At 34.7% G+C, this 144,179-nt stretch overlaps 1 long non-coding RNA gene across 3 annotated transcripts; it reads right to left on the bottom strand.

The window, feature by feature from the left end:
• Positions 1-53,106: 53,106 nt before the first annotated feature.
• On the bottom strand, positions 53,107-142,170 carry LOC122447561. 3 transcript variants are annotated; one of them, XR_006271280.1, is made up of 5 exons: positions 142,128-142,170; positions 115,207-115,280; positions 68,229-68,300; positions 58,551-58,588; positions 53,107-54,255 (listed from the first exon to the last, which is right to left on the bottom strand). It is a non-coding gene; the product is annotated as an uncharacterized LOC122447561 (long non-coding RNA). The 3 variants fall into 3 exon arrangements; XR_006271281.1 differs by lacking the exons at positions 58,551-58,588; positions 68,229-68,300; XR_006271279.1 differs by lacking the exons at positions 53,107-54,255; positions 58,551-58,588; positions 68,229-68,300 and adding an exon at positions 108,530-109,230.
• Positions 142,171-144,179: the final 2,009 nt, after the last annotated feature.

Genomic DNA, 144,179 nt, shown 5'->3' with positions numbered 1-144,179 from the left:
AAACCACCAGGCATCATTATTCATAAATTTTGAATGACTGTGAATAAGACTGTTTTCCTGTATGTAACGTACAAAGTGCATTAAAAAAAAATGAAAGCAACTCCAGCTAACACCCTGGAGAAGGGAAAGGCTACCCACTCCAGTATTCTGGCCTGGAGAATTCCATGGACTATATAGTCCATGGGGTCGCAAAGAGTTGGACGGGATGAATGAGCGACTTTAACCTTCACTAACCAACTAGTTATGTGTCTTTAACTTTTATCATCATGATGGAACTGGAAAGTGAGCTTGCAGTGGTATTTGGATATCTCTGTAGCTCCCTCCATTTATCTCTCTAAGCTCTCTCTCCATGTAATTTTTATTCTACAGATATTTAAACAAAAACTCAGGTTAATTCAGTGGAAGTCCCTTTAAAAATAAAAATCATTAGCTTCTGTAGTGAACACTGAGTAGCTGTTCCCTACTTACTTTGGAATAATTTCTGTTCTAATGACTGGAGAAATGTCTCGCAGTCTCCTAAATATTTTATCTGGTTCTAAAATCTCCATGTTAGATGGGAATACATTTTGATCTAGCTACCAATTAAATATGAAAATATTCATCATAATATTTATTCCCTATTCCCTTTGTCATCTGGGAAGGAGTATTGGAAGCTTGTATTAATATAAATGAGGTAGTTAAATATTGGGATTTATGAGGAGCGACTTGTGGGTTCAGGTACAGGCTTAAAAGTTTTAAATATATGTTGTCACTGTTAGTGTTTTCTAGTCCACATTAAACTGATATTTATCCATGCTCAAATAATTGGTGGTTGTTTCTGGAATGTTTGTGTACATATACCTGAAAAAAACAGGGTGACTTACTTGAGAGTACCTGAAATGATATCTAATTATATTCCTGTCCAACTCCAATGTTAAAATGTCGTAGTTAATTATTTTTAAGATAAAAGAAAATTGAGAGAGTCATTACTATCTTGAAAGAAGACCAGGACGTAGATTTACAGCGGAAAAGAAAACCATTAAGTAGATGAGATCAATAGATGTCAAGCGCATGAGAGATTCCCGTGACACCTTAAGAAAAGTCGTGACTTTTAGCTATAGACAAAAGAATTTACAAATGTAATCCAAAATACTTCTCATTTAACTGACAAAGAAAATGTAGAAGCCTGGAAAGAAATGAGTATTAGCTCATGAATTACAAAACGTCCCAAGTTATCCTTAAAACAGTCTAATTTGTAAGTATATTCTTGGTTAAAATGAAGTTGGGTGCCTCTCCTAAAATATATTAGGGTTGTTTAAAAAACATTCTTCAGTTATAAGTCTGTATTTTATCTCAATCATATGTTCAGCTCGTGACAATATATAGCCTCCTTATTGAAGTATAAATATGAATTGATTGTTTTTCCCTCATTTTAAGCTTATTTAAATTTATCTACATCAGTTCTTTTAATCTTCAGCTTTGCTTTCAAGTTATTAATTTCTAGCCTGGAAACTTGTAAGGTAACCATAAAATTAATACACACTTTGAATATTGATACCCTTTCTGTCTGAGCTTCAATCTCCTAATTTATAAAACAAAATGGGACAACAAAAGAAGGCAGAATGATAACTGTCCACCTCACCCAAACAACAGCATGTTTCCCAAGTTAGATTAATCCTCTAAAATTTTAAATAATTAGCAAAGTGATGCCGGGGCCAAGAGAAAAACTGTTGAAGATTATATATGTATTATACTCTATCTCCTTAGCCATCTTTCTATCATCTATGAGTGAACATTTGCTGTTGCCTAAAACAGAATTTATCTACCACTACTAGCTTCTGACTATTGCTAAGACTTATGCTCAGTTCTCAGGAAATGTATACACTGCCTGATAATTCACAAAAAGTTAGTTTTTTGCTTAATTATGCATAGTTGATTTTTGGTGCTTGCAACTAAAGAACTCCAATTAATCATTTTTGGAAAAGTTGCCTTACTCATTCATTGACTTACTAATTTATTATATGTTTAATGTGCTCTTATTTTAAGTTGTATTGTTCAAAGATGTATGAACTCTGGCATAGACAAATCATTTTAAAGAAAGATAATTTTTTTTATAACATTCAGATAGCAATCTGAAAGTCTTGCTTACAGATGTTTGTATGTATGATTTTAAAAATAGACCTGTCTAATTTAAAAAAAACAAAAAAACTGATTATATGCTCTGACTGTTGGAAAACCTATTTACATCTTGAAAATGTAGAACATAATAGCATGAACCTTGATTAACTTTGCCCAAGCAAAGAGGTGATAATGTTAAAGACAAGAGCTTAGCTATTATTCTAGTGTTGAGTTTTACAATTACTATGAAGACTGAGTTTTTAATTTATTTAGTTCTAGGTGCCAACAAGAATTCTAAACCAACTATAATTTTAAAAGGGAAAATATATCTTTTTAGAAAACTGCATTCTTGATAGATCTGCAATTCAGTTGAATAATCTCCATTTATAACCCTTTTACTATATAAACTTTATAATATAAAATAAAACAATAAATAAAATTACAAGCCTCTCAAATGTTACCATTACTATGTTTCATTTTTTTTATTTTCATAGGTGAAGGAAGCCTTTATTGATGCTGATTACATTTTAAATGTGGAGAATTAAAAATTTACCTGATTGCATTTGGTCCTATATAAGTCCATAATGTTTTATATTTCCTTTTAACTGCCATAATTAAAACCATAAAAATATCTGTATTATTATATAAATGCATAGTAGTCAATATTGTACTCTCTAATAATTTGTGCAGATTTCTATAATACCAGTGTTTTAGTTGATTGAGACATAATTTATTCTAGCTCTGTGATGTTTTTCATCATTTCATTTTGTCAACTTTTATAATTATACCTGAATTTTAAACATAGCACTTAAAATATGTAAGTATTTTTGTTCTTTTCTAACGTGGCAATTTTCTTCCGAATTGCTTTGTTTATGAGAACACAGCATATGCTTAGTTTTCTCCCAGTATGTTCTATAAATCTGACAAAGTTGAGAAGTAAAACTCCAGGAGTACCACTATGCAAATTGTTGTTGTATTTATACTAACTTGTTTTGAACATATTGGATGATTAAACATATTTTTCTCATAAAAGATACAAACTTTAGTTCTTGAATATTAATTGCAAACAAAAATGTTGAAAAAGTTAGATGAAACTTTGGATTCCTACTTTACTGCTATCCTTAATTAGCAAAATATATTGATTGTGATTACAAGGACCACATTTTCAACATAAAAGATATTCTCTTAAAACATGAATGTTAAATTGACTAGAATGATTAAATTTTTCATAAAATTATTTATGAATGAAATAGTAAATTCTGTTTAGTATTCACATACTAAAAAGTGTATATTTTCTTTACAAAGATGTCTTGCCAATAAAGCCATTTTAAAATTTTCAGGCTGAAATGAGGAAAACATACAAAATTAATAATCATTTCAGTGTAAATATTATTTATTTTGATGATTGTGAGAAGTATCATCTCGCTCTCAAGTAATCTCATGTTAATAATGCATGCTCAGTCACTCAGCTGTGTCTGACTCTGCAACCCAACAGACTGAAGCCCACCATGCTCCTCTGTCCATGGGATTTTCCAGGCAAAATCCTGGAGTAGGTTGCCATTTCCTCCTCCAGCAGATCTTTCCAACCCAGGGATAAAAGCTTGTGTCTTCTGTGTTTCTTGCATTGCAGTCAGATTCTTTACCGCTGGGGAAATTGTGAAATAAATGTATTGTGGTTTCACAAGTTATTTGAAGGTTAGAACAGAAGGTACAGAATTTGAAGGTACAGAATTATAACACGTGATGCATTTCTATAATTTGCTCTTTCATATGTGATTGTGTATAACAAATACATGGCTTATGCAGTCAACTATTCAGTCTTTGTTGGTCCTCACATTCTATTTTTGATAGTATTTGTATAGCAGTGGGGCTTCCCAGGTGGCGCTAGTGGTAAAGAACCCACCTGCCAACGTGGCAGATATAAGAGATGAGGGTTTGATCCCTGGGTTGGGAAGATCTCTTAGAGGAGGGTACGGCAACCCACTCCAGTATTCTTGCCTGGAGAATCCTGTGGACAGAGGAGCTTGGCAGGCTGCCGTCCATAGGGTCACACAGAGTTGGACTCAACTGAAGTAATTTAGTATGCATACACATAGAGCAATATTGTATTAGCAGCTTTTAGCTGCTAGGTCTCTTTTTTAAATAAACATTTGAATGTTCTTCTAAGCATCTCTGTTTTTGCCTTCCTGCTCCTTCTAGTCCTACTAACTCTTGAGGCAAAACTCATATCCTCCGCTTAGTCAAAGTGTTTTAGAAAAAGCAACTCTTTCTAGCTCCAGAAGTTGTCATTTGACTCAGAATTGACCAAAATATATGTTCCATTATACTGACTATAGATAGTTGTTCATGGATGAACATGAACTTGAAGCAAGATCTGTCAGCAAAAGAGACTCACAACTAGTTGATTTTTGAAACAGTGTAAGAAAGAGTTCCATTTTCCAGTGGTGTATCTGACAGGACAGGAAGCCTTCTTGGAGCTGGTGATAGTCATCTCATTGTTAGAAGGGGGAGTCTTTTTTTGGCTCTTGCCAACACATAGGATAGGAAAGCTATAAAAAGATAAACATGAAGGTAATTTTGTCCTGGATACAGTGGTGCCAGAAATAGAAAGATGTTCTTTTCTTGGGTTTTCAGTTATCTCAGTCAATCAGTTTTACCTGTGTCAGTTTTAGTTGTATTCTGTCAGTTGTGATCATTTTATTATTAAATAACATATCTGTATATACCCTTGACAGTCTGTATTGAAATTGAGATCCTGATCTCCCAGCTCAGTGCCAATTTTAGCCTCTCTTATCTGCAGTCCTTACATCTGCTTGCTAGCGAAACATCATATTCTGTTATGGTCTCTTCTACCGTAACATTAACCTATGGTGAATAGATTCCAATACTGTTTTTAATGACACTGGTGCACCCTCAGCCTTTCATAGCCTCAGTGTATGGAGGATCTTCTAGATCTTCCAGTGGAAGAATCTCAGGTCAGTCCTCTAGTCATTAATAGTATATTCACTTGAACAGTGGAAACAGTGAGAGACTTTATTTTTGGGGGCTCCAAAATCACTGAGATGGTTATTGCAGCCATGAAATTAAAAGATGCTTACTCCTTGGAAGGAAAGTTATGACCATCCTAGACAGCATATTAAAAAGCAGAGACATTACATTGTCAACAAAGGTCTGTCTAATCAAGGCTATGGTTTTTCCAGTGGTCATGTATGGATGTGAGAGTTGGACTATAAAGAAAGCTGAGTGCCAAAGAATTGATGCTTTTGAACTGTGGTGTTGGAGAAGACTCTTGAGAGTCCCTTGGACTGCAAGGAGATCCAGCCAGTCCATCCTACAGGAGATCAGTCCTGGGTGTTCATTGGAGTATCTAATGTTGATGCTGAAACTCCAGTACTTTGGCCACCTGATGCGAAGAGCTGACTTATTGGAAAAGACCCTGATGCTGGGAAAGATTGAGGGCAGGAGGAGAAGGGGACGACAGAGGATGAGATGGTTGGATGGCATCACTGACTCAATGGACATGAGTTTGGGTGGGCTCCAGGAGTTGGTGTTGGATAGGGAGGCCTGGCGTGCAGCAGCTCATGGGGTTGCAAAGAGTTGGACATGACTGAGTGACTGAACTGAACTGAAGCACATACTTCCTTGTCATGGAGTTGCCAATATTAGGCATTTCAAGTTAGTTTAGTTCATGACTCTTTCAGTGTTTTCAGTTGCCCTCTCTTGTGGTTCTCATGAGGTGTTGAAAGGTATTATTTGGGAAATTGGACCAATTTCACCAATTTTGCAATTTCATCAATCTGTGAAAAATCAACAGATTTTCCATTACCATTTTATCTTTCAGCACTCTCATTAAAAATCTTCAGAATCTAGTCCTGTGGGTTTTGTTGCAGCTTTTTCCACTGCATGCTGGCTGGATGTTCTAGATGTTTTTGGATAATGTCCATTATCATGTCCCCAGATTGACTGTTTTATTTTTTAATTGTATTTATTTATTTATTGTCTGTGTTGGGTCTTTTTTGCTGCCAGGGCTTTTCTCTGCTTGTGGCAAGCTACTCTTTAGCTGCAGTGCGTGGGCTTACCGCCACAGTGGCCTCTCTTGTTATGGTGCACGGGCTGCGTGACACGTGGCCTTCAGTAGATGCAGCACGTGGGCTCTGTCGTCGTGGCTTCTCGTAGAGCACAGGCTCACTAGCTGTGGCTCACAGGCTTAGTCTCTCCATGGCATGTGGGATCCTTCTACACCAGGGGTTGAACCTGTGTCCCCTGCTTTGGCTGTCAGATTCTTACCACTGAGCCACCAGGGAAACCCTTCAGATTGATTGTTAACTGCAGTTTAACCTGAGTTAAACTTAGTAGCCAAGAGGAGAGACGAGAGCTGTTCCTGAGAGGAGCTCACATTCTTTTGTGAAGAAAAGATTTCACATTATCCACCATTACCCTATTCCAATTTGTCACCAATAAACTTGTCAACAACCAAGTATGCCTCAGGCTTGTTGGTGCTTCATTTACTTCAAGCAACAGGACCTTCAACGCCAGCCTGCCCCTGGATTATTAAACTCAAAAATTTTATCTTACCACCTTGGAAAATAGTGACAAGTCAGGTTCTCTGAAAGTAAATGTTCAAGTAAATTTTCAGATTCAAGCTACCTAGTAGAGATGATCACCTTTGAAGGAAAAGAGAGCATAATTTTGGACAGAGGAAGAAGTTGAACTCAGATGCAGGTCTGACGAAGTAGTGGCTATTTTGGTAGAGAGCCCTTGGACAAATTTTGCCTTTAGAGTTGACAGAGTTGGGTTAAAATCATCCAGTATTTATACTCTTTCCCAGCTCAATCACAGGATGACATCTCAACCCCTAATCCAGGAACAGTATAGTCTTGGAAAGAGTGGCTTTCTACCACTGAGGAAGTCTCTGGCAGTACTGAGAACTGGAAGGTGTCTGCTGAACAATCTTACCAAAGCTGTCCAGAAGTCCTACTTGAAAAGAAATCTATATAGAGTCTCTTTTCACATACTCCACACTTTGGTTGACCTCTTGTAATTGCAAAAATACTTTACTTATTAAGGGCTTCCTTGGTGGCTCAGATGGTAAAGAATCTACCTGCAATGCAGGAGACCTGGGTTTGATCCTTGGGTTGGGAAGATCCCCTGAAGAAAGGAATGTCTTCCCACTCCAGTATTCTTGCCTGGAGAATTCCATGGACAGAGGAGCCTGGCAGGCTACAGTCCATGGGGTCGCAAAGAGTGGGACGTGACTGAGTGACTTTCATTCACTTTTGTACTTATTAAACCCAGGTCATTTAAACAGATAGGATGTCTGACTTTCAGTCAAAGTTTTCTCTGTGTTTATGATTTTGGTCTCCATATTATAAACATAAAGTTAACATAAGTAGTAATATAAATTTATAATAGTAATAATAATAATGAAATAGTAATAATCTCTTATGTTTATAGTGAATGTTCTATTTTACAGAGGAATTTCTTATTTGGTACTCATTAAGAACAATACACTGAGTAGACATCATTATCATTCTGTAACTTTTAATTTCAGATTTACTGATGGAGATTACTAATTTAATAAATTGTAATGTCATAGATCAAACTTAGAACTTCCAAATTCATGAACAGCTTATCTTTTAATACACTATTGAGTGTCTTAATAAACTCTGACTTACTGTAATCAGAATACTTACAAATATTAAAAACATTATTTTAATCATAAAATTATAAATAGATTATTTTGTGGATAACTTAGATGGATTGACACATTTTCTCATAAGAGTAAATATTAACTGTTGTTTTTATTAACATTCTTATGGACTATTTTTCAGGAGTCGTTCCATAAATATTAAACTAAACACTAGTAAAATATACTCAACAAATCTTAATGGTTTTAGTTATATCACATGTAGTTCTGAAATAAATCCTTAAATAACTGGACCTGTCCCCTATTCAAAAACTCATATGTTTTTAATTTTTCAAACCTAGCTTTTCTTTGTTACTACCATATTAGAGGGCAAACTCTTCTTTTTGCTTTTTCTTTATTCCTTCTTCCATTGTGTTTGTGTGTGAGGTGTGATTGTGAATTTCTATTCCAGGATTGATCAGCATAATCTTAAAAAAATTCTGATCTGATGTTACTTAAGCAATATGAAAATAAGGAAAACATTTATAAAAAATATTGTTTTCATATACTTCCAGCATTCGAATTGTACAAGATGGGTCTTATGATTACTTTCTTGCACCAAGGTACAGCTTCGCTCATGTGTGTTACATTACATGTAATTAAGAGACTGAATATACAAACAGACAATAGCTAGACAATATGTAAAAATAAAACTTTGATCCACTGCCTGGGGCAAGTTACCCAAGAAACCAGCCCTTTATAGTAAATAACTCAGGAAGCCAGCTTGCTATCAGTTGAACCTGAAGGAAGCCAGATTGCTATCTCTAGTGACAATTCAGAAAGCAAGGTAAACAATAAATTCTCTAACATTTGGTCCCAAATGGTCAGGGCTTGTTCATAACCAACATCTTCCTAATTTTGTCCCCACTTTTAACTGAGACCAATCAGAGAAAGCCAAGTATGCATCCCATAGCAATCACATAGCTTTCCCCTCTTCTAGTTACACAGTTATACCTTTCATATGTCAACACCCTTCAGAAAGGACATATTTGAAGCCCATCACTTCTATAAAGCTCTCCCATTCCTCTGCCTGCCTTTGAATCACTGCAACAAGCATATGATAGTGCTTGACTATCTTATAAGCTCTAAATAAATACACTTTGCTATTTCAGTTGGTTGGTCTTCTTTTATATCTACAGAATCTTCTTAAAATAGACATTGCCACTTTCTTCAGAATGTTTTAAACTTTCTAAACTTTATTTAGAATATTGAAAAGGCATTTTTTGTTGTTGTTTTTGTTTTTATACTGACAGTTTCTTCCCCCATTTCGTCTAAGTAATGTGTAAGTTAGTTTGCTGCATTTCTTCTTTCATGCCTGTACTCTTAGAACTTACTTTCAGGGGCTTCTCTAAGTTTTAAGGACAGCCTGCCATTTTCATACTACATCATATATAATAAGACTTCTGCCTCCCATGGACCTCAGAGGGTATCTATATCCTTTTCATGACTCTAAAATTTAATATCCAATATGAATCAGAGTCTAGGATCCAAGGTTTGGAATTTCATCTCCTCCCTTTACTGGTTGTCTGGCTCGGTTTCAGTGTTCGAGGAATAGAAAACAGTAACCATGGTCCTACTCTCATAACTTCATTTTCCCTCATGACTTAATTTTCTTTCTTTGAAGAATTAACAGTTATGTAAGATTCACCAGGACAGCACCATTTAAGCATGCCTCAAATTATGCCATGATCTTAATTAAAGCAAATTTCCATTAAAAATACGTTGTCTTTAGGACACCTAAAATGTGTCCCCAAAGGTGTCCCCAAACGTGTCCCCAAAGGGCCCTTTAGAATACTATCTAAGGCTTCAAGAAGAATGGTAATGTTAGGCAATGTAAATATTTTTAAAGTGAGGAAATAAAGGCTCAAATAAATTATGTAAAATGCCTAATATCCTGTTGTAGAATCTTCTGTCTCTGTTATCTTCCCATCATTTGAAAGAGCTACAAAACAAGGGAAGATAATTCTTGTTTGAATATTCTGATATTTTTAAAACATTAAGAGAATGTTTGTTAAGCAAATAAGCATACTTTAGTGATATTATTCATTCAACGTAGTATTTTGCTAAAATAAGTTATAAGGTGAGTCTTGTGGACCATGCGCGGGGTGGAAAAGAATTTCCAGACATGAGACAGAATGAGAGGGAAATAAAGTTTATTAGGGTGGGTGACGCTGTTAGAACAGCAGGCCAGCTCAAGGGAGAACCGACATTGAGCAGGGGTCCTTAGTCCACTTTTATACCCAGGGTACAAGGGGTAGGAAAGGGGTCTTGTGGGTCATTTGCTGATTGAATGAGGCACATATACTGGGTGGGGGGAGAGTAAGGCAAATACCTTCTCCCTATGGGGTATGAGGGGAGACAGGCTATACCATTCAGGAGGACCTGAAATCCATTAATAATTGCAACATGGGGGAGGGAAGGACAATAAGGGTCTGGATTTTTCTGTTCCTGTTTTCCAAGACCCTGATTGGTTTTATCTACTCCTTTGTCCTTGCAGTGAGGTCAAAATTTTTAAAGATTAAAACAAAGCCCAGGATTTTGTAAAATTTAACTTTTATTTTGTAAGGTTCATCAAATATAGTGTTAAAAGTTAAAGTGAGGCATATTGGTATTTTAAGTTTCTTTGAGCAAAAATCTGTTTGAATAGGACATTACATTACCAGAAGTTGTAAGGAGTACTTAACCCATAGGAACTCAGGAGAGAGATGTTTATAAAACAAAAAGGTGCAAAATAAGGAAATTATTGGTTGGCTATAGCTCAAATCCCCTTTGACTTTTAGTGACTGATTGCTTTTAGGTTCTAGTTTATTTACACAGACTGCCAGGGCATTACAACCACCTCAGTCTATCGGCCCCCTTACTAATTAATTTAACAGTAAGACAGAGAATAATCCTAACGTAAAGTGACTGCTCTTTATGAATCAAATGTACTTAAGTATATATTAATATTTACATTTAGAAATTATTATGTGATCTGATTTGAGCTGATTAGTGGGAAAGGAAAGAGTTGCTAAATTTGGTGCTAAAAAATAATATTAATAAAAGTTTTGAAGGCAAGACCAAGTCTTCTTGAGAGAGTAATATTCATAAACTTCAAGTAAAGTTCAAATATAATCAGAATTCTAGACAAGATAAAGGCATCAATCAAAGTAATGTTAAGAATCATGACTACAGATAGTAATAGAAAATATAATTGAATGTCACAAAGGAAGATAAGGAAATATGAACCAGAGGCATAAGTTTTTGAGAAAGACAACAAATAAAAATGAAACTCTGGAACTGTTCTGGAATTTTTCATTTCAAATTTGCTTAGGAGAATTAGCCATTTTTGGCAGTATTACTCATAAAATTTGACCAGAATTAGCATGACTAGCACACCAGTGACATGTAGATTTGTACAAAGACACACTTCACGGGCCAACAGAGAATCTAAGGTTATGAATTTGACTCATAAAACTATTTTGATTTTCTACTCTGATGTCATAGGGTATGAAATGCTTTTCGATAGAAGTTTCTCTCCTATGTTCAAGTACAAGACCACACATATGCAATAGAAACAAATCCGAGTTTGAAATCCAAGGAATTTCAGATAATATATAAACGTGGATTAACAGCCAACTATCTCGGTTATGCTCGGGACTCAATGTTTATTTGTTGTTTGATGATGTATGAATATACTGAATCTTCTTTATAAACATAATAATGACAACTAATTAATATTTGTGTTAGTATACCAGCTGCAGTAATTAACTATTATTTATCCTGATAGCTCTCATTGTTCAGATATAATGATATTTTAATGTTTTTAGATAAGTTATCCATACTTGATAAAAATACAAATAAATACATCTACTATTTGAAATGAGCACATATTGTTTCATTTAAATACATAATTTAATGGAATTCTCCAAGTCATGCAATTCTTGGATTTTATGACACTTCAAATTTCTCTTAGTAAGAATTACAAAAAGAGTCAACTAATCAAAAATTGTTGGCTCAATAGATTAATTGATTTATAGAGTAGATTGAAGGAACTCAGTCAAAATTTAGTTTTGTTTTGAGAAATTCTCCCTGTTCAAATTCTAGGAAGGTATACTGAAACCTAGGTTGTTATTTATAGGATGGCATGTAGGGGACTTCCAAACTGTATCTGCAGATTTGTTTGTTGATTTGTTTTTTTGTTTTTTCTTCCTTAAAAGTTCTTTTTAAGAGCAATATTAAGTTAAAATCTTAACAATAAGGTAGAGCCATTTCCCATACCTCTGACCCCACACCTGCATAGTTTTTCCCCTATTATCAACATTACTTATCAGAATATAACAATTATTATAAAAAATGAGCCTACATTAACACATCATAATGACCTAAAGTACATAGTTTGCCTTTGGTTCAGTCTTGTAGTTGTATATGTATTGGGAAAAATTTATAATAACATATATACATTATTAAAATGCCAGAGTATTTTTGTTGCCCTAAAATTCTTCTGTGTGCTGCCTATATCACATGCCCTTCTTCCTAGGCTTCACCCCTGGCAAACGCAGATCTGTTTGTTGTCACCATAGTCCTCTTCAGAATGTCATATAGTTGGAATCATAGAGTTTGTAGCCTTCTAGAAGTCAGTACTTGTTATCTATCATTTCATGGATTGTGCCTTTGGGTTAAATGTATAAAGATATCACCATTCTCAATGTCATCTGGGTTTTCCCTTATGTTCTAGGAGTTTTATGTTTTTGGACTATATTTAGGTCTTTGATCTGTGTTAATTTTTGTGAAATATGTGAAGTTTATGTCTGAATTGATCTTTTTTTGCATTTGGATTCTAATTGTTAAATTTGTGAAAGAGAAATTGTCTTTGTTCTATTTTATTGTCTCTCATTCTTTGCAAAAAACAGTTGGCTATATTTAGAGAGAGATGTTTATGAAATCTGTAATCTGTTACATTGATGGATTTGCATCTTCTTTGCTAATAACACACTGTCTTGATTGCCAGAGATTTATCTTGTGGGATGGTAGTATTAGTCCTCCAGCTTTGTTCTTAGCCTTTGATATTATGTTGACTGTTCTGAATTTTTTACCTCTTTGTGTAATCTTTAGAACCAGTTTGTCATTATCTGCAAACTAATTTGCTAGGATTTTGACTGAGTTCACATTGCAACTACAGTTATTTTGGGGAGAACTGAGGTTTTAACAATATTGAGTCTTTATGAAAATGAAATATTTTTCTATTCACTTAATTCTTCTTTGATTTTCCCCATCAAAATTAGTAATTTTGCTTATATATACATTATTCATTATTTGTTAAATTTATAACTACTTTATTTTGGGGTTAATGTGAATGGGATTTTCTTTCCTTTTTTTCTTTTTTTTTCATTTCAAATTCCACTTGTTCACTGTTGGAAAGCAGTTGACTTTTGTATATTAATCTTGGGCTACCCAGGTGTTGCAGTAAGTAGTAAAGAATCTGCTCGCCAGTGCAGGAGATGCAAGAGACGTAGGTTTGATCCCTGGGTCAGGAAGATCCCTTGAGGCAGGAAATGGCAACCCACTCCAGTATTCTTGCCTAGAAAATTCATGGACAGAGGAGTTTTGTGGGCTACCATCCATGGAGTCTCAAAGAATCAGACGTGACTGAGCAGCTGATTACCTGGGCATATTAATTTTACATCCTATACCCTCAGTATAATTAGTCATTAGTGCCAGGCTTTCAGATTTTCTATGTAGACATCATGGTATCTGAACGAATAGTTTTATGTCTTTCTTTTTTATCTGTATATATTTTATTTCCTTTTATTGCTATTTGTATTTGTCAAGACTTCTAGTACTATGTTGGAAAGGAGTAGTAAGAGAGTATATCCTTGTCTTGTTTTCGATTTTAGTGGGTAAGTATCCAGTTTCTTGTCAAATTACAGTGTTTTTGTTGTTTAGTGACAAGAGAGTGTATCTTTGCCTTGTTTTTGATTTACTGTCTAGGTATCCAGTTTTTCTTCAAATTGCAATGCTTTTGTCATTCATTTTATCTAGATTATTGAATTTGTGAGCATAGCCTTGTTCATACTACTTCTTGGTTATCCTTTTTAATTTCCATTGTACCTTTAGTGATGTCCCCTTTTCATTTCTGATATCAGTAATTTGTTTCCACTCTCTTTTTCTTAGTTGGTCTGTCTAGAAGCTTATTGATTTCATTAATCCTTTCCAAGAGCTGTGGTTTTACTGATTTCCTTTCAATTTTATTTTCATTGATTTTCAGTTTCAATTTCAGTACTTTTTTATCTGTCAAATGATGAGTGATTAAAATGTTTACATAGGTGGAAGTAAATGGACACTATTTTAGCGTGCTAAAATGAATCTTCCTTGAATTTTAATGGAAATTTTGTCAATAATTACAGAAGTGTTAAAGGGTTGAAAGAAAACCCTGACCTTAAAAGCAGGTTAGTAATTCAAAATTGAAAACATATTATTGCTATATTTTAATAAAATATGAGCTATAACATATCATTTTATTATTAATTAATGGGATAAATGACAATAAAATTAATTAATTATGTAAAAAATGTAATGCTACATTATGGTATCACTCACCTGACATTTAATTGTAATGAAATAGATCCAAGTGGCTAATTTGCAGCATTTATTTTGGAGATACCTTATTTTTCTTGAATATTTTCCAAGTTTTATTTTAAGGCATGCAAGTAGATTTTATAACTAACAAAAGTATGATTGTTTTTATTAAAAATTAATAAAAGTAGTTCAGATTCTGAGCAGAAAGTTGTTAAAATCAAATAATTGGAAAAGTTCTATTTTAAAAGTAATAGTCATTGACTGATAATAACGGATCTAGAAAGAAATACAGCAAATTTTATGAAGAGAGTTTTTTTAGCTTATGTGATTTAATTAATTCACCAATTTTAAAATTTTGTTTACTTTTCCTTTCTCTGGAATTGTGTGCTTTTCGCTATGAACCTTAAAATAATAACTCAGACACATTTTGTTCTAGCACATGTAATGGTCTGAGTACAAGCCTGATATCTGACTACCTTGGCGTAGATCCTAAATCAGCCATTCGTTAATTTTACAACCTTGGCAGATTATCTAACCTTTACAAGCCATTATTTTCTTATCTATAAGCAGGAACATAATTGTATTTACCTACAGAATTGTGCTGAGAACTAAAAATGCTGCTTTCTTTAAGATGAGATATGTGTACTCCTCAAGTACTTAAAAACTTTTTAGTGATTATTTGGCAATTGAAAGCATTAGGGAAATAAGGTTCCAGAATTTCATGTTCCATATATTCATTCCTAATTGTCACCTGCCAGAAACCTTCCTGTGTGCACTCTTTTCCAAACTCAGCTGTCGTAAATTGAAGTCCAGACCCCAAACTTTAAAATTAAGGAATGCCTCTAACCTCATTATGGTGCTCTGTTCTGGGGAGTTAAATTAAAAGTAGCCACAGGAGGAAGTTTTAAAATATTGATACAGTTATCAAGAAAATGAACTACCCTAATGATTCAGTAACAAGATATTTTGTAAGTTGAGCAGTTGTCTTTTTTCCTTTTATTGTGTTTCAGGTTTTTTTCTGTTTTATATTTAATGTATATATATATTTTTTTTTACAATATTATGTTGGTTCTGCCATACAGCAATGCAAATAAACCATAATTATACGTACATCCCCTCCCTCCTTAACCTTCCTCCTCTCTCCCCACCCCACTCCTCCTGATCATTATCACGAGAGTGCCAGACTGGACTCCCTGTGCTACCCGGCAACTTCTCACCAGTTCCACGTCTTATAGCTGATAGTGTATATATGTTGATGTTACTTTTTCCAGTCGTCCCACTCTCTCTGCCCTACTGTATCCACAAGTTCATTCTCTATATCTGCATCTCAGTTCCTTCCTTGCAGATAAGTTCATCAATGGAATTATTCTAGACTATCTCTCTCTCTTTCTATATATATATATATATATTAATATACTATTTTGTTTTTATCTCAGTTATTTCTCAAACAGCTCTATTGTTCTCTATAATAGATAAGACTGTGTGTGGAGAGGTGAAATAAATCTCCGATGCCTATACAGCTAATAAATATGCATATCTGATTCTAATACAGGTCCTTTGATTTAAAGTATACTCAACCCTTTTGATGTATTTCAAGTGTTTGATGTAGTAAGTAAATGTTAACCATTATTTTAATCATCAGTAGTAGAAATAATTGTATAAATAAAAGTGTTATAGCTAAAACCTATTAGTTATAAGACCAATATTTATCTTCTCTAATCATTATTATAGTTATTTGCATATCTCTTTTTTTTGCATTATTACACAAACCTAGGCTATAGCATAGAAAACCAAAAACTATTGATTAATATTATATAAATTGTTAAATAGATTAATGCCTAAATAAATACACAATTTCTGAAACATATGGTTTCAGAATTATAATTTTTCATGGCATTATCATCATACTATTTAGGTTCAACCAACTTATTTTCCTATGAAATAGAATTATGTGAGGACTGAATAATTTTACCGTGGCTGCTTCAAGAGTAAAACTATATTAATCAAATTAATAAAATGTTTTTAAAGAAAATGCCTTGAATTCACTTTTTCTCATGTAGTTATAAATTAATTTTTCCCACTAGTTCATTATATTGAACCATGTATTTTGTCGTATACATATACCCAACAAATGCCTTGCTTGGCTTTGTATAATATCCATATAATATCTTTGTATAATATCTGTAAAATTAAGTGGCGCAGAGAAGGACGATTCTCCTGTTTGTTCTACATACAGTTTTGCTAGTATTTTATAAAATCATAAAACAAATGAAATTTGATTTATTAATAAAATAATATGTTTCATTAAAACAACAAAAGAAGTATTGCCATGGACAAATATGATTGGAGAATTCATGCCACTGTCAGAGTTTTACAAGACATGTTAGCATTTGAGGATCTTAGATAATTCCTGTAATAAAGAAATATGCTTAAATTTCCTTAATGCATTGTTTCTCAGACTTATGATTATGCAATACTTATCATTATCTTTTATAATTAATGTCCTCCTGGAAGTAATTTGAGGACAAAAATTTCATATTACTAGAAGCAATATAAGAATTTGATAATTAGTTTAAAAGATAAATAATCCAGCCAGGCAACTGGCAAGATATAAATTATGAGTGATGCTCTGGTTCACAGGTAAGCAAAATGATGTTTTGTGTTTTATTACAAATCACGTTTTCCATCTTTGTGACCTTTATGTGGTTATTTAATATCTCTGCCCTCTGTTTGCTCCATCTCAGAGAGCTAAGAAGCAGAGTAAGTAACAGTGTATGTGCAAAAAAACCACAGGAACCTGGCGACTGTGATTCTGGTCAAGTTTGATGATGATTGGATTTTACAATTTATTTCCTCTATTTTTCTTGGAACCTTGAATGTGCATGGGAATTATTAAATCCTCCATAAACTAATTTTAAGCATTTTTTTTCCTCCCCTGGAGTATTATTTCAGTAATGGTGTCTGCTTCGTGAGGAGTGCATGGATTGATATTTATTGTACTCGCTCAGCTGTATATTGCTTTGCACCTATGTATCTATCCATCCATCTGTATCTAGCCTATCTGTCCCTTTCTATTTCTGTAATATAGATGAATAAGCAATTGGAATATATTTGCAGAACCAATCGTTTAGATTAGTATGCTTACTGAAACACTCTTTGAAGATTCAAGAGAGCTACACAACTTTCCCTTTTCTATGTCTGTTCATATTTTAAAATCATGAGTTTGTACTTGTTTTCCTGTCACAGAGCTAAATAATAAGCTAGAGATTGCTGTTGTGGGAAACATAATGTCTTGTGTGCCATTCAGCACAGAAAGGAAATCACCTGTGGCTAGTCTAAAGTTTGTTCCTGAAATAGATAGGGATCTGTCATCACCTGCCTGATGTGATAGAAACCCAATGAATCCTTTTATCTCAGCTGTGCTGCTGAGAGTGCCTTTGTTTAATCATGATGAAAAAAGATCCTCTGGTAAAAGGGAAATGGGTTCCCTGCAGAATAGGAGCCTCCAAATGGCTATTAAAAATGTATGCGGATAAACATCATTTATACGGCATTGCTTTACAGCAGATTATAGGGTTCATGTTGTGTGCCATGGACACCATGGGAGAATTAGGAGAAAAACAGAGTTTCTGTTTCCTTGGAAGTCCTTTCAGGATAACAGAGCTAAAGTAGTGGCTAGAAGTAATCCCTCAACAGTTTGAAATCACATTGCTTTAAAAGACAATGACAGATACAAACCAGTATAATACTTGGCACAGTTTTCTAACATATTTATTTTAGATCATAAAAATATCAATTCCATGTGCCAAGAATATTTCTTAATTATAACTGCATTATGTAAAGAGAATGATAAATCCATTTATTTTTAAATATAGCATGCATTAATATAATGTCCTAGGAATAAAGAAAAAATACAGTGGTGCAGGTATTTGAAACATGTATTTTAAAAGATTACATTTTTTCATCTCATGATATTCATTACCTTATTATTCACCAAAAACGTCTATAACATAATAATTGCTTTACATCACTAGGGTAATTGCATTGGCAATGGAAATATATCATCGTGTGTGCGTGCGTGTGTGTGTGTTTTCCTATAGATTTACAAAGGGGAGAGCTAAGAGATGACAGTCAAAACTACAATCAACAGAAAAACTTAAATTTTGTAGAAGCAAATATTTCCTCATGTACCATTGTGAGCATTGAAGAATTATAATGAAAAATGCACACGAGAGTCAGCACAGCTCAGGGCCTCTATTGAATTAGTATAATTATGATGAATTTTTAAAAAGCTGTCTTTCTTTGACTTTACTTCATTCATTGTATTTTATTTTCACCACACATTATTGTACAAGATGTCCTTTATTAATACCATCATAGTCACATATAGACTTGGAAATTTATATGTCTCCAAGAAAAAGGATATCACAGTAATTTTTAAGGATATAATTTTCAATAGCTCATATGGGAATTAACATGAACTTTTTTATGGTATTTTTATTTTGTTCAAATAGACTCATAAATTGCCTATGGTGCAAAATGTAAGTTTTTAAAATATGAGACTTTCCTGGTGGTCCAATTGTTAGGAATGTGCAATTCTACTACAAGGGGCATGGCTTCCACCCCTAGGCAGGGAAATCCACATGCCTTGCAGTGTGGCCAAAAAAAAAAGGATAACTTTATAGCATGAAACCAAGCCTATTCTGAGCCATCAAGATATGATTCAGTAATAAAGATAATAAAGAGAATAATAATTCTCTTTTCCATGATACAAAAAAATCAGTCATTAAAAATGTAATCAAACATTGAATTGAATGAAAACAAACATTTTTTGGAAAGCAAAACTTGGTACTGACCTTAGGCCAAATACAGAGAAATGACAATTGGGCAAAGACTATGCAGTCACGGGTTTTAGTGCTTTTTAACCCTCTATGAGGCTTTCACAAATGTGCTATTTATTGTTTGAAATAGAACCACTACCAAGCAGCTTCATGTTATATTGGAGGTGTAGAAAGTCAGAGAAGGGGAATTTAAAAAGTATTTTTGAAAATAATTAGTTAGCTACATGTATAAGACACACAGTACTTAAAAAAATATCATTTATTTTAAAACATCTAAATTTAAAAGTTATTTAATTTTATACTTTTGGAGTTTTATAGAAGTTGTGTAATGCTCTATGTATTTTTTCTGCCTCAAATATTGTTTTTAACAGGCATTTAAATAGTTTTAAAGCTTCATTTAAATAAAAATGTAAGTAAATTTTAAATTGTTCTTCTCTCTGAGAAATATTAATAGTTTCACTTTTTCCTTGACATTATAGAGTTTACTGAAATAACTTTATTTTTTACAAATATAAATAAATATAAATAAAGTTATTTATATAATAAAATAAATAAATTTGCCTATGTAGTTGAGCTTTTTCTCTGAGGGGTTATGTATTTTTACTTATTCCACATATGGGTATATACTTGATCTTCTCTTTGTATCAATTTTTCTTTTTCTTTCTTTTTATTGCCAAATCCTCATGAAATGGAAGACTATACCTTTATAATCTGTTTACTGTGTCTCATTTTAAAAATTTATTTTTAATATTTTTATTTGTCATTAAAAGGGAAATCCTGGGCTAAGTTTTCCAATATTCTTACTCCATTTAGCCTTTAAAATGATCACGTAATTTATTTTAAAATTCATTTATTTCTGAGAGGCCCTGTTATTTCTTCTTGGTAACAGCATGTTCTTGTTTAAAATCAGCCTTTCTTGTTTCATAGATATAAAATTATCCTTTTTCTATAAAGGTCTCAATGAAGGTATTCACTCATATTCATCCAATAAATGTGGCTTCCAATTGCTTCTTCCTTTAAGAGATATCTTATCACTTATTTCTGTTACTAAAATGTATATTAAAATAATCACAGGGCTCTGCAAGGAGTTATCCCTTTATAATATTGTTTTCATGCATGATTGGTTCCCCTCAAATTAGAAGCCATTGAAATTTGATTCCATATCCAGAGTAGTGTCTTTTTGCAAATATTTTATTTTCTTATCTTTGAAATTATTACCTGACTTTCTTCAACTGTTAAACAGCTCTTTCCCATTGTGTCATCTGTAAACGATTTTCTTAATTGTTGTGTTTTTTTTTTTTCCTATTTTGGTCTTGTTTTCATCATGTGCCTAGTGATTTGTTGTTACTGTTCATGTTGAGGACTAATGGATAAATTTATCATTTAATTGGCTTCTTTTCCCAGGTGTCTGTAGTTTCTTTTCCCAAAGGTCTATTTTGTACAATTAAAGGCTGTGTTGTATCATATGTTGAATGTGTCTTGACAAGTGACTCGACTTTAGGGCCAAGAAGGCATTGAAGCAGCTGCTTGTGTTACAGTCTCCATAGGCCAAATTGAGAGTTTGCTTTGCTTTGTTGAACCCATACCAGAAGATGTCATTTCCCCCCCATAGGAATGAGGGTAGGAATGAGAAGTGGGTGCCTCTAGTTGCTCTGGTGTATTAATCTAGACTTAACTAAATAAATTGAACCAATAAAATGTGTATATTCACTATATCTTGTTATTGTTTAGTCGCTAAATTGTGTCTGATCTTTTGTGACACCATGGATGCTAGTCGGCCAGGCCCCTCTGAACATGGGATTTCCCAGGCAAGCCTACTGGATTAGGTTACTATTTCCTTCTCCAGAGGATCTTTCCCACCCAGGGACTGAACCTGGGTCTGCTGCATTGCAGGTGGATTTTTTACCAGTGAGCCATCTGGGAAGCCCTATATTCAACATGTACATTTCATTTTATCTGTTCTATTGATATACATATATTAATTAAAAACAAGTCATACATTCTGTTCACACGCAGGGGAGGGGAATACTTAGAGTGTGTCCCCCACATCTAATTACTGTTTCCAAAAGTGGAAGTAAACATTGAAAAATTGACAGGCACAGTTCTCCTTAGCTGAACTTTTAATAAATGATTTTTATTTTCCAAGATTCACTCTTAACTGTATAATTGAGAAATCCAAATTTAGAAACTCCTCTGAGTTTTAAATGAAAGATTATTTCTCGTATTAACAATATTAAAACAGCCCCTATATGTGGAAATAAAATTTTAAAAAGTTGTGGTATTCTCATTTGAAGATGTCTTCAAGATTCAGTTTGAAGAATGAAATGGCAGCTTGCTCCAGCATTCTTGCCTGGAGGATCCCATGGACAGAGGAGCCTAACAGGCTGCACTCCATGGGGTTGCAAAGAGTCGGACTTGACTGAGCACACACTCAACGTAACTCAGGATCAGTTAATGTTAAGAGAAACTGGAAGCCATATAAAACCACAAATCAATAAAACCTCAGAGCAATTTTTCTTTTTAAGTGTTTGTTTTTAAAGAAACCTTAGTCTGTCATTAAGGGTTTCTGCTATCTCTGTTACTTGTAGCATGATAGAAGTTGCACCTGCATGTAACACTTTTTCAGTAGCATGCATAGAACATGTACAAATGAGTAGTAATTCCTACACAATTCTTGTAAGTTGAATGTTAAAAAAAAAAATCAACAACTATAGTTCTTATCTAATTTTACTGGCCTGCTCAATAAAATTTTTCCTTACCATCGAGTATTACTAAGCACCAGTTCCACATTGTGACATTCAAACATTTTATGTTTGTTTTTGAACAAAATAAGACATCACGTTGGCCATGTTTCTGTGGTGTTTATTTTTGTTTTATTATAGTACTGAGAGTTTCAATATTAAATGTTGAAAAGTGGTAGATGATTTTGAAAAGAGACTATAAGCAGGTGCAGACTCAGCATGCCCAACTCATTTTCACTGCCTTTTCCTCCTCTTGTTTACTTTGTAACAGTCACCCTTGCCTGACAAAGCCAGTTACTTGAATGGGCTGTCAGTGACAGGAAGAGCCAGATGAATTGTGCCACCACTCTGGGTTTCTCTCTCACAATTATGTGGTCATCATGCTGAGAAAAGCACTTGCTGGAGAATGACCACTGAATTCCCTTTCACCAAGGTGACTATTATCCCATGGCCAGTGTTGCTCTGTGGGACACTCTAGAAGCATCTAAGTGTCTCCTGTGGATGTCATTATTGGTTGGGAAAAACATCTTATTTTTTAAAATGTTACTGATGGTTTATTCTAATGGAAACTAAGATAGGACTTTTTTTTCCTCTGAAAGCAAGCCAGCATACTAAATGTATGACTGTTATGGCTTCTAAATCCACTTGTTGATTAACAGTATATATTAGAGGTAATTGCATTAATATTGGATATTGAGCAATACAATAAAAATCTGCTGAGTGTTTGCTTTGAACAAACCATAGTTCTGGATCAGTAAAACTCTGCAAACCCACTCTCTAAAGTATTAAACTTGTCAAAGCTATTAAGTGTTAACTGGATGAGACAAACATTATTAGCAAACATTTTGAATAGAATAGAAAATATTAGGCTAATTTCCCATATTATGGTATCAGTAGTATTAATAAGAATCTTAACATCTTTAGTATTTTATCCTGCATATTATTGCTAATTGTGTAACCATAATAGAAAACCTATGAAAATAATAAATCATTATTTTTCTTAAAAGTTCAATGGAGAAACCTTGAAAACATTGTTAAAAAATATGTTATATAATTCCATGTGTGTGGAATGTTCAGAATTAGCAAATAGTAATAGAAACAGTATCAATGGTTGTCTAGGCTTAGAAGTTGAGGGAATAACAACTAGTTGGTAAATTTGGAATGATTAGAAGTATCTTAGAATGTATTGTGATGATGATGCATAGATCTGTGATTACATATACTTGCTATCATTGAATTATATATTATGAATTGGCTAATCTTATGGTATAAAAGGGCTTCCCAGATGGCGGTAGTAATAAAGAATCAGCCTGCCAAGAGGCCTGCAGGAGACATAAGAGACATGGGTTCAATCCCTGGGTCAGGAAGATCCCCTGGAGGAGGGTATCGTACCCCATTCCAGTATTCTTGCCTAGAGAATCACATGGACAGAATAGCCCGGCGGGCTATGGCCCATAGGGTCGCAAAGAGTTGGACATAACTGAAGTGGCTTAGTACAGAACACAGTACATGGTATAAAAATGATATCCCATCAAGCTGTTAAAAATTAAAAACTGTAGTTAATTCATGTACTTTGCTGGCATATCTGATGGCATGAAACTAGGTTTAGAATCACTGTAGTCAATATCACTGCCTAAATTACATGTCTAGTAACTGATGTCAGTAACATGCCATCAGAATTTTGGTAAAGCCCAACACTCACCCCTGCTGGTTCTTGGTACAGGGGTTTCTGCTAGAATTTCTCCCACTATTGCATCTGAAACTTACATGTCTCTCAAGATGACTACTGGATGACTTCTGAACAAACAAAGTCTCTTCACAATCTTCCTAGTGAAGGAGCACATTGGGTGTTTCTTATTTGTGGAGCCCACAGATGCCTGATGTTTAGAAGGTCACAATAGGGAAGGGGCCACAGACTTGGTTAATATCATTGAGATTCTACACTTCTTAGTGCCGGGGTTTGCCCTTGCCTTTCATTGAGTCAGGAAACACATGTGCCCTAGTTTAATCATGATCCTACTTTTAGACATTCAGTTGAGTTAGATAATATATTTCATTTTTTTTTACAGCCAATTTGAATTAGAATTTATATTGTGTTCCCCAAAAGTTACCCTGGCTAATATCAATCTGGATGTACATGTAATACGGCCAAAATAGCCCCTACCAAGAGCAGCATAAACAAAGCCCAGCATAATCAACTTGTTTTACGAAAAGAAAGAAATGAAATTTAAAGTTGGTGATTTGTTTTAATCACACACACAGGAATTCCAGTTTGGGTCCACCTGATTCTGCTTGCCTCTTTTCCTTTATTGTTCAAATGCTAAGTTGGGTCCAATTCTGCAACCCCATGAACTGCAGCATGCCAGTTTTCCTGTCCTTCACTATCTCCTTTAGTTTTTTCCCTAATGCTCTTTATAATGAGAGTTAAGACAGAAATGAGACATCTTAGTATTTTTGTTATCTGATGAGGAGGCAATCCTGGTGGTGACTGTAATTTTTATGCATACAGTCTCATCTCAGTGTACACATTAAATTCTCTATTTTTCTTAGAGCTCCAGTTTCTGACATACTTATTTAAAATTTTTTAGATTCCCATGTGTTTAGTCCTGCTGCATGACTCTGCTCCTCTCCAACATAGTCTTTATTGAAGTAATGAAACATGTACGAGCTAAATGAATTTTAAAATCCTCACCTTAAGAAAATTGTTTATAAGGTCAATTGTAATATTTCTCCCATAAAATAGTTTAGATAACACTTAGGAGCTGAAAATTTTTTTCATTTCGTAGTATAGCTGGGGATTAAATTATTTTCCAGTACTTTCTCTAGTGTATATCTATAAATACATATAGATATATATATAGAAATAAAATATTTAATTTGTATCTTATTTCTCAATTAGTGTATATGAATTTTCTCAGCATGTGTCCTAGACAGAAAAATTGTGCCATTTTCAACTGTGTTTATGATGTTCAGAATAATCAGATCTCTAATGTAAATTTTCTTTTATGCACATGCATTATTAATTTGCAGAATACTCGATATAAAAAATATCAAATCACTCTGTGAACATCATGAATAAAACCTTACATTCTAAGTGACTTTACTCATTTCCTCTACTGTGCCTTCCACAGGAAATTTAAGCTATATATATACACATATATATATATACATTTTTCTTTGCTATGGATTATTGAATTGAATATTTAATAGAACAATATATTTCACTGTCAGTCTATACTGATACTTCATATTATTTTATTTCTCATATCTCAGTTTCCTTATATAAAATGACAGATAGTTGTTCAAATTAGATAGTGATCGTATTCTTACAAGTTAGATGAATAAAAGTATAATATAAAGGAAATATGATGTTAGATATGAGAAATTTATTAAATAATACAAACCCAGAAGAAAATATAGTATTATTTTGTTCATACCACAGTAACATATTGTGTCACTCAATTATATATTTTATTTAATTATTTTAATTCATATATGTTGCTGAATATTTCTTTTAATTAATGAAATATAAATCTCAAGAAGTAAATATTTTTATTTATGTGAAAATTGACCATGTGATTTTTGTCATTACTGTTTTGAGATGTGATGCAGAACCAACCTAGGTATAACGGTTATTAAATTTATCAGCTTATGCACTTTTAGCTCATGTCTCAGTATCTAGCTCAAATCTGATTTTCTGTCAATTAACTTCACAATGTAAGTGCTTCAATTACATACAAACCATGTAACTGATAACTCTACACTATCCCATCCCAAAACATATCTGCAGTGTTGAATAAATATTTAGAAGGATCATCCCCTTTCTTTTAAAATTAATTATCTGATGTTAATATCAAATGATATAAAGTCCTCCACACCCTTCTTTAAAATGTATAAATGGTATGTTTTGGTATAGGCTTCTAAAAATTCATATATTGCCACATTATATACACTTGATATCTAAACTCTGAGCCAAAAAATGAGGGATTAGCCTCAGATAGAATCAATTCTGTGATGGTGCTCATGCCAACAAGGTTTCTTCTCCACTTCTCATTCTGGTTTTGAGTCATTCATAAAGCAGGGAAATTGCCCTGGGCTTTGCCTGAGAGCCAAACAAAAGTGACAGATGGTTCTGGTTAATTGCAGTGGCCGGTTGGCCTCTCAACGCCTTTTACAGAATGCACCAGGATGTCCCCAGAGGGATCCTATAGAGAGAAAACAACAACAACAACAACAAAAATACGGCGCATAGTAAGTACTTGTTGCTTGTAAGAAACTGCATTAAGTAAGCTTTAATATGAGATTTAAAACATATTTTGCCAGAGTTACCTTAGTTACATATTTTAAAATATAGTCTTAGTAGCTAAATAATTTAACAGATGGTGGCATTAGATTTTAAAAAGGGGTGAGTTTGACACTACTGAATTTTTATATTTAATTAATACACATGTAATTCAGTTTAACTGATTAGAAACATTCAGTTTACCTAAAATTAAGCATGACAGATGTAAAGTGTTGTCTGCTCCAATGTTTCTAATGTGTGACTGCACTTTTCATTTCATAGTCATGGTTACATAAAGTTGTGTAGAAGTTTCTTTGACATTGTACTTAAAGAAATATATAGTTAGAGATAACTGAAAAATTATCTAATCAATATTCACCATTTTTTAAGCAAATGTTTATTTTATACCGTCTTTGCTTAGGAAAGAATGTTTCCAATAATGCCTTTAGTTACCCTAACCTAGGAGTTGAGTTTTAGGAAAGTCGGTTAAAGTTTTCTGTTATATACGCTTCTTGGTGACAAAGAATGATTTCCATTAAAAAAAAAAGTCCATTGAAATAAAATTGTGATGAAATTCTCATTCATTTTAGCAAATGTGTTGGCACTTGGCTTATATTAGTAGATAATTTAAAGCTCTTGTGTTTACGAACATGACTTGTATATATTACTAAAAACTGTAAAATTAAAAAACAGCCTAATTTCTGTGAAATATTTTTAAAGAAAAACATATCAAATGTGAGGGAGATATAAAGCAATAAATTGAGAGGAAGATCGAGAACATCACAGAAATTGTAGTTGGTAAGTGACTCAAAATTTTTATAATTTTGTAAGTAGAATAGATGCAAAGAAGATCTAGATAGGCTAAAATGCAATTGTTAAGAGACCCCCAAACTGATGGTCTTAAAATATAAAAGCTTAATTTTCTCTTTTATCTAACTGCCTGGAGTTTAATTTCAGTCTGGAAGGGTAGTTCTGCTTTGTGGTTTTGAGGTTCACATTTCCTCCATGATATTGCTCTTATTGCAGCTCTTAAAGCATTGGTCAACAAATGAAAGTTCAGGAGATAAATATGATCTGCTGTTTATTTTTCAAATGAAATCTTGTTTTAACATAGCTATACCAATTCCTGTATGAGTTTTCTGTTCCATGCTTTTGTGATGCAATGCATACATAAAGTGTGATTCATGAAAATCGAGCCCCTATGATATGATCAGTCCCTTTTATGAAGAGGGAGAGGAGGTTTCAGTCTCTAAGTACACACATGAAGAGGTTGCATGAGCATACAGTGAATCTCCAAGCACTTCACGCCTGGAAGAGTGCTGTCACCAAGAATCTGTAGGCACCTTGATCTTGAACTTCCCCCTCTCCAGAATTATGAAAACTAAGTGTGTGTTACTTAAGGCAACCAGTCTATTGTATTTTGTCACAGCCCAAGCTGACTAACTCAGGAAGTCATATTTATTGTAGTGTTAACATATGTCCATACAAAACTCTTCTGGTGAATTCTAATGGATTACTTCTTCATTTCTTCTGATACATAAAAAGTCATTTTGAACACTCAATACAGTCTAAAACTGAATATATCTGTTGAGTGATTAAAAAATAGCATGATACAATCACTTACTTTTTTTTTTTTGCCACACTGGACGGCATGTGGGATCTTGGTTCTCTGATCAGGGATCAAATTTGTGTCCCCTGCATTGGAAACAGAGTCTTAACCACTGGACTGCCAAGGAAGTCCAGCCACTTAACTTTCTTTGTACTTTTTACTTCTGTGTGTGTGTGTGTGTGTGCGCACAGCCACTTTAGTCATGTCTAACTGTTTGTGATCCGCCAGGCTTCTCTGTCCATGGGATTCTTCAGGCAAGAATGCTGGAGTGGGTTGCCACGCCCTCCTCCAGGGCATCCTCCTGACTCAGGGATCGAACGTGCATCTCCTACATGGCTGGCAAATTCTTTACTACTGAGCCACCGGAGAAGTCCCACTTTCACTTCAATTACATCCCAAAGCTGAATAAAATGAGTTCTAGATATTCACAGGCTCAACACTGATTTGGCAAACAGATGTAGTATGTATTTTCATTGAACCAGGACTTCCCTGGGGGCTCTCTTTATGCTTTTCAACATATTCTGATCATATGATGGGGATAGATTGTACAGTTTCAGGTATATGAAGAACTTGTGTAGATATAATTTTATCCTATCTCTTTTTATAACATCATCGCAGCAAAAAAGTTGAAGATTTATTAGTATAAGCTGTAAAAGAGTTATTCTTTGTCTCATTTTGTTTATAACACAACTTGGACTAATTCTGTAAATTTAGGTGAGTCTCAAACATCATCCTTAAGTTTTTAAAGCAAATGACCTTTTATACTTCTTTAAGGAGACAGATCTGTAGTTTTTGATAGACACTCCCATACAAATGAAGATATTTTCTGTGATCCAAAGTGGAAAAGTAAAGAAAAAAATCATGCTTACTATAGTGAGACATATTTATCTGCAACAAATGAATCGTAGATCTAACTTGTTTAACCAAAAGTTCATTTCTCATTTATGTCACAGTCCAATACATGCTTTAATCCACAGAAACACTTAGGGATTCCCATTTCCTACATCTAATACATCTCCCTTATTGAACCTTAGAACTGTCAAGTAGATGCCTAAGGATTTAGGAAGGAGATTTAGAAGTTGCTTACCTCACTTTTGACTAGACTTTATTGGCAGAACTCAGTCACATGATTATTATGAATGGGACTGAGATATGGAAACTCTCTGCATATTCTAGCAAAAGACTACAGGCACAGGTTGACACTGTTTTCTAGTTTATCCACTCTACCTTTTTGAGCACCATACATCAATTCATTCCTTGCTTTCCAAACATAAAATAGTCTTCTGGTAAAAATGCACAGAATTTAGTCAGTGAAAAGAGCCATTTGATTATGCTGACAATATGTGGTTCAGGATTTGGGAAATGCCTTAATCAAGAAATTATTTCTTGGAGTTGCTCATGTGTTTGGAATATGTCAGCAGGAATCAGTTATTAGCGGGAAACAGATGCTGTTTCTAGGATTGACCGGGCAGGATGACCGTGACAGCTCATCCACATGGCTCGCATTTGATGCTTCTGTCAGCTGGGAGCTCATCAGGCTGTCAGCAGGAACTCCCATGTAATCATCAGAGGGAAAATGATAAGAGCTATATGACTCTTTATAAGAATCACAAAATATTAAGTGTTTTAATTTGCTAAACTTAAGAATAAGATTAAGAAAAATATAAGCACTGGAATTATATTCAATAAATAATTTATTTGAGAAAACAATTGCATTAGTAAGAATGAGAAAAAGTGAATAATTATGTTGGAAAACAATTTTAATAAAGTTTGTGTTATATTAGGAATAAGTAGGAATAATTTTCATTAAAAATTCAGTTAAATGGTTGAAATACACATCTTTTGCTCTTTTGTGAGCATGTGATGGAAATATTTATTTCTTTATATGTGTATATATATATGTTTGTTCATTTATTTATTTAAAAAACCTCAGTGTATGGAATTGTAGATCTGTACACTGAACACGTGTGATAACAATCCTGATGAGATATTAAGAAATAGATGTTTGTCAGAACAATAGAAGCTTTCTGTTACTTTCTTCTCTGTCATTAACACTATCACTAGGAGTAACTAATATTCTGATTAATATTTCTAAACATTGTGTACCTGGTTGCTTTTATTCAGTGTTATTATGTCTATAAAATATATCTATACATTCTTGGTATCATGATATAATATTCTGTTATATAGATAACTTGTGAATATCCATTATATCTCAATGAACAATTTGCATGCGTGCACACACACACACACAAACACACATCCGTTTTAGCTTTGTGTATGTCAAGAAGTTCAGTTGCTAGTTCTTGGCTATGCATGTCTGGGTTTTATAATTGCTCACAAAGATTTTTCCAAAATGCTATATAGTAGTAAATAACATGGCTAGGTATGTCTCTCCCTCTCCAACACTTGGTGTCTTAATTTTTTTTTTTTTTTTACGTTTAGGTATTTTGGACTACCTCCTATCTCATTATGATTTGAATTTCTGTTTTTATAATAAACGATGATGTCAAACCTTCAGGTAATCTTATAAACCACTTGGCTCTCTTGTTCACAAATCTTCCAGATTGCCCAGGATTTAATTTATGGGGGCAATCGTTTTATACTTGATGTGGAAGAGTACTTTATCTTCAATATAATTTAATTTTCAATGTATGCATTACACAACTTTTCTCACTCTGTGTCTTGCCTCTTTACTTTCTGCATAGATCCTTTTAAGTAATAAGAGGACATAAATATATTCTACTAATGAAGTAAACATTGATCTTTATGTGTGGTATCCTTTATATTTGGGGCAAAAGGTCCTGAGAAAACTTTCTATGTTTTTCTCCAGAAGCCTTACTTTAAAATAACACTTTGCATATAGGAGTGCAGACTGGAACTTGTTTGCCTGTGCTGTGATATAAGGGTCTTTTGTAGTGTCTAATTTACTTTTTGTCTAACCTAGTTAGTTATTAATTTCAGTCATTTAAATTTTTATTTCAAGGATTTCCATTTGTTTCAGGTTTTGTTTATTTGTCTGTAACTTCAATTCTTGGATGAAATGCTCCAGCATATCTTATCTTTTCTTCGTCATATTCACCATGGGTATTTTAAAAATTTTTCCTGAGATTTGTAGCACCTGGAATACTTGTCGATTTTCTCTTGATTGTTCGACAGTAAATCCCATATTCTGGCTTATCTTTTAATTACTCTGAAATGGTTGACTTTGTCTACCCAAAACATTACTGTCTCTGAAAGTCATCTTCATCCCTGGAGCATTCAGTCTGTTCCTTGCAGCAGAGATTGATTACAGGCAGAGCACCTTAAGCCACACAAGGCTAGTCTATTTCCAGTTTTTATGTAATCATAACCTATAAACTGTTCAGAGCACTGACTGAGTGTCTTGCATGCTTACTAGTTGTTCTCTTTCTTTTGCCCCTGAATCCAAGCTTTTTGCTTCTCCATTTCTCCTATGAGAGCACCAAATTCTCTGCTTAGCAGTTCGGTCTTTCAAAAAGTTGTTTTCTGTCTTTCTCCCTAAGTAACAATTTCTAAGCTTATAATAAAAGCCCCAGGGTCGGCTTTTATTACAAAGACCCTGGGGTTTATATATATATATGTATGTATGTATGTATGTATGTATGTGTAAGGTTTCCCAGGTGGCTCAGACAGTAAAGAATCTGCCTGCAATGCAGGAGACCCAGGTTCAATCCCTGGGTCAGGAAGATCCCCTGGAGAAGGAAATGGTAACCCACTCCAATATTCTTGCCTGAAGAATCCCATGGACAGAGGAGCCCATCTGACTCTTTTGTGACCCTGTGGACTGCAAGACGTCAGACTTTGCTGTCCTTCACTATCTCCTGGAGTTTGCTTAAACTCATGTCCATTTAGTTAATGATGCCATCCAACCATCTCATCCTCTGCCATCCCCTTCTTGTCCTGCCTTCAATCTTTTACAGCATCAGAAACTTTTCCAGTGTGTTGGCTCTTCACATCAGGGCCACAGTATAGGAGCTTCAATACTAACCTCATTCCTTCCAATTATATTCCAGGTTGATTTCTTTTAGGATTGACAGGTTTGATCTCCTTGCAATTCAAGGGACTCCCAAGATTCTCTCCAGCACCACAGTTCAAAAGCATCAGTTCTTCAGCACTCAATCTTCCTTATGGTCAAACTGTAACATCCAAACATGACTACTGGAAAAGCCATATTTTTGACTATACAGACCTTTTTTAGCAAAGAGATGTCTTTGCTTTTTAATACACCATCTAGTTTTGTCATAGCTTTCCTTCTAAGAAGCAACTGTCTTTTAATTTCATGTCTTCAGTCAGTATCCATAGTGAGTTTGGAGCCCAGGAAAATAAAATCTGTCACTGCTTCTACTTTTTCCTCACCTGCTTACCATGAAGTGATGGGATTGGATGCTGTGGTCTTATTGTTTTGACTGCTGAGTTTTAAGCCAGGTTTTTCACTCTCCTCTTTCACTTTCATCAAGAGGCTCTTTAGTTCCTCTTCACTTTCTGCCATAAGAGTGGTGTCATCTGCATATATGCAGTTATTGATATTTCTCCCAGCAATCTTGATTCCAGTTTGTGATTCATCTAGCCTGGCATTTTGCATGATGTACTCTGCACATAATTAAATAAACAGGATGACAATATATAGCCTTGTCATACTCTTTCCAATTTTGAACCAATCTGTTGTTCCATGTAAGGTTCTAACTGTTGTTTCTTGATCCCCATACAGGTATATTATTTGTGTGTGTGTGTGTGTGTGTGTGTGTACATCACATTTATTTGTGTCACTTGAATGTTTTATACAGTTTTTAGTATTGACATACAAGAAAATGCACACAGGTTTCTAGTGATTAAGTAATATAACTGTTTTATTAAGAGATAGATGGTGGTTCTATAATCATGCATCTTAGAGTTATAACCAAAATGCAGAAAAGATATAGTATTACTAAATTGACTAAATTTGGCTCTCTGAACCTCTTTTGTATTTCTGCAAGATAATCTTATAACCAAAGTGCTTTAATTTCCATGGTTACTCAGTCAGCTAATGCTTGCTATGGTTAAAATTTGCATGTCAGATATCTGGGAATTTTTAATAGAAGTTGACAATAGTATAAAATTATTTCTGAAGTTCCAAATTTTGACAAAAACTGTGTAGGTGAATGCAAAGCACAGACTTTTTTTTTTTTTTAGTTCTTATTATCTTTCTGAGATATCTTTAATTGCTTTTAGATAGGTGCTCTGCATTTCTGTCTTTGATCAATGAATCTCAGCACCTGATTGTATGTTTAGGTTTGTTCTCTAGACTCATTAAAAAAAAATCAGCTAAGGTGGTACAGTTTAGAAGATTGACTTTATTTTTTTATTTATTTATTTTTTAAAATTAATTTATTATTTTACTTTACAATATTGTATTGGTTTTGCCATACATTGACTTGAATCCTCCATGGTAATTATTACAAATCATGTGGGAAATTCAAGTTGCCTCAATTATGACAATTCCAGTAATGATATTTGTATTAGAACTTTACTATTTAGTTTTCAAAGAACCTATTTTATACAGGCTAGTATTTGCTGACTTTTCTGTTTTTTACATTTTGATATAATCTCAGGATATTTAAAAATATTTAATATAAAATGCTTTATTTTCATTTGTTGAGCTATAGCACATATTGTTTTCACATTATTCTACTTAGCTAGTAATCTGTTGTCTAAGTTTTTTAAATTAAGTGATCTTTGGTTTTTGTAAACCACTTATTCATGAAGATGGAAGATATTATATCAACTTGATGCTTATTTAATGCTTACTTTATTTAATAAAAATTTAATTTTTACCTTGCAGCAGAAAGCTTAATGAGCCCGACTGCTGTCTTTCAGAAAATATGAATGAAAGAGTGACATAATCTATTGCAAGGATTGGGTTCATAATCATAAAATGTGAGGGAGGGAAGAGATTGTTTTTTAACATAATAGTAGTGTAAGTCCACAATGTATACAATTTATCAAGTGGGTGGAGGGTAACGTATGACATATAAAGCTTATGTTTTCAAGAACATAGGAAATTTACACTCAAAGTTATTATTATTCTGTAAGCTGGAGCTACACGTAAGTCCATAAATCATCAGTAAATGAAAAGTTAAACTCTATTTACATGCAAATGTAATATGGTAAAGGCAACTCATACCGTGATGCTGCTTGCTAAGTATCCAAATTTCTAAGTTCACTTCACATTTTATGAGCGTTATTTTTGTTAACTATGAATTTTAATTTTATTTAATATGTGATATAAATTTATTATATATTTTGACAAATTTTTAATTTATTTGACAATGTATACTTAGTAAATCTTTTTGAAAAGAGGCAGAATACATAGTGGTTAAATGTCCTAGAGGACGGGATTCAATCCAGACCTGTGTTCACATTCCTGTTTTACCATTGACTAGATCTGTAACTTTGGACAATAGCTCTTGTGCTTCTGGTCTTTGTCCTGTAATCAGAATAGTGCCACTGTTTATGTCACACATTCTCTATGAAGATTAAATGAGTCAGTGTTTTTCAACCTTTTTTTTTTCCTCAAGTTTTTCTAAGGAAATTTTTAGATTATTTTCTTCCTAATTCCTCACTATTAAATTTTTATAGCATCGATATATTATATATCAGTTGAAGAACTATGGGTCTTTAGAGGGTCATAAATTACTATAACATGTAAGATATCTTTCTCTCCTCCCACCCCGAACAGATTTCTGCCCCTTAGGTTGATATTACCCCTGTTGAAGATACATGAAATAATCTGAACTCTTAATGAATGTTTGTTTGTATCACTCAGTATATCAATATATGGAGATTCTATTATAATTTATATGGCCTATAGATGCAAATTGCAATAAATCCTTGCGTGTGTATTAATAAAGTAGGATTTTGATTAAAACAGTTTTATTGAAGTTACGTATTCCATATAATAAGAAATAACAATTTTACTGAAATTTTAGTGTCTCTAAACATAGCCTTATGATTTTTATTAACTTTAAAGGCAACAACAATATTTTAACCCACATATAGCAACAGATTTATTACTTATGGAGACAGGTGACTGTGCTGTAAATAGATACATAATTCAATGTTAGAGTAACTCAGAAGTTTGCTAAAGAATGAGTAATCCTATGCATTCAGATTAATTCTACTTTGGCAGTATTTAGAAGTAATTTCCATATCATGAGGACATAAAATCACAACTCAGAATAATGTGAAATGGGAATAATAGAATGAAGTCTGTCATCCAGCAGGACCCAGATGATGCACACCACTTATCCATGTGCTCTTGTACATGGCTGGCCAGAGACATGGGGTCCCATCAGGATTTCTGCTTTACTCATCAGTACTAAGCTAAATTTTCCTTGGTATTGTTTGGTACTGCTGGGATCTCACCCCCTTTTTAAAAATTTTACAGTGACATCTAGAATATTAGTAAAAAAAAAAAGAGCTATATTTAGATTATATATTTTATTTTTGCCAAAATGAAATATATTTTGCAATGTTATGAGTGATACTATTATTGGAAGATAATCTACATATTACATGAAACAGGAGGTTGTGAAACAATTCATACTAATTCTCCTACAGCCACATCAAGATCTGTGGATGAGGTTGTTAAGGAAACTCTTTCAATTTATATTCGATAGTGGGTCACATAAAATTAGCAGTCTCTAAACTTTTCAGTATATTTAAATATTTAGTATTTCTTTTTGTAAAACAGGCCAATGTGCAAAATCATTGGACATTACTTTCCACATTTCTGTGTTAAATCAGAATAAGATGAGGTATTATACTAAGAAGAAATAATAATCTGGGAACATTTCCCAGGACTGCAAACAGCTTCATCTTACCCTCTGTGCTCCTAAATAGAGGACCTTTACATAACCATGCCAACAAAATGAATAAAACCTTTGATAATTAAAAAATTTGGATGATGAAGAAATGGGGACAAAATATATGAGAACATAATATTTGCATGAGGAATAATTTTTAGAAATTAAAACAAAAATATGTGGACCTCTGGTTCATGTTAAATTTTGAGATTGTATCAATCTCACCTGGTTTTATTAATAAAGAAAAATGAGATTTAACATTTTAAAAGAATTAAGAAAATAAAGCTCATACAAAATAAACATAAATCAACCAGTGGATATAAATGTGAATGCAATCAAAGAAGAGTAAGAAGGTTGAATATAATATGGTATAAAGCTGCATAACTGTAGAATTATGAAAAAAATGAAATAAAAATTAGACTACATTATGCATGTGGTCAGTGATTGAGAGCTAGCTCTAACCAGTTAGCCCACTGAAGGCTCACATGTCACCTGTATAACCCTGGATTAGAGGTCCCATAGGAAAGTGGAGAAATTTGTAGAACATCTGGAGTAGGAAGTGTAAGAAAAGAGATAAAACAAGTAAATAGAAACACCCAACACTAGATACGAATTCAAAGACATGAAATTTTAATACAATGAAAGTCAAAAACTGATACAACAGGGGGATCAGTCCCTTAACAAATGAATTAAAACATGTGCAGAAGCTGAGTTTAACTTAAGTTCCTGAAAGAATATTGGGGAAAAAATCACTAATAGTCAAAATGAAAAGGAAAAAAGATAAGCAGACAAATATGCATCAAGAAGTACATATGAAATCCATAGCCATTGATGTTTAAAAAACCTCTTCCCTTGTGCATTTACCTTAGGGAGTTTTCTGTGTCTGTAATATATCATATGAACAAAATTATAAAAACAACTCTCAAAGACAGAGTAAACTTTGTATTAGTCGTAATCCAAAGTAGAATTTGTGAATTAGGATTTAGTATTGAGTATTAAATCCAGCCCTCTCACTGAAATGAGCACAGTGAAATACAGGAGAATGTGAAAGAGAAATAAATGAAGATAAGTAGAAGATATTGAAAGATTCCAAACACTTCTAATAGGATGTCCTAGAGAAGATGATAGATGGAGTGGTAGAGAGGCTATATTCAAAATGATGGTGACTGAGAATTCTCTAGAATTAAATTTATAATTCTTCCAAGAAAAAGCTATCATGGACGCTTAACCAATACAAACAGATTTATATAAAAAAAAGTCCACTTTCATTTAACTGACAAATGTTAAGAATAGTGAGAAAATCCCATAGGTACTGGAGAAAAAAAGTGTGCTTTCTAATGAATTACAGACTACAATAAAGCAACAAAATGTAATGGGAAAATGGACTGGCATGTTCAGAAGAGGTGTGGGCAGACTGATCTACTAAACTAAAATTATATGGGCGGTCAAATTAATGTCTGAAAATAAAATCACATCAAAGATATTTTCCAAAGAAAACAAATTTTTGGAATCATGCTATCAGGAATGACTAGTAAGAGATTAACTACATATATAGTAATAATATGAAAAGTGCTAAAGACACAAACACACACATACACAATCCTCCCCTTCTTTTTTTTTTTTTACTTTTTATGTATCAAAACTCTCATTGTTTTAATTAAGAATTTAATTTTTAGGGCAGGATTAAATTCACAGCAAAACTAAGGGGGAGGATAGTGATTGCCCATAAACCAGCTAGACAGATGCCTGTCTAGCTCCTCCATTATAGCTCCTTCATTATCAATATCCCTCGTCAGAGCTATGCATGTGTTACAATTGATGAACCCACATTGACACTCCAAGCTCACTTAAATTTTATAGTTTACAGCACCATTCACTCTTCATTTTGTATATTCTATAGATTTGGACAAATGAATAATGATATATATCCATCTTTATAGTCTCATGTAGAATATTTTTAAGTGTAAAACTCCACTATACTTTGCCTAATCTTCCCTCCTGCCATTTCCCACCCAAACCCAGGCCATTACAGATCTTTATACTGTTTTCATAGTTTTATCTTTTCTAGAATATTGTATAATTGTGTGCTGTGTGCTTAGTCATGTCCGACTCTTGTGATCCCATAGACTGTAGCCTGCCAGGCTCCTCTGTCCATGGGATTCTCCAGGCAAGAATACTGGAGTGGGTTGCCATTTCCTTCTCCAGGGGATCTTCCTGACCCAGGAATCGAACCTAGGTCTCCTGCATTGCAAGCAGACTCTTTACCTACTGAGCTACAAGGGAAGCCGGTTGTATAATTGGAACCACATAATATGTATCCTTTTCAGATTAATTTATTTCTTTTAGTAATACTCATTTAAGGTAACCCCATGTCTTTATGTGGCTTGAGGAGCTCTTTTGTTATTTTTTAAAAGCATTGAATTATATTTCATTGTTTCATATACTAAAGGATATGTTAATCACTGCCAAATTTGGCAAATGTGAAAAAACTACCATAAACATTTATGCACCAAATATTGTGTGGACATATGTTTCAACTTTGTTTTCTGGATTGTATGATACAGATGTTTTTAATTTTGAAGGAAATTGTCAATATTCTTCAAAAGTGGCTTGCCACTTTGCTTTCCCACCAGCAATGAGTGAAAGTTTCTGTTGCTTCTCATCTCCTTGGCATTGACTGTGTCAGTATTCTAGGTTTTAGCCATTCAAGTAAGTGTGTATGCTTCCTCATTGCTCTTTTAGCTTGTTTGCTTTTTCTTTTATTTATTTATTTATTTATTTATTTTTTTGTTTTTATGCTTTTTCTTAATGATATGCAATGTGATGCATGTTTTCCTGTACCTTAATTTGCCATTTGTATATTTCTCTTAGTTGGGATATCTGTTAAGGTCTTTGACTTATTTTTTAATTGGTTTGCTTGTTTTCTTATTGTTGACTTTTAAGAGGTCTTTGTGTATTTTGAATAACAGTCCTTTATCAGCTGTGTCTTTTGGAAGTATTTTTTCCCATTCTTTGGCTTATTTTCTAACCCTCTTGCCATTGTCTCTCTTAGACCAAAGTCTTTTAATGAAGTCCGAATTGTCAATTATTTCTTTCATGGATTGTGCCTTTGGTGTTCTATCTAAAAAGGCTTTGCTAAACCCAAGGTCATCTAGGTTTTCTCCTGTGTTATATTCTAGGAGTTTTAAAGTTTTGTATTTTGTTTTTCGGCTTGTTTTCTTTTTTGTGAAAGGTGTAAAGTCTAGTTTTTGTGAAAGTATAAAGTACATGTCTATAGCGGCTGTACTAGTTTGCATTCCCACCAACAGTGTAAGAGGGTTCCCTTTTCTCCACACCCTCTCCAGCATTTATTGCTTGTAGACTTTTGGATAGCAGCCATCCTGACTGGCGTGTAATGGTACCTCATTGTGGTTTTGATTTGCATTTCTCTAATAATGAGTGATGTTGAGCATCTTTTCATGTGTTTGTTAGCCATCTGTATGTCTTCTTTGGAGAAATGTCTGTTTAGTTCTTTGGCCCATTTTTTGATTGGGTCATTTATTTTTCTGGAATTCAGCTGCAGGAGTTGCTTGTATATTTTTGAGATTAATCCTTTGTCTGTTTCTTCATTTGCTATTATTTTCTCCCAATCTGAGGGCTGTCTTTTCACCTTGCTTATAGTTTCCTTTGTAGTGCAAAAGCTTTTAAGTTTCATTAGGTCCCATTTGTTTAGTTTTGCTTTTATTTCCAATATTCTGGGAGGTGGGTCGTAGAGGATCTTGCTGTGATTTAGTGTGGAGATTTCTTAAAAAACTGGAAATAGAACTGCCATATAACCCAGCAGTCCCACTTCTGGGCATACACACTGAGGAAACCAGATCTGAAAGAGACACGTGCACCCCAATGTTCATCGCAGCACTGTTTATAATAGCCAGGACATGGAAGCAACCTAGATGCCCATCAGCAGATGAATGGATAAGGAAGCTGTGGTACATATACACCATGGAATATTACTCAGCCGTTAAAAAGAATTCATTTGAATCAGTCCTAATGAGATGGATGAAACTGGAGCCCCTTATACAGAGTGAAGTAAGCCAGAAAGATAAAGAACATTACAGCATACTAACACATATATATGGAATTTAGAAAGATGGTAACGATAACGCTATATGCAAAATGGAAAAAGAGACACAGAAATACAGAACAGACTTTTGAACTCTGTGGGAGAATGTGAGGGTGGGATGTTTCAAAAGAACAGCATGTATACTATCTATGGTGAAACAGATCACCAGCCCAGGTGGGATGCATGAGACAAGTGCTCGGGCACTGGGAAGTGCACTGGGAAGACGCAGAGGAATCGGGTGGAGAGGGAGGTGGGAGGGGGGATCGGGATGGGGAATACGTGTAAATCTATGGCTGATTCATATCAATGTATGACAAAACCCACTGAAATGTTGTGAAGTAACTAGCCTCCAACTAATAAAAAAAAAAATAAGATAATAATAAAAAAAAATAAGATAATAAAAAAAAAGAAAGTACATGTCTAGATACATTTTGTGAATATCCAGATATTCGAGCAATTTGTTGAAATTTGTTGAAAAGACTTTTCACTTCATTACATTGTTTTTGATCCTTTGTCAAATATCAGTTGGCTATATTAATATGGATATATTTCTGGACTCTATATATATCACTGCCACTTTGTCTAGTCTTTGGAAAATACTGAACTGCTCTATAGCAATTCTTGAAGTTGGGTAGTGTCATTCCTTGCAGTTTGTTCTTCTGCAATAATATGTTGGGTATTTTGGGTCTAATGCCTCTCTATGTAAACTTTGGACAGTTGATAGCCACACACTAACTTACTGGGATTTTGATTGGGATTAAATTAAATCTATAGATCAAGTTATGAAGAACTAATATCTTGATAATACTGAGTTTTTCTATCCATGAATATGGAATATCTCCCCTTGTACACTACTTTAAAAAATTTGCCTATCAAAGTTTTGAAGTTGCCTGTATCTCAACACTGTACATATTTTCTCAGATTTATATCTAAGTATTTCATTTTGGAGGCTGGTAACATAAATGATGTTTCATTTTTATTTAAAATTCCACTTGTTCATTGGTGAAATGTAGGGAAGCAATAGTTTGTTACCCTTGTATCCTGAAAACTTGTTGCAATTCATTTATAGTTTTTTGGGTGTTTTTGTTGATTCTCTCAGATTTTCCACATAGATGATCATGTCATCTGTCTTCAGAGACAATTTTATTTCTTCCTTTCCACGCTGTGCATCTTTTGTTTTCCTGCTTGTATTATTACATTAACTAGGACTTCCAGGACAATGTTGAAAATGAGGAGTGAGAGAAGACATTCTTTCTATACTTGGTTTTATTAGGAAAATTTCTAATTCCTCACCATTAAGTATGATCTTAGATTTAGGGTTCTATTTTTTTTTTTTTGGTATATATTCTTTATCAAGTTGAACCCCTCTATTTATACTTCACTGAGAATTTTTATCATGGGTTTAAATTGCTCTCCGTTTTCTAGTTTCCTAAGTTGAAAGCCCAGATATAGATTCTTGACCTTTCCTCTTCTTTGATATATGCCTTTAATGCTTAGTTACCTCTCAGCAGTGTTTTCATAGCATTCCAAATACTTTGATCAAGTTTTGTTGCTTTTTCATTTGATAAAGTTGTGTCGCCTTTTCATTTAATTAAAAACACTTTATTTTCCTCTTGAGATTTCATTCTTGAACTGTATATTATATAAAAGTATGCTGATTAATCTCCAAATATTTGGGATATTTTCTGTCTTTCTATTCTTGATTTCTAAATAATCACAAGGCATCCAGGAATGATACCTGACAAAAAGCCCCACAACTTCATTGAAAATATTCAAAGAAATACTTTCTTTGAATATTTACAAAAGAATACTCCTAAGGACTAGGAGACAAATGGATATTACATGCCCTAAGGTTTATCACAATTAGTAGCTTTAATCGAAACCCACTATTGGAATGCTACTGATATTTAGGAAAGTTTAATAAATGGGCAAGTGACTGGATGCTACACAGAAAGGAGTAATAAAGCTAATTCCAAGAACAGCATTTTTTAAAAGATTTCTTCTTTGGTCAAAATCTTAAGCTAGTATGAATCTTTCTAAATCTTTCCGATCTCCAATACTGGCTAACAAAATCAAATAAAAGCTTAAAACATAGTCAGCTTGACTCACAGAACGTGTTCTGTCAACTCCAAAAGAGATAAAAATGTTTCTTAGGCTACTTGACTAGGTTCATATTATGTTTTTTTTTTAAAAAACTAAAACATTTTTGACTCTGCTATAAAGTGAGAGTCGCTCAGTCATGTGCGACTTTTTGCGACCCCATGGGCTTAGTCTGTGGAATTCTCTAGGCCAGAATACTGGAGTGGGTATCCTTTCTCTTCCCCAGGGGATCTTCCCAACCCAGGGATCAAACCCAGGAGGATTCTTTACCAGCTGAGCCACGAGGGAAGCCCAAGAATACAGGAGTGGGTAGCCTATCCCTTCTCCAGTGGAGCTTCCCGACCCAGGAATAGAACCGGGGTCTTCTGCTTCACAGGTAGATTTTTTACCAACTGAGCTATGAGGAAAGCCCTATTTTTGCTATAAAGCTAACTAATATACATTAAATTCTGATATAATATTCTAGCTCAGAAACACCTATAAAACCATCTAAAAGCAAGGCAATGTTCACATCTTCAAACTAATTTAAAATGAAAGAAAAATAAATGACATTTTTAACTGTTTAAATATTTGACAGATATGCACATGTTACTTATATTAAATACATTACAATTCACATTATAAGCAGAGTTCATATTTCCAGGAATTTCACAGTGTCTTTCTTAACAAACCAATTGATAATACTTGTTTATATGGGGCATGTTGCTCAGTAATTGTGTGGAGGCATTATATATTCTTCTGTAATAGTCTCATGCATGCTGTTCAAATAAGCAAACAGACTATTCAAAAGACCAATTCTCTAAATATATATAAACCCCAAACTTGAAATATAAAAATTACCACACCTGCTTATTAGAAGTATCTTGTTAATATATCAGCAGGATAGAATATATTTTGTTTGCATTCAATTACAAAAAAATAAAGAATGATCACTTGCCAATAGTTCATATTGCTGCCAAAATATGTTTATGTAAAGGAGTGTATAAAAATGCAAACCATAATAAAATAAGTATAAAAATTAATACATGCCCAAAGGTAACTGGTCTGTCTGCTTGCCAAACTATTGAATAATACTATTTCATTTTTATAAGTTTAGGAATGTCACCTATCCAAAAGCTAATTTTGAAAAAATACTGATTTCTGTATTTCCTACTTAATTATACAGAGTGCCTGATTATTTTTTAATGAAATATCTTTTTGCAAAATATTACATTGATCATAGTTATTTCCTATAGGAAAATGCACCTTTTACTTAAGATGATGCATTATTTTTATTCCAAAGGGATAGATATAATTGGTATATTATGTTTTCTTAATGTTGATGGTAGTATACATTTTTATTATTAAAATTTTAATCTTTAAGTATTCATGAAGAAATAGCAAGTATTAATATAATGGTTTTGGTAAACTTTTTTTGTTACTGAATATAAAATGAATGTTTTTGACAAATGTGTATATTCTGTATATTTTCATTTCCTGACACCTGACAAGATTAGAGTCAGTGTTTACCCTGAGTCACTTTTTCTTATCAATTCTAATATTATAAACCTCTAAGTGAAAAGTAAGTTGAAGATATGTATATATATGTGTGTGTGTGTGTATGTGTGTTAGTAACTTCTTTCCGAAAATTCTACATTGACATTTAAAATAAATGACCACAAAATGGTCATGGGCCCCATTTATTTTTTTACAAACTTAATATATATTAACAAGCAATTATATGTAAACCCTTTGCATATGATTATAGTAAACCTGATCAAAAATATGCACTACAACCTTTTTTAAGAAACAAACTAAATTAACCAAGAAATGGCATAAAAAAGTAAAATATTAAGAATGTTTAAAGAACACTTAATGTTTCCTATCTTAAAATAATTAAAATGGTAACAGGTAAGTAGTGAGCCAGTTATATAAATAATATAGTGTAAATAATAATATATATGTAATAAAAAATTGAATAGAAGAATTGAAATTCAGTGCAGAATTTAGCTGAGCTATCTTGGGGAGAAGAAAGATTGTTAATAATTTGTGAAACCCACAGGTATATCTTATCCTGTGGAAATAAACTGTGTCCAGGTTATATACTTAAAGATGTACTTCCATGAATTGATTCTGGTTCCTGTTTTATATTTGTTCTTTTGTGTTGCTATTGTTAACCCTGGCAAATATGCCAAATTAGAACCAAGAAAGATCCATTGCAATGTTGACAATGCTTGCTTGTCAGCGTTCATCGTGTTTTTCACAAATACCAGAGAACAAGCGTCTCTACTGCTATTTAACAAGTGACTCCAGTTCCTCTCCAAGTGTCTCCCAAGGCACAACCAAAGTATTGTGAAGCCTTTTCTTATTGCTTCTTCCAACATTTTGCTCCCTCTCTTTCACCTTTAGGGCTATATTCCTACTTCATCAGCCTCTCATTTCCCTTCTAGAAATTAGTTTTCCTAAGTAATCGTTGTTATACACTTTAGAAGTCAAGCATGCAGAAGAGTTGATAATGTAAGTCACGCTCTGCCTTGTAATCAACCTTCAACCCTCTCACCTAAAATATATCATTTATTTAAATTCTTCTAATTGCAAATTGTTATATATATTGTGTATATATATATATATACATATATATATATATATATATATATATATATATCAGCCCATTATTGTCAATGTTATTCAGATAATTTTACTTTCTTTTATATTTGCAATTGTTTCTTAGTTATGGGAAAAAAACTAGTTGATTTTCCTTTTTTTCTGTTGTGTGTTATTTTTGGTAATTTCTAGTTCTTAGCTTATTTATATAAATTTGAAAATTATATTTCTTGTTCAAATTAATTTGGACGGATCTATTCATACCTTACTACAGAAACTGAACTATTTTCACAACCCCCATCCTGTTCATTACCTCTCTTATTTTGCCCCTCAAATTTGAAAGTGTGTGCATCCTTTTCTGAAGTAAAATTATTTTCATAACTTTAAAAGTTGTTTTAAAATTTAAAAATGATCTAAAGAGTTTTTATTTGCTATAAATGTATACTATTGCTAATTACAGAAAAATTAACTTGCTTCTAAATTGTGTTTCCATTTCTAAAGCCCCATTTCTCTTATCCATACACTTAAAAGAGGTTTCTCTTAGAAATTAAGGTCAAACAAGCTAGGTTTTACTTTGCTTTATTCTAAACTATAATTTTATAATTTCTGTGCCAACTCTGTAATTTCCACCCCTTTTCTATATACACATGAATAATGTGCCTTCCTCTATACTTAAAAAGGAAAATATTTTAAAAACACATTTTCCCAGTATTGGGAGAGTGTGTAATTTCCTCAGTTCTATCTCTCGGCAACAAAGATTTGAAACGGCAGACCAGTGTTGCAGCTTGGTTACAACTCAGTTTTATTCGGCAAGAAAATGATAGTACACCCTCGAGGCATGAGGGCAGGCCACATATCAAAAGAGAGAGGTTCAGTCTTGGCTTCTCTTTTTATATGTTTTGTCTCCTCCCCTTGAGCCTGCCCTGTGTAAATTGGGGTAGCCAGGAAGGCTGTTTCACCTGAGGTTCTCACTCTGGTCCTCAAATTTTCTTTTGTTCCATTTTCTCGGGCTTTTTCCTTTCTTTGTCTTTTAGCCATCACCATTTTGGACTCCTTTTTCCTATTCTAACTACCTAACACCAGGATAATTTTTGTTTCTCCCTCATTCACCCAGGTGTCTGACTCAGCTCCAGTTTTGAGCAGTGATTTTAAATTCACTCCCCACCAGTTATCTGGGCACATGTACTTAAGAATAAGATGAAATGGTTCTTCTGTCTTCTGTTTTGGCAGTCATGTCAATTCTAGGCATAAGGTATGCTATACATGATCTTTTTGAGTCTGTGAGTATCTGGAAAATGTCTGTTCTTTCCCTTCCACTTCATTGATTATCTGGCAGAATATAGAGTTCAAACTCTCAGATAATTTTTCTCAAAGTGCCATGGAAGCTTTCCTCATGATTTCTGGAAACCTTATTTTGTTTTAACTCTCTCATGCCAAGGCTTGATCACATTTCTTTACAAGTCACCTTTTTTTTATGACCTCAAATTTTTTAATTTTCATGAGGCTAAACCGTTGGGTGTTTCTTCCATTCCTCATGCTTACACTTAGGGATTGCTGCACATCTGAAAATCTGTTTTCTCTTACTTGGGACACTAGCTCCTATTATTTCTTTAATAGTTGTCATCTCCTTTTTATTTATTTATTTCTTTCTGATTTTTTTCTGAAACTTGTGTGTTTGCTGGTTTATGGATATAACTTCTTTGTCTCTCATGATTTGTTACATTTTTTTTTATCCCTATCCTCTAATTCTAAGAGTATAGACATTTTACTAACTACATTGTCTAACTCACATCTTTTCTAGAGTACCATGGACAGGCTTTAAAACCCACTGAGTGCCTCACTATATGGATTCTGGGCTCTGGCTGCCTACTCAACTATTTTATCCATAAATTCACTCCCTAGCCATGTACATTCCTAACCTCCCGGTAAGTCTAAATAGGAACTCCTAGTGTCTTCCTGTATCTTTGTTGGATAAATCTCACTTATAAACTTTTCTTCATTGATTTAGTTTTTAATTACATACGTGTTGTGTGTGCACTCAGTTGCTCAGTCATATCTGACTCTTTGTGACCACATGGCCTGCCAAGCTCTTCTGTCCATGGAATTTTCCAGGCAAGTTGCCATTTCCTACTGCAAGGGATCTTTCCTACCCAGGAATCTAACCTGCATCTCTTGAATCTCTTGCCTTTGCAGGCGGATTCTTTATCATTGGGCCACCTGGGTTAGCTTCTGTTAAGTTCTGCTTCTCTCCTAACTTTTACTGTTCTCCAGGTAGTCTTACCTGTTTCCACCTTAATATAGTAAATGTTTAAATGTAGTTTTGGAGCAAGCAGATAATTTACAGAAAAAATCAGTTAACTATTCATAGATGGCGGCAGAAATTAAACTCATGTTTTCTCATCTAAATTGAATATTCTTCCATTGATGTGCTTTCATTATCATTTTTCCACTTCCCTTTTACTTGTTATATAACAATAAATGTAAACAATGACAGAAAGCATTGTGGTTTTCCTCCTTAAGGCAAGAAAGGTGAGAGAGGTTGGTTTTGGTGAATAAAGAGGAGGTGGCTGAGAGAATGTCAGCTTGACCCTGGTTTTGATTTTGTGTATCTCCTACCATCATGTCCAAATTACAGAGTTACACTGCAATTTTCATTTTCTAAAAAAATACCTTCATTTCCACTACCTTATGTGGTTGCACAACACTCTATGTACAGTGACCACTGAAATTAAAAAAATGATGATAGGCATATTTAAACAATTTTCCAAAAACTACATCTGTAGTAATTGGGAGAGATGAGATTAGCACTTAGAATAGTTACCTCAATTTCTAGTGCTCTTTGTAACTATTTCTCTAGCAGTTTCATAAGAGACAAAAGTAAAACTATAAAGAGAGATATAAAAGTACAATTCTGATGGAGATGTATAATTAAAATTCTGAGTATTTATTTAACCATCCAAACTAACTTTTTCATGATTCCTTCCTTATTTTCAAATTGTGGATATAAATGTTAGATCCATAAGCCTAAATTGGGTAGCACTCCTAATATAAAATTTTACTAAAAATAGATTTTCAGTAAATACTAATTCTAATTTAGTTTATTATTTAACTTCAATATAATTATCTTCATATTATATAAAACACATAGGTCTTTTTATGTGAACTGAAAGAAATACCAGGTGTTTTCAGGCATCTTGTCTAGTTGAACAGAAACCTACTGCAAAAATAACCTTTATATTATTAAATATGGACTATCTTTCTGATTTGGAAAAAAAGCTATGATAAATTGAAAATCCAGTTGTACCTCATTTGAGACATCTTACACATTAACTTTATTTCTGTGAAAGCTAATTCTTGATTTGGCAAATCAACGTATAACCAGTCCCAAATAATTTGGTGAAACAGATTGTACAGTGCTTTACTAAGAATCTAATTACTGTAAGATTGCGCTTTGCTTAGTTGCTCAGTTGTGTCTGCTCTTTGTGACCCCATGGACTGTAGCCCACCAAGCTCCTCTGTCCATGAGGATTCTCCAGGCAAGAAGACTGCATGGGTTGTATTGCAGTTGCAGGAGGAGGGTTGCAATGCCCTCCTCCAGGGGATCTTCCCAACCCAGGGATCAAACCCAGGTCTCCCACATTACACGTGGATTCTTTACCATTGAGCCACCAGGGAAGCCTGCTGTAAGATTAACTTGTAAAAATATATGTTTGATAATCTTTGTCAAGAGTGTTATAAAAAATGTCACAACTATATATTCATCACTATTGCCAAACTCCATTAGTATACAAAATCATATTATTTTGTTAATAATTCTGGATGTAACTTGTAAATTTGGTTATCAGAAAAAGTTTCAAAATGGCTATTAAAAATAGAAAGTGTGAGGAATGTCCCATATAAGAGAATTGCTCTGTAATGACTATTTAATATTTTTTACCCTAATATAAACTAATTTGCCACATATGCTGTGTAAAACACTTGCCATCCACTGAAATTATTGTGCTCTTTCTTATTTGTACTATAGTTAGACCAAAGGAAAAAGGAAAAAGAATGCCTTCTCTGGATAAATAGGAAAAGAAATTGTGTAGAAATTAGAGACATGTAAAGAAACCAGATGATACAACTGTTAAAACTAGCAAGTCTAATAATATTGGTTTTTTTGGAGCTGAGATTTGGTTTAATTTACTTGCTACAAATCAAAAGCCAACAGATTCACTGAAAAGGTTTTATCTACAGTGATTCTTTGGGACTATTTATTTCGGACTTCAAATTATATCCTATAAACCATTTGTTATCAGACTAACAGAACACAAACTCTTTATTCATTTTCTATTCATGAAACTATAGTGCAAAAAGTGAAGGTTAGTTTTTAGGTCTCTCTGTAACTCTTAGCATTGACCTTTATTATATAAATGTCCATAGCTGGCATATTGCTAATATAATTGGGAATCCTATGAGTCTTTGACTTTTGAGATAGTTGGAAGAGTGAGTATCAAATATAAATGCTGTGGTTTCATTGGACATTTCATTATTAATTTATAATTTAATGTTTTATCAGAAAGTGTGAGTTACAATAAACATTCTTTGAGTTTGTGAGTTACCTGGTATATAATACATAGTGAATTTTGTTAATAACCCTTATTTGTTAGAAAAGATGTGTTGTCTCTAATTTTTGTAGTAGACTTCAAAGAATGCTTTGTTTCTTCATTAATCTATTTTGACTTCTATATTTTAAATTTCTATCTTTTCACTGATTTTCTTTTTCTTTTTCTTTACAGCTGAGTAAACTTGCCAGAAGCAAGGTACTTTGCTAATACATGACAGAAGAGTCAACTGGAAAAAATGCACAACATAAAAATTGAGAGTTAAGTTTTATTTGGTGGACAAAATTGAGGACTTCAGCCTGAGATGCAGCCTCTCCAGTAACTCTGAGGGATTGTGCCAAAAACTGAAGGTAAGGGAGGAACCAAGAGATATAGCAGTTTTTGCCACAAAGATCAGGTATTCTGAACTTCAAAAGATTACTGTTAATTAAAGAAAACCAGATACCTCAATAGACTTCCCTTGTAGCTGATAAAGAATCTGCCTGCAATGCAGGAGACCCAGGTTCAATTCCTGGGTTGGGAAGATCTCCTGGAGAAGGAAATGGCAACCCATTCTAGTATTATTGCTTGGAGAATCCCATGGACAGAGGAGCCTGGCAAGCTTTATAGTCCATAGGAGGCTATTAAACCACCACCAGATACCTCAAGTTAAAGAATTTAGTACTTTTCTGTGTATGGAAAGAGTCAAAAGTCTGGGCCCATTGAAATCATTCCTTTGATTTGCAAAATAGCCTGTTCCTTCCCATGCTGAATTTCCTCAGGGTGTGCCATTAGGGGTCGCTACAGTGGCTGAGAGCTTGCCAGCAGGCAGCCACTTTTATTTCCATCTTGAGTTCCCTCAAGGCTCATGTCAGGGCAGTCTAAGGGCTGCAGCATCCATCAGGGCAGCAACAGCCTAAAGGGGATTTGTTGTGAATCTCACATTTTCATGGGATTCTATGATAGTATAGACTCCTGACATGAGCAAATCCAAGTTTTTAGTAGAAGAAAACATCTCCTATTTAGGCACTTGGAATTCCCACAATGCAAAAATAAAAACAAGCCTAAAAACTGGCCACATTTCAAGGAGAAAAAAAAAAGAACCATTATTGAGATGTGTAAACTGAAAAAAAAATTTTCTATAGCCAGGAAATTCCCAGGAATGTAAAAAATTATTCCCATGGAAGTATTTAAAGAAATGAAAGTTGGGAATAAAAATCAAGCAAATGTTTGTGGTTATAATTTCTGTCAAACCAATTTTAGCAAATAATTAAAAGAAATTTCACAAAAAAATATGATAGTTGAACTTTAAAACTCATCAAAGATGTTAAAGAGTTTTGCTTAATGTAACAGGGAAATAGAAGTAGTAATCTCAACTTTTAAAAAGTTAAGGAACATATAAAGTTCAAAGAAACAGAAAATATGAGGGAAGAATAAAGGGGCATAAGTCTGATTGGTATTGCCAGAAGAAAGCTTAGAAAGCATTGTGGAAAGATTATATTTGAAAACCTGTTTGTAAATATTCCAAAATTGACAGGAAGAGCCACGAATGCCCCTAACAAGATAGACAAAAATAAATCTCTGGCTATCAAATACTAGAGAAAATGTGTGACACCTAAATTAAAGAAGAGAAAAACTAATGAAGTCAGAAATGAAAGACATAACAGATTTTCATGACAGTAGACCTCTTAAGAGATACAGTTGAAGCTGGACAGAAGTGGACTCATATCTGCTAAGACATGAATGGTAACTATCAATGATGAATTGTGGACACAACAAAATTCTTGTTCATCAATGAGGATAAAGTAAAGACAATTGTAAACAAATACTGAAAGTATTAATCATCAACAAACTTTCACTATAGAACATTCTGTAAGACATTTTAAGATGCTAAAATTAATGAAATAAGACAAATGGTAACAAAGCAAACAGCTTTATATTTGTCCAACTTTATGTGCAAAATTTTATGTTCACATACAGACTATGGAATATCACTTGGTATTAAAAAGATATGATCTATGAAGAACTACATGAAGAAATCTTAAATGCTTATTATTAAGTGAAAGAAACCAGTCTAAATAACAGTATATTGTATGCCTCCAATTATATGACATTTTGGAAAAGGTAGAACTATAGACACAGTAATTGGCAAAGGTTACAGAGGAGGAAGGAATGAATAGGCAGTGAAAATACTTTTTATGATACCATTATGATAGGTATATGTCATTATTCATTTTCCCAAGCTCATAGAATGTACAGCACCAAGAGTGAATCCTAAGGTAAATTAGGAACACCAGATGATTATGAAGTGTCAATAAACAGTTGTAACAAACACATCACTCTGATGGTGGTCATGATAATGGGAGAAATCTGGATGTGCAGGGGCAGAGGTCATATGGGGAAATGTCTGTACCTTCTGATCAGTATTGCTGTGATCCTAACACTGCTCTAAACAGATAAAACCTTTAAAAATGCTTCAGTTAATTCAGATTTCAGTCTACATATAAAGTTTCAAAATCAGAAAGATGGAATGCATTTCCTAAATGATTATAGATTTACTGGAGCTTTTTAAATCAAAGACTACCTTCTTCATGACACTATGCAAGAATAAGGGTTTTCTGCAATAATTTTCCATCTGTGGAACATTCTTTTGCAGTTTGTTTCTGGCATTCTGGATGTGAGAATGCTCCTGGGTGGTTTGCTAGTATGTTATCCACAGACATAGTTTCCTCTACTAACGCTGCTGAGGTCCTTGTTACATCCTGACTGCTGAACACTCACTGAGGCAGGCTCTATTCTGAGTAAGCTTACGCGCATCACAGATTTAATCTCCTGAATGAACTCGTGGGCATCACACAGTTCCAGCTGGTGTTGGCTGTGTGCCCTGTGTAAGGACAGATGCTGATGGGTCCAGAATTTGTCAAGCATGAGATAAATCCACTGATCTCAATTTCATGGTATTTATGTGGATTGTAGGTTGGTGAGATCATTCTGACCAGTCCATGAATGAAAGAACTTATTGTCTGTTGTTACTTATTACTGCATCTCTAGTAATTATGCAAAGAGTTTATTGTGAACTTCCTCTTAAAGAATGAATAACTAAATTTTGCCTAAGTTCTCCCAATCAAAGTAACTTTAACTGGTTTTCTAGAAACATAGTAGTTATTCTGAGGCATTTTACTTTCACATATTTGAGTTAGGAGACTTTGTTTAAATACACAGAACTCTAAAATTTACATTCTGTAGACGATGAGTGGAGCCATTTAAAATACAGGCAGAGCAACCATTCCAGAGGACCTGCCTTGCCTGTCCTCTTTTCTGTACCTCTAAACTGGATCAAACCACCAACATTCTAAGATACTAAAGAAACTAGAATATCATATCGAAAGGACTGATAAATGAACTTTTACCCAGTGAACACGTCACCCGACCAGTCAGTGAAGTACAAATCTAGTTTTACCTCGTCCCTCACCAGGACACTTCAGTAGATGGATTATCTCATCTTGTACCAATAAAGGTTTCTAAAAAAACAAACAAAAAAGTTACCTCACCTTCCTCTCCTTTCCCCATAAGAACCCTGAGCCCCTCTCTTGCAATAGAGATTCTCTTTGGGTTTCTAACAAAATCTATGTAGCCTAGATTGCAATTCTTTGATCCCAAATAAATGCTTTGCATCTTGACCTGTACTCATTTTTTTTCTTCTTAGGTTGACAAGTCCTTTATAGTCCCTTAACAAAGGGTTAAGGTAAAAGTAATAATATGTTTTCTACTATCTTTTATATACAATCTAGAATTTAAAATCTTATATGTAAGTGTACAGTGCCAGGAATTTGTATTATTGTAGCCAAAATTTGAGGTCCAGCTACTCACTGTTCAAAAGCCAATGAAGAGGCAAGAAAGAAAAAAGAAAGTATTAGTTGCTCAGTCATGTCCAACTCTTCGCGACCCCATGGACTACAGCCTGTCAGGCTCCTGGGAGTGCCATTTCCTTCTCCAGGGGATCTTCCAGACCCAGGGATCGAACCAGGGCCTTGCAGGCAGGTTCTTTACCATTGAGCGACCAGGGAAGCCCTAATGAAGAAGCAAGGTTGGTGGAAAGGAAAGTTTGCTTTATTTCAGATGCCAACATCTGGTAGGGGGTGAACTCCTATCCAAAATTCAACTCCCTCCACTGACAGTCAGTAGGCAAGAGCTTTTATAGCCAGAAGGAGGGGGCTACATGGAGAAACTGCACAGTCAACTGACAGTCATCTTGAAATTGGTCAGGTAGTGGTCTGGTGGCACTAATGGGAAAGAACTCCTCTGCCAGTGCAGTAGACATCTGAAATGCAGATTCGATCCCTGAGTTGGGAAGAACCTCTGGAGGAAGGCATGGCAACCCACTCCAGTATTCTTGCCTGGAGAATCCCATGGAGCCTGAGGAGCCTGACAGGCTACAGTCCATGGGGCTGCAAAGAGTCGGACATGACTGAGTGGCTAAGCACAGCACAGTGGTGTGGCCAACATCATTTTGATTGTTGTAAGTATAGTTAATCTCCAGTTCCATGGTGGATTTGTTCATTGAGGTCAGTTCTTGGAATTGTGGCAGCTTATGTCATGGCTGTAGTCTGATCATCATGTAGTCAACTTTTTTCACCTGGTGGGGGTTTCAGTATCTACAAGATAGCTTACAGAATATGGCTTGGAATTTTATCTATAACCCTTGGGAAGGACCTGAAGGTTCTTGACTTTGCTTAGTGACTAAACTATTATTGTTTTGTTCTATTCAGTTGTTTTCCTTTGCTTCTGCATTTTCTCACTTCCCTGATTAAACTTATTTGCTTGAAGTTTTCCACCAAGAGCAGGCAGGCATGGCTCATGGGGAGAGGGAAGGACCATAGGGTCCTGCTTCATTTCAGTATTATTGCTGAAAACCCAGCCTCTGTTCACTGGTACCAAATAGAAATGCTGAGAGACATTGTTGGAGGCATAGAAAAAAGCAGCTTTATGACTTTGCCAGACAAGGGGTCCACAGTAGGCTAACTACTTCCTGGGAAATAGGAAGGTGTCTTATGGTTTCAGGTTGGAGAATAGGGCTATCGGTAAAGATCAGGATTTATAGCCTTGCATTCTTCTTTGCTCCTGGAGACATTGAGATGATTAGGGCTGCCATCAGGTGATTCCAGAACTGGTTTTGGTGGTCCTTGAGGTTTTTGTTCTGGTTCCTTCTTTCTGAAATGAATGTTCACAAAGGAAACGAGTGTTAGGGAGTATTATCTTGGAGAAGTAAACACCAAGTGCAAAGTGCTGCTTTAACTGGAAGGCAATCATTTTCAGAGCTGCAATTAAGCAAGAAAGAGGTGTGTGCTGGGGGACATCATTAGGAGACCAGTGGAATGGGTGGGAAGAATAAGAGCTGAATGAGACTTACATAATGGGGTGCCTCAGCTAGTTTCTGTAGCTGCAGTATGAGTAGCAATAAAAGAGCCCAGAAATGAAACGGTGAAGGTAGCATCAACAAACTTTTTTTCTTCCAATAAAGTTTTCAACTGTCCAATAGTAGATGTTAGTTTTTATAGAGGGTTTTTTTAGAGGACATTATCTGGGGAGTTGCTGTGATGTCTGAGCTCATACAGTCTTTGTCAAACCCTGTCCTGCTTAGTGTTCATTATGTAGGATTTAAGTAGCCAGTTCACTCTCTTAAAAATGTGTTTAGAGACAGATTTACAACAGTTTTACAGGACTGATCTTTCTGTTTTCTGTCTCTGCTAGCTGCTTTTCCCAAACACTTAATCAGTGAGAGACAGTGTGATAAGCATTAACATATACTCTGTCATTTAACTTTTACCATTTTATGAAGGAAGATGATGTTATCCCCATCTTACAAATTAGGACACCAAAGCTAAAGTGGTCTAAAGACTTAGCCCAAGGTGACACAGCTAGCAAAGGCTATTTGCATTATTTGAATTGAGATCTGTTTGATTTCTCAGCCAGTGTCGTTAATCACTGGGCTGCAATTACTTCTACAGTATACGTCTTCCTAAATATTAAAGCCATCTTTATTTTAACTTTTTCAATTCTCAGCCATATTTTATACTACCACTTTAAAATGCTTGCATGATGTCTTTTTGCATAATCTATTATTCCAGGAGAGTACACATGCCTCCAGAAATATTTTCTAAAATATGAATTGCATACATTCTGAGCATTGCTTATCTTAAAGTGTACTTTTATTTAATTTACCTGTGCATGAAAATTTTCAAGTTATTTTTTTCTCAGCACTCCAGCAGAATGGATTTTAGGTTTTCTAAACAAGATACTATCCATTATACATTAAAGCTCCATTACTACAAAATACATTGTAAGTAACAGTTATATTGCTGTAAAATACTATCTATTATAAGTAATATGTTTTGTGCTACAACTATGCATGAATGTTTATTTTCATTTTTGGTTGTGATTTTGTATTTGATTTTTTGTATCCTGCCATGACAGTAAAAATATTGCTGGGTTACTTTCAGGTGCCAGCCAATATTATATTTTTCTTTTTTTTTTTTTTTGCTAAAATCATGGTAAGTCATTACAGTTTGAATGCATGTTTCTATTTACAACTCAAGTAAAATTATTTTTTTAATGGTACCTTGGGTTTTTGCTTCTGCTGTATTTGCTTGCTTCTCTGCATTAAGGAAACTACTATTCATATGTTAAATCACTTAGTATTCCAGCACCTTAAAGATGAGGCATTCTCCTACCTCCACTGCAAGTTTCTTTTATATTCTGTGTTGCTCAATAGAATGCATTGGTTCTTCTTGTAGCCTCTGATTAGATTAACAGTTGCTACTACAAGAAGTTTTAATAGACAATGAAGTCATCTGATCTACTTCAAATTATATCAATCCATATTCTATTTCCTGTAGATATAAGGAATCCATAATAATCAGGATGGAAACTACTGAATGCACATTAGCATGGGAGAGTTATTAGAATATAAAAGGGAGCATACTATTTGATATCCAGTATTAAAATCTATATTGAAATTTTAATGCATACAGCACAAGGGAGGTGTGTGAGTGGAAAGAAGTGTGGGTAGGATAATCACCACTGTTTTTCATCTAATTTTAGCATTTGGTTTGCCTATTGTACAGTCCTTAAGAAAATTTGAAACTTTTAAACTGGGGCAAATGCTGAAAATATTCAGAAAAGAGTAAGTTATGCATGGAATTTTTATTTAAGTATGAATCTTAAAGGACTTCCCAGGTGGCACAGTGGTAAAGAATCTGTGTGCCAATGCAGAGACTTGGGTTTCATCTCTGGGTCAGGAAAGTTCAGGTGGGGATTTCTAGTCCAGCAGGTGAGAAGTTTGGAAGTTGCCACTCTGACCAAACAATTAAAAGCTGAACAAATTAAAAAATCAACAACGCTTCTTAGATTCATAAACAGTGAATTCACAGGGCGAGACCCTGTACCCCAAACTGAAGCAATCTCAGAATCACAATCTGACAGAACAGAAATACCTGAGCCATCACCTCTGCGAAACCAGAGCTTGAGAAATAAAACGTAGACTGTAATTGATGGATTGCTGAAGGCTCAGAGTGTGCAACTCAGAAGTTTAAAACTCTTGGGGAACCCAGTCATTGGGGCTCCCCAGCTGACATTGACAGGGGACACAATTTATATACATATATTTTTGCTGCTGCTCTATTAATTCTTTCAGTAGATACCAGAGGAAAATAATTCCATGCTTCTGAAAAGGAAAGGGGGAAAGGAACTATATCTTTTGATACAAGTCCAGAGCATTCTGCTTTCTTAACAAGGTCTTCCCTCAGGTCTTCACTCATTTCTTCTTTTCTTAACAAGGTCTTCGTTCAAGCTGCTTAACCAGAGCCTAATTGACCTAAGGGAAGAAAAATGCCCATCCTCACCCTTCCGTATGGAACAGAGGAAATATTCAATCTCAATCCTCTATCTTCTTCTGTGAGGGAGAAAGGAAAGGCCCAAATCCACCCACTAGCCATCCTGTCCCTTCTGAGAAGTGATAAGAACTGAGCACACACTCACTAAAGTTCAGAGATATAATCATATATCACACAGTTACATTAGTGCCTCCCCAAAATGAAGTAGCTAGGCAGAAAAGCTAACAAAAAATACATACAAGATCTATATGAGAAAGATCTATATAAGTTAAAGATATATATATAGCCCAGAAATAGACCCACATAAATGGAGTCAATGGTTCTTTGACAAGGAGCAAGGTCAATGCAATAGAGCAAAGATAGCCTGTTCAATAAATCAACAAATGATGCTAGAAAAATTTAACACCCAAATGCCAAACAAGTAAAGAATCTAAACAAATAGTTTACACCCTTCACAAAAATTATTCAAAATGGACTACACACTTGAAGACCTGGAGAATAACAGTAACAATCCAAGTGACATTTTGTTTGGTGATGACTTTGTAACTACAGTACCAAAGCCATGATCTATGAATTAAAGAATTGATAAGCTGTACTTCACTAAAATTTAAAATTTGTTTTGTGTTAAAGACACAATCAGGAGAATACAAAGGGAAGCCATAACTGGGAGAAAATATATGCAAAAAAAAATGTCTGATTAAAAAACCAGTTATTCAAATATACAAAGAATTCCTAAAATACAGCAATTTAGTAAATTAATCAGTTAAAAGATGGACAAAAGAGCTTAACAGACACCTCATCAAGGAAGATGTACAGATAAAAATATGAAAAGATGGTTTACATCATATGTGATAAGAAAAACACAAAATAATAATAATCTGGCTCAGACAGTAAATAATCTGCCTGCAATGCAGGAACCTGGATTCAGTCTCTGGGTTTGGAAGATCCCCTGGAGAAGGGGACAGCTACCCACCCCAGTATTCTGGCCTGGAGAATTTCATGGACTGTATGGTTCATGCGGTCACAGAGTCGGACATGACTGAGTGACTTTCACTTTGGCTTCCCTAGTGGCTCAGACAGTAAAGAATCTGCCTGCAATGTGGCAGACCTGGGTTCGATCCCTGGGCAGGGAAGATCCCCTGGAGAAGGAAGTGGCAATCCACTCCAGTATTCTTGCCTGGGAAATCCCATGGACAGAGAAGCCTGGTGGGCTACAGTCCATGGGGTCACAAAGAGTAGGGCACGACTGAGCAACTAAGCGTAAGATACAAGATGCACCTGTTGGGAAGGCCCAAACACAGAACACTGACAGTACCAAATGCAGGTGAGGGTGTGAAGCAACAGGGGCTCTGTCACGTATGGAAACGCAACATGCTACAGCCACTGTGGAAGAATGTTTGGAAGTTTCCTACAAAACTACACTTAATATTATCATGTGATCCAGCTCCTTAGTTTTACCAAATGAGTTTAAACCTAATATCTACACAAAAAACAGAACATGGATTGTTATAGAAGCCTCATTTGTGGCTGCCAAAACCTAGAAGAAGCCAAAATGTCTTTCAGTTGTTGATTGGAATAATAAATTGTTGTACAGTAAGTCAAGGAAATACTCACCATTAAAAAGAATTGAGCTGTCAAGCCATGCAAAAGCACTGAGGAAATTTAAACACATAATATTAAGTGAAAGCAACCAATTTGAAAATATTATTACATATTTATAATATGTATTTATAATATTTATAAATATGTATTTATAATATTTACATATTATATGATTTCAACTATAATACCAAAAAGGCAAACTAAGGACACAATAAAAAAAAAAAAATCAGTGGCTGTCAGGGTTTAAGGAGGTGGGATATATAAATGGGTGAATTATAGATACATTTTAGGGCAGTGGAATTACTCTGTAACCATAATGTAAACTGTGGACTTTGGTGATAGTGCCCTGTTGACTTAGATACATCAGTTGTAACAAATGTATAATTCAGTGGGGGATATTTGTACAGAGAGGGGCTCTGTGTGTGTAGAGGCAAGAGTTATATGGGAAATCTCTATGCTTTCTGATAAATATATTTTAAACTAAAACTGCTCTAAAAAATAGTCTATAAAAAAGCACAAATGTGTTTCACTAGGTTCTCTGCTAAGGTTCTCACAAAACTGAAATCAAAGTGTTGGTCAGGTTTGGTTCTTGTCTAGAAGTTCTGAGAAAGAATCCATTTCTAAGCTCTTTGAGTTTAGTGACTTGTTTTTGTAGCTTGAGCTCCCTATTTGCTTACTGATGGTCAGAAGGCTTAGAGACCTCATGTATTCCTATTCCTATGTCCTCTCTAGCCTCACCAGACATAAAGCTTTCTCATGTTTAGAATCTTCCTGACTTCTGCACCTGCTCAAATAAGTCTACTTTCAGAGATTCATGTGATTAGATTAGCTCCTTGTTGATAAACTCCTTTTTAATTAACTCAAAGTCAACTGAATAGTAACCTTAATGATGTATGCAAAAGCTAATTTTCCATGAAATATAATCACAAGCATGCCATTTCATTAAGTTCACAGTCTTGGGAATTGGGTTAAGGAATCCTGGGGAGTCCTTAAGGATTCTGCCTATCACATTTTACATGTGTTATAAATGGGAGATGTCTTTTTAATAGCATATAGCTTGCATTCTTAGAGGAACTTGGACTATCTGCCAGTGAAATTTTTTTTTTTCAATTTAATGTCATCACTTATGAACTTATTGCGTCTGAGTGGCAGAGACTCCCTTTTACTTGTTCTGTGAAAATGGATCCATTCAGCCAATCTTTGTCTTTTGGTTGGGTTTCTTTGTCTTTTGGTTGGGGCATTCAACCCATTTACATTTAAGGTAATTATTGATAGGTGTGGTCCCGTTGCCATTTACTTTGTTGTTTTGGGTTCACGTTTACACAACCTTTCTGCATTTCCTGTCTAGAGAAGATCCTTTAGCATTTGTTGAAGAGCTGGTTTGGCGGTGCTGAATTCTCTCAGCTTTTGCTTATCTGTAAAGCTTTTGAATTCTCCTTCATATCTGAATGAGATCCTTGCTGGATACAGTAATCTAGGTTGTAGGTTATTCTCTTTCATTACTTTCAGAACGTCCTGCCATTCCCTTCTGGCCTGGAGGGTTTCTATTGATAGATCAGCTGTTATCCTTATGGGAATCCCTTTGTGTGTTATTTGTTGTTTCTCCCTTGCTGCTTTTAATATTTGTTCTTTGTGTTTGATCTTTGTTAATTTGATTAATATGTGTCTTGGGGTGTTTTGCCTTGGGTTTATCCTGTTTGGGACTCTCTGGGTTTCTTGGACTTGGGTGGCTATTTCCTTCCCCATTTTAGGGAAGTTTTCAGCTATTATCTCCTCGAGTATTTTCTCATGGCCTTTCTTTTTGTCTTCTTCTTCTGGGACTCCTATGATTCGAATGTTGGGGCGTTTCACATTGTCCCAGAGGTCCCTGAGGTTGTCCTCATTTCTTTTGATCCTTTTTTCTTTTTTCCTCTCTGCTTCATTTATTTCCACCATTTTATCTTCTACCTCACTTATCCTATCTTCTGCCTCTGTTATTCTACTCTTGGTTCCCTCCAAAGTGTTTTTGATCTCATTCATTGCATTATTCATTTTTAATTGACTCTTTTTTATTTCTTCTAGGTCTTTATTAAACATTTCTTGTATCTTTTCAATCTTTGTCTCCAGGCTATTTATCTGTAACTCCATTTTGTTTTCAAGATTTTGGATCATTTTTATTATCATTATTCTAAATTCTTTTTCAGGTAGATTCCCTATCTCCTCCCCTTTTGTTTGACTTGGTGGGCATTTTTTCATGTTCCTTTACCTGTTGGGTATTTCTTTGCCTTTTCATCTTGTTTAGATTGCTGTGTCTGGAGTGGGCTTTCTGTATTCCGGAGGTCTGTGGTTCCTTTTTATTGTGGAGGATTTACCCAGTGGGTGGGGTTAGACGATTGGCTTGTCAAGGTTTCCTGGTTAGGGAAGCTTGCGTCAGTGTTCTGGTGCGTGGAACTTGATTTCTTCTCTTTGGAGAGCAATGGAGTGCCCAGTAATGAGTTTTGAGATGGGTCTATGTGTTAGGTGTGACCTTGGGCAGCCTGTATGTTGACGTTCAGGGCTATGTTCCTGCGTTGCTAGAAATTTGCGTGGTATGTCTTGCTCTAAACTTATTGCTCTGGTGGTGGTTGGTTAAATGCTGGAGAGGGTGTGGAGAAAAGGGAACCCCCTTACACTGTTGGTGGGAATGCAAACTAGTACAGCCACTATGGAAAACAGTGTGGAGATTTCTTAAAAAACTGGAAATAGAACTGCCATATGACCCAGCAATCCCACTTCTGGGCATACACACTGAGGAAACCAGATCTGAAAGAGACACGTGCACCCCAATGTTCATCGCAGCACTGTTTATAATAGCCAGGACATGGAAGCAACCTAGATGCCCATCAGCAGATGAATGGATAAGGAAGCTGTGGTACATATACACCATGGAATATTACTCAGCCGTTAAAAAGAATTCATTTGAATCAGTCCTAATGAGATGGATGAAACTGGAGCCCATTATACAGAGTGAAGTAAGCCAGAAAGATAAAGAACATTACAGCATACTAACACATATATATGGAATTTAGAAAGATGGTAACGATAACCCTATATGCAAAACAGAAAAGAGACACAGAAATACAGAACAGACTTTTGAACTCTGTGGGAGAAGGTGAGGGTGGGATGTTTCAAAAGAACAGCATGTATACTATCTATGGTGAAACAGATCACCAGCCCAGGTGGGATGCATGAGACAAGTGCTCGGGCCTGGTGAACTGGGAAGACCCAGAGGAATCGGGTGGAGAGGGAGGTGGGAGGGGGGATCGGGATGGGGAATACGTGTAAATCTATGGCTGATTCATATCAATGTATGACAAAACCCACTGAAATGTTGTGAAGTAATTAGCTTCCAACTAATAAAAAAATTTAAAAAAATAAATAAATAAATAAATAAAAGAAAAAAAAAAAGAAAATGGATCTGGACTCATTATGTGTTTTTCCTTTTGTCAATAGAGGGCGCTAGAGAAAGCTGGAAGGAAGTCAGGGTCTTGTTTCTGGGTTCTGGTGTGCTTGTTCAGCTGGTTCCTCCTGTGTGTGTCTTCTCCAGGACCTGGCTTCTGTGGTGACTTCAGCTTGTTAAGTCCCAGGTTACCAGCCTTGCACCCTGCTTTCTAGTATCTGACAACCCGCAGCAACCATACCCAGCAGCTTCCAATGGCAGCCCTTGGGTAGTTTTCTAATGGAAATACCTCCCCGGAGGACGGTTTTCTAGTACTCTCTGGAGGGCAAGCTGGCACATTCTGCCAGCACAAAGCATGATGTTTATTTGCACGCAGTGACTCATATTTATGCTCTTTTCAGTAAAATCTGGATGTTGGTCCTGGTGGAGCAAAGACATATTTTATTTGTCGGGGCTTATCTCAGCCTTCAATGTAGTGACTACTCCTTATATTTGCTATTCCTGTATTTAGAGTTCGATCTATTCTCATCGGCCAATCACTTACTACTGTAAATTCTTAATATAGTTCATTTTTTTTGGTTCCCATTTTTATATTATTGCATAGTCCGTCTTTCCAGATTGGACCCATACTAATTAATATACTAACACTAATTACATTATAATATATTCATTTATCAGTTATTAGAGTTTGGCACTGTTCCAAACAAACCCCTATGGGGTAAATACTACTTCAAATACTCATTTTACATATTGAGAAACAATTATATTAAAATTTAAGTAAATAGAACAAATATGAAATAATAGGAATTTACACTTAAGCATTTAGCTTCATGAGCTAATTCTACAAATACTTTCAGGCTTAGTTCTAGCATATCATTGTGTGTTTGGTAGTAAGTATCTAGGTTCTATTCTTCATTTTTCAGAATTCTCTTGCTTACTGTGAAATTACTTCACTTGGATTTGTTTTCCTACCAAGATTTAAGAGTAGTTTCTATTTCTACTCTTGTGATAGTTAACCTTGATAGTTTTATGTACATTCTTTCCTGAAAAGGAATCCTGAAGACCTATCCTTGCTAACAAAATACTGTCATTTAAGTATTTTTAATTTTTCCTTTTCTTTGTTTTTCTTTTTTTCTTCTTTTTTGGGGGAGTAATACCCATGTACATGAGGGTGCAACTCTTGTAGTATATGGACCATCTGGGTTTCTTAGAATCAGCTCCTATCTACAGCTGACTCAAGGCTAAGTCTCATCCTAAGGAAGGCTTTAGAATTTATGTGATTTTTATTGTGAGTAATCTGAGGAACAACCTTTCTCAACTGAGTTATTGCTTCAAGTCAGGATTATATGAATTTCAGGAACTTTTTTGAGTCTTGGAATAATAATAATCACTTAATTTCATAGGAACTCAATTTTACATTACAAAATAATGTATATTTTTTCTATTATTTCAAGTCATTTTATACCCTGGAAGATGTTCAGGCTATGCACAACTACAGTGGAGTTTTAAGAAATGGAAATGGTATGGAAAACTTAATGCCAGTCCATTTGAAATTTTTGGTATTATACATAGTTCTTCAGAAGCATTCAAATGACTGCATAACATTTAATAGTAGTCTTCTAATTATCTCAAAAACGACAGAATGATCTCTGTTTGTTTCCAGGGCAAACCATTCCTTATCACAGTAATCCAAGCCTATGCCCCAACCAATAATGCTGAAGAAGCTGAAGTTGAACTGTTCTATGAAGACCTACAAGACCTTTTAGAAATAACACCCAAAAAAGATGTCCTTTTCATTATAGGGGACTGGAATGCAAAAGTAGGAAGTCAAGAAACACCTGGCATAACAGGCAAATTTGGCCTTGGAGTACAGAATAAAGCAGGGCAAAGGCTAACAGAGTTTTGCCAAAAGAACGCACTGGTCATAGCAAACACCCTCTTCCAACAACACAAGAGCAGACTGTACACATGGACATCACCAGATGGTCAACACTGAAATCAGATTGATTATATTCTGGTAGCCAAAGATGGAGAAGCTCTATACAGTCAGCAAAAACAAGACCGGGAGCTGACTGTGGCTGAGATCATGAACTCCTTATTGCAAAATTCAGACATAAATTGAAGAAAGTAGGGAAAACCACTAGACCATTCAGGTATGACCTAAATCAAATCCCTTATGACTATACAGTGGAAGTGAGAAATAGATTTAAGGGACTAGATCTGATAGACAGAGGGCCTGATGAACTATGGACAGAGGTTCATGACATTGTACAGGAGACAGGGATCAAGACCATCCCCATGGAAAAGAAATGCAAAAAGACAAAATGGTTGTCTGAGGAGGACTTACAAATAGCTGTGAAAAGAAGAGAAGCAAAAAGTAAAGGAGAAAAGGAAAGATACTCCCATTTGAATGCAGAGTTCCAAAGAATAGCAAGGAGAGATAAGAAAGCCTTCCTCAGCGATCAATGCAAAGAAATAGAGGAAAACAACAGAATGGGAAAGACTAGAGATCTCTTCAAGAAAATTAGAGATACCAAGGGAACATTTCATGCAAAGATGGGTTCTATAAAGAACAGAAGTGGTATGGACCGGACAGAAGCAGAGGATACTAAGAAGATGTGGCAAGAATACACAGAAGAACTATCCAAAAAAGATCTTCACGGCCCAGATAATCACAATGGTGTGATCACTCACCTAGAGCCACACATCCTGGAACGTGAAGTCAAGTGGGCCTTAGGAAGCATAACTATGAACAAAGCTAGTGGAGGTGACAGAATTCCAGTTGAGCTATTTCAAATCCTGAAAGATGATGCAGTGAAAGTGCTGCACTCAATATGCCAGCAAATTTAGAAAACTCAGCAGTGGTCACAGGACTGGAAAATGTCAGTTTTCATTCCAACCCCAAAGAAAGGCAATGCCAAGCATGCTCAAACTCCGGCACAATTGCACTATTCTCACATAGTAGTAAAGTAATCCTGAAAATTCTCCAAGCCAGCCTTGAGCAATATGTGAACCATGAACTTCCAGATGTTCAAGCTGTTTTAGAAAAGGCAGAAGAACCAGAGATCAAATTGCAAATATCTGCTGGATCATCAAAAAAGCAAGAGAGTTCCAGAAAAACATCTATTTCTGCTTTATTGACTATGCCAAAGCCTTTGACTATGTGGGTCACAGTAAACTGTGGAAAATTCTGAAAGAGATGGGAATACCAGACCACCTGACCTGCCTCTTGAGAAAACTGTATGCAGGTCAGGAAGCAACAGTTAGAACTGGGCATGGAACAACAGACTGGTTCCAAATAGGAAAAGGAGTACGTCAAGGCCGTATATTGTCACCCTGCTTATTTAACTTATATGCGGAGAATATCATGTGAAATGCTAGGCTGGAAGAACCACAAGCTGGAATCAAGATTGCCGGGAGAAATATCAATAACCTCAGATAATGCAGATAACACCACCCTTATGGCAGAAAGTGAAGAGGAACTAAAAAGCCTCATGATGAAAGTGAAAGAGGAGAGTGAAAAAGTTGGCTTAAAGCTCAACATTCAGAAAACTAAGATCATGGCATCTGGTCCCATCACTTCATGGGAAATAGATGGGGAAACAGTGGAAACGGTGGCTGACTCTATTTTTGTGGGCTCCAAAATCACTGCAGATGGTGATTGCAGCCATGAAATTAAAAGACGCTTACTCCTTGGAAGGAAAGTTATGACCAACCTAGATAGCATAATAAAAAACAGAGACATTACTTTGCCAACAAAGGTCCGTCTAGTTAAGGCTATGGTTTATCCAGTGGTCATGTATGGATCGAGAGTTGGACTGTGAAGAAAGCTGAGCGCCAAAAAATTGATGCTTTTGAACTGTGGTGTTGGAGAAGACTCATGAGAGTCCCTTGGACTACAAGGAGATCCAACCAGTCCATCCTAAAGGAGATCAGTCCTGGGTGTTCATTGGAAGAACTGGTGCTGAAGCTGAAACTCTAATACTTTGGCCACCTCATGCAAAGAGTTGATTCATTGGAAAAGACCCTGATGCTGGGAGGGTTTGGGGGCAGAAGGAGAAGGGGACGACAGAGGATGAGATGGCTGAATGGCATCTTGACTCGATGGACATGCAATTGAGTAAACTCCGGGAGTTGGTGATGGACAGGGAGGTCTGGCGTGCTGTGATTCAGGGGGTTACAAAGAATCAGACACACCTGAGCAAATGAACTTAACTGAACTGAATGATTATATACATGATATCGTCTTCTACAAGTTATACTCTCGGTGCTTAAAATATATTTATGATATTGTTTATTTTAGTAACTCCTCAGATGGAGTTCACAATGAGCAAATTTTTGTAACTGTTGCCAAACTACCTTTATAGTTGTTCAATTTATCATCATCTCTTACCAAAAGTATTTCAATAGCTGCCTGATACATTTCCTAGATTCAATCTTGTCCTCCTTTCTGTTGTCCACACAAACTAAAGTGATACTCTTCACTCAAAACTATTTTAGCAAGATTCACAAAGGCAGAGATTTTCTCTTTCTTGTCTTGGCAAAATCAAGTTCTTAGTAGAGGGCCTAGCATATAGCAAGCAGTTAATAAATATTTATTGACTAACTAATGTACTCTTGCTGAAGTTCTAAATAATGTGGCCTCTGGCTGTTGCTTTAACCCAAAGTTCTACTCCTTGTCCAGTCCCTCATCAAGTATCTATCAGTCTTCCTACTCCCTTGAATTATGCCACTGGCTTTCTGGTCCAGAGATGTTTCATTTACTTTTATGAAGGATGTACATCAAAAAATGTCAGTGGAGATGGAAAAAAAATGAAAAAACAAAAACAACAACAACAAAAAAAACAGCAGGATAAGAAAGCTAAAAAAAAATGTATCTCATTTCTTATAAAATATTTTTATAAACATTTATTTCTCTTCAACCCCAAAATGTAATCTGTCAAAAAAATGCTCATAATGTAAGTAAGAAAATGAGATAAAAGTAGACTAGACTAGAGAAGCAGTTTACTGACCCTCAGTTTTCTCAAATATATTATACATAATGAAATAACAGCACATGATTTTAATGTGCTCTAGGCAGCTTATGATATAACAATTTAATCTATTACTTGATATGTGAATTTACTCCTGTCAGTGAGTCTCTTGGATAATCTATGTCACAGAAGAAAATATTGATAAAGTATCTATTCAAAATGGTCCTGAAAAGTGACTTGTTTTGCTTTCGAAAAAATATAATAGTGCTTATCTTCTGGTGCAATATTCTCCATATATGAGTTACAGTGACTGAATTCTGTGAGATATAGTAATAGCTTGCATACAGTTTTGACAGTAAAAATTTACAGTATAATTCAGTTTATTCCAACAAACAAGGATGAGTTTAGGAGCACTTTCATAAAATAGTGTTTTAAAGAATATATGATTCCTTGTGACAACCCAAAAGTTTATGTGCAGTGATGATTTCACAGTAACACTGCAAAAAATACTTGTTAGTGAAAAGCTGTTAAAGTAAAACCATTTCTGTTTTTCAGGACATACATGTATTTCTCTTTTTTTCATTATTTATTTTTAATTAGAGGATAATTGCTTTACAACATTGTGTTGGTTTCTGCCATGCATCAGCAGGAATCAGCCTTAGATATACCTATATCCCCCCCACCTTTGAATCTCCTACCACCTCCCACCCCATCCCATCCCTTTAGATTGCCACAGAGCACCAGGTTTGAGTTCCTTGGGCCATAGAGCAAATTCCCCCTGGCTGTCTAAAATTAGGGTTAGGGTTAGGGTTAGTTTACATATGGTAATGTAATGTCATGTCATGTCATGTATATGTCTCCATGCTAGTCTCTCAATTTGTCCCACCCTCTCCTTTCATAAATCTGTGTCCATATGTAATGTCATGTCATGTCATGTATATGTCTCCATGCTAGTCTCTCAATTTGTCCCACCCTCTCCTTTCATAAATCTGTGTCCATAAATCTGTTTCACTATGTCTGTGTCTTCATTGCTGCCTTGCATATAGGTTCATCAGTATATTTCTTTTTACATGATCAAATGTATTCTTTGATTTCTCCCAATGAATATTACATTTTAAATATTTTTACATATTACATTTTGTTTGCTTTCTGTTTCAGTTGGCTGGGTTTTTCTAAATTTATCACTATAGCAGTAAAGAATCAAGGTAGATAACATATAATGGAAATAACTCATATATACAAATTAAAAACTTTTCAGAGTTCTCTGTGTTAGAGATAATATACATTGTGACAACTTACCGAATCAGAACTCTGCATATTTGCTCAGTTCAGTGTTTTAGTAGAGTGATGGAGTGACTTAAAAGATTATTTCTGAAAAGCAAATTGTATTTGTTTAATACCATATACAATTAGTTGCAAATATATGCTCAGAGTAAATTAGCCAAATATTAGACTGTCCCATATTTCAAACCCACTGAAAAAAATAAATTTTTCTGAAAAATCTCAGAAAAATGTTAAATCATTCTTATTTATGCAGGTACGATTTTTTTACAGGGCAGTCAAAATGGTAAAATGCTTATAAAATAAATTTTTGTTGGCAATAGCAATAATAGCATTTCCTTTCTTTCACTGATTTGCTTGGATCAAAATGATTCTTTTTATCATGATCAAGTAAAATGATCATTACTTCTCTGATCTTGCTGACAGTGCCAAGTTCTGAAATGTTCATATAACATGAGATTAGAACTATAGTCATTAGTGTAGTTAATAACTAATAATGTTTAATTGGCTTCCCTGGTGTCTCAGACAGTAAAGAGTCTGCCTGGAATGAGGGTGACCTGGGTTTGAACCCTGGGTTGGAAAGATCCCCTAGAGGAGGGAATGACAACCCACTCCAGGATTCTTGCTGGAGAATCCCATGGACAAGGAGCCTGGCAGGCTACAGTCCACGGGGTCACAAACAGTCAGACAGGACTGAGCGACTAAGGACAGCACAATGTTTAATTAATTAATAAAGTCCAACTTAAGAATTTAATCTCCTAATTATCTGACAATGGCAATAGATTTTTAATTTTATTATAAAATTTGCTGAGTATATTTTTAAATACATTTAAAATGCGTATTAGTTTTTCTTCCTTGTGTGTGCTTTAATGCATATATATTTGGTTTCATTTTATCAGAACTATCTTTTATGACACTGGAATTAATGTTAACTTAATCATTTAATCTAATCCTTTGCTGAAAGTGTTAATCTAATGACAAAAGCGGTCAGAACACTAGAATAATGTGTTGTTAATTAACACGGTTGTTTCCTTAAATTTTCAAATATTTGAGTATATCACTGTCATAAAGTAATTAGAGAGTTAGCACATAAAGGCCAGTTCTCAACTGCCAAGTAAAGAAGAATCAATTTAGAAATGTAACCTGAAAGGTGCTATTTCTGGTTAGCATCTTGAAATGACATGTCAATCTCTAAAAGCTTACTTCTCAATATCAAAAAGGATTTACATTTTAAAGAAAATAATTATCAGTCAGAGGGATCAAATAAACAAGTCACCAAATTTTCCATCTCATTTACTTTCTTTAACCTTTTTTTCACATTTTTGTTGACACAGGAAGAAAAACCATACCATGCTATATCTCTATTTTTCCTTGCAAGACTGCAATCTTCTTAACAGTTTTAAGCTGTATGCTATCCTAGTGTGGATTTTTGGAATTATACATATACATACCAAGATCCAGTCTTAGTTTGTTTGAGCTGCTATAATGAAAGTACCACAGAGTGATGGCAATAAGCAACTTTATTTCTCACTGTTCTTGAGGCTGGGACGCCCAGGCTTGAGGCACTGGCAGATCTGGTGTCCAGTGCGAGCCTTCCAGATACATGGCTGACTTATCCCTGTGTCCTCACATGGTCGAAGGAATGAAGGGGCTCTCTGGGCTCTATTTTATGCCCTTCCTAAAGTTGTGTCATCATGACCCATGAATTTTGAGGGTCACAAGCCTTAGTTTGTAGCAGACCCTGACTCTCTGTATTTTGATAGGCTGCATGTTTGAACAATTAAGTAATTAAATAATGGAAATGAACTTAGAAGTTGGTTAAGAAAATAGACATTTAGGAATACCTGTGTACACTGCAGTTTACTTCACACATATACTGGTTTATGACTACTTCAGAATTTTTTACACTGATGAAACGAAAATAGAATATTGAATTTCTTAAGATTCCATACTTCATGCTCACTACATATTCATTTATTCATACATTTCTCCTCTGAGAGTCAAACTTTCACTGAAATTGTTGCCCAAAAAAACCCATGACATTAATATATTTTCTTTGTCCATGAATTTATGCTAAGATCAAGGCTTTTGCCTATACTTTATTTGCCTATTTAGAATTATAAGATGAAAAAAAAAATGTTTACATTAGTTTTACCACAGTTGTTTTAACTACAATGAACCATATGACATGTATTAATCCTAAAAATAATATAAAAGTGTTGGTCGCTCAATTGTGTCTGACTCTTTGCAACTCCATGGACTGTAGCCTACCAGGCTCCTCTGTCCATGGAATTCTCCAGGCAAGAATGCTGAAGTGTGTTGCCATTTCCTTCTCCAGGGTTTATTTAGCTATAGTGGTTTAAAATGTATAGTTATTTTGAATATGTGGCTTCTTTTAGTGAATGAGAGAAAATTGAATACCATCAAGCATAATTATGATTAGGCTTCAGTCTTCCAAAAACTGAAACTAAAGGTCTCGTTCCTTTGACAGCAAATAATTTTTTTCTATCGCTTACTCTGTTAAGTATAAAATTGTATGCATAGAGTATAACAGCTACTATCTGTGACATTTTCATTAACAGTATTTTAGTACATAGTGTGAAGTATGGGCTTCCCTTACAGCTCAGTTAGTAAAGAATCTGCCTGCAATGCAGGACACATGGGTTCAATTCCTGGGTCGGGAAGGTCCCCTGGAGGAGAAATTGGCAATCCACTCCAGTATTCTTGTCTGGAAAATCCCATGGACAGAGGAGCCTGGAAGGCTACAGTCTATGTGGTCACAAGAGTCAGACATGGCTTAGTGACTAAACCACCACCAGTGTGAAATATTGGTTACTACCCTACTTACTATTTATCCCTATCTTCTGCAATGGGATTAAAATATCTAGCCATATAAATTTTGATATTAACAATATAAATATTTCCAAATGTATATAACATAGATATCAGATTAGTCTCTCTAGTGACAAGATAGTTAAAATTTAACATACTAGCAGAGTGAAGGGCCTCCCTTGTGGTTTAGCTGGTAGAGAATCCACCTGCAATGCAGGAGACCTGGGCTTAATCCCTGGGTTGGGAAGATCCCCCAGGGCAGGGAAAGGATACCCACTCCAGTATTCTGGCCTAGAGAATTCCATGGACTGTATAGTGCATTGGGTCACAAAGAGTCAGACATGACTGAGCAACTTTCCCTCACTTTCACTAGCATAGTAAAAAGGGAGAATGTTGAAAACACCTGGTGAACTCAATTAAATTCTGCAAAATTTAATTAGTAAATGAATAAATGATACATAAACAGCAAATATGCAGTCCAGAATTTTATAGGCTGAACTTTTTCAGCAAGAGAGATTGTTAAAATAAGTGAAAATCCAGCACAGAGGCACAGATAACACAGGCAAACATAACTGCACACTAAAATTACTATGTAGTCTTAATAGGAAAAACAGAAATATAGATGCACACAGATCCTTTGTACAGGTACAGATTTTGAGAGAATATTTCTATTGATTTATTTTTCAAACTTTAAATAGTACTTCCTTTTAACATTACCTTAATTCATTCATTCTGATTATTTATAGAGAAGACAAAATTGTTTTAGGAAATTAATGCAATCTGTTTATCAAAATCATAACCATACTCTAAGATTGACAGTCGTCTTGTTTTAAGGGAGCATGCTCATGTTTTCATAGCTGTTTATACTCATAACTAATCAATATTAATTGCAATATCTTAATAAGATAGACTTCTAGAAGCCTTGTAAATATTTTGTAATATCTATTGCTAATTATTTTTAATATAATTTAGAATTAATCTATCAAGGAGCAAATCTTTTCTTCCAGGGAATTTTTATATCCCTCAAATAGGGTGAAGTTGTCAGAAGTGAACAAATAAAAAGGCATGAAACTTTACATGTTGGCTTTTTATACCTTAGACATGGATTTGACTTCAGAAATGTATTATCTCCTTCAGTTTTTGAAGTGAGGTATCTGAGATTGAGAGGCTAATTTGGCATAATGGAATTATCTTTTACTATATTTGCTTTTATGCTGCCCAGTAGATTATACAACCATTACTAAAAACTGCTATTTTGTCCTGCCTTTTATCTAAAACCATTAAAATATAAATAAAACTGAATTAAAAATAAAAAAATGATTTACATAGACATAATCTTTCTCTAAAAACATTTACTTCAATTTTAAGTTAATGCTTCAGTAAATCATATTTCCTTTCTCTGAATAGTTATATAATATTTTAATCAGTTAAAACAATTTTGATAAAATTAACACAGATTATGGCCTGCCAAACTAGCTTAGGAAATCTAAATGGCAAGTTATTTGACGAGATTGCCAATTAAGAAATAACCTAAACAACTTAGGTAACAACCTGTCTTCTCATGGCAAACACTGTGGAAAGTGGGAAAGTTATACCACGTAAGTATGGGATGCATGAGACAAGTGCTTGGGCCTGGTGCACTGGGAAGACCCAGAGGAATCGGGTGGAGAGGGAGATGGGAGGGGGGATCGGGATGGGGAATAAGTGTAAATCTATGGCTGATTCATATCAATGTATGACAAAACCCACTGAAATGTTGTGAAGTAATTAGCCTCCAACTAATAAAAAAATTAAAGAAAAAAAAACAAAACTATTTTTATTAAATTTGTAACAAATTAAAAAAAAAAATAAAGACTACTTGCTAATGTGAAATATAAGCAAAACTTGGCAAATAATTTTAAGTATCATTGAGGACTGGATGGTATTTGCTGTCCTGAATTTCTAAGAGACTGATCTGTAAACCATCTAAATTGAGGTTATGCTTAGTTTCATTTTTTGATGCATGCTGAATGATTAAATAATTATGTATAGAGTACCTAAAAAAGTCTGTCTGGCTTGAATGAGCATACTGCTGGTAAAAAATTTGTTTTGTAATGGGATAGACAAATGAATAAAGTTACAGAGGATGTAGGATAAATGATTATTTCTTTTTTTAAAAAAAAAGGAGATAAAATGGATTTGGATTTATCAAAGAAGCTAAGTCATGAAATCAGTTGATTAGACTTTCTTTTTGCTTTGTGTCTGCATCAGTATTTCTTCATAAGAAGTACAGTTTCTTATGTAAAGCATAACACTCACATAGCATGTTATGTATACTTATCAAGATGACCTTATATTTTTTTAATATATTGAACATGAATTTTGGCCTCTACTTTTTACTGCCTATACTTTAAGAAATAAGATCTGTGTTAATAATATGGCATCCTATGGCCAGAAGCACTTAGGTGGGTTCCCAGACAATAGAAGTTGAACAGTGTTGTTATGAGGGTCAGGTATTCAGACTCTGATGGTTCCATGAAGCTGAATGGGTTCACCAGTGTGAAAAAGAAAACCTCGTGGTGAGGGAAATGGGTCCAAAATGGAAAATGTTTCCTCCGAGGGCCAGGGTAGTTCCTACCAGTAGGCACTGTAGCTAGTTAGATGAACACACGCCCTAGAGGTGTGGCCAGCAGGAAGAAGCCTCTGGTCAAAACCGAATCACTACACCACTGACTTTGAAGTGTTTTTATGGTTTAAAAGATCCTCTCCCAAAGTCACTGAATTTAACGTTACTGTGTTGTTTAGGTTATGCCTTTCAATTTGGGGGTTCATCTCAGAAGTATCACAGCTATCTATTCCTTTAATACCATTTTAGTGCAAATTAGAGCATACTATTAGATTCTGTCTACCTATATATGGAGTAATCTCATATTTTTATCTTCATAGTGGCATGTTTATCTACACAGTGGCACATAAGAGTGACATAAAGATGGGGTAAATTGGTTAAACTTTTTGATCTCTAAAAATCTGAAATATAGTGTATTAGGTGATAAATGTGTAAAGATGAATAAAACTAAGTCTGTGACATTCAAGAAATCCTGTTTTAACCTGAGACAAAAGGATCTCAGAAGTATCTACAATCTGAAAGATCAGATGTGACCTGTGGTGTTAATTTCTATGAGAGCACAGAACGAAGTGAGCCCAGGGTACAAGGATACAAAGGGAGTGTCCTTCACTGTAACCATTTCTACTCAGAATTATTTGTCAATAAGTGTGCCAATATCTTACTATAATCGGCAGAAGGAATTTCCTAATAAAGTCTGCAAACATCTTTCTTTGGGCAAAATGTTATTTTATTTGGGCTGTGCCAGTACTAGAAAGCATGTCTCTAGCTCCTCTGTGCCGCATATGTGTAAATCAAGTGTTCCTGCCAGCCTTTACATTATTCTGATTAAAATTATTTTCTGGACATTGATAGCAAGAAAATTCACCAGTGAATAACAAACAGACTAAAAAGCAAAGAAAAAAAGGCAAAATGGAACAAAAAATCTTTCTATCCAATGTTTTCAGTGGAAGCATGTTGCAATGTCCCTCAGCTCTTTGGATGAATAAAGTTGTGATCATGAAATATTATGTAAACTTTCTGTGCTTCAGCTTTTTTCCTAGTGACCTCGTGCAGATTTCACTGATTGTCTCATAAGCAAAATATATACAATAGCAGTCCCACTTCATGACCAGGGACATTTTTTCTTGTTGCTTTATTTTTTTTCGCACTATCTTTCCACTATTTTTTTCTCATTAGAGGTAGACTCTACCTCTTTATTGGCCCACTTGCTTAATATTTTCTTATTTCAAAAGCAAAAGAAAGAAAAAAGTTAATTATCTTCTCTCACCTTGAGAAAACAGAAGCCTTTTTTAGGACTTTTAGTGAAGTACTTTATTAAAAATAGGAAACAGCTTATTGGTATTATTAGGATTTATCATCTAACAATAAAAATGACAAAACACAAAAATAAAATAAGATGCTTCTTTCCCATACAAATTAAAACTTCTTTCAAACTGTTTCAAAGTACTTGTGCTTTGCCTCATAAGATGCGATTTTCAAACTTGAAAGAAAGAAATGATTTTTCCTTCTTTCTGACAGATAAAGCCATTTAACTCTGTTACAAAAGATTATAGACTATAATAACTGACAATCATAAATATGTATTGCAAATGTCCTTGTATTGTCCTACATATATTAAACTGATTTCACAATTATAAAAATGTAAAATTTCAGTTAATAATGTTCTGATTGCCATTGTGCTAAAAATCGCAACTTGAAGCAGAGTTTATTGAAATGAGCCACTGTAAAATCTATAAAACCATCAATTCATTGATCTCAACCTAGTCATAGCAACTGTGGTGTTTTGAACTGTGGTGTTGGAGAAGACTCTTGAGAGTCCCTTGGACAGCAAGGAGATCCAACCGGTCCATCCTAAAGGAGATCTGTCCTGGGTGTTCATTTGAAGGACTGATGCTGAAGCTGAAACTCCAATACTTTGGCCACCTTATGTGAAGATTGAGGGCAGGAGGAGAAGGAGACAACAGAGGATTAGATGACTGGATGGCATCACTGACTCAGTGGACATGAGTTTGAGTAAACTCCGGGAATTGGTGATGACAGGGAGGCCTGGCGTGCTTCAGTCCATGAGGTCACAAAGAGTTGGACATGACTGAGTGACTGAACTGAACTGAACTGAGTCATAGCAAAGAGTCTTGAGAATCAATAGCTATATAGGATGTTTCTGCATGCTCTCTAAATTGTGTGTGTGTGCCTCCTCGGTCCATAACTCTTGTCCAACTCTTTGTGACCCATGGGCTGCAGCACATCAAGCTTCCCTGTTCATCATCAACTCCCAGAGCTTGCTCAAACTCATATCCATTGAGTCGGTGCTGCCATCCAACCATCTCATCCTCTGTCATCCCCTTCTTCTCCTACCTTCAATCTTTTCCAGCATCAGGGGCTTTTCTGATGAGTTGGCTCTTTGCATTAGGTGGCCAAATTATTGGAGCTTCAGCTTTAGCATCAGTCCTTCCAACTCTGCAAACTCAAGGACTGTGGCACACCAAACTTCCCTGTCCTTCCTATCTCCCAGAGTTTTCTCAAATTGTTCATTGAGTCAGTAATGCCATCTAACCATCTCATCTTCAGCTACCCTGTTCTCTTTTTGCCTTCAGTCTTTCCCAGCATCAGGGTCTTTTTCCAGAGTTGACTCTTCACATCAGGTGGCCAAAGTATTGGAGTTTCAGCTTCAGTATCATATATATTTATGATGAAAGATATGATAATAATAGATTTTTATATACATATATATCAAAATTATTTCAGAATTAAAATATGTAGCTATAAGATATTATTTAATCATGTGACAGTAAATCTGTTTTACAATATCTCTATAGTTTACTGAAAAGAGTTTTTAAGTAATGCTCAACAAATACTCTGATTATATTGTTGAAAATATATGAATTTAGTACAGTCTATTTTGATGGCATTCTTATATTGCCAGTTCTCACCTGATCTGTTTCTATAGATAATTTAGCTGCTTGTATGTCTTGGTATTTTCTGATTACTATTGTAAAAAAACATATAAAATAAGCTAAAAATTAGGGAAAACTTTCCATTCTGCAGTTGCCAAGCATTGTCACTTACTGATCTAAAATAGACTATAAAATATCTGTGTAGCCTCATGAAAGTCAATAAAAGTGTTAGATTATTTGGAAGTGATTTGTAGCCTTATGAGAAATGATTACCCGTATAGTAAAGGATATTTTAAATCTTAAATCATGTTATGCTTATGGTTCAAAGAATAACTATTACAAAGCATCTCTAATCTCCATATATCTTTTTATCCATTCTTTAACAAATGTAGGGTCTCTTTTGAATAATAATGACCCTTTCAAATGCATTTAGAGTAATCATGTACATATATATATATGTATATAAACATACCAGAAGTGTATTTTTGAAGAATAATACATTATTAGGTTTTTGTTGAAAAGTATCTGAACAATTGCAAGAAATTTATAAAATAATTTCATAGAACTGAAGAGCCTAGTGACTGAAAAAAATAATCATTTTTCTGAGACCTGAGTCAGTATGACTTTAGTGGAATATACTAAATAAAATGTGTTGGCTTTCTTATATAATTTATCTATACATTATGTAGTAATGTTACTTCATTTTCTGGGTGAGTCATTTTTTTCAGCACATATGCATTGAGTGCCTGTTAACTATATATTTCTATTTTAGTTCATTGTCTAATTCCATTTCAGATTGCTGCTTCTGATGGATCTTCTACCTTATTCATCACATATTTTAACTACCTTCAATTGTTGTTATTCAATCACTAAGTCATTTCTGACTTTCTGTGACCCTGGGGTCTGCAGCATGCCAGGTTTCCCTTTTCTTCACTGTCTCCCAGATTTTGCTCAAACTCAAGTCCATTGAGTTGGTCATGCTATCCAACCATCTCATCCTCTGTCACCCTGTTCTACTCTTGTCCTCAATCTTTCCCACCATCAGGGTTTTTCCAATGAGTTGGCTCTTCACATCAGATGGGCCAAGTATTGGAGCTTCAACTTAAACATCAGTCCTTCCAATGAATATTCAGTGTTAATTTCCATTAGGGTTGGCTGGTTAGATCTCCTTGTACTCCAAGGACTCTGTAGAGTCTTCTCTGGCACCAAAATTCAAAAGCATCAATTCTTTGGTGCTCAGCCTTCTTTATGGTCCAACTCTCACATTCATACATGACTACTGGAAAAATCATGACTTTAACTATGTGGACCTTTGCTGATGAAATGATGTCTTTGCTTTTTAATACACTGTCTAGGTTTGTCATAGCTTTTCTTCCAAGGAGCAAGTGTCTTTTAATTTCATGGCCATACTCATCATCCACAGTGATTTTGAAGCCCAAAGGGAAAAAAAAATCTACCATTGCTTCCACTTTTTTTCCTTTCTATTTGTCATGAAGTGATGGAACTGAATGTCATGTTCTTAGTTTTTTGAATGTTGAGTTTTAACACATTTTTTTCACTCTCCTCTTTCACCCTCATCAAGAAGCCCTTTATTTCCTCTGTAGTTTCTGCCATTGGGGTGCTATCATCTGCATATCTGAGGTTGTTGATATTCTCCAGGCAGTCTTGACTCCAGCTTGTGAGTCATCTAGCCTGGCATTTCACATGATGTATTCTGCATAGAAGCTAAATAAACGGGGTGACAATATACAGCCTTGTTATACTCCTTTCCCAATTTCGAACAAGTCAGTTGTTCCATGTAAGGTTCTAACTGTTGCTTCTTGACATGTATACAGGCTTCTCAGGAGACAAGTAAGGTGGGCTGGTATTCCCATCTCTTTAAGACTTTTCCACAGTTGGTTGTGATCCACACAGGCAAAGGCGTTAGAGTCTTCACTGAAGCAGAAGTAGATTATCTGGAATTGATAAGGACCTGCTATTCCTTGTTAGATAAAGTTTTTTGTCTTGTCTCCTTTACATGGTATTCGCTTACTCTGATGTATGTGTGTAATATTTTGATCAAGGATATTGCTGGGCATACTGAGCAATTGACTACCAGTGTACATTCACTTTAATGGAATAGAACAGACATGTTTTTAAAATCATACCCTGTAAGTGCAAGGAGATAGTTAGTTGGGTGAATTGCAAAATTTCTACCTTCATTTTTCAGATTTTCTTTAAATCAAGGTTTGCTTTTAAAATAATTTAAATTTCCACTTTTTAAAAGTAATAAACATCATAATTTTCATGCATGTGGTAATTTCAGTTCAGTCACTCAGTTGTGTCTGACTCTTTGTGACCCCATGGACTGCAGCATGCCAGGCCTCCCTGTCCATCACCAACTCCCAGAGTTACTCAAACTCATGTCCATTAGGACAGTGATGCCATTCAACCATCTCTTCCTCTGTCATCCCCTTCTCCCACCTTCAATCTTTCCCAGCATCAGGATCTTTTCAAATGAGTCCATTCTTATCATCAGGTGGCCAAAGTATTGGAGTTTCAGCTTCACCATTAGTCTTCCAATGAATATTCAGGGCTGATTTCCTTTATGATAGACTGGTTGGATCTCCTTGCTGTGCAAGGGACTCTCAAGAGGCTTCTCCAACACCACAGTTCAAAAGCATCAATTCTTCAGCACTCAGCTTTCTTTATAGTCCAACTCTCACATCCATACAAGACTACTGGAAAAACCATAGCTTTGACTAGATGGACCTTTGTTGGCAAAGTAATGTATCTGCTTTTTAACATGCTGTCTAGGTTGGTCATAGCTTTTCTTCCAAGGAGCAAGCGTCTTTTAATTTCATGGCTACAGTCATCATCTGCAGTAATTTTGAAGCTCCCCCACCAAAAAAAGTCTCTCACTGTTTCCATTGTTTCCCCATGTATTTGCAATGAAGTGATAGGACCAGATGCCATGATCTTACTTTTCTGAATGTTGAGTTTTAAGCCAAATTCTTCACTCTTTCACTTTCATCAAATATACAAATAATTCCCTACACCTGGCTCAATAGAATATTTAAAAATATATTTCTTATAATATATACTTCATAAGGGCTTCCCAATTAGTCTTTTTTTGTCTAGTATTAGTCTAATTTGAACTTCTCTGTTAGCTCAGCTGGTAGTCTAATTTAGTATTTTTTATAAAAGTTACCTTAGTTTGTTTTTATCACTTTTTAATGTCAGAGTGATTCAGAGCTTGGAGATATTTATTAAATATGAAACAGGGCACACAAATTCAAATCAAACTTAGAAGGATGCAAGAATTATTTTTTAATGCCACATTCTTTACTTCACATGGAGGTGCATCTGCTAAACACGTGAGTGATTTCAGACCAAAAAAAAAAGTCCTCATGTCTTATAACCTTTGCACAAGATCACAAGCCAAGACAGTAGAGGTCTTATTGTCAATCAGTGTTACCCTGTTTTATTTGTATCTGTGCTTAACATGTATTCATCACTCTTTGAGTCTACATCTAATTAAGAACAGTACCAATTGCATTTAGGTATAAATCATAAATATATTTTGAAAAGATTATATAATTTTCTACTGATGTTTATGTTAAAGAAATATACACTCATGTGTTAATAAAGTTAAGCTATTCTCTAATAGAATTGTAGATTAAAACTTTAGTCATTAATGATGCTTGATAATTCTACTAATGTAGTATATGTGTTTGTTTCTTCATATCAAATTCTGAGCTAGATTTTTCATAGAAGCCACAGTATAAGATGCATATTGCATGTTTGCTTATCCTCAAAGATTAAGTTTCCTGTGGTCTAAAGCCTACACTAAATTTTCAATACAGAAGATACTGAAGAGGTTGCTACAGTGTGTTTGGGGGTCTCATGTGTATCTGTCCCACAAAATCTTTGACTCTCTCTGTATTCCCATTCTTAAAAAATTGTACCACCATATATGTAGTTGTTGAAGCCAAACCACAAGAAGATCACCTTCATATTCTCTTATTATTTTTCTTATTACACTGATTCCATAATCATAACTATGTCCAGTATGTATCCATTAATTTTTTTCCACCTCCTTTCATGCTAGTTTAAGCTATTTCTATCAGGAGAACCTAGGCTGTTTCAGTAGCTACCCAATTTCTTCCATTCAGTTCAGTTCAGTCGCTCATTTGTGCCCAACTCTTTGCAACCCCATGAACCGCAGCAGGCCAGGCCTCCCTGTCCATCACTAACTCCCAGAGTCCACCCAAACCCATGTCCATTGAGTTGCCTGCCTCAAATTTTAACACAGTTCATCTTCCTTATAGAGAACTAAGTTACCTTTTCAAAACAAAAATAAGCATATTTCTGTCCCAGATATATGGCAGTTCTGGTATTATGAAATAAGCTCCACAATCACAATATAATCAGAAGACAGACAAATGAAAGCAAGCAATTTTACATGCTTCTGAGTAAGCGGAAACCGCCTAAATAAATACACTGAAACACTGAAGCAAATCCTCACTCGGGGACATAATTACTAATAAAGGTTTGTGAGATTAACAGACAAGTGGAGGAATTACTGTTAGTAAAGCAACCATCAGAGCAATATATTCACTGACTTCAGATAAGGTAAATGGCTCCCAGATTATAGAGCCTTGACCTTTTATTATTTGAAGCACAAGTTTAGACATGTAATACCCACAAATCATTATGCTGTACATCTTAAATATATACAGTTCTGTGTTAAATATATCTCAGTAAAACTTGCAGGAAAAAAAAGTACTGTAGAATTGTATGAGCTTTATTTAAATAAATATAACTTCAGGAAAATTTAGAGAACATAACAAAGACCATGAATGTGATAAAAATTTAAAATATAAACAGGCAAATATTGTTTTTATAGCTCAGTTTAAATATTCCTAAAATGATAAAATTATTAAGGGCAAAGAAAGAAAAATGAATTAAATCTACATTGCATAGAATTTCATAGAGTTAATGAGTTATATTTAAAACATATTGATGTTTTCACATATATTCACATTGGGAAATAGGTTTTTTGATAAAAGCTTTAGATTCCTGAATTTAATAAAAATTCCAGAAGAGGGAGATGTTTGCTCTCAAATAATTTTTTTTTCAGTGTGAATGAATTGAATTTTATAAAACAAAAGAAAAGAAAACTATATATCATCTTTAATATATGAGAATTATAGATGGTAAATCTCTGTGGTTGTTAAAAGTGTATCTTACTCTGTGATATATTACAGGTACTTTTGCTGTATGTAGTTAAGATTTTGTATCAATTTATTTGTCTTAATTAGGTTTCCTAAAACATGTTCCTATTTATTCAAACATTTTTATAGTGTCTTATCAGGTCAGTCTCTCAATCACGTCTGACTCTTTGCAACCCCATAGACCGCAGCAAGCCAGGCTGCCCTGTCCGTTACCAACGCCTGGACAAGGCAGAGTTTGAGAGCCCTCCTTCCTTCTGACTTTGTATTGTGTTCTTAGTCATAATCGAAGAATAGTTTTACAGTGTCAAATATATATCCACGTCTATGTGAGAATATTCCTGAAAAGAATATGAGAAAATAATGCTCAAGATAGAGATGTAAAAGTTTACTCCACTCATAAAATTATTTCAAAGACTCTCAAGTATATTCAAATTCAACATACTTTTGAATATATTAAGTAGTTTAATTACCTAGTCCCTAGCTGTTACACTTTAATGGAATACTCCATTACTCCAATACCCATAACACTGGAGGACCCAGTCTAACTTTATCATGATGCCTTTATGTCTCACTCTGTATCCCACTACTTTGCAATTGTGTTTACTGCCTCGAACTGACAGAACCCTAGGATTTTTCCCAGACAACACTAATTTATCCTGAACTTATATCTTGTGTCTTCCCCTCTTGGGAACTTTTCTTTCTCACACTGTTAATTCCCATACAGTGTGTTTTATAGTGCATTTTACCTGCCATAACGAGAAAACTGTAATATCTTTGTTATATTGACACCTTTTTTCCCCTTTACTTTGTCAATTCATAGAGCCTGTGTCTCTTTGTATTGTATCTTGGAATCTCACATAGTATCCACTCAATAAATAGTTAATTATTTTATATGTTTGTGCTATCCTCCTTGGATGTCATGTACTCCTATCTTAAAGTATCCATGCTTTTGACACACTCTTATTTATGTTATGTACATTTTTCAAGTGCAGAGTCACATTTCCCTCTATCACTGACCACTTCAACTCATTATTCCAATTATCCTTGATGATTCTGTACTTGATGATTCAGATACACTTTTAGATGTATCTATTTTAAACATTCCAGTGCTTAGCATTTATACATTATCTTCTATTGCTTGGTGACTCATACTGTCCTTATTATTAGATTTCAGCTCTTCAAATCAGTAATACAGAATTATGCTTCTTATGAATCTCTAATGGTTTCCAGGTCAGAACTAGATGCAAAATATGTGCTCAGAAAATATCGCTGGGTTTATTAAAATGGTCAGAGAGAATGAAGAGATGATAATACATGGCAAGTCATATTTTAAATGATTTTATACAAGGGAACAAAATTTTAGCTATCTTTTAAAAATTTCAAATATTAGGAGACAAAAATAGTGCCCTTAAGCATAAGTGATAGACAGCTGGCTGATAATGTGATGATGAATCATTTGACATTCAATTTCTTCCTTTATAACTCTTAATAAGGATGTGTGCTATTAATCAGAAGCAGAGTCCTGCATAGTTTGTGGGTGGATCTCAGAAGTAGCCAAATTTTGTTAGAATATTCAAATGATAATATTATCTATCTACTAAAGATAAAGTGTCATGTGGATTGTTAGGATTTTTGATGTAGACATGCAACAGAGGAAGCACAATATGCTATAGATTTCTATGTTCTCTCTGTAAAATGCAATCATTTTAAGGTAAACCATTTCCTACCCACTGTCTGGAATCTTTTCTTCTAGTGCTTTCACACAAAATAGGCTTCTGTTTGCCAGTGAGATTTAAACCTCAAGACCACTACATGTTTTTTTTTTTTTTCCCCAGCAGTGGCTTTTTATTGCAGCAGAGCTATCAGCATTGCCAGCCAAGATAACAGCCCCATGCTGAAAGGCTTCCTCACTGCTGGAACAGCTCTCAGGATATGTATTTTTTGAAGATTGTCAAAGCAAGGTGAGCTTCTAAAGAGATCTTTAAATACAAGAATGGGCATTCTTACAATAATAGGTGTCTTCATATTTGTTGACTCACACTATCATTTTTATGCAAAAAAAAAAACCCATGAGGTAAATATGATCTAAATCTCATAACTGGAAATGAAAACATGTTATATATAACATGTTTACTTATATAATATTCTTTCTTCTTATTGTATCATATTTACAGATTTTGTTCTTATATAAACAGCTCAAACCTTATTAAACATTTTTCTCAAACTCTGCTTTCTTATTAAAACTTACTGCTTTCTTATTAAAAATTACAAATTAAAATTTGTAAATATGAATTTTACAAAATCATGGTTTTTAACACTATATCATCCTAATGTAGCTATATTTCCTTTTATATTTGAATCTTGGGAAGTGTTTTGTAATTTGCAATGTCTAAGAATTAAATGATTTTCCTGGTATCAAATTCTACATGTGAGATATGCATCTAGAGCTATAGATAGGACATTTAGCAATACTATAACTTACTATAGTGTTTAAAGTGATACATCTGTACTTTTAAATAGAGGGATATCTTATAGGATAGCTTTTAGTCAAAGCTATGGTTTTTCCAGTAATTATGTATGGGTGTGAGAATCAGAGCATAAAGAAATGCCAAAGAATTGATGCTTTTGAATTGAAGTGCTGGAGAAGACTCTTGAGTATCCCTTGGACAGCAAGGAGATCAAACCAGTCAGTCCTAAAGGAAATCAAACCTGATTATTCATTGGAAGACTGATGCTGAAGCTCCAATACTTTGGCCACTTGATGCAAAGAGCTGACTCATTGGAAAAGACCCTGACACTGGCAAAAAAAGTGAAAGTGGAAGTCACTCTATCATGTCTGACTCTTTGCAACCCGCCAGGGTTGAATTCTCCAGGCCAGAATACTGAAGTGGGTAGCTGGTTCCTTGTCCAGGGTATCTTCCCAACTCAGGGATCAAACCCAGGTCTCCCACATTGTAGGTGAATTCTTTACTAGCTGAGCCATCAGGGAAGCCTGAGAATACTGAAGTGGATAGCCTATCCTGTCTCCAGTGGATCTTTCAGGCCCAGGAATCATACCAGGGTCTCCTGCATTGCAGGCGGATTCTTTACCTGTGATGCTGGCCAAGATTGAAGGCAAAAAGAGAAAGAGGAGCAGAGAACGAGATGGTTAGATAACATCACAGATTCAATAGACATGAATTTAAGTGAACTCCAAGAGATAGTGCAGGACGGGGGGACCTGGGGTGCTGCAATCCATGGGATATCAAACAGTTGGACACAACTTAGTGGCTGAACAACAACAGCAAATGTCTTTTAGGATGGACTTCTCTCAGGGTTTGTACTATTATATATTTAGGACATCCTAGACATAATCTCTCTGATCATAAGCAGCAATATAATAACCCAAATGATGTAGATGTTAAATAATGGTCAGAAGTCTTGCTTGCAAATAACTATATTTCATATAAGTGAAACCAAGTGGTTGAGGTAGACTAGATTGCTTTGAAAATAGAACACACAATTCATGTTCATAAGGTTAAATTACAATATGCCTTTTAATTTTTTTCCTCTAAGTTAAAACAAACTATATTCTGTGAAAATTTTTATACTTTTTAGAATTGTCTTAAGATATATTCTTATTAATTCTTTAAAAAAAATGTTATGCTTAGGAAGCAGCAGTTATAGCATGGTCAAATTCCTGATGTGAGAGGAATAGAAATAAAAAAAAAAAAAAAACTACCTCGAAACCCACATTTTGAGTTTTCTTGCTCTGAGTTTGCATATCTATATAACAATATAATATTAATATATAAGTATGACATATTACAGTAGCCAGATAAATACATTAATTTTATCTATACAGTTAAATCATGCTGGGAAGAATTTTGAGGTAGCTCACCTTTAGAGGTGTTATGACATTTTCAGTAATTCAATTGAAAGAGGATTGCTTCTGATCTAGTACATGAATAATAGAGATGAGAGAAATGGATAGATACATTTAAAATTATAACTGAAGAGATATCATAATTGACAAAAAAAAAGAAACAGAGGGTCAAAAAATGGTAGAGTAAAACCATTTTATAGTCCTATGAGATGTGCGTGGGAAGGCCAAATTTCAGGTCCAAGAGATGGCACTATTTGATATAAGCCACACTGATATCAACCACAGTTTGTCTTAGGAAAGATAGTTACTGAAAGCAAATTAATGTATGCCTTAAAAACAGCCTCTGACATCTATTGTAATAGAGATGTCCACTTGACAGCTTGTCAGCATAAAGACTGTAAACAAACCCATAGGATTTTAGAAGATTGAAGAAGTATTTAGAAGGAGAAGAAAAGAAAAGAAAAACCTTAAGGTTTCTAAGATGACAGAAGAGGAAAAGTTAAGTATAGAGTAAGGGTACTTAGAACTTCTAGAGAATAGTAGTGAATGCATCTACCCAGAAATGTTGTAGAGAGTGTTTCAGTAGGGAGGGAGATAAATTCTAACAATCTCTTACAGATCAGGTGCTGGATTTTATGTCTACTAGTTTTAACTGCCAGAAGCGCTTTGAAATTTTAGTGGAAAGCACATCTGGAAGACTGAATAATAAAGGAAGGCATAGAATTGAAGCTTATGTATGTAAGCAGTTCTTGGTTGTGAAGGGGAAGGATCTGGGGGGAGGGGGCGGCGGGAACAGATGCTGCTATGGGGAGACTAAAGGTAAAATGAGATGGTGTGTAAATGAGTTGTCATACACATGAAACTATGCTTATAAAAGAGAAGCTTAAGATATTAAGAAAAGAGGCAATAAGGATCTAGTTCTGAGGAAATGGAATGAGAAATGTGTACCAAGCATAGGAGAAGGGAATAGGCACAGAAACTATTTAAGAAGTGCCAGGTTCATGATAGGAAGGAGGGAGGATGCGTGAGTATCCATAGACTTTGAGACATGTTTGATTATAGGAATTATTAGGAGTTTACTAACCACTTAATTATATGTAAAGTAAAAAATAATGGTATCTACTGAGAGCTACTGGGCTCATGAGAAAAATCTTTTTTTTAAAAGATAATGCAAGTATTTGAAATAATAATTGTGCATGAAGTGTGAAAGTGAAAGTTGCTCAGTCATGTCCAACTTGTTGCAAACTCACAGAATATACAGTCCATGGAATTCTCCAGGTCAGAACACTGGTGTGGGTAGTCTTTCCCTTCTCCAGGGGATCTTCCCAACCCTGCGATCCCACCCAGGTCTCCTGCATTGCAGGTGGATTCTTTACCAACTGAGCTATCAGGGAAGCCTGTGCATGAAGTGTAGTTATTACGGAAGTTAAGCTATAGCTTTGATAAATATCTACTGATTGTGTGGTACACCAAAACACTACTTAAGTCCTCAAGTGATATAATGGTACATGGCAAAATTAGAAATATCTTTGTCCTTAGAAACTATGTAATTAGACTCCAGGGATAAACTTAAACGAGGATATGTGCTGTGATTTTAAAAGTCATTTGATGGGAAAGAAAAAGTGGAGCAGTGTCTGCATTGGAGAGTGGTAGAAGACAAATGAAATTCAGCTGGATAAATCCGGAATAGTAAAAATAAGTAATAGATAAAAAAACAGAAATGAGTAAAGAAGTTGACCTTAATAATTAAGAATGAAGAGAAAGGAAGAAAAGAAAGGAAGAAACAAACTTATGTGTATATATGTATTTATGTCATAGGGCACTTAAGAATTAGGGCAGAAAATGTCAGCAAATTAAATTTTTTACTAATTAGGTTGAATTTAACAGTTTGAATCAATATAAAATAAATAAGGAACCAGAATTATGTGTTAACTACAGTAAATGGAGTTATTAAGTTTGATTCAATCCACAAGATTTTGATGAAATAATTTAAGTGGAACAAGCTCAGAGAAAAGAGCCTCATCCTGAATCTTCCAGGGAAGAGATGGTGGGAATCTAAAGTTGGGAAATGTGAGTATGAAAAAATAGATACATGAGATATTTTAGTGAGAACTTAGTGATACATTGACTCAGGAGAACATGGTAAGATGGCACTAAGGATGAGTCTAATAGCTTGTTAATTACTGGTCAAAAAGATACCAGTCACTCAATAACGCAGTATATTTTAGAAGACAGTTATGAGTTAAGTTTGGACACACAATGATTGATGGTGCATGTGGACATAAAGGATTATACTTAATGGTTTGAAGTTGGACTATTTATATTGTTTTGATGGATTTGGGTTTGTTTTGCCCAAACAATACATTTTATTATGGAAATAGGTTGTTAAGATTCCTGAAATATACCTCCATACCTGATGTTTCTGAGATTCAGCCAACCACAAATCAAAAGTATTTTAAAAATTCCCAAAATCTCCAAGAAGCAACATGTGAATTTTCCATGTTCTGGCTATTATTTGCATAACATTTACATTGTATTTACACTACTTATGTAACATTTACATTGTATTTAGTATTATGTCATCTAGATAATAAAGTATACAGGAGGATGTGTGTAGGTTATATGCAGGTACTATGCTATTTTGTATAAGGAACTGGAGAACCCATAGATTTTGTTATCCAAGGGGAAGTCCTGGAACCAGTTTCCCTTGGACATTGAGGGACAGCTGTATTTAATCTTCTCCAAATAAATATTTAATATTTTCTGTTATGATCACTTTCTTTAATCTTTCCTTTTTCATTTTGCCAATTATCTTCTTTACAGAGATATTTCACTCCTTAATGCAGTTTGATATGTATTGAAGCCTATTTCTTTTCACTTAATTTTTGTAATTTAACATATAATTTTTAATGGTTAAAACTAAGTTATTTCAGTGACAATATTAAGTAAATTTTTGAATGAAAGTTACAGATATGTCCAAGACTTCTTTATCCATTTCTATATTGTATCATTCCCTGGATATTATCAGATTTTATATTTTAATTCAATACTCAAGAATATAATTTCTAAAAAAAAAAGAATATAATTTCTATTTGCATTTAATCTATGGTGCAAGTATCTATACAATATAGTATAAGGGTTTATTTTTGAGATTTTAAACATACATATGCTATTATTTCTTCCAATTTATTATTTTGAGATGAAAAAAATGACTCACACCAAAAGTTAAGAAACATTAATATCAACTGTATTTTCATTTTCTTGTTGTTCAGTTGCTCAGTCATATCTGACTCTTTGATACTCCATGGACTGTAGCCTGCCAGGCTACTGTCTTTTCGGGATTTCCAAGGCAAGAATACTGGAGTGAGTTGCCATTATTTTATCCAGGGGATCTTCCAGACCCAGGGATCAAACCCATGTCTCTTGCATTGGCAGGCAGATTCTTTACCACTGAGCCACCAGGGAAGTCTATCTTTACATTAGTTAACCTTGAATAATGTTAAGTGGAAATTGCTAGACGTAAAAGGAAACAGTTTATTTGACTCCATTTATATAAAATATCCAGAATAGGTAAATCCCTAGAGACAGAGCACAGATTAGTGGTTACCAGGCACTAGGAGGCAGGGTGCAATCTAGAAAGTTGCTGGTAATGGGTATGAGGTTTCTTCATGAGGTGATAAAAATGTTCCAAAATTAAATAGTAAAGATGATTTCATAACTCTGTGAGTGTGCTAAAAACCACAGAGTTGTACACTTTGAAAGGATGAAACATCTCAGTTTCCTTTTGAATGATACAATATGGTTTAAACTCTTTAAAACTCTTTTCAATCTTTCATATTACATATATTTTGTTATATCCAACTTGTTTCTGTAGAAAAAATAAAGTATGTCCTTTTTCTTTCATTATTTTCCTCCTTAGTTCTACCAAAAAGTGCATCTTTGTGGTGGCTGTTGAAAGTTATTGTTTCTTTTTTCCCAATTCTTCCTGTGGGGTTTAGATGATTTGTTGTTGTTGCTCAGAAATATCCTTTAATTTTAACTTAATTGAACATTTTTGTGAGAGAAACTCTGTTCAACTACCTATCATCTATCATCTACATTGCTGTGTTTCATAAATTACATTTTAACTAGGTACAAACTTCCAAATTACAATTATTTTTCTTTAAAAATTTAAATATTCTAGGTTATGAAAATAAATTACCCATCACCCAGGTCATTTGAAATGTTTCTCTAGAGTAATATGTATTTATCTATTGCAGTTTTTTAATTCTTGTTTTTTCTTTGAGAATCTGTGATACCACTGTCGTAATTCTAGCATTTCTTTCCTTCTCATCCTATTCCTTAGTTCTAAATTCACACATGTATGTCCTTTTAAAAAGTTCTCTAAAATAATAAGAATTTCATGTACTGTTTCTCCCTCATTAATTATCCTGTTTTCCTGGAATTCTCTTTAGGTATATTGTAAATTTATCATTCTAGTTTTAATATTTTATAATTTCTTAATCATAGTCTATATTTTTTTGCCTCCCTGTTTCTATATACCATGTTACCCTGTGTACTTAGAGCTTTATTTTTCTACCAGTATGTGTATTTCAGTATGTGTATTTCAGATAATTTCTTTATCTATATATTTCAATTTTTTCTAACTTCCTTTTCAAACAAAGCTACTGCTGCTTTTTACTACTCCTAATATGGATATTATTGTCACTTTTTAGTCTCTATACAACTTAATAGGTCTTCCATCATTGTAAGAGTATTTTCATATCAATTATTTTCTTTTATTGAATTTCTTATATGAAGTATGTGTTTCTTTGAATTTTGTAGAGAAGTAGAAATTTATTTATGAGATTGTATTCTTTATATTTTTTCAACAGTAATATATCTTTCAATTATAACAAAATATTTTCTCACTTTTTTTAAGCCACTCACTCATTTTGTAAAAAATAAATATCTCCAGATGTGCTTTTTACCTAAAAGCATCTTCTATCATCTAACATCACTACAGATTACTACTCTCAAGTCTTCATGTAGAAGACTCATTATAGTGTACAGACTTTCCTGATATCTGTAATTATCATAAATAATTCATGAGATACTCCAAACTTCAGACTTTCTCACTGACACAATAGCAGAAAATGGGAAACTTTCCTACATGGTGATTTATCATTCAGAATACAAACAATCTCATCTATTCACTCCATATCACAATTACACTTCTTGAAAGTATAATTCCAGAATGGATGCACCAAAAGATATCAGTGTGACTCTATGGGACAAATTTGAAAAAGAGTGATAAAACCTTCCCTGCCTTTAGTTAGATATCCATAGTGGTGTGTGAATGTGAATATTTTATTTGTTGGTGATGGACAAGGAGGCCTGGCGCTGCAGTCCATGGGGTTGCAGAGAGTGGGACACTACCGAGTGACTGAACGGATTACAGCTAATCTTCCTAGCCGACAGTTTGCATTTTAATTTTTACACTTCATTATTGTCAATTGATCGTTATGATTAACAGATTACTGAATAAAATCCCATATTTCAAGTTGTTGAATATTATATCACTGTCTTTATATTCTAAATATTTAGATACCAGCAGATGAATTTTGATTTCATTTGTGTAAAAACCTTGTGACTTTTTTATCACATAGTTTCTTTTTGATATGCTTTTGTGATATATAATTTTGTTCTAATATTGTTATATATTTTGATAGGAGTTGCATTTCTAGTAATACTTCCTTCTTAAGGCCCATATGGCTTATTGTCTTTCCTGGGATGTACTGTGGGAACTGCAAAAGTGTGCTTCAGAAAATGAGATTTTGATATATCTGCAAATTACATTAGTTGCGTTCCTTGTCAAGGACACCTAAGAATTCCTGAAAAGATTATTACTTGGGTCACTTGAGTCTTCTAAACACAAAAAAAGTGTTAATGTTCACACTGAAGATAGATTATTTTCTCCAAAGTATTATTTTTACAGTTGCAATTCCTTTTAGTCTTTAAAACAGGAAATTAAACTACCTAGCTGAACAAAATTAAAGGATTTTCTTTATAATATTTATGCCTGAAGTTATTTCAAATAAACAAATGAAATATTATTAAATATAATGACTACTTCAGTATACAACTAAAGAAAACATGTCATTCTGCTAAATCTTTGTATTTGTCTTTTATAAATTTTATATAATTTTACTTAAGATAAATTTCCTATAGATATCTCTCAGAACATATTGATCAAGAAAGAGATCATAGAAACATTAAGAAAATGATGCCAATAGAAACTGACAGGTTTAACTGTAGAAGTGAAAATCCACTAAATCTTTGTTCAAAAACTTAAACTTTTGCTCAAGAGTAGTTAATTTCTATTTAAAGACTGTAGTCACCAAAGGTACCCCATATTTGGCCCTGAAAAAAAGCTTTTCTATAGTGTGTTTACTGCAAGACTGTTTGCATACACTGTGTCTACCAGAATAGTTTACTTTTATGTCCCTGACCATATCAGTTGTAAAACACCTCCACTATAAGTTTTATCTGATTTATCATTTTCTATAATTTTTTAAAGTAGACGCACTTAGTTTTTTTTTTTTCCTTATTACTTACATTTCCCCTTTTCCTCCAGCACCCACCCATACCAGTGTATCCAGTAACCTATTAACATAGGTTAACTAAACTAGCTTTTGTGCTTTTTCTTCATTTGGCTTTAGAGTCATCATGTATATTAAAAGACACTTACTCCTTGGAAGGAAAGTTATGACCAACCTAGATAGCATATTAAAAAGCAGAGACATTACTTTGCCAACAAAGGTCCGTCTGGTCAAGGGTATGGTTTTTCCAGTGGTCATGTATGGATGTGAGAGTTGGACTGTGAAGAAAACTGAGCGCCGAAGAATTGATGCTTTTGAACTGTGGTGTTGGAGAAGACTCTTGAGAGTCCCTTGGACTGCAAGGAGATCAACCAGTCCATCCTAAAGGAGATTAGTCCTGGGTGTTCATTGGAAGGACTGATGCTGAAGCTGAAACTCTAGTACTTTGGCCACCTCATGCGAAGAGTTGACTCATTGGAAAAGACCCTGATGCTGGAAGGGGTTGCAGGTAGGAGGAGAAGGGGATGACAGAGGATGAGGTGGCTGAATGGCATCACCGACTCAATGGGCATGAGTTTGAGTAAACTCCGAGAGTTGGTGATGGACAGGGAGGGCTGGCATGCTACGGTTCATGGGGTCGCAAAGAATTGGACACGACTGAGCGACTAAACCGAACTGAACTGAATCATGTATATAGAGATGTTATCATAGACTTATTAAAAATGCATAGTCCTTATGCATATTTTTCTTATTTTATTACTTAATGCTAGGTATAATTTCTTTCATAACTGATATTGGCCTAATACATTCTTTTCAGTAGTTTTACAAATGAACTAGTCAGTGAATATTTCTATTATTTCTGTTTTATTTTGTTTGTTTGCAGCTAAAAACTATGTGGCAGAGCTACTTTGAGCTTCTATCCTCATTTACAAGTGCAGTATTTTCTATACTGAGAAATGGATTCCAAATGGAATTGTTGGTGCAAAGTATAAATGTATTTTTAATTTTTGTAGAGCTTGCCAGATGGCTTTTTAAGATTTTATTTTTGATAATCTACATCTGTACGAGCAAGGTACATACATCCCTGTTGCCTATATCCCTGTTGACAGTAGATGTTATCACTCATTTTGTTAGTCTGATGGGTATAAAGTGATACTTTACACTTACTTTAACTTGCATTTCTCTTACCAAGAATGCATTTCAACATCTTTTCACATTTGAATTTGCATTTTCTGTTCATTTGCATTTTCTGTTCATTCAGATATGCTATAATGTGATTTATATTTCCACATTCCTGCCATTTGTCTTATTATGGATTCTGCCTTGTTCTTGAGACACACTTTATATTACATATGTTTTTCTTAAATATTTCGTGAATTTGCTCATTTAGTTACTATCACGATATTTTTCTTTGACAAGAAAATGTATTTTAGTTTGTCAATTATACTTTTTCAGTTAATAGTGTATTTCCTCCTCTAAGATTGTACGTTCTTGGCTGACTTTTCATTGTTTTGTATTTAAAACACCTATAACTTATTTTTGTATTGTAAGATACACAACCAAATTTATACCATTAATTAAAATTATTTAAATTATTAAAAGTTGCTTCATTTTTCTTGCACCACTTGCAGTCGGTGCTACTTTTTAAAACATTTAATATAATTATTTGCTTCTGAAGATACTATTTGGGGTCATATTTTTGATGAAAAATTCAACTTTTCTAATATTTATAGGGATTTTCTAAATACATATTTCATATTGAGAAATTTATGGTAGTACTTACTTTTCTTGAAATCAATGCCTTTTAACTGTCAAATTTATGTGAATAGAATTTTTTATAGCATTAATTTAATCCTTTTTATGTTTTATGGTCCTAATGCCATCCTTTATTTTATTCCTAGTGTTAGTAATTTCTGCCTTTTTCTCTTTTTTATAAACCTTCTTAGAGGTTTGTCAGCTGTTTTGACTTTTTCAAAAACTAGCTTTAGTTTTCATTTTCCTTTTCTATGTTTTTTTCTATAATCAATTTTGCTGAGTTCTGCTTTTATTATTTTCTTAGTTCTGTCAGCTTTGAATTTTTTTTAAGTGGAAGTTTAGATTATTGATATAATACTTTTTTAAAAATTAATTTAAGCATTTAGTAACACAAAGTTCCCTCTCAGCATTGCTTTGACAATAATCCATAGCCTTTGGTATTTGTTTTCATTCAGTTTAATGTCTTGTTTGATTTTTAAAACTTCCTCTCTGACCAGTAGATTATTACTAGTTGTCAATTATAAACGAAGATGCTATAAACATGCTTATTAAAGTTGTGTGTTCATGTTTTCAAATCATTTGTTTAAATCCCCAAGAGCATTTTGACTGTATTTTGCTTTGTGAAAAACTGTCAAGCTGTCTTCCACAGTGGCTTTAACATTTTTCATCTTGACCAGCAATCTATCAGAGTTTCTGTTGCTTGATATGCTCATCAATGTCGGTTGTTGCTAACGTTTTGGATTTTAGCCATTCTGATAGGTATACACTTTTATTTCATTTTAATTTGCAGTTCCTTAATGTCATGTGATATGAATATTTTTGTGTGATTTTTTGTAATTTATCATCTTTGGTTGAGATATTCAGCCTGTTTTTAAATTGAGTCATTTTATTAATTTCAAGCTTTATTGATCCTTTACATATTTTGATCACCAGTGTTTATCAAATATGATTTTTTCCAAATATTTTCTCTCAGTCTGTGACATATTCTTTTATTCTGTGGACAATGTCTGTTGGAGAGCAGATTTTTAACTTTTATGTTTCATATAAAAAGTCATTGTCATCTCCAAGTTCATCTGAATTTTTTCCTATGTGTACTTCTGTTTTAAACATTAGTGGCAAATTTTATGAAACACACGAAGTCTGTGACCAGATTTATTTATTTTTTTTTACCTTTGCACAAATGTTCCAGCACCATTTGATGAAAAGACTATGTTTTTTTCATCGGTTTGCCTTTGCTTCTTTCTAAAAGATCAGCTTATTACATGTGTGTAGGTCTATTTCTGGCTCTCTTTTCTGTTCCATTCATCTGTTCATGTTTTTTTGTTTTTTTTTTTTTTTCCCAATAGCAGACTGTGTATATCACTGTAGTTTGAAGTCAGGAAGTGTCAATCCTCCAGCTTTGAATTTCTTAAACATTATGATGGCTAATATGCCCTTTTGCTTTTGATATAAACTTTTGAATAAGTGTGTTGATATTCAGAAACTAACTTTCTCAGATTTGGATTCGCATTCTAATTTTTACTCTGAGAACCTGGTATGGTTCCCAGGGGTAAAACTCACAAAGATGCTCCTCTGACTTTTTAATTCTCAAATTAGTCTACTTCAGCCTTTGGTGATTCATTCAGTACAGATTCAAGTGTTCCTTCTATGCTAGTTTCAACTCTGGGATTCTGCTCCATGTAGCTGTAATTCTCTGTATCTGCTTGTCTGCCCAGTTTCCAGGGCAGCTGTTTGCCTGTGACCTTAATTATCTGATGGATTCAAAAGAGCTGTTGGTTTTCACTTTGTCCAGTATTTTTTTTTTTCCATGTTGTGACAATGGTGGTGATTGCTTCCATACTCTTTAGACATATTGGAAGCCAGAAGTCCCATATGACCATATTTTATTTTCTAGCTAAAGAAAAAAAAATGTTCCTCCTGTTTCATAAAATATACCCTACAACTATTTTCTGAAAATAGAGTTCATGACATAACTCCTCTCAGTTCATTTTTTCTTCATTGTGTTCAGTATATTTTTATTCTCTTGGAAAATATCCAGTCTCACTATTCAGTTCATTCATTTAATCATTTATAGTCTATTCCTAAATTATTTTTAGACAGATGTTAAATAGAAACATCCTTAATATTACATGTTTCTTAAAAAAATTGTAATTCCTGAAATTCAACTCTTTGCTTTATAAAAATATAATATATGGAATGGTTTAAATTAGAGATTTACAAAGCTATAGCCCATGAGTCAGATCTGATCTACTACTTGTTTTTATAAATAAAATGTTTTGGAATATAGCCATCTTATGTCTATGGCTGTTTCCATATTATGGCATTACATTTTAATGTTGTAACAGAAGCCAATTGTTCCCAAAAGCCTAAATAATTTACTGTCTGTTGCTCTAAAGATAAAATTTGCTTATCCATGCTGTAACTAATAATAATCATTGATCCTGGAAATTTTGCCAAAAAATAATTAAAATAAAAAGTACATTGTTTTTAACAGAAATGTCATTTCAAATTTTGTTATATCAGTATTGTTCACATTTCTATAGAATATAATGCTTGGGCTGATTTTAGAACTACGCTAGAACAAACTAGGTATTAAAACAAAATGTTACTAATTCAAGATAAAATTTGTTATAGTTTATTTCTTATTGTGATATAACTGATGTATTAATTTTAAGAGTACAACTTATTATATTGCTGAATGCTCACCACAATAATTCTAGTTAATGTTTATCACCATAGGCAGTTACAAATTAATTTTTTTCTTGTGATAAGAAATTTTACTGTCTACTCCCTTAGCAATTTTCAGATATAAAATAAAGCATTATTAGCTATAGTCACCATGCTGTATATTACATTCTCAAGATTTAATTATTCTGTAACTGGAAGTGTGTTTCTTTTGACCATCATAAAGTAAGTTACTAATAACAGGAAGTTTTTAAAGTGTCAGAATTCTCAAAATATAAATATTTTTATGTAATTGTCAGAAATTCAGCTACAGTTTTTCATTTATTTATACCTACCAAATTTGCTAAAAATGACTAATGTAGTGGCTTATAATTTATATCACAGATGCTGAATTTTTTTCTTCCACTATGACTATTTTGCCAGATTTTGGCACAAATAAGGTTTGCAAAAGTGACTGAACTTTAATGTGATAGACATGAAATTTTTCATTGGATGGTGATGTGATATTAACTATAATATCTATAATATCACATAGCATTTTAACTATAATATCACATAGCATTTTAAATTTACCTGCCTAGCATATTCCTATTATTCATTTCAGAAGATAATGAAAACAAGCAAAAATCTGAAATTGGAGCTTTCAGAAGAAAAAGAAAAATCAGATACTCACTTCGCATTTTGGAAACATTCCCAAGAGAGATTTAATTGAAATGCTGAGCTAAACTTCTTAACAGTGCACCAGTATTTGTTTTAAAGTTGCATGAAAGAGAGCTTATACTATTTTATTCATTCAGCATTTGTCACACGTTTTCTGGTTTTCAGTCTTACTAATCCACTTTGATTGATTTATGTTAGAGTGAAATTTAAAGGTCCAATTTCATTTTTTTTTTTTTTCATGTGGCTGGCTATCCATCTTTCCCAATAGCATTTATTGAATAGATTAGTCTCTCCTCATTGTCTTAGGAAATATAACTCATGGGATACTTTTATATTAATCTGTGTAGTTAACTGAAATTGCAATTTACCTGATGACTTCCTTATTTTTAGAAACATGGAAAATATGCAGTATACTTCTCTGTAGTATATGTCGGCTAATAGAACATGAGATATCTCATTTAATACACTCTAAAAGGGGTCACCCTATGTATCAGCAAATTTCAGTTAATTGGTGGGGATAAAGTACCATATAAACTGCTAATTCTTTATAAGCCAATAGATTCAGATATAATTACCTAAATAGATGAATATATGTAATTACAACTTGAGGCCTTGCATGTAGCTGTTGCATTTCTGCTTTGGTAATTACCTCTTTTCACATTCTCTATTCTCCATAGGTTTTTGAGAATCTGAGTAGTGAAATAACTCTATAATTTTCTCTCCCACTTCAATCAACAACTCCAACTTAACCTCTAACCACAGTCATCTCAAACATTCAGGAGTAATGAAAAGTTGTACTTTTCATCATTTGCTTATTAGCTCTCATTATGAAATCACAGATTGTATTCAATGAATAAAAGACAGAGCAAATTAAAGGCACAGAAGAAATAAATAACAAAAAGACAACTTGAATTGCCACTTTGGCAATGTACCATGGCCAGCAATATACAGAAAAACTGGCATGTATTCAATTTGAGTGTAAAAAAAAAAAAAAGCAGACACTAAAATTAAGAGGTTACATCGTTCAGGTCAGTCGCTCAGCTGTGCTCGACTCTTTGTGACCATATGCGCTGCAGCACGCAAGGCTTCCCTGAGCATCACTACTCTCGAAGCTTGCTCAAACACGTCCATCAAGTTGGTGATGCCATCCAACCATCTCATCCTCTGTCGGCACCTTCTCCTGCCTTCAATCTTTTCCTAGCATCAGGGTCTTTTCAAATGAGTCAGTTCTTCTCATCAGGTGGCCAAAGTGTTGGAGTTTCAGCTTCAATATCAGTCCTTCCAGTGAATATTCAGGACTGATTTCCTTTAGGATTGACTGGTTGATCTCCTTGCACTCCAAAGGACTCTCAAGAGACTTCTCCAACACCACGGTTCAAAAGCATGAATTCTTTGGCGCTCAGCTTTCTTTATGGTCCAACTCTCATATCCATACATGACCACTGGAAAAACCATAGCTTTGACTAGATGGACCTTTGTCAGCTAATGTCTCTGCTTTTTAAAATGCTGTCTAGGTTGGTCATAGCTTTTCTTCCAAGGAGCAACCATCTTTTAATTTCATGGCTGCAGTCACCATCTGCAGTGATTCTGGAGACCAAAAATAAATAAATAAATAAATAAATAAATAAATAAAGTTTCTCACTGTTTCCACTGTTTCCCATCTATTTGACATGAAGTGATTTGATCAGATGACATGATCTTTGTTTTCTGAATGTTGAGCTTTAAGCCAACTTTTTCACTCTCCTCTTTCACTTTCATCAAGAGGCTCTTTAGTACTTTACTTTCTGCCATAAGTGTGGTGTGATCTTCATAACTGAGGTTATTGATATTTCTCCCAGCAATCTTGATTCCAGCTTGTGCTTCCTCCAGCCCAGCGTTTTGCAGGATGTACTCTGCATATGAGTTAAATAAGCAGGCTGACAATATACAGCCTTCATGTACTCCTTTCCCTACTTGGAACCAGCCTTTTTTTTCATGTCTGGTTCTAACTGTGGCTTCTTGACCTGCATACAGATTTCTCAAGAGGCAGGTCAGGTGGTCTGGTATTCCCATCTCTTGAAGAATTTTCTGCAGTTTATTGAGATCTACACAGTCAAAGGCTTTGGAATAGTCAGTAAAGCAGAAGTAGATTTTTTTTCCCTGGTATTCTCTTGCTCTTTCGACTGTCAAATGGATGTTAGCAATTTGATCTCTGGTTCCTCTGCCTCTTCTAAATCTAGCTTTAACATCAAAAAGTTCATGGTTGATGTGCTGTTGAAGCTTGGCTTGGAGAATTTTGAGCATTACTTTACTAGTGTGTGAGATGAGTGCAATTGTGTGGTAGTTTGAATATTCTTTGGCATTGCCTTTCTTTGGAATCGGAATGAAAATTGACCTTTTCCAGTCCTGTGGTCACTGCTAAGTTTTCCAGATTTGCTGGCATATTGAATGCATCACTTTCACAGCACCATGTTTTAGGATTTGAAATAGCTGAACTGGAATTCCATCACCTCCACTAGCTTTGTTCATAATGATGCTTCCTAAGGCCCACTTGACCTCGCATTCCAGGATGTCAGGCTCTGGGTGTGTGGTCACACTATTGTGGTTATATAGGACATGAAGATCATTTTTGTATAATTCTCCTGTGTATTCTTGCCACTTCTTCTTAATAGCTTCTGCTTCTGTTAGGTCCCTACCATTTCTATCCTTTATTGAGCCCATCATTGCATGAAATGTTCTCTTGGTATCTCTAATTTTCTTGAAGAGATCTCTAGTCTTTCCCATTCTATTGTTTTCTTCTGTTTCTTTGCATTGATCACAGAGGAAGGCTTTCTTATCTCTCCTTGCTATTCTTGGAACTCTGCACAGGTATATCTTTCCTTTTCTCCTTTGCCTTTCACTTCTCTTCTTTTCTTAGCTATTTGTAAGGACTTCTCAGACAACCATTTTGCCTTTTTGCATTTCTTTTTCCTGGGGATGATCTTGATCACTGCACAGTGACCACACACCTCTGTCTATAGTTCTTCAGACACTCTGTCTATTAGATCTAATCCCTTGAATCTATTTGTCACATCTACTGTGTAATAGTAAGGGATTTGATTTAGGTCATACCTGAAAGGTCTGACCTAAACAGCATATTAAAAAGCAGAGACCTTACTTTGCCAACCAAGGTCCATCTAGTTAAGGCTATGGTTTTTCCAGTAGTCATGTATGGATGTGAGATTTGGACTATAAAGAAAGCTGAGCACCAAAGAATTGATGCTTTTGAATTGTGGTGTTAGAGAAGACTCTTGAGAGTCCCTTGGACTGCAAGGAGATCCAACTAGTCCATTCTAAAGGAAATCAGTCCTGAATGTTCACTGGAAGGAATAATGTTGAAGCTGAAACTCCAATACTTTGGCCACCTGATGTGAAGAGCTGACTCATTGGAAAAGACCCTAATGCAGGGAACGATTGAAGGCAGGAGGAGAAGGGGACAACAGAGGATGAGATGGCTGGATGGCATCACCTACTCAATAGACATTAGTTTGAGTAAACTCTGGGAATTGGTGATGGACAGGGAGGCCTGGCCTGCTGCAGTCCATGGGGTTGCAAAGTGTAAATCACAACTGAGCGACTGAACTGAACTGAATGGTCTAGTGATTTTCCCTACCATATCCAATTTAAGTCTAAATTTTTCAATAAGTTCATGTTCTGAGCCACAGTCAGCTCCTGGTCTTGTTTTTGCTGACTGTATAGAGCTTCTCTATCTTTCACTGCAAAGAATAGAATCAATCTGATTTTGGTATTGATCATCTGGTGAGGTCCATGTGTAGAGTCTTCTCTTGTGTTTGGAAGAGGGTGTTTGATAGGACCAGTGTTTCTCTTAGCAAAAGTCTATTAGCCTTTACCCTACTTCATTCTGTACTCCAAGGCCAAATTTGCCTGTTACTCCAGGTGTTTCTTGACTTCCTAATTTTGCATTCCAGTTCTCTATAATGAAAAGGACATCTTTTTTGGGTATTAGTTCTAGAACGTCTTATAGATCTTCATAGAACTATTCAACTTCTGCTTCTTCAGCATTACTGATGGGGGCATAGACTTGGATTACCACGAATTTGAATGTTTTGCCTTGGAAATGAACAGAGATCATTCTGTCATTTTTGAGATTGCATCTAAGTACTGCATTTCGGACTCTTTTGTTGACTATGATGGCTACTCCATTTCTTCTAAGGGATTCTTGCCCACAGTAGTAGACATAATCATCATCTGAGTAAATTCACCCACTCCAGTCCATTTTAGTTCACTGATACCTAAAATGTTGACGTTCATTCTTGCCATCTCCTGTTTGGCCACTTCTAATTTGCCTTTATTCATGGACCTAACATTCCAGGTTCCTATGCAATACTGTTCTTTACAGCATTGGACTTGACTTCCATCACCTATCACATCCACGTCTGGGCATTATTTTTGCTTTGACTCAGTCTCTTCATTCTTTCTGGAGTTATTTCTCCACTCTTCTCAAGTAGCATATTGGGCACCTACCAACCTGGGGAGTTCATCTTTCAGTGTCATATATTTTTCCCTTTTCATACTCTTCATGGGGTTCTCAAGGCAAGAATACTGACATGGTTTTCCATTCCCTTCTCCAGTGGACCACCTTTTGTCAGAACCCTCCACCAAGACCTATTCATCTTGGGTGGCTCTACATGGAATGGCTTATAGTTTCATTGAGTTAAACAAGGCTGTGGTTCATGTGATCAGTTTGATTAGGTTTTTTTTTTTTTTTTTAATGGTTGCGGTTTTCATTCTGTCTGTGTAAGAATTACATATGCAATGGCAAATAAGCTTGCCAGGAGCAACTTTATTAATTAAGTGACATATGTTTACTCATTCTAGAATATCTGGAATGATACATGGCCTTTAAGTTCCCTAATTGAGTTCACTGCTCTGGAATCACCTTAAAAACTTGAAAATAAGGAAAATTCTGGATATACATTAATAAAATGTTAACTAGATGTTATGTTTCTGACTTGAGGGGGAAAAAATACAATTCCAGATAAATTCACTTTGCTGACAAAAAACAAGTATGCCATTATTGGAACAGAGACATGCTTTCAGAAAGGCTGTGTTAAAATTTAAGTTTCTCAAATAAAGTGACATTCAAGTAAAATTTTTAAAATGTCCAGTACAGAGCTGAGCTTTGTAAATATATAATAGGAAATAAAGTGTGCATAAGTAATGATATTTATTGAGCTGAAGTTAAGTGATAGGACCAGAAAAGATTAAAAATGTGAGTATTTTAGTAAATAATTTAACAAAGAGCCTTTCTTGTCTTTTGTTACAGTTTTTATTTTATTTGAAGCAGTTAAAGACCATGAGAGATATCAGAAAAGTAAGTGTCTTGACAGAATCAACATATCACTTCAGGAATATCATTCTTCTTTTTAGTACAGCTGGGAAATAGAATAGATACAGTATAATTATGCTTCAGAAAGCTAGAACATTAGGATAAGAACATAGCATGATGCATGGATGCCAGTTCCTCTCCATGATACCAGAGAATCTGAGTATCCTGAGAGGATCACTAAGAGAATTTTGCTTCTTCTATACTCAGAGGTATAACATGATGGGTAGGAAAAATGCTGCCAGTTTCAAAGGCTGAAATTTAAGGTGTCTTTAAGTGGTTATAACATATCTGCTAATATAAGCAAGCTATATTTCAAAAGAATATAGAAAAATGATTCAAAAGTGCAATCCGTTAACATATGAGATATGTAAACAGCTACATTCTCCTTGTCCTTTATGGCTCATGGAAATCTGCATCTTCTCTTGGAAAGCCCAGCCTTGTCTCTCATCTCTCATCATCACGGGAATTTTATTGGGATGTCAGCTGACCATTCATAGGTGCCTCTGCAGCTGATGAGAAATCTGAACCCCTGAGACCCGCCGTGGCCTAGTGCAAATGCTCATAAACCTTTGCAAAACAAGACTGCATTAGTTAAGATAGTGATGGAAGCTTGAGGATGTTTTACCTGTAGAGCATTTAGTGTGGTCTTCTCTTCTTGGAGGGCTTCCATGATAGCTCAGTTGGTAAAGAATCTGCCTGCAGTGCAGGAGACCTCTGTTCGACTCCTGAGTTGGGAAGATCTCCTGGAGAAGGGATAGGCTACCCAGAAGAGAGTCCTTTCTCTTCTTGGAAAGGATGACGCCCTCTTGTCCTTTTGAAACCTTTTTTCTAAGAACTCATATGCTAAGTAAGGGGGTCTCTCTGTTGGTTTGAAGAGAAGCATTTTTGCTATAATCTTTATAATATAAATAACTGACAAGTCTTTAATCAAGTCCTTATTTCAGTGGCATAAATAGAGCCATTGAAAGTTCAATAAGGTCTAACCCATGTCATCTACAAGAGTTTACATAAAGGTTTAAAATCAAATATTGATAGTGAATAACAAGCAACTTTTCTTGGCATGTTTTCTTCATATAGACTTTGAAAAAGTCAACATTTATAAGTAACTATAAAAACAGCTTAAAATTTTAGATAATTCTAAATACATAAAACAATAATTGAATAATATTTATTTAAATACCAGAGTAAAAAAAAATTGTTAAAGCTTGACTTAATCAGAAGGGGAAGTATGATTTTTAATAAAAATGTAATTTTAAATTATACAAGGATTATTAAAATGTGTTTAATTTTTAGTCCTGCTAATCATGTAAAATATGTGAGCTTTTGTTTATTCTCTACAATGAAAATAGTATGCTTTAATTAGGAATAATGCCACACTTATTCCTGGAATAAAATATAAAAGAGATAATATGATTTTGTTTCAATAGCCTCTTCTACTTGGCTCAGCTGTTTTAAAACACATTGGATTTTAAAGCTTTTTTATTATTTAGACTGACTAAAGTTTAATTTACATTAACTTTATGTTCCTGTAGGAAAGAGTGGTTATTTGTGACCAAGGGATCCATTTACTACTGATTCTACCACTGATTTACTATGTGTCCCTGAGCAAGGCAGTTATATTCTTTTGACTCTATATCTTAAATTATCAGGTGCAGGTGCCACTATTATGCAGAAATGGTGGAATAAATTTTAAATTTCCAGTGAAGAAGAAACTATGAGACAGAGAGCATAATGTGATGGAAATCTTGTCAGCTATTTTAAAATGCTAACTTTAAATTGTATGCGAGTGCTTAGCCTAGCCAAATTTCCTAGTCTATATAATGGTGAAAACTAAGTGCTAGAGAATTAAAAAGGGATAATATATCTAATTCTTATTTTCCAACAAAGAAAAAATGCCATTTTACATATTAATAAAGTAATGTTTCAGCAACTTTAGCTAGCTTCCACAAAGCAGTAAGGACATGATATAATGCCAATCAGAACAAAAATTGAGTTAGAAATAAATTTTCTTTCCTTTTCATAACAAGCTATGAAAAAATAATACTGCTAGTCTTCAGCTTTATAGAAGATTTTCAGCATTAAATGCGATTTGAATTGTTTTGCATAAAATATCTCCCTCAATAACCATTCAGATGCCTGAAATTATAACATTAGAATGTTATTTTCTTCACAGATATGAAAATTTTACTCAATAATATGAAAAAACTTCCCCTAATCAAGACATCTGAAATCCTGAATTAAATATAACAAACATCTTCTGGGTGACCTATAATAATAAATATAAGCAAATGACCATGAGGAGGATAGAATCTAGAATGGAAATTTCACCTAAAATAATAGCTTCCATGGAAACTCTGTACAGTGTTGAGAGAGGGATTTGAAAGTTGGCAAGAAATAGAATGTAAGCCATGATTCAAGAAAAAAGACTCAATTTATGTAGAAGTTTGATCTAGAATAAAAATAGAATAAAGCCAAAAAGAGACAAGGATACTGAGAGAGAAGAAAAGAGGATGAGAGAGAAGAGAAGAGGAAAAAAAAAAAAAGAGAAATTCACTCCACCTAGGATTTGGTTAGCAAGGAATACTTTTCTCCAAATTTACAGTAAGAAATCTTCCCTCCTAATATTCCACGGCCATTAAAACACAGATTATAAAATCTCTAAATTCTATTAATATAACAATATTTCACCTCTCTGTACCAAAACAAAAAGTCTAAAGCAAGAGTCTAAAATAAGATATTATATTCCACATTTATTACAGTGGATCTACCATTATCAAAGCATGACTTTTAATTACTAGGTCCACTTTTTCTTAAAAAGGAGCCTATCCTTATGTTACAAGAGTTTCACATATAAATGAGAGAAGAAATATATTTGTATTTCACCAGCTAAAATTCAGATACAGGGTAAAAATAAACCACAAGGAGATGTGCAAAATATTTTCTCTGGCTAAAAATCAGGTGTATTGGTTTTCTTAATTACAGTTTTTTAGTTGTTTGTTGTAATAAGAATTTCACACAAACTATTGAAAATAAGCTTAAATTATTTTATATATTTCATTTATTTTAAAATATCACTGTTATTTGTAATAAAAAGTATCCTTATGAGTTTAAAATACTTGAACATGAATATGACTAAATATGTTGGCATCTTGGAGAACAATTTTGTGGGGTATACATTCAAGACATCTTGGCATTTTCTGGGCAAATTTGATTTGATTAGTTACATAAGCCTTTCTTAACATTTGAGACAAGTATAATAGTTTTTCATTTGGCCAACTTAAGGGATCAAGAGAGCAAACTAAAATGCAAGCAAACGGTTCTTAAAAGGAAACAAAAGGTTCTTAAAAGCACAAGTACAGTTTCTATTGCCCTTTGAACAAGCATTCACTAAATTCAAATGTACTCTAATTCTGATTTCCTTTGACATAATTGTTTCTTTGACGTAACTCTATTACTCAAAATTTAATTAATGCTGGAAATGCCCTTAAAATTGTCCCTGAAACATGCCCATTACTTAAGAATTTAAAGACACTTAGAAAATAAATTGTGGAGATAGAGAACCAGTATAGACTGTATGAGAACTTATTTGAAAGAGTATCACTGTTTTCAGATAACTTTTTGGTACACATCATAGCTTTTATATTATTAGGGGAAAGTTAAACTTGTTACTCAATTTCTTCTCAAAAATGGTTAAAATGACCCATAACAAATGTTAGTGAAGATACAGAGAAAATGGAACTCTTGTACACTGTGGGTGACATTGTAAATTTGTGCAGTCACTGTGGAAAACAGTATGGGGTTTCTTCAAAAAACAACAACAAAAAAGATTCACTTATGATCCAGAAATTCTATTGTGACCTGTGTATCTGAAGAAAACAAAACTAATTTGAAAAGACATGTACCCTATGTGCATGGCAGCATTACTTACAATAGGCAAGATATGGAAGCAACCTAAGAGTACACCAACAGATTAATGGATAAAAGATGTTACACAGATAGATAACGATAGATATCTTTCTCACATATATAGATCTATATATAGATGTAGATATCTCCTCAAAATGAAGCACATCTAAACTGAGACTAGTTTACATTTTGGCAGTCTGAAAGTGATGGAAGATGTATTTGAAAGTTTAGTAAAATTAACAGCAATTAGTGTGATTAGAAGCATTAATGAGTCCTCAATCTTTGTAATTTAGGTTGCTGTCTTACAAATAATATTACTGTGCTCCAATTAAAAATTTGGCTTGAAGCTCAACAGTCAGAAAACTAAGATCATGGCATCTGGTCCCATCACTTCATGGGAAATAGATGGGGAAACAGTGGCTGTCTTTATTTTTTTGGGCTCCAAAATTACTGCAGATGGTGATTGCAGCCATGAAATTAAAAGACGCTTACTGCTTGGAAGGAAAGTTATGACTAACCTAGACAGCATATTAAAAAGCAGAGACATTACATTGTCAACAAAGGTCCGTCTAGTCAAGGCTATGGTTTTTCCAGTAGTCATGTATGGATGTGAGAGTTGGACTATAAAGAAAGCTGAGCACCGAAGAATTGATGCTTTTGAACTGCAGTGTTGGAGAAGACTCTTGAGAGACCCTTTGACTGCAAGGAGATCCAACCAGTCCATCCTAAAGGAGCTCAGTCCTGGGTGTTCATTGGAAGGACTGATGTTGAAGCTGAGATTCCAATGCTTTGGCCACCTGATGCGAAGAGCTGACTCATTTGAAAAGACCTTGATGCTGGGAAAGATTGAAGGCAGGAGGAGAAGGGGATGACAGAGGATGAAATGGCTGGATGGCATCACCGACTGGATGGACATGAGTTTGGGTAAACTCTGGGAGTTGGTGATGGACAGGGAGGGCTGGCATGCTGTGGTTCATGGGGTCACAAAGAATTGGACACGACTAAGGGACTGAACTGAACTGAATGACTGATTGATTGATTAAGGATACCAGGCTTTCTTTGGCATCCTTTGACTATAAGGAGTTGTTGGGGTTCACAACACTAACTACTATTTTTATTAGTTTTTGAATAAAGAGTTTAAGAAACAGAGATGTGAAGTTGTGTGTCTAAGATGGTACAACCTTTGAATATCACAGCTAATTCCTAACCACAAAATGCAGTAACATTGTGATTTTTAATCTTAGGCTGTGACTTGGTAATAAAAGCTATGATATATCTTTAAAATATTTTAAAAGTATAATTGTATATAATAGTGATAATATAATGATAAAATTGTGAAATCCATCATATTAAAATGAGACACGGATACTAAGTATAAGAAAAATAAGGTCCAGTGACTACGCTAAGAAACATGAACTTTCAGGAAATTTTCATCTACGAGTAATAAGCATGTTGTGTTCTGTGTAACTTACACACTTTTCTTTAAACAAAATAATTAGAGTGTAAGGTGCCAAAGACTCAGAATTACTCTCTTCATGGAGCATTTACCCTCCAAATAAAAATAAGTTATCTTTTTGAAGAAAATGCAACAAATGTTTTAAATAAATGAGTCAAATATTATTTTGTTAATTAAACATGTCCATCATTGACTGAGATAGAGGAAACGCAGCTAGCTAACTGCTTTAGCTTTGTATATCTTTAGCTTGTTAGAGGCTACCTCAGCCAGCTCTCTGTATCTGGATTCCACATCCTCAGAGTCAACCAACCACAGATGTATTCATGGTTGGTTGCATCTACAGACACAGAGTCCATGGATACAGAAGGGCCCGATGAACTAAGTCATTTTACGTAAAGGACTTGAATATTGGAGGATTTGGGTTGTCCGGAGGGTTGCATATTCTAAGGGACCCCTCTTAATAAATTCAAAATTGATAGCTAAGGGAAGACCCCTCTGTAGTCTCTTTATTTGGAGACCAATTATTTTGTCTGATAAGTCACAAATTTGTTCTGATTTTGTTTGTTTAATCTCCACTATTCCTTTAAAGTGCTCAGCCATATGTTTTAAAAGTCAATTTCCAATTCCGTTTTTTCTTTCTGTATATCTATTTTAAAGAGAAGCCTCCTTTCTAAGTGTAGGTGTTCACTCAGCATTTAAAAAAGAGAAAAAAAACATTTTCTCTAAAGTCAAATTTCAGTCATTTATTGCCTCTTCTATATTTCCTTTACAAGTTAAAATCTCTGCCTCATGTACCCTTAATGGAAAGGTTTCTGAAACAGCATTACATAGTACATATCATACTTTTCAAGAACATTTATTTGAATTATGAACAGCTATGCTATTTAAAATCCTGTACTGGCTTTTTGCACTCAGCTGCTTTTAACAACATTTCCCTCTCAGGCATTAACAATTAAGTGAGCTATTTGATTAAATAAGCATTAACAAAATCCTTAATTCAGAAGGAAATTTCTGTCTGTCTTCCTGAAGTTTAAGAAAATCTTTAATAATTGACCTTGACTTGGCTATAGGCCAAGGCTTAAATGCAGCTTATATAGATCCAACATTTAGTCCAGAATTCCTAATGGAGTATGTGCAGTAAGACTGTCCTTCTCCTTAGAACAAAAATTAATGGATGGATGGCTCATTTACAGAGATCTAGAGAAGGAGAGAAAAAAAAAGAGATTTATTTGGCTGGTAGAATGAAAAACAAAAAAAAGACCGAGTGAGGCAGAATTTAAAATGTGTAAGTTTAAATTGGTTTTAGTGTGAATTATTTTATTTGGACATCATACAGCGTAATGAAGAGAGGATATTTTGAGATCTCAGGACATAGATCATAGGAAGTTGATCAGATTGTTTATTTCATTTTACTTTCTCTCCTTTCTAAAGTTGTTAAGTGATATTTTTAACACGGCAAAAAACTCCCATATTGTCATCCTATTTAATTTTTAGTAATACTTAGTAACAGTAAGGTAAGTAAAGAAGCCAAGCTTTTATTGAGAGTATATTTAGGAAAACAATTTTGTCTCTATGTATTAGTAGATTTCAGCTTTCTTATAGATGAAACCATGACACAAAGGATGGAAGCCACTACAGTTCTAACATGTATACTTATAAAAGGGGTTTTCATTTCCCAGCTAAGCAGAAGCAAGAATCAATATTAGAATTAATTTCTCAACTATCATTGATCTCAGAATTTAGACTAAGCAAAATGACCCAGATGTGACTTCTCAAGTGAGAGAATACTCTGGAATTTCTGTTGAGGAATCCAAGGCAAAGTTTAAGCAATTATCTTTGTGTGAATTAGCAAATACAATTAAAATATTGGGCTTTTGTGCTGACTTAGATATGAGACTTATCAGATCTATGCGTTAACCCATTCTTATGAAGAACTTCCTCAAAAACTCAACAGAGACAAGATAATTAAGTGCTAAACCAAACAAAGGAGATGAGATTTTGTACAATTAGGACAAATAAAAAAGAAGCATCAACTGTCACAAACAAGAGTATCCTAGGAATAAATAGTATAATGTAAAATTACATATAATATAAAATCTGGTATCTTAGATGGGATATGGAAGCAAAATATATTATTAGGTAAGAAATAAGAACATTTGAGTAAAGTATGGAAATAATTATTAGTAAAGTATCTATATATAAAAACACCTACTTCTGCTTCATTGTCTATGCTAAAGCTTTTGACTGCATGGATCAAAACAAACTGTGGAAAATTCTTAAAGAGATGGGAATACCAGACCACTTTACCTGTCTCCTGAGAAACCTGTATGCAGATCAAGAAGTAACAGTTAGAACCAGACATGATACAATGAACTGGTTCAAAATTGGGAAAGGAGTATACATCAAGGCTGTATATTGTCACCATGATTATTTAACTTACATGTAGAGTACATCATCAGAAATACTGGGCTGGATGACTCCCAAGGTGGAATCAAGATTGCCAGGAGAAATATCAACAACCTCAGATATGCAGATGATACCATCCTAAGGACAGAAAGCTAAGAGGAACTAAAGAGTCTCTTGATGAGGGCTAAAGAGGAGGATGAAAAAGCTGGCCTAAAACTCAGCATTCAAAAAACAAAGGTCATGGAATCCAGTCCCATCACTTCATGGCAAATAGGAGAAAAAGTGGAAGCAGTGACAGATTTTATTTTCTTGGGCTCCAAAATCACTGCACATGGTGACTGCAGCTTTGAAATTAAAAGATGTTTGTTCCTTGGAAGGAAAGCTGTGACAAACCTAGACAGCATGTTGAAAAGACATCACTTTGCAGACAGAGGTCCCTTAAAGTCAAAGCTATGGTTTTTCCAGTAGTCATGTATGGATGTGAGAGTTGGACCATAATGAAAGCTGAGCTCCAAAGAATTGATGCTTTCATATTGTGGGCAGGAGAAGACTCTTGAGAGTCCCTTGGACTGCAAGGAGATCAAACCAGTCAATCCTAAAGGAAATCAACCCTGAACACTTATTGAAGGACTGGTGCTGAAGCTGAAGCTCCAATATTCTGACGCCCTAATGTGAAGAGCCAACACACTGGAAAAGATTTTAATGCTGGGGGAGATTGGGGGCAGGAGGAGAAAGAGGTGACAGAAGATGAGATGATTGGATAGCATTGCCAACTAAATGGACATAAGTTTGAACAAACTCTGGAAGATGGTGAAGGACAGGGAAACTTGGAGTGCTGTAATAGGGTCACAAAGAGTCAGACATGACTTAGCCACTAAACAATGACAATATATTCATTAATTGTAACAAATATGCCATACTAATATAAGATGTTGCTAATAAGGAAACTCAATGTGGAGTATATGAGAATTCTTTGTACTAACTTTACTTTTTTTTTCTTTTCTTTGTGAATCTAAAAATCTCGTGAAATAAAGTATAAGAAAAGCAAGGATAAAGAAATAAATGAAAGAATAAACAGATTAATACCAAAACTATTTACAGATAGTGTTCTCTGATCTAGGGATCTAATTACATTATAGAAAGACTTATTTGGTTTTAAATTATAGGATAACAGTATAAAGTAAACAAAATGGTATTGAAACAAATCAAAGTTCATGTTGTTGAAAAGACTCATTGACACCAAATTTGAAGGACTATTGAGACATGAAAGAACTTCTGGGCACCTTTTTTTCTTCAGAAGAAAATTACAAAAAGATGGTCTTCAGAACAAAACAAAATATTAGTGAAGTCTTTTATTGTTGATGCTCTAATATCTGAAACAAGCAAAATGTATTGTTTGATTATAAAGGGAAAAAGCTGTGCTTGTAAGTTCTAGTCTTTGAGCACATCAAAAATGCTGATCTTCTATAGGGCTTGGAGAAGCATGAATGAAGTTCAGGGATTGGCAGACTTTCAGAAATGGAAGTGTTGAGGAATGGTTGACCTTTATCTGTAGACGTATATTTAATAGATTGTTGGTGTTGCTTATTGGCTGACTTACAGAAGTGCTCATTGAAGTGAATTGTCATTGATTTATGAAATGAATATAAACTAGTTTCAGTGGTTATATTTTATCTTGGCAAGGGAAAATAATTATTTTCCAAGAACAGTAGGAACTTTTATTATCACATCAAATAGAATATAGATATTTCATTGTTCAACATTTTTATTTGATAACCAATGTGCTAGCTTCTATAATGATATCTGATGCATTTTAAATCCTGTATGCTATCTGTTAGTGCCAAAGCTCTTTCAATATATACTTCCTGATTCAATCAGGAGGTGTAGAAAAAAACTGTATAATACTTAATAGTGTTTTCTTCTAATTTTTATTGTGCTTTCTCCTATTTCAAAGGAAGGTAGAACTCTACCAAGAGTGTCTCACATAATCATGATGCAAATGGAAATAAAGTTGCATTTACTTCCATTCTACTATAACCATAGGTCCCAACAAGGTATTTAAAGGCACTATGAAGTGATAATAACCTTAAACAATTATCTTTATAACACCCATTTTAAAATTTGTAATATGTTTCAGATTTTGTGGAAACCATACAACACAATTAATAATAATCCTATGAGATAAATACAAAATGGAATAATATGACTAGCAAGTCTTTTTTGTAAAAGGAGCAATACTAAATGGGAAATGGGTGTCTCATTTTAGGAGTTTTAATTTAAGTAAAATTGTGAGACAAATAACTTTTAGTTAAATATTCTTTAATTTACACCATATTGTAAATCCCTTTCTCAATGTTTATAATGATATAAAAAGTAAAGACTATTTAAACCCAGGTCATTAAGCCAGTTGGAGAAGGCAATGGCACCCCACTCCAGTACTCTTGCCTGGAAAATCCCATGGACAGAGGAGCCTGGTAGGCTGCAGTCCATGAGGTCGCTAAGAGTCGGACATGACTGAGCGACTTCACTTTCACTTTTCACTTTCATGAGCTGGAGAAGGAAATGGCAACCCACTCCAGTATTCTTCCCTGGAGAATCCCAGGGAAGGGGGAGCCTGGTGGGCTACCATCTATGGAGTCGCACAGGGTCGGACACGACTGAAGTGACTTAGCAGCAGCATTAAGCCAGTAATCAATACAGTTACTAATATGAATGATAGATTATGAATAAGATTAAATTTTAAGAAATTCTGCATTAGGCAATGGGTAGGACATTTTTTTTTTCAGGTCAATATTCTTATAGAGAATAACCCAGAAAGTTGGACATAACACAGATATATTGTTTGTTAGGATTTAGAGAGGTCAGAAGCAATAAGAGCCAGAATCTGGAAAGAGAGGAGAGTTAAAAAAAAACAAACAAACAAACTTAATTTGGTATGTAAAGCTTCTTTTCCTCTCAAGGCAATTGCAGATCCCAGCAGAAAAATTATTAACTAAGAGGATGAGTAAGTGGTTAGAGCTTTCATCTGTGGCACTAATTTGGAGGGCTTAGGTAAATACACCAGGCTTTTATAAGTGACCTTAGGGTCCATACCCTATGAGTAGTAGGGATTTGGAAACAGACCACCCCCCCACAATAACTGAATCTGTCTTAATACCTGAGTCCATTAAAAATATCTGCCTTAATTCTAACTGCCTCCTGAAATTAAAAACACTTGTGAAAATTAGGATCATCTAGAATTTTACATTATTTTGAATTTTTCTTTCCTGTGGTCTGGAATTCTATTTTTTATAAGAAAATAATCTATTGGAAAATAAGAATTTCAAAAAGGGAAAAAACAAAATAGAACAAATTCATAATAATTCTAAATATTGGTGTTGCCAGTCATGAAAGTTAATTACAATTAATATAATAAGAAATTAACCTACACAATAGAGATTATAACAAATAATTGAAAAATATATAATAGAAATAAATAAACTGTATAACTGAAAATTGTGGTAGTGGTTTAGTTAGTTGATAAGTCGTGTCTGACTCTTGTGACCCCATGGGCTGTAGCCTACCAGGCTCCTTTGTCCCTGGGATTTCCCAAGCAGGATTACTGGAGTGGGTTGCCATTTCCTTCTCCAGGGGATCCTCTTTACTCTGGGATCAAACCTGTGTCTTCTCTCCTGAATTTCAGTGAATGCTTTATCATTAGGGAAGACCATAAATGAAAATACAAATGATTACATTAACAACAGAGTGAATGTCTTTAATGACAGATGATGCATAATTGAAGAACTAATTGGTGAAGTGGCGTATTTCAAATTCATAATTTTAAAGAGAATTATCAGGATAACATGCCCAAAAGTGGCAAATGATGGAAAATATATAAAATATAAGAAATCAAGCAAAACCTTGTGAAATAGCTAATACATGTGTGGTTTAAATGTCAGAGGATGGTAGAAATAATAAGGCAGAAAATACATCTGAAGAGATAGTGGCTGATAATATTCCAGAAGAAACCACAATAAGTTATAGTTTAAACAACCACTAAGAAATCCAACAGAGAAAAAAAAAAAAAAATGAAGAAAAGCATGACTAAGCACTAAGTAGGAAAAACTGTGGTCAAGACTAAAATACATTCTAGGTAGTAGTCAAAAGTAAAAAAGAAAAAATTACTTATTTCTTATAACTACTTTCCCAATTGAAAATGGCAGACTACTTTGCAATAGAATAAAATGAAATACAGAAGATAATGAAATTGTATCTTCAAATATGTTCTATCACTAACATCAAATTCTGTACTGAGTAGAATATACTCTAAGGTTAAGTAATGATTAAGTAAAGAAACCAATAATAAAAACATCAACATCAACATAAGCCCCACAACACTTGAGATGATAAGCAACAACCAATAAATCTAGGAAATAACAAAGTAATTATTGATTGGAATGAAAATGATCAGCAGTGAGGCTTCAAGATGAAGGGGAAAATGAAGAGCAATAATAACATTAACTATGTAGGAAATTCTAAGTGAATATTTATGGAAAAAATCAATTTTTATAATACATGATACATGTATATATTATAAAACAATGCTGAATTGAATTTCCACATCAATTTTAACAATGATCATAAAACAACATATATACAAAATATATAGAAAAAATTATAATTTTAAAAACATTCCAAAATAAGCAAGTGGAGAGAAGAACATAAGGAACATATAATCATGAAACAAAGAGACTACAAAGTATAAAAGCATAGAATTATATAAATTACCTTAATAATCTGTATGATTTTCCACTACCAGAGTTCCCTGGAGTTCAAACCCATCAATGTTGTTCAAGGGTCAACTGTAATAAAAGCATTGGTAATTGAATCCTCAATTATAAAGGTGAATTTACATATAGCAATGCAGAATAAGGAGAAATAAATCAGGAGAGATATATGATATACAGCACTGAGAGTATACAAGAAAAAAATACATTTTTTTATTTAGAGAACTGTACTCAGAAACTTAGAATAGTATGCATTACTTTGAAGTGCATATGAAACAGTGAAGTTCATTTTTTCTTATTAATTTTATGAAGAGACAATGCATAAAATAGAATGCAACATTTAAAATGAACTGTTATTTGGGTTTTTAACAACTGCTTACGCCAATGAAACTACCATATTAACCAAGACATAGAGAATTTCCATCACCTGCAAAGATGCTTTTTTAAGGCACATTCTCCTGTCTAAATGGATTCCAGGTAATCACCAATTTACTTCCTTGGTTCTACATATCAGTTTACTTTTTATACAATTACGAGTACAGAAAAAAAAAAAAAAAGTCCTTCTCTATCCTTTTCTACATAGCATATCAGTGATCCCCAATCATGGAAATACCTATTGGGACATGAGTCCAGGAGAGAAACCAGGATGTTCATGTCAGCAAGCATGACAAAACAATAAATGTATTCTTAAATATTTGTCACAAATGTATATATATATGTATACATACACACACGAGTCCTAAAGATGATGCTGTTAAAGTGTTGCACTCAGTATGTCAGCAAATTTGGAAAACTCCTCAGTGACCACAGGACTAGAAAGGTCAGTTTTCATTCTAATCCCAAAGAAACATAATGCTAAAGAATGTTCAAACTACCATCCAGTTGCACTCGTTTCACAGGCTAGCATGGTAATGCTGAAAATCCTTCAAGCTAGACTTCAGCAGTGCGTGAACCAAGAACTTCCAGATGTACAAACTGAATTTAGAAAAGGCAGAGGAACCAAAGATTAAATTGCCAACATCCATTGGATCATAGAAAAAGCAAGGGAATTCCAGAAAAACAGCTGTTTCATTTACTACTCGAAAGCCTTTGTATGGATCACAACAAACTGTGGAAAATTCTGAAAGAGATGGGAATACCAGACCACCTTACCTGCCTCCTGAGAAACATGCATGCAGTTCAAGCAGCAACAGTTAGAACCTGACATGGAATAACAGACTGGTTCAAAATTTGGAAAGGAGTATACACCAAGGCTGTACCCTGCTCATTTAAATTTTATACAGAGTATATCATGTATACCATGTGAAATGAGACCTATATGAATCACAGGCTGGAATCAAGATTGCCAGGAGAGATAGCAACAACCTCAGATATGCAGATGATGCCATTCTAATGGCAGAAAGTGAAGAAGAACTAAAGAGCTTCTGATGAGGGTGAAAGAGCAGAGTGAAAAAGGTGGCTTAAAAGTCAGCATTCAAAAAAATAAGATCATGACATCCAATCCCATCACTTCATGGCAAATAGATGGAGAAAAATTGGAAACAGTGACAAATTTTATTTTCTTGGGTTCCAAAATCACTGCAGAGGGTGACTGCAGCCATGATATTAAGACACTTGCACCTTGGAAGAAAAGCTATGACAAACCTAGTTTAGTACGGTTCAGTCACTCAGTCATGTCTGACTCTTTGCGACCCCGTGAACCGCAACACGCCAGGCCTCCCTGTCCATCACCAACTCACGGAGTCCACCCAAACCCATTCCACTGAGTCAGTGATGTCATCCAACCATCTCATCGTCTGTTGTCCCCTTCTCCTCCTGCCCTCAATCTTTCGCAGCATCAGGGCCTTTTCCAATGAGTCAGCTCTTTGCATCAGGTGGCCAAAGTATTGCAGTTTCAGCTTCAACATCAGTCCTTCCAATGAACACCCAGAAATGATTTCCGTTAGGATGGACTGGTTGGATCTCCTTGAAGTGCAAGAGACTCTCAAGAGTCTTCTCCAACACCACAGTTCAAAAGCATCAATTCTTCGGCGCTCAGCTTTCTTTATAGTCCAACTCTCACATCCATACATGACCACTGGATAAACCATAGCCTTGAATAGACGGACCTTTGTTGACAAAGTAATGTCTCTGCTTTTTAATATGCTGTCTAGGTTGGTCGTAACTTTCCTTCGAAGGAGTAAGCGTCTTTTAATTTCATGGCTGCAATCACCTTCTGCAGTGATTTTGGAGCCCAGAAAAATAAGGTCAATCACTGTTTCCACTGTTTCCCCATGTATTTGCCATGAAGTGATGGGACCAGATGCCATGATCTTAGTTTTCTGAATGTTGAACTTTAAGCCAAATTTTCACTCTCCTCTTTCACTGTCATCAAGAAGCCCTTTGATTCTTCTTCACTTTCTTCCATAAGGGTGGTGTCATCTGCATATCTGAGGTTATTGATATTTCTCCCAGCAATCTTGATTCCAGCTTGTGATTCCTCTAGCCCAGCGTTTCTCATTATGTACTGTGCATATAAGTTAAATAAGCAGGGTGACAATACACAGCCTTGATGTACTCCTTTTCTGCTTTGGAACCAGTCTGTTGTTCCATGTTCAGTTCTAACTGTTGCTTCCTGACCTGCATACAGGTTTCTCAAGAGGCAGGTCAGGTGGTCTGGTATTCCCATCTCTTTCAGAATTTTCCACAGTTTATCGTGATGCACACAAGTCAAAGGCTTTGGCATAGTCAATAAAGCAGAAATAGATGTTTTTCTGGAACTCTCTTGCTTTTTTGTTGATCCAGCGGATGTTGGCAATTTGATCTCTGGTTCTTGTGCCTTCTTTAAAACAGCTTGAACATCTGGCAGTTCATGGTTCACATATTGCTGAAGCCTGGCTTGGAGAATTTTGAGCATTATTTTACTAGCATGTGAGATGAGTGCAATTGTGCAGCAGTTTGAGCATTCTTTGGGATTGGAATGAAAACTGAACTTTTCCCATCCTGTATCCACTGCTGAATTTTCCATATTTGCTGACATATGAGTGCAGCACTTTCACAGCATCATCTTTTAGGATTTGAAATAGCTCAACTGGAATTCCATCACCTCCACTAGCTTTGTTCATAGTGATAATTCCTAAGACCCACTTGATTTCACATTCTAGGATGTCTGGCTCTAGATGAGTGATCACACCATTGTGATTATCTGGGTCATGAAGATCTTTTTTGTACAATTCTTCTGTGTATTATTGCTACCTCTTCTTAATATCTTCTGCTTCTGTTAGGTCCCTAGCATTTCTTCTGTCCTTTTTTGAGCCCATCTTTGCATGAAATATTCCCTTGGTATCTCTAATTTTCTTGAAGTGATCTCTAGTCTTTCCCATTCTATTGTTTTCCTCTATATCTTTGCTTTGATTGCTGAGGTAGGCTTTCTTATCTCTCCTTGCTATTCTTTGGAACTCTGCATTCAAATAGGAATATCTTTCCTTTTCTCCTTTGCTTTTCACTTCTCTTCTTTTCACAGCTATTTGCAAGGTCTCCTCAGACAGTCATTTTGCTTTTCTGCTTTCCTTTTGCTTGGTGATTGTCTTGATTCCTGTCTCCTGTACAATGTCATAATCCCCTGTCCATAGTTCATCAGGCACTCTGTCTATCAGATCTAGTCCCTTAAATCTATTTCTCACTTCCACTGTATAGTCATAAGGGATTTGATTTAGGTCATATCTGAATGGTCTAGTGGTTTTCCCCACTTTCTTCAATTTCCCCCACTTAAAATTTCCCCACTTTCTTGAATTTGGCAATAAGGAGTTCATGATCTGAGCCACAGTCAGCTCCTGGTCTTGTTTTTGCTGACTGAATAGAGCTTCTCCAATTTTGGCTGCAAAGAATATAATCAGTCTGATTTTGGTGTTGACCATCTGGTGATGTCCATGTGTAGAGTCTTCTCTTGTGTTGTTGGAAGACAGTGTTTGCTATGACCAGTGCGTTCCTTTGGCAGAACTCTATTAGCCTTTGCCCTGCTTCATTCTGTACTCCAGGGCCAAATTTGCCTGTTACTCCAGGTGTTTCTTGACTTCCTACTTTTGCATTCTAGTCCCCTGTAATGAAAAGGACATCTTTTGGGGGCGTTAGTTCTAGCAGGTCTTGTAGGTTTTCATAGAACCGTACTACTTCAGCTTCTTAAGCATTACTGGTGGGAGCATAGACTTGGATTACGTGATATTGAATGGTTTGCCTTGGAAACGAACAGAGATCATTTTGTCATTTTTGAGATTGCATCCAAGTACTGCATTTTGGACTCTTTTGTTGACTATGATGGCTACTCCATTTCTTCTAAGGGATTCCTTCCCACAGTAGTAGATATAATGGTCATCTGAGTTTAATTCACCCATTCCAGTCCATCTTAGTTCGCTGATTCCTAGAATGTAGATGTTCATTCTTGCCATCTCCTGTTTGACCACTTCCAATTTGCCTTGTCATGGGCCTAACATTCCAGGTTCCTATGCAATATTGCTCTTTACAGCATCGAACCTTGTCTGACAAACCTAGACAGCATATTAAAAATTGAAATATCATTTTGCTGACAAAGATCTATATGGTCAAAGCTATGGTTTTTCCCATAGTCATATATAGATCTGAAAGGAGGCTGAAGGTCAAAGAATTAGTGCTTTTGAATTGTAGTGCTATAAAAGACTCTTGAGAGTCCCTTGGACAGCAAGGAGATCAAATCAGTCAATCCTAAAGAAATCAACCCTGAATATTCATTAGAAGGGCTGATGCTAAAGCTGAAGCTCTAATACTTTGCAAAAAGCTGACTCATTGAAAAACACTCTGATGCTGGGAAAGATTTAGGCAAAAGAAAAAGAGGGCGGCTGAGTATAAGATGGTTAGATAGCATCAGCTGACTTAATGAACATGAACTTGAGCACATTCTTGGAGGTAGTGAAGGACAGGGAAGCCTGGCATGTAGCAGTCCATGGCGTTGCTAAGAGTTGGACAGAACTTAGCAACTGAACAACAACATGTTTGCTTGTGATCCTTTAAATGGCAGATACACAACAGTATTTTTAGAGACACAATGATGTACCTATAGTATCTTTTGTCCTTAAACATCATTCATTTGTAGAGTTCCATCAGAAGTTTATGAAGGTAACCTAAGACAGATATTTAGGAAAGATATTTAGATACTGAAACAGTGAAAAGGAAATGTTCTAAAATGAAGATAATTTGAATTTCTCATATAGGTCAACAATTTTTTTTTCTGTACAGGAAAGTATATATTTTAGCCTTCAGAGATCATACAGTCTCTATTTCAACTACTCAAGTTTGTTTTTGTAATTCAAAAGGAGCCGTAGACAACACATATAAGATCAGCAAAACCTTAAATACTAAAAACGGCCGCTGGCCGGAATTGGCCTGAGGGCCATGGTTTGCTAGCCCGTGATATAGTCAATTTAAAATCATTCAAGTATATCAAACTAACTCAAATAAAATTAGAGTGGCTAGCAATTATAAAGTTATGCAAAAAATCTAAAGTCACTATGACTGTTCTCTTGTTTGGAGTGTAAGTGACTTACAGCTTGTCTTCTCTTTTAGTTTCAATTACAGGCTGTTCCCATTTTGCTATTCTAAATAAAGGTGAAATACATATTTTTTTGTTTGTTTGTTTGTTTTATTAGTTGGAGGCTAATTACTTCACAACATTTCAGTGGGTTTTGTCATACATTGATATGAATCAGCCATAGATTTACACGTATTCCCCATCCCGATCCCCCCTCCCACCTCCCTCTCCACCCAATGTTTTTAACTAGAAGTGCATCACTCTCTGGAGTAGGAAATAGCAACCCACTCCAGTATTCTTGCCTGGATAGTTGCATGGACAGAGGAGCCTGATGGGCTACAGCCGATGGGGTCGCAGAGTTGGATATGACTGAAGTGACTTAGCATGCATGCACCATCAGTCTCAAACATATTTCTCAATTAAAATTTAGCATGTCTTATATTTTCCACACCTCAAAACTAATAACAATAACACAATCAAAATTTGCTTTTTGCTCTATATCCACAAATAATCCCCACAACAACCAGAAACTAGTTTTATTTTGATAAGTGCATTGCAAGGATTGCATGTATAATAAAAATGCCCATGCATAGTTTTTATATCATCCTCTCTCACCTAGAACACTACAGTGAAAAAGCATTGTATATTTGCTTTTGAGAAATAAAGTATACCTTGCAGGCTCAAGATTTTATTGCCGAATGTATGCTTCTGCTTCTCAAAGTTTATTATGCATATGAATCACCAAAAGACTTTGTTAAAAATGCAGATTATACTTCAGTAGATCTGAAATTAGGCTGAGATTCTGCATTTCTAAATGCTCCCAAGTAGTACTCATCCCACTGGTGTATGCACCAAGATATATAGTAATGGTGTATATAGCATACTTTATAGTATATGCTACATGCATACTATATATATAGTATATAGTACGTGTGTGTGCTAACTTGCTTTAGTTGTGTCCAACTGTGTGAGACCCTGTGGACTGTACCCTTCCAGGCTCCACTGTCCATGTGATTCTCCAGGAAAGAACACTGCAGTAGGTTGCTATTCCTTCCTCCAGAGAATCTTTTCAACCCAGGGAATGAGCCCATCTCTTAGGTCTCCTGTATTGGCAGGTGGCTTCTTTACCACTAGTGCCACCTTCACTGTATAATATATGCTATGGTGTACAGTATATTACAGTGAAAATTTGAGTTTATGGTATATATAGCAGTATGAATAGTATGTTATCAATTCAGCTCAGTTCAGTTCACTCAGTCATGTCCGACTCTGTGACACCGTAGACCACAGCACGCCAGGCCTCCCTGTCCATCACCAACTCCCGGAGCTTATGCAAACTAATTTCCATCGAGTCAGTGATGCCATCCAACCATCTCATCCTTTGTCGTCCCCTTTTCTTCCTGCCTTCAATCTTTCCCAGCATCAGGGTCCTTTCTAAGGAGTCAGGTATTTGCATCAGGTGGCCAAAGTATGGTATATTTTGTATACAATAAAAAATGTATTATATACTTTGTATACAAATATTTGTTTATAAAATATTGTATACAGGTTATAGTATATTATAGCTTATCTTAATATACAAATAGTATTCTTGACTGATGTATGAAGATTATATAATTCTGCCTGTTAACCAAATAGATGATACAGAATTGATTTCTAATTCAGTATGTTTCTTTATGTATACTAGCACTGGGTTACATGTTCCCTAGCCCTAGTAATCTAAGGAGGTGCTAAAACATAGATTAGACAAAAGGCATGTAAATATTTTAGAATATAGAGAAATGTGTTTATCCTCTTGTCACTGTGAGTTTATTCAAGAACATATCAAAATTTATTACATGTTGATGGTGACCTACCCTGTATTTCATTATAAGATTTGTAAGAGTTAATTCTCATATTGATTATTAGAATGTTGATCATATGCTCAGAGCAAGAGTTCATCTTGTGGTTCTGTTTTTAAAGAAGAATGAATTATTTTAAGAAATGTTCTGTTTAGCACACTTTTTTCAGTTCAGTTCAGTTCAGTCACTCAGTTGTGTCGGACTCTTTGCGACCCCATGAGTCGCAGCACGCCAGGCCTCCCTGTCCATCACCAACTCCCGGAGTTTACTCTTTTTTAAATCATATCCAATTAAAAGGCTGATCTGTAAATTATATTTCAAGGCTACAAGCCAGATACTAGGATAAGCTGCCTACAGAAGGAAGGTTTCCCTGGAGTAAATCTTGCTGGAGGGTTATTTTCACAATATATGCTGTTTGTTTTAGTCTATTGTATTTAGAGGAAAGAATTCTGTTTTCTTCAACCTGATTAAATATATGCTAAGTATATTAAACTTAGTAATACTTTCATTGTTGTGACACATGAACTCAATATCTCTAGTGATATTCTTTCATTATCACAAAATTAGTAAAGTATTTAGTCAGGATATAATAGAGATGATATCTGTGTTTTGAAGTCTACAAAGTTCCTTTTTGTACCTTAAAATTAACTTTCTTTCCCCCACTCTCAGTGAGTTATTTTTAATGTATTATATGTGCTGGCTTTGAAAGGTTTTGCTTTAGGTTATATTAATGGTTTTATTAAACATTCAATTTATAATTTACACTGGTTTTTCTAGTTTCAAATTTGGATTTAAATGTGAATGTGTAAAAAGTCCAGGGATCTAGATATGATTGATAACCAAGAAATTGTCCATAGTATACATTCGTCAAGACAAAATTTATATTAATAATTCCTAAACATTTTTCAAGATCATCACACTGTGTTATTACATTTGCTTATTTGCAGCTTTATTGCTGGTATTTTACAAAATAATCCACAGTCTATATCTGGGTAAAGAAATAAAAATATAATAGGTGTTATCCTGTTTAAAAGTCTCTTTCCCCTTTGATTAGTCATCTGCACTTTGGAAATCCTCCTGCTTACCCCTAGAGTTTCTGCTTAAAAGTCTATTACTTTCCAAAGGCAGGTAACTGCAGGTGTTTCCTATGCAGGTGTTTGACAATAAAAATCACTGCCAGTTAAGGCAAATCACAGCAGTCTTTCTAGCAGCAAAAATAACCCACAGAATTTATTTCAGGTAAATATAAGCTATAGGATACCCACAATAAAAAAAAAATGCAAATTCAATATTGAGTTTTTAAAGTGGAAACCACGAATGCCAGGAGATTTCCTTGTGTATACAAACAAAAGATGCTGGTTTGGAAAAGTTAAGCAAAAAGTAATATTTTGTAAAGTGATAGTATGAGAATCCACTAAAAAAAAGGCTTTATAAAGATGAATAAAGAATAAAATATTGTGGGATAATTTTAAACAATGTATCTCCAAAACAATGTATAATGCAGTCATATACATATATCACTATTGTAAAACTGAAATTCTGGTGTATATTCCTTTCTTTCTCATCTAGTTGGCTTTTTGTAAATACAAAAACCAATATCAGTGCCATGTATACACTTTGCTTGTTACACTTAACAGATCTTCATTATTAGATTGTTTAATGGAGAGAAAGTGTGTCATGAGGACTGATAAAGTGGAAGAAAAGATTGATAGACTGTGTAACAGTTATGAAGTAATTCAGAAAGTATTAATACCTATACATTGTGTTGAGTATCTGGATTTAATATGCACAAGTTTTTAACTAGAGTTTGGAAGATCTGTATGAGTAATGTTACAAAAATAACCCTTTCCCAACTGCTGCCCACAGGGAAGGTCATGGCAGCTACCATGACATTGCATGACTAGATTCCAGTCACCATGGAAATGTTATTGAGTAACAAAGTGATAAATAGTGGAATAACAAAAGGGAAGGACTTTGCTAGACATCTGTTAAATTTTCATTTGAAAGAAGCTAACATTCCTATGCATACCCTCCCCCTTCTAACTGAGCTTCCCTGTCCTGGGCTTCCCTAGTAGCTCAGCGGTAAAGAATTGGCCTGCAATGCAGGAGTTGGAGGAGATGTGGGTAAGATCCCTGGGTTGGAAAGATCCTCTGGAGAAGGGCACGGCAAACCACTCCAGTACTGAAGCAACTGAGCGTCTGGCATGCGCGTCACGGCAACAAGGAAATCTGTATTAATGATGCAATGAGCAGTCTTGTCGCTTGCATTTCAACTTCTTCAACTTAGCAAGTGAACAACAACTGAATTGTACCATATGCATGATATATTAAGGACAGTACTACCATAAATATGGTATCTATTTTTTATATCCTTTGTATGTTTATCATATTGCTTCACATAATATTTTGAAATTATGTTGTATTTGTTTGCCCATTGAATGACCTCCTTAAGAGAAAGGCAGTACATAAATTTTGTTCTTTGAGAGTTCAGTGGATAATTGAATCACTAGTAGAAACTCAATATTTTTTTTTAATTTTTTTTTCAGTTAATATTTTTAATCTGAACTCTAAAGATTTTTCTGTCTAAATCCAATTCAGTTCAGTTGCTCAGTCATGTGCCTGACTCTTTGCAACCCCATGGACTGCAGCAGGCCAGGCTTCCCTGTCCATCATCAACTCCTGGAGCTTGCTCAAATTCATGTCCTGCAAGTCGGTGATGGCATCTAGCCATCTCATCCTCTGTCATTCCCTTCTCCTCCTGCCTTCAATCTTTCCCAACATCAGGGTCTTTTCCAATGAGTTAGTTCTTCGCATCAGGTGGCCAAAGTATTGGAGTTTCAGCTTCAACATCAGTCCTTCCAGTGAACATTCACGATTGATTTCCTTTAGGTTGGACTGGTTGGATCTCCTTGCAGTGCAAGGGACTCTCAAGAGTCTTCTCCAATACCACAGTTCAAAAGCATCAATTTTTCGGCGTTCAGCTTTATTCACAGTCCAACTCTCACATCCATACATGACCACTGGAAAAACCATAGCTTCGACTAGATGGACCTGTCTAAATTCCTTCATTATTAAAACAGATTAATTAATTTACTTCATGAATCGTAAGTGACCAGTATAAGAACAGACATTCCTAAGTATTGAAAATCATAAAATATCCTACTTGCAATTTCCCTTAACTAAATCACTATTTTTCTCTTCATTTATTGAATATATTTTTCAAATATAGTTAGAATATAATGAAAATGAAACATATACAGAAACTATTTTTGTTGATCTTTGCTTAACAATTCAATAATTTCTTACTTTATTTACCTTACTTTGTATCAATATATTGAAATTTAATACAGTATGCTATGTGGATAGCACTGTATTGCATAATTCAAAGTTGCTTAGAGAGTAAATCCTAAAAGTCCTCATCACAAGCAAAATAATGTATTTCCACAATAAACTGTGGAAAATTCTGAAAGAGATGGGAATACCAGACCACCTGACCTGCCTCTTGAGAAATCTGTATGTAGGTCAGGAAGCAACACTTAGAACTGGACATGGAACAACAGACTGGTTCCAAATAGGAAAAGGGGTACGTCAAGGCTGTATATGGTCACCCTGCTTATTTAACTTATATGCAGAATACATCATGAGAAATGCTGGGCTGGAGGAAGCACAAGCTGGAATCAAGATTGCTGGGAGAAATACCAATAACCTCAGATATGCAGATGACACCACCCTTATGGCAGAAAGTGAAGAAGAGCTAAAGAGCCTCTTGATGAAAGTGAAAGAGGAGAGTGAAAAAGTTGGTTTAAAGCTCAGCATTCAGAAAGCTAAGATCATGGCATCTGGTCCCATCACTTCATGGCAAATAGATGGGGAAACAGTGGAAACAGTGGCTGACTTTATTTTTCTGGGCTTGAAAATCACTGCAGATAGTTATTGCAGCCATGAAATTAAAAGATGCTTACTCCTTGGAAGGAAAGTTATGATCAACCTAGACAGCATATTAAAAAGCAGAGACATTACTTTGTCAGCAAAGGTCCATCTAGTTAAGGCTATGGTTTATCCAGTAGTCATGTATTGATGTGAGAGTTGGCCTATAAAGAAAGCTGAGAACTGAAGAATTGATGCTTTTTAATTGTGGTGTTGGAGAAGACTCTTGAGAGCCCCTTGGACTGCAAGGAGTTGCAACCAGTGCATCCTAGAGGAGATGAGTCCTGGGTGTTCACTTGAAGGACTGATGTTGAAGCTGAAACTCCAATACTTTGGTCACCTGATACGAAGAGCTGACTCATTTGAAAAGACCCTGATGCTGGGAAAGATTGAGGGCAGGAGGAGAAGGGGACGACAGAGGATGAGATGGTTGGATGGCATCACTGACTCAATGGACATAGGTTTGGGTAGACTCTGGGAGTTGGTGATGGACAGGGAGCCCTGGCATGCTGCGGTTCATGGGGTTGCAAAGAGTCAGACACAACTGAGCGACTGAACTGAAATGAATTGAACTGATGTATGGTGATGGATGGTGATTATACTTATTGTCATGATCATTTCTGAATGTATACAAATATTGAATCATAATGTTGCTTACCTGAAACTAACATGATATTATATGTTCATTACATCTCAATAGAAAATGAATAAGTGAATGAATGAATAAGTTGAGGACAGGGTGCAGAAAACTCAATACTCTATGAAAACCCAGAAAAAAAAAATAGTATGTGTAGCTCTCAGTTAATCATGGAGGAATTAAAGCAAACTTTACTTCTGATAGCTTTGAGAACTACTAAAATGAAAATAAAAAGATTTTATTTCATCAAATGATGAAATAATATAAGTAACTGAAAGCCAACTGCAAGAAGAGAAAATAGAATAATGAAGTCTCAGGAGCAGAGGCAACAGTGGTAATTAATTAAATTAAATAGAGGCAGATGAAACAATGAGTTTCAAGTGGAAAGATTCCAGGACAAATCATATTACCCAAATCCCAGAATTCTCAAAAACTGGAGTGCTCAGACACATTCAAGAAAGAAAACAGAAATAACATTTAAAGTCAAATTATTGATTCTAAATTGATTATAAAAAGCAGCTAGAGGTTTTCAGATATTCCTTCCAAATCATCCTGCGAAGTAGGCATAGCAATACCCATCCCATTTCAGTAGAAGGCTGAAGATTACTTTCAGGAAAGATATTATCAGAGATAGTAGATGTATCAAACTAGAAATGAAAGGACTAAATCTCCCAAATGTTCATAACCATCTACCCACCCACCCGCCCAAGAGGTGTTCAGCATGGATTGCTCAGTTTCCTGGAGAAGAGTTCCTTCCTAGAGTAAAGGATTAAAAATCACGGATACCGACATGTGAATCTCCCATTAATGAAGGCTCCGCCCTCATGACCTAAACAATTTCCAGAGACCTAATTTCTTAATGCCATAATATATGGCAATAAGTTTCAAAATACAAATTTTGGGGGACCACAAACACATCATAGTATACATGTTAAAAATATGGAGGTATGTAAAAGAAGAAATTACTGAAGTGAAAGTTGTTGTCTAAGGAAGAGTAAAAATCTGAGATCAAAGTGAGAAAATGGTTGTTTCAGGAGTCCTTTAACCATAAAGAAAATATAAAAATATACACCATAGTACATATTATTGTTAATAAAATAAATTTTGCTACACTCATCTATCCAATGAACTGTAAAATGACTTTTCAAAAGGAAAGCTCTGATTAAGTTTTTTTTTCACTTACATCAAAAATTGTTTACGTTTTTTGTTTGTTCAGTCGCTAAGTTGTGTCCAACTCTGCGACCCCAAAGACTGCAGCACACTGGGCTCCCCATTCTCCGCTATCACCTGGAGTTTGCTCAAATTAATGTCCATTGAGTAGATGATGTTATGTAACCATCTCATCCTGTGCTGCCTCTTTCTCTTTTTGCCTTCTATCTTTTCCAGCATCAGGGTCTTTTCCAATGAGTCGACTCTTTACATTAGGTGTCCAAAGTATTGGAGCTTCACCATTAGTCCTTTCAATGAATTCTCATGGTTGATTTTCTTTAGGATTGACTGGTTTTGGTCTCTTTTGCAGTCCAAAGGACCCTCAAGAGTCTTCTTCAGCACCACAATTTGAAAATGTCCATTCTTTGGTGCTCAGCCTTCTTTATTGCCCAATTCTCACACCTGTACACAATTACAGGAAAACCATAGCCTTGGCTGTATGGACTTTTATTGGCAAAGATGGATGTTTCTGCTTTTTAATATGCTGTGTAGGTTTGTTGTAGCTTTCCTTCCAAGGAGCAAGTGTCTTTTAATTTTGTGGCTACAGTCACCATCTGCAGTGATTTTGGAGCCCAGGAAAATAAAATCTGCCACTGTTTCCATTGTTTCCCCTTCTATTTGCCATGAAGTGATAGGACCAGGTGCCATGATCTTAGTTTTTTGAATGTTTAGTTTTAAGCCATCTTTTTCACTCTCATCTTTCACACTTATCAAGAGGCTCTTAGTTCCTCTCCACTTTCTGCCATTAGAGTGGTTATCAACTGCATATCTGAGGTTGTTGATAATTCTCCTGGCAATCTTGACTCCAACTTATGATTTATCCAGCCAAGCATTTTGCCTGATGTACTCTGCATGAAAGTTAAGTAAACAGGGTGACAATGTATAGCCTTTCAGATTCCTTTCTCAATTTTGTACACAGTCAGCAGTTCCATATCCAGTTCTAACTGTTACTTCTTGACCCACATACAAGTTTCTCAGGAGACAGGTAAGGTGGTCTGGTATTACCATTTCTTTAAGAATTTCCCCCTGTTTGTTGTGATCCACATGGTCAAAGGCTTTAGCATAGTCAATGAAGCAGAGGTTCTTCTGGAATTTCCTTGCTTCCTCTATGATCTAATAGATGTTGGCCATTTGATTTCTGGTCCTCTGCCTTTTCTAAACTATCCAAATGCATGTATGTATGTGTATATATATATATAAGGGAACAATCATTCACAGTATTCTGAACTCATTTTTCTTTCATGAAAACCTTTTAGGATCCTTCCAGTGTGCTGTGTTTATAATACTCTTTAATATTTTATATTATCCTTTGACCTTTCACTATATATCATACTTCATTGATTTAGAGATACTTTTTAATATCTATGAAGATATATATACACACATACATATATATATATATAATCAATATATATGTCACATATAATGATAGCCTATTTTTTGTATAATTGGCTAAGTAGCTTTCCAGCTGGTTCTAGTTTTCAAAAATCCCCCTGCCAGTGCAGGAGATTCAAGAGACATGGGTTCAGTTTTCAGGTTGGGAAGATCCCCTGGAGAAGGAAATGGCTATCCACTCCAGTATTCTTGCCTGGAAAATTCCGTGGACAGAGGAATCTGGTGGGCTACAGCCCATGGGGTTGCAAAGAGTAAGGCGTGACTGAGCATGAACACAAGCAATAATGTCTTTGATGAAGTGAAATATAATTTATAGTTAGACTCTTATTGATGGGCTTTTTGGTTTATTTCCTGATTTGGGAAGTAAAAACAATATTGTACTGTTGCAATACACATATCAACATGGTTTTTTCTTTTGGCATAAGTGGGATTATGCGAATAGAGTTAAAGACATAAAGTGGAATTTATCATTCAAATGCATGTGTATTTTTATTTAAATATATATTACAGAATCATCCTGTAAAGAGGATATAGCAATTTGGGTATTATTCATGCATTTATAACTTTAATTCTATAAAACTCATTTTTTAATTTTTACATATTATTATTTTTGTTGCCAAATTTACATTTGGGAATTCCCTGGTGGCTCAGACGGTAAAGTATCTGCCTACAATGTGGGAGACCCGGGTTCAATCCCTGGGTTGGGAAGATCTCCTGGAGAAGGAAATGGCAACCCACTCCAGTATTCTTGCCTGGAAAATCCCATGGACAGAGGAACCCAGTAGGCTACAGTCCATGGGGTCACAGAGAGTCAGACATGACTGAGTGACTTCACTTTCTTTCACTTTCTTTACATTAAAATTTCACTTTGTACTATTGTTTTATTCATATTTCTTTAATTACAAGTAAGTGTAGCATGTAGATGGCTTGTTAAATATAATGTCATTAAATATAAAATATTTGTTAATATTCATTTCACATTTTTATTGTTATTGATCTCAAAATTTACAGTAACTGTTTAAATATTAATTTATATTATTGTTTCAAACATACTTTGCAACTATAATTTAACCAATATTTAGTTTTTCTATTTTAAATACAATAGTGTATTCTATTTAAAGCTAATGATCCCTCATAAAACCATAATTTTGTTGTTTTTCCTTTGATGTAAATATAAATTTCATTTTTGAAACTTACTGTATTAAATAATTTATTGAGAAAGAGAAAATGAGAAATAGCATTTAAAATATTAGTTCAGAAAATAATCATGAATGCTCTAGTACTCCTTGTGAGAATGTAATTGATACAGCCACTATGGAAGACAGTATAGAGATTCCTTTAAAAACTAGGAATAAAAGCACCATATGACCCAGTAATCCCACTTCTAGGCATATACCCTGAGGAAATGAAAATTGAAAAAGACACATGTATCCAATTGTTCATTGCAGCACTGTTTACAATAGCTAGAACATGGAAGCATCCTAGATGTCCTTTGACAGATGAATGGATAGAGAAGTTGTGGTACATATACACAATGGAATACTGTTCAGCCATAAGAATGAATGCATTGAGTCAGCTCCAATGAGATGGATGAACCTAGAGCCTATTATACAGAGTGAAGTAAGTCAGAAAGAGAAAGACAAATATCATATACTAACACATATATGTGGAATCTAGAAAAATGGTACTGAAGAATTTATTTGCAGGGCAGCAATAGAGTAACAGACATAGAGAACAGACTTATGGACATGGGGAGAGGGGAGGAGAAGGTGAGGTGTATGAAGAGAGTAACATGGAAACTTACCATGTGTAAAATAGAGAGCCAATGGGAATTTGCTGTATGGCTCAGGAAACTCAAACAGGGGCTCTGAACCAATCTAGAGGCGTGGGATAGGAGGGAGATGGGAAGGAGGTTCAAAAGGGAGGAGATATATGAAGAAAAAGAATCACAAGTTTCTATATCTCAACTCAGTTCAAAATTATATTAATGAAATAAAAATGTCAGAATATAAAACATTTTGATGTTTTGCAAGTTACTTATATTCTAAGCATTGCTATGTAAACATCATACACATTAAGATAAATCTGTAGTTACCTGTACTTCCCCAGGGGTAAAATATACTTTTGATTTTTACAAATGATATAAACTTGTAATCAGCCTGACAGTACATTGGTAAATACTGAAACTGTTCAAATTTCCATCAGAGTGGCCAATATAACCTCACCTAGATAGTGAACATAACCTTATTACATTCTAAACTTTTTTTCCCTTGGAGATAAAATCACTGTGACACACAAATATAAAAATAGGAAATTAAACTAGATAAGAGAGCAGCAGTGACTGACAAAGACAGTATAAAAGAGATACGCCATATCTACATCTGCCAGAATCAACTGGAGTCAGCTACACCCGGGAGAGATGTGAAGTCTCATCCTGCCACTGATAACCCAGCTACAGCATTCAGGCAGTTTCAGAATGAAACCTTAACTGATCCTAACTTCCAGGATGATACATAATACCAGAGGTGCCTTCGTGAAACCTTTATTTACTTACAACTTTAATAACCTAGGTTATAGAGATGGAAAAAATTCTGTAAACTATCTTTAGAAGACATTTTATTAACCTCTAGAACAACCTTGTTTCAATGTTTGGCATATGTATTCATATCTGAGACCACGTGGCAGAATGTTTCTCAGTCAGATAAGTTATTTCTTTATCAGGTATCAGAAGAAAATTCACTGTAACATAGGGCCATTTATGCCTCATATCTAAAATAATGTATTTTATTTAGCAACTTACTGAACATAGACTAAATGAAGTGCCATTGTACTCAATATAAAGAAAGAAAGCAGAGACCTCACTGTACAAACTTTTAAAATAAATTCAAATTAAAAATTCTTGTAATAAATTTTATCTGACAAATTTGAATAGGAGGTTCCATATTTTCTTTATAATTTTGGCACATTAAAGAATTTATTAAAACATAGTTTTCATACATACAGTTTCCTGCATTATACTTTGATGTCACTGAAATATTTTCATGACTGGATGCTTTTTGTAATTACAACTAAGGAAATATAATGAGATTTTCCTATGTATACAAGGCTTTTATAATAGAAATTTTAAATCATGTATCATACAAAGAATATATTGAACGTGATAATTATAAAAAAAATAGTTTTTATTTAGTCTTTGGTGATGAAGGAGAAAATTCAGGCCAAATCATCTCAGGTATCTATCCTGGCATTATTGGCATTATCTTTAAAAATTTATAAAAGAGAATTTAATAAAGCAAATTAAACTTTTCTGTAAATTTATTTCCTTAACTTGAGATTCAGGAAACAAAATGGAAACTTAGTAATGTCTTAATGGGAAAAGAGAAAGCAACTAGATGTAAAATTTGACAAATTTGAATGGAAGGTTCAACTTTGCCACAGATTCTGAATGCAAATCTATACAATGTGGACCTGAAGAATCCAAAGATCATTATCGTTAACTGACATCTGATCTTTTAGATGACTCTGGAAGGTACTTATGCAATTCATTTCTTTAAATTATTATCATTCAGTACATATTCACTGAGATTCAGCTATAGGTTAGGGTTTCCCAGGTGGCTTACTAGTAAAGAATCTACCCGCCAATGCAGGAGCTGTGGGTTTGATCGCCAATGCAGGAGCTGTGGGTTTGATCGCCAATGCAGGAGCTGTGGGAAGATCCCCTGGAGAAGGAAATGGAACCCCCCCATCCAGTATTTTTGCCTGGGAAATACCATGGATAGAGGAGCCAGGTGGGCTACAGCCCATGGGGTCGCAAAACAGTCAGACACAACTTGGAAACTGAACAACAAATTATTTATTGAAATTCAGCCATGGGTTAGGTGTTAATGAGAGTTCACGGAGATATAAAATCCAGAGTGACAGCTATCTCTTTTCAGATTTTTTTTTTCAGTTTTTTTAAGAGTCAGACAATGGACATACACTCTTAGTAGATTATGATGCACAAAATGAGAGAGAAGAGGTTTTCAGTTGGGTAGTATATCCAGCAGGAGGGCTTATGGGAAACCTGTGGGGATGGTTGAGTTGACACAGAAATTGTGTCTTGGCATTTATTGTACAGAAACCAGAGATTCTAGAGGTTCCTATAATATACGGATAGCCCTGCCTAGCAAACAATTACTCAGCATCCTGCATGATTCAAGCACTCTAAGGGGCTTTTTTTTTTTTTTAAGATACCTAGAATCTAATTTCACATACAACTATTAATTAACAACCTGTTAATGCAAATATACTCATACTTTAAAAATAATTGTGTCTTTGTAACTGGCTCATATTATTTAGCATACTGTCCTTGGGGTTTATCCATGTAGTCACTTATACCAGAATTAACTTCCCTTTATAAGGCTGAAAAATATGCTGGGCCATATGATAATTCTATGTTTAATTTTTTGAGAAATCACCATGTAGTTTTGCACAGTGGCTGCGCCATTTTACATTTCCATTAATAGTGCACAAGAGTTCTAATTTCTTGCCATTCCCACCAGCATTCATTATTTATAAATTTATTTTTTTGATAGTGGCCATCCTTAAAGGTGTGAAGTGATATATAATTATGGTTTTGATTTGCATTTTCATCATTATTAGTGATACTCAACATATTTTCATATGTTTGTTACCTATTTGTTCATCTTTGGAGAATTGTGTATTTATTTGCCCATTTTTTAATCAGGTTATGTTTGCAGTTTAGTTATAGTAGTTCTTTATACATTTTCATATTAACCACTTATTTGATAAATGATTTGTAAATATATTCCGATTCTGTAGGTTTCCCTTACACTTTGATGCACAAAATACATTTTATCATGAAGATTAAGATTTAAAGATTATTCTGAATATCTAATTCATGACAGAAAATATATTACATAAAGAAATCTCAAATGCTCACTGAAAACACATAGAAGATAAAGGAATATTGCCTCTTTTAAAAAAAGAAGACAGAATAATAAGAAAAGAACAATAAAAGTGAGCTAAATTGCCAGAAAGACATTGATTATCTAGAAAAATAATTGTAAAGATATGCTTTAGATTTACTGAATAAATGGGAAATACTCAAATTTTTATGAAAAAATATAATTGGGGACTGATCTGAGAGCAGTACCTCTGAGCCAAATTATGACGCAGTGGCAACAAAGGTTTAAACTGTTGCTATGGAGATCTCTGAAACTAGAATGCCTATTAAAAGTTGCTCAGTTTTGAGGCAAAGTGGTTGGGCATACACATGAGTGTCCTTTCCTTGGGTGAGGTCTTTCCCTAAGGAAAGGACATTATCATGCACCCATTTTGCCTGTTGTAACTGATTGGGTATTATAATTCTTTCTACTGGCCATTTAATGCTTTCCTATGGTAAATGGTGTTTTTGTGGGAGTTTATGTTCAATACAAATTTATTTCAATTTTTTCCTATCCCCATATGTGCATTCATATGTTCCTGCTTTTCCATTCTTTGTTCTACACATCTGTTTGCCAGTTCTCATGAGTACATAAACATACTCGGTATATTTATAAATGGAGGAGAAAGGGATGACAGAGGATGAGATAGTTGGATGGCATCACTGCCTTGATGGACATGAGTTTAAGCAAGCTCCAAGAGTTGGTGATGGACAGGAAAGCTGGCATGCTGCAGTCCATGGGGTCGGAAAGAGTTGGACATGACTGAGCAACTGAACTGAACTGATATTTATATATAGTCTTAATGCAACCCACTCCAGTACTCTTGCCTGGAAAATCCCATGGACGGAGAAGCCTGGTAGGCTATAGCCCATGGGGTCGCAAAGAGTCGGACATGACTGAGCGACTTCACTTCACTTAATTCTGGACAGTTCTCTTTCCATAAACATTAGAGACCAGATAGACTTCCCAAAGCTCTCTTCATTGAAAGAATTAACCCCACTATTGAATTTTTGAGGCACTCTTATGTAAGGCTATAGTGATGCAGTCCATTTTTAACTTGAAGCCACATCCTGAGCTGACCAATGCATGAACCAAGCTCAGCTACTTTCTTCCTTTGTCAGTTTGTCATCCATACCAACTCCATATGGTCATAAGTGTGACTTGAGGGGAAATTGTTTGTGGAAATTTTGAGGATAACATGGTAATTTGGGTCACCTAAATATGAATCTTGCTTGTGCCCTCTTTTTCACATGCTTGACTATAGATGTACCACTTTTATCTTATGATGTACTGCTACTGAAATTATCATATCTTTTGATGCAGTGGGTGTGACAGAATTCAGCTCATGAGCATACCACTCTAGTATCATGTCCACTTGATATTTTATGTCGAGTCCAGTATACTGTCAGGAGATTGTGTTTTTAATGATACAAACCTTTCCACTGCAGATGACATGGCTTTGCTCCAATACCCTAGAGATATACTTTGTGATTCTCGTCTTGGATGTTTCCATCATCCCCACATGGTACCATATCTCATCACAGATTCTTCTATAACCATAGTGTTTGGCTGATACTTTGGCCCAAGAAACTGGTCTGTTTACACTATGGACTACACCCATAGCAGAATCATTTTTTCCTTTAGGCAATATTTAAAGTTAGGTTGTCTTTCCCTACACATAAATTGGTAGAGGTAGTATTCTCAAGTGTAGAATATATTATTACTTCTAGTACCCAAAGAGGTCTTCTAGATATTATGATTTTTTCTTAATAGTGTAAGGCAAAGGATGTTATAAGATTGTCTACTTTGGAGAGCATATTTGGTTGTGCACTAGAAAAGCTAAAATTTCCTCTGATGTAACATGTTCTTAACATTTCATTTTGTTTGTCCTCCACCCACTGTATGTCTGGTGAAAACCCTCCATGTTTTTACACACTTCAGATATATACTCAAAATGCAGATGTTCGGAAAATATTATGAAAGGAAAGAGCAGAAGATAGATAATTTTATCCTTGTGTATAATTGTACTTCTGGCGTGAAGCACAGAATGGTCCTCTTGCTCAATAGGGATCTGCTAGGTTTTTCTTCGTGCCAATGTGGTGAGTTAAGTGAAGATCTGGAGGAGATCACTGTGCCTGCATAAAGTAATTTAAGGAGGCAGTAAGCATTGCCTTCCTGTAAGGATAAAATTATTATTTTTACTTTTTTTAGCCAAGTAAAAACTCAGTTTCAATATTGATCCCCTCTCTAATAGTTCTCATTCAATAGACCAAGCAACCAATGTAGTCATTCTGCCACTTTACAAGTGTGCCCATTCCAATTACATATTCAGGCACGGGGAAAAGTGCCATCAAGTACACCCATAGATCCACTACATTCACTGTGAATTGGACCCAGAACTAGGCTCCATTTATCACTTAAGTACTGTAAACTCCTACTCTAATAAGGGTGAAATGATAACGCTTTGTGAGTCCTTAAATCCAGTATCCAGTAATATGTTTTGGTATTTCCTTTTTACTCATGTATTTTTGCCTGAGTAATTATCTGTAGGATACTTTGTGGAACAAAAAGAGGAATTATTATTGTGCATGCTTGCTACAGTGTTTCAGCATCCTTTCTCAGAGTCAGGCTTCCCTTCAGTCAGTGGGTTTCTGAGCTTCTTAGTGGTTCAAGCTTAAAAATAGGGCAAACGTTTATGCCAGTTTATTGGCAGTGCTGCCTCTTGCCTCCTGATCAACTATCTGAATGCATTTTGTGTTTTATACATAGCATTATCCTTTTTGACTGTCCATGTTTCTTACTCCTGGGAAGTCCATGTTCTATTAAATATCTCCATAGCTATTTGGGTCAAGCCCTGTGGGTCAAGCCATTCTTTCAGTTTTGTATCTCTGCTTATTAAAATAATTGAATTCATTTGGCTTTATCTGATTAAGTACCGGCACCTGACCTCCATTTTTTTTTAAATCTTATCAAAAGTCCATTACCATCGGGAAACCAAGTTCTCCAACATCTCTTCTCATCAGCCCTTGCCTACAACAGACCATTGAGCTACTTAAAGATAGCAGTTCTTCTCACACCAGTGCATTTCTGTGTCTTCACCTATTGGCTGTCTGTGAAAGTCAAATGGGTCAAAGCAAATGATGGGGTTTACCTACACAACGAAGTCTTGTCCTCACTGATTCACTCTGCTGGATATGGGGTCTTCACCAGAATAAGTCAATGAAATATGCAGCTACTGATTTATTTAAATATGCAATCACTGATTTTATAAATGTATTATTTCAAATACTCAGCAGGGAGAGTCAAAAGCAATTTGTCTTCCAATGGAATATAAAAGAGAAGAGCACATCACTGTCTTACCTTCAAGATTATTTTACCTATCCTGCTATCTGCCTGTTACAGTCTATAGCATTTTGATTGACTTGACATTCTATATAGCAACATTCAGTTCAGTTCGGTTCAGTTGCTCAGTCGTGTCCTACTCTTTGCGACCCCATGAACCGCAGCACGCCATACTGGATCTTTAAACTGATAACATTCCAACTGATTCTGGTGAAAAGAATTTGTTGTTACCTGGATGTCTGTTAGATATCCTGGATGCTCCATAAAGATAAATTAAAGCCAAGGAGTGAAAATAAATTTAGTGAATATTCATAGATATTTCAATATATTGACATTTTCATGGATCCATTGTCTTGGGTGTGTTGGGGGATTACTTTTCAGTAGAATGACAGTACAGTAGACCCATTTGTGCTAGACAGAAGCTTTATTTTCAAAAGGGTTATGGTTGGCAGATTAATCTAGTTTTATGCTAAAAAAGCAAAGTGCTGCAGGCTGATGCCATTCCCACACAAGAATTTAAATAGCAGGTTAGAGAATCAAAAAGTCTCCTGGATCTGGCATTCTGATTGTAAAATGACCCCATTCATAAGCTAATAGCTGAGTCCTGTCATGGAGGCTAGGAACCCAGACTCCAAGAGATACCTGTGAGAAGGCTGCTTTCAGAAGTTACAGTAAAAAAAAAAAGAAAAAAAAAATCAGTTTCATAGAGTTGAAATGGGTCATTAGAGATGCAGTTCTGTACATGCAGCCCTTTCCTATCAATATAATTCCTTCTGACACTTATGAGATGGGGAATTACAAGAATATAGCACATCAATTATTGCTATACATTCTCATGGAAAAGCAATAACAGGACACTAAATTAGTCCAGAGGGGCTTATCTGCAAGGTCATCTTTATATTTGTTCTTCTGTGTACTATGATGTGTCTTTTTAAACTCAGACTGCTTGTAGATTTTCTTTTTAATACTGGTTTGGAATAATTTCATTATGATGTGACTTGGTGTAGTTGTCTTTATTATTTCTTGTACTTGGAGTTTGTTGAGTTTCTGTGATCTGTGAGTCAAAAGGTTTTGCTGTCTGGCTATTTACAAAAAAGCAGTGTACCCAGCTGTTTGTGGATGCTTTAAAAATGTTAGCTCTAATTGGCTTGGGTGGTTCTTCCCCAGACTCAAGTAGTTTTCTCACATGCATGTTCTGTTCAGTACTCTAATGAATAATGAAGGAAGACTCTGAAGATGCCTGGATTTCTCTCTATCTGTACCTCTCTCCTCTGCATTAGTCTTCCTTAAATTCTAGCTTCCTTGTCCTATCCTCATCATCAGCTCCGTCTTCTCTGCTCAGGATGTCAACAAGACTCTACCTGGTTCTCCCTCCTTGATCTATTTCTAGAAAATTCTCAAAGGCAGTCAATTTAGGTGAGTTCAGGCCTCACAATGTTTGCTTGCCATGTCTTTAGGATCACTGATTTTCATTGACACTGTCATTTTTGAGTGTCAGAGAAGTAAATTTACAGTAAATATGGATACTACTGCATCTTAGCAGGAAGTAAAATCTGTAGGTTCAAAATAGAAATCCTGTTCCATTTCAGGGTGCTTCCAATCTGCCATATTCTGAATCTGCTGAAGTCTTTTCTCAGCTGCTGCTTCTTCCAGTGTGCAGGAAAGGAGTGAGCTGGCCTACACTTTGGCTGAGCTGTTCTACTGAAATGTGGTATGTACCTCAATGCCACTGACCCCTCAGGAAGACATAAAATTTTCTGATTAATCGTGTGTTCTGTAACCCTGGGTCTAAAGAAATATGGGGTGCTTTGTACAAGCTTGACAGTATTTTTTATGGATAACAGTGAAATTGATTTGCATCTGTTCTCAGTATTCTATGGGCTCTGCCACTGAAGGCTTATTGCGTAGCAAGAATATACATTCTAGACAGCAGGGTATTAGGAATTCTGGATGTGACTTTATTCTGGGCTCCCTGATTCTGAGTTGCTCCATGAATACCAGCAGTTCTCCAGCCAAGAGAGAAAACTCTTGCAGCATGGTTCACTCAAAGGGAGACTGAAATTTACACTTAGCTTCTTCTTAACCCTTAGTTTGATGCAGCCCTTAGCTATTTTGCATACCTCTGTTATATTGTATCATTTTTCTGCAACAAAGTATATAGTTGAAGCACTTTCATTCTGGATCTTATGGTTTTTGTCTGTGTTTAGGATTCATCTTTATTTGGGAAAGGTTCATGTTCCTATATTCTGTTTAAGTTTTGAAAAATGACTTGAGAAGAAATAACATTAAGTGCTTTAGGTAACTTCTCTAGGACATTTTCTCATCTTCAAATCTCAACCTCCATGAAAAAACCTTGAATACATACTGTAAATCCCCAGCTCAGAGAGAGTGCTGCAAACATTCTGTTGCTCTTCTCAACTTTTTCTGTGTTTCCTTTAGCCATTAATCAACACACAAATCAATGTGTTTAAAAAATATGAATGTGCTGCTCTCATTTGTCACTCTTTTAGATATCTAGATATCTTAGACCTTCAAACTGCCTATTCTAGTCATTTTCAATGACTCTGAGCAGCTGTTTTGTATATTTTTTCTAGCTTTATGGTATTTTACACCATAAAGACGGATATGATTCTAATTAGTGAAACTGAAGACCTGAGGCACATCTTAACATCTTACACATTGGTCTGAAGTTATAAAGCACATCTACCCCTTTACTCAAATGCAAGTTTTTAGATCTGCAGTTCCTGATATGGTGATCACTAGCCAATAGGATGTTGAAATTTAAATTTTAAATTAAATTTAAAATTGATTTATTAATTGCACTAGTCAAATATGACTACTTTATGGACAGTTTGGATATAGAATATTTTTGTTTAGCAGTTCTGGGCAATCCAGGTAGGACTTGTCAAAAGTATGAAATCTAATGTTTGTTTTGTTTTGTTCCCAATTTTGGTAATTATACTCAAAGCAAACAATTTGTTCATAGTAAAATACAAGTAGAAGGAGAATCATTTTAAGAGAAAGTCTTCAGAAGGCTGTATTCCAGCCCCACTCTTTAAGGTAAATGAGGACTTTTAACTGTGAAACTTCCACTAGCTATGTAGACCTCTACCTCAAAACTAGTAACATGATGTACCTATAGATTTGCTATCCCATGGGGATCCACATAATGCCAATATGTATGTAACTCCACATTTATCTCTGTTGCTTTGAAAACCTGCTTCTTTCCACAGTCTAGAAACTAGGGCAATATTTTCAGCTATGTATGTGGCTCATTATATAGAAATGGATCCTTTGGTGAGAGTGGATCAAAGCAGCATATGATCATATAGAATACATTAGAGAACCTCACTATCTATCACTCATTGCCTGATCTACAGGCCAAAAGTCATTTTGTGTTTTTAGTTCCATTTTTAATTCATAGCAGTGTGTGTGTGTGTGTGTAGAACAGCAATATATCATAGAAATATATACATTAAATTCTAACTCCACAATATATCTGTTTTCTGTTTCACATGTCACTGCTTTGGGTATGGAGCAGATATTAATCAGAACATACGCTAAGCAGACAATACTAATCAAGTCTCTTGTTTACTGTACAGCTTCTCTATCAATCAGCAGATTCTGAGCTGTTGGTAAATACTGAAAGTTCATTTATTTTGTCCTTGTAAGGATGCTCTCCTTTATCCTATCTACTGTAATTTTCTAGGAATCTTACTTGTTCTGAAAAGTTTTGTTGTATACTTAGTTGATTCCCTGATAACTAGGCTTCTGTGTTCAATAGATTCAGAGTATTTTGCATTTCTATTAATCTCTCTTGATGTTTGACTACACATTTGATTTGTTCTTGATTTTTTTTCACATTGAAAACACTTCTTTAAAGTTATTTGAGTTGGAAACAGGGTATAAAAATGAGTTACAAATAGTTAAGATTTCTTATGTGTTTTGCATGGAGATATATGCTTATGTTTTGAAAACTGCAACTAGCTTTATATTTTAAAAGCCTTATATTATTCTTTGCATCTCCTATATAAATTTACTATGCTTTTTCTTCTATATCATACACTATATTTATTGATTACTCACCCACTGCATGATGCCAGAAATGATTTAATATTCATATTTTCCTACAGATAGAAAAAAAAATCACTTTTTTGCTTTTATTTTAATTGCTTCTCAGACAATCAGACAAATTTCTTTAAACAAAAATACATAAATAATTAATATAGTTTCAATTTGAGGCATACAGTTTTCCTTACTCCCCACAGGTAACAAAGAATTGTCTTCTTCCCTTCTTTTTTATCTTCTATCTCTTACTCCTCCTCTTTCTTTCCCCCGTTATCCGGCACCCACTTTTTCCATCTCTTCTTTCTCTCCCCTTCCTTTTCTTCCTCTTCATCCTCCTCATGTTAATATTCTTTCTCTCTCACTGGCTTGGTTTGGTTTTATACTATATGGTGACACTAACTATCCAGATGGTTTCTAACTGACATTCTAACATCTATATTAAAAATATATCTATTTTTATTTGTAAAATACAATACTTCATTTCTGTGTAATACTTTGTAAAAAATAAACCCAAGGTATTACTGTAAATTTCTCTTTTGGTGCAACTCATAATTCATGATTCATGTTTATTCTTCATAATACACATTTTTATGTCATTGCACCAAAGTGGTTGCAGTTATTTTCAGGAAATACTTTATTCTGATAGGTTTCTTTGAAATCAAGTGAAGACTACTAGTCAGAAGCCAAGAACGAGTATTCCCAAATAAATGATATAGGTTGTTGCATATATAAAAATCTTTCTCAAACAAAATTGTATTGTTGTCTTAAATATTTTTCAATTCCTGGTCTACCTTTCTTTGTGTTGTTGAAAATCTTACTTTTATATCTACTTGGTTTGAATATTCGTATCCCCCCCCCCCAATTCATATGTTGAAATTCTAATGCTTAATGTGATAGCCAGAGGGGTTGGGCCTTGGTGAGGTGATTCTGTCATCAAGGTGGAGCTCTCATGAATGAGATAGTGCTCTTACAAAAGAGATCCCACAGAGATCTCTCACCCTTCCACCATGTGAGGACATGGTGAGAATGTGCAGGCAATAAACCAGAAGAGAGTCCTCACCAGAATGCCACATGCTAGTGTTTCTTCTTGGGTTCCCAGACTTTAGAACTGTGAGAAATAAACTTCTGTTGCTTACAAGCTCCTCAGTGTATAATATATTTTTAATAATAGCCTTAAGGATCAAGAAAATATTTCTTCACAAATCAAGATATTAACGTTGGTATAAGTTTGCTTTTTTTCTGAAAGGAAATGTCATTATATAAAATTATAGATATATTTCCTGGTATCTCTATCTCTAGATAGGAAGCTAGATAGAACAGTGTCATTTTCTTCAAGCTCAGCAATGAATCACTAGAAAATGATTACTTAAATGACCAATCATAACATAAAGTAAGTTTCATTTATATAAATTAATGGTTAGGTCTCAAGAACACTGAAATTATTAGTTATTATGGAGAGAGAGAAATAGCTCATATATGATCTCCTGAACATTCTGCTTATGATAGCCTTGATTGTAAAAATATTTCAGAAAGTAGCCACAATGAATAGTGAAACTGGCCCACAATTAAACTGTCACTTAATGGCTGCCACACAGACAGATGCTTCATTAATGTGTCCCCTGTGTATTATTAAAATCACTTAATTACCAATGTATGATGAAATTTTGTACCACAGAATATTAAAAATGATTATGATCCTTAACTAGAAAATGTATCAAATACAGAATAAAATCATATAGTATCATGCTTATTTAAAATCAAGTAAGTAAAATCAAGCAGAAAAATACCTTCTAATTTGATATAGTTGGTTGAACAAAGGATGAAGAGTAAAACTTTTACTTTTCAGGTAGCTTGTTAAGTAGACCATTTCAGAAACAGTTTATAAGTTTATGCTTCTATAACAATAGCAGTTCCCATTTGACTTTTGTTTAATTAACTAATTCCCATTATTTTCACTTAAAAGAATACTGTTTATAAGTAGAAATAGCGTGAATGTTAAAAATACTAATAACTTGGCCTTACGTATTTAATTTTAACTGTTTTATAAGAGATTTTTAAAGAAATAATGTT

Source organism: Cervus canadensis, chromosome 9 (genome assembly GCF_019320065.1).
Source record: "Cervus canadensis isolate Bull #8, Minnesota chromosome 9, ASM1932006v1, whole genome shotgun sequence".
Classification (NCBI taxonomy): domain Eukaryota; kingdom Metazoa; phylum Chordata; class Mammalia; order Artiodactyla; family Cervidae; genus Cervus; species Cervus canadensis.
Note: the sequence above shows the minus strand (reverse complement) of the source record. Positions and strands in the feature narration are given on the sequence as shown.